Genomic DNA, 144,179 nt, shown 5'->3' with positions numbered 1-144,179 from the left:
GCTCCTCCATACAACAGGTGTCTCCAGCGGAGGCCCTCCTTACATCTGGTGTCCCCAGCAGAGCTCCTCCATACATCTGGTGTCCCCAGCGTAGCCCCTCCTTACATCTGGTGTCCCCAGTGGAGCCCCTCAATACATCAGGTGTCCTCAGCGGAGCCCTTCCATACATCAGGTGTCCCCAGCGGAGCTCTTCCATACATCTGGTGTCTCCAGCGGAGGCCCTCCTTATATCTGGTGTCCCCAGGAGAGCTCTTCCATATATCTGGTGTCCCCAGTGGAGCCCCTCCTTACATCTGGTGTCCCCAGCGGAGCCCCTCCTTACATCAGGTGTCCCTAGCAGAGCCCCTCCTTACATCTGGTGTCCCCAGCAGAGTCCCTCCTTACATCAGGTGTCCCCAGCGGAGCCCCTCCATACATCTGGTGTCCCCAGCGGAGCTCCTCCATACATCTGTGTCCCCAGCGGAGCCCCTCCTTACATCAGGTGTCCCCAGCAGAGCCCCTCCATACATCAGGTGTCCCCAGCGGAGCCCCTTCTTACATCTGGTGTCCCAACAGAGTCCTTCATTACATCTGCTGTCCCCAGCGGGGCCCCTCCTTTCATCAGGTGCAGTGGTGTCACTAGGGGGGGCAGAGGGGGCCATGGCTCCTCCAACACTATACTGTGCCCCCAACTAAAAAAAACGGACACTGGGAATGCAGGGGACAGGTATGGACTGAGCCGCTGTGTTGCTGGCTCCGGCTCCGCCTCCACCTCCTGAGTCTACTCCCGGCCACTGGTTGCTATAACCGTCTCGTGTCTAGCAACCAGCGATGTCAGAGCCGGCATTGATGTCTCTCTCTCCCCTCCTTCCTCTCTCACACTGAATAATACACAGACGATCTGCTCCTTCTCCCTCTCCCCTGTCCTGTGTGTGTACCGCGGGAAGTGTGAGCTCCTTAGCCTAACACTTGCCTTCCCTGGAGCACACAGGAGAGGGGAGGGGGAGAAGGAGCGGATCGTCTGTGTATCATTCAGTGTGGGAGAGGAAGGAGGGGAGAGAGAGACATCAATGTCGGCTCTCAGGCTCTTAGCTGTTCCATGCGGGAACAACCCCCCCCAGCATCAGTCAATTTCACAGCAGCCTGGCTAGTGTAGCCTATCAGCTGCAGGAGCCGAACTGCACATGCTGGATACCGGCTGAAAATACATTTGTCCCCGATCTGCCTGCATTGTAAAGCAGGTCGGTTCTTGAGAGGTTCCGTATGATGTCGGGAGGGAGGGAGGAAGGCACTTATCGTGAGCTTCAGCTACCTATTGGCTGGGAAGGCAGCAGGGGGCGGTGCTTCTGCCTCCTCAGCCAATGGATACACACAGTGCATTGTCCTTCAAAGTGCATTCTTCAAAGTTGTGGGCATGTTCTGTAAATTAAAAGGTGCAAATTCTCAAACAATTCATGTTAATTCCAGGTTGTGAGGCACCAAAACACAAGGTGTTTCAAACTGGCACGTATTGACACCAACCCGCAAATGAATGGATGCACCATGAAAGATAAAAAGCTCCAATAGTGTAAAACCATTAAACCTTTATCTAAAAACTAGATACAGTATTTCACTCACATGATGGTAGTAAATTAAGCACCTGAAATGTCTGGAGCACCGGCCGGTAAGCTCACAGACTAAACCCGTCCTGCTGGTAACCACAACAGCGGTGAGAGGTGATGCAAGCGCGTCGCTCCGCCCTACACGTTTCGTAATAGAGTTACGTCGTCCAGGGGCCCTTTATAATAATTTTATTATTTTCAATTATTCCAACATTAATTACTTATACTGTTTGGGGTTATGACACTTTATGCTTACACTTTGTATGATATGCATTCAGGGATTTATTGCTGAAATGGCGATTATTTATATGCATGTTAGTTTTTAGCGCGATTCCGCTTTTTTCCATTTGTTATTCACTGTGTTTGTGTTGCGCAGAGGAATTGCTGCTTCCTAAATTACACAACTATTTAGTTTTGTTGTTTTAGTTTTTTGTTTTCACCAGAGCGCAAGGCACTGTATATGTGGTATTCCAGCTATAGGTCGCTGCATCTGAAAACTAGAAATGTGCAATTTGTTTCTTTCTGAATTTGTTTTTTGTTGAAATTCGCTAATTCGTAAATATTCAAATTTATGAAAACCCGTTTGACAAATTTTTCCAAAAATTCGTAAATTCGTAAATCCGTAAATTCGAAAATCCAAAAATTCGAAAATCCAAACATAAGAATGAAAATTTTGAAAACCCGAAAATTGAAAAATAAGAAATAACAACTGACTAACTAATAATAATAACTATTAGTAACTATTAAATTATAGGTATTGGAATTTCCTTTCAAATTTGGCTGTTAACATCACAAATATACATTTATCCAAAGTTATGAATTAAGTAACAAATGGAACGTAACTAATTAATAATAAATATTAATAATAATAACTTTTTATTATCATTATTATTAATTTTTATTAATTTGTTACGTTCCATTCATTTAGATGCGACATTCGTTATTTCGGATAATTCGTAATTTCAGGTAAATTCGTATTTGTTACGTTCATAAACAGCCAAATTTGAATGGATTTTAAATACCTATAATCTAATAGTTAGTTATTATTAGTTAGTTATTATTTCGGATTTTCAAATTTCCGAATTTACAAATTTACAAATTTGAAAATTTGCAAATTTCTGAATTTTCGAATTTTCGAATTTCAGAATTGAATAGATTGCATGGTGAATCGGGGAAGTGGATGAACAAGTACTAATAAACATTTATTTTCGAGCAGTGATTTTATTTTTAAATACTTATGCCGCGTACACACGGTCGGACTTTTCGTCTACAAAAGTCCGATGGACGCCGACGGACTAAAGCTGGCTGACAATCCGATCGTGTGTGGGCTTCCCTGGACTTTCAGTGGACTTTCAGCAGGCTTTTCCGGCCGCAAATCTGACGGACTTTAGATTTGGAACATGCTTCAAATGTTTACGTCGTAACTACACCGGACCCAGAAATCCGCTCGTCTGTATGCTAGTCCGACGGGCAAAAACCCACGCTAGGGCAGCTATTGGCTACTGGCTATCTACTTCCTTATTTTAGTCCGGTGTACGTCATCACGTACGAATCCGTCGGACTTTTGTGTGATCGTATGTAGGCAAGTCCGTTCGTGAGAAAGTCTGCCGCAAGTCCGCCAAAAGTACGCCAAAAGTCCGACAAAAGTCAGTCGAAAGTCTATCGGACAGGCTGTCATACTTTTGTAGCCGAAAAGTCCGACCGTGTGTACGCGGCATTAGAGTTCACTTCCTTTAAATGGGGGGGGGGTCCTGATCCTGTGAAGAGGCATCTTTGTAATGTACAGAAATTGCTGCAGCAGCACTGACATGTACTAATAAAAAAAGTTGCCATTTAAATGCCAGCCTTTTTAACCAGTTGCCTCCCGGGCACTTTTACCCCCTTCCTGCCCAGGCCAATTATCAGCTTTCGGCGCTGTCACACTTTGAATGACAATTGCGCCGGCATGCAACACTGTACCCAAAAAAAAATGTGTATAATCTTTTTCACACAAATAGAGATTTCTTTTGGTGGTATTTAATCACTGCTGCGTTTTTAATTTTTTGCTAAACAAATGAAACAAGACTGAACATTTTGGAAAAAAAAAGGTTTTCTTAGTTTGTTATACATTTTTGCAAACAGGTAATTTTTTCTCCTTCATTGATGTGTGCTGTTGAGGCTGCACTGATGGGCACTGATGAGGAGGCACTGATGGGGCTGCATTGATAGGCGGCACTGATGGGCACTGATGGGCACTGAAAGGCTGCACTGATGGGCACTGATGGACACTGAAAGGCTGCACTAATGGGCATTGATGATGCGGCACTGGTGGGCATTGATGAGGAGGAGGCACTGATGAGGCTGCACTAATAGGCGGCACTGATGGGCACTGATAGGCTGCACTGATGGGCACTGATAAGGTGCCACTGATGGGCACTGATAGGATGCACTGATAGGACGCACTGATGGGCACTGATGAGGCAGCACTGGTGGGCATTGATGAGGAGGCACTGATGAGGCAGCGGTGATGGGCATTGATGAGGAGACACTGTTGAGGCTGCACTGATAGGCACTGATGAGGCAGCACTGATGGGCATTGATGAGGAGGCACTGATGAGGCTGCACTGATAGGTGGCACTGATGGGCATTGATAGGCTGCACTGATAGGCGGCAATGATGGGCACTGATAGGCTGCACTGATGAGGTGGCACTAGTGGGCATTGATGAAGAGGCACTGATGAGGCAGCACTGATGGGCATTGATGAGGAGGAGACAGTGATGAGGCTGCACTGATGAGTAGGAGGCACTGATGAGGCTGCACTGATGGGAACTGATGAGGCTGCACTGATGGGCACTGATAGGCTGCACTGATAGGCAGCACTAATGGGCACTGATGAGGCAGCACTGATGGGAACTGATGAGGCGGCACTGATGGGCACTGATAGGCTGCACTGATAGGCAGCACTAATGGGCACTGATGACGCAGCACTGGTGGACACTGATGGGCACTGATAGGCAGCACTGATGGGCACAGGGCCGGATTTGCCACAAGGCCACCAGGGCCGGGCCTCGGGGCGGCAGTGGCGCAGGGGCGGCGCCGCTCCTGCGGTGACTTCGCGGCCGCCCCCCATTTCAGGCTGCCCATTAAAGTCTATTAGGGGCACCGGTGCCTGTAGAAAAGATGGCCACGAGCCGACCACGCAACTGCGCATGCGCCATTCCGAAGCCGGCCAGGCTCGGGAAAGCTCATACGCACTCAGCCGGGCGGCGCATGCCATTTTTAAAAAAATCGAGAGTAGGTAGTAATGTCAGCGGTGCGGCGGTGGGGGAGAGAGATTACATCCATCTGGTGGCAGGCAGTGTGGCAAGTGATATCCCCATGTGGTGGCAGGCAGCGTGGCAAGTGACATCCCCATCTGGTGGCAGGCAGCGTGGCAAGTGACATCCCCATCTGGTGGCAGGCAGCGTGGCAAGTGACATCCCCATCTGGTGGCAGGCAGCGTGGTAAGTGACATCTCCATCTGGTGGCAGGCAGCGTGGCAAGTGACATCTCCATCTGGTGGCAGGCAGCGTGGCAAGTGACATCTCCATCTGGTGGCAGGCAGCGTGGTAAGTGACAAGCGATGGTGGCAAGTGACACACTCAGGGCTCCCAATGATTCTGCATTATGGTGAGTTGAACTATTTCATTTTATATTACAATGTAATGATAGAAATAATTTGTTTCAATCATCTTGACACCATACCAACCATGGTGCCGGGGATGATTGAAGCAGTAACACCAGACATTGCCCCGAAAAATTGTATGCGAAAAATCCTTACCCCACACACGCTTACCCTGAAGTATTTTTAGTCTGTACAATTAAAGCCAGTTATTTTCAGTGTTCTTGTGTGTGGAAATATGTTTTTAATTGATCTATTGTAGCAGTCATCGATAAAGGACGAGAATGGCGGTGTATGTGTGTGTGTGTGTGTGGGGGGGGGGGCGGCATTGAAGGACCTGGCCTTGGGGCGGCAAAGGGAGTAAATCCAGGCCTGGATGGGCACTGATGAGGCAGCAGTAATGAGCATTGATGAGGAGGCACTGTTGAGGAGGAGGCACTGATGAGGCTTAATATTCTGATCACGTCATATGACGGCCAGTCAGGATATTGAAGCCACTTTGCCACCGTCATTCTGCTATATGGTGGGCGACAAGTGGTTAAGGTGCCCCCAAGGAGTAGGGCACTGTACAAGAGTGACTGGCTGGAGCGGCATGATGTCACTCCTGCGCATGGGAGCCGCCAGTCGCGGCACAGGGCTCTGAAGAAACGTCACGGGTGGGCGTTCCTTCAGTGCGCATGCGCCAATGACATGCGATGACAGCGTGAGTAGAAAAAATAGCCAATTACCGGCTCTGTCCTGCAGGGGACGCGCAGGCTGCTCAGGCACAGGAGGACGTCTATTGACGTTCTCCCGGAAAAGTAGGTCCGCGCTGTAGCCGTCATTCGGCTATAGCACGGATCTGAAGAAGTTAAACTGTATCAGTTTTGCTTTAGCTCATCCTACATCAAGAATTAAATAAAAATTGGGTAGAGTCCCCCCAAGATAAAAGTCAGAATCTCCTGAGTCTGGTATGGAATTTAAGGAGGTCTTCATGGAAAAAAAAAAACTTGAGGTCCCGAAAAAAATCCATACTAGACCCTTAATCTGAGCCTGACTTGGAAGAAGAGTGGGGTGGGGGACAAGCATTCAACTTCCCCTTCTGAACCATACTAGGCCACATACCTTCAGCATAGGGGGAGGGGGAGTACCTTGCCAAAGGAGGATCCCCCTTGCAAAACACTTTGTCCTTATGATAAAGACAAGGGCCTCTTCCCTACAACCCTTGCCCTGTGGTTGTGGGTGTCTGCAAGCAGCAGGCTTATTGGAACCTGGAAGCCCCCTTTAACAATAAAGGGGCACCCAGATACCCCCTCCCCATGTGACTGAGTATTGGGTACTCCCCTACTTATTCTCTAAAAAAGTAACCATTAAAAAAAACACAGAAACAGTTTTTGACGAGTCCAAAAAGTCCTCCAGTGATGTAGATGTCAATCACGATTCTCGATGACCTGCCAAGAGGAGAAAAGTCAGCCGCCGAGACATGTCTGGTCCTTTCACTTGCCTCCCGCTGAATGCTAGGGCATTCGAATGATAGATGTTATAAACAAGGGGCTGGAGTCTCTCATATATGGTCAATGGCATTACTGGGAGCTGGACGGTCTCCCCACCACCCCCGAAGGTACCCTCTCCAAGTTGAGGGCATATTGTCTGGTATGTGTAGTGCACCCCCCCCAGGGAGCCACTGGTGAAAAGGGATCCCCCACCCTGCACACCAAATCTCCACAGTCTCCCAGAGTCAGAAAACAGTCCAGTACTTTGTTTTGTTATTTTATTAGGGATTAGAACTTGGATGGGGAGTAGGGGGTATTACGGGATGCCCACTTGACTTTAAACAACTTCAGAGACAACTGCTATGTACAGCCTTTATACACCCCTCTCTTCCTTCAGGACACTTGCTTGCAGAAAACTGAGCTGGGACACTTTAATGGATCTGACCAGACAATCAGCCAGATCAAAGCAAAAACCCTTTACAGGCAGAGACCCCGGGCCCCTCGGTTGTGTAACAACCTGTAACCTGCACCTCTTATTCACTGACACCCCAGCATCCCCCACACTGATCCCTCAGCACAGACACCTGATTCCCCCATTCACTGATTCCCCAACACCCCCCACACTGATCCCTCAGCACAGACACCTGATTCCCCCATTCACTGATTCCCCAACACCCCCCACACTGATCCCTCAGCACAGACACCTGATTCCCCCATTCACTGATTCCCCAACACCCCCCACACTGATCCATCAGCACAGACACCTGCACCCCCAACTGATAATGCAACACCCCCCACACTGATTCCTCAGCACAGACACCTGCACCCCCCATTCACTGACACCCCAACACCCCCAAGGTTGATCCATCAGCACAGACACCTACACCCCCAATTCACAGACACCCCAACATCCCCCACACTGATCCATCAGCACAGACACCTGCACCCCCGATAATATGACACCCTAACACCCCCACACTGATCCATCAATGCAGACACCTGCACCTCCAATTCACCAATTCACTGACACCCCAACACCCCCACACTGATCCATTAGCACAGACACCTTCATCCCCAATTTACCCCAACACCCCCAACACTGATCCATTAGCATAGACACATGCACCCCCATTCACTGACACCCCAACACCCCCCACACTGATCCATCAGCACAGACACCTGCATTCATTAATACATCTACATTTCAAGATTTCTGTGTTATATCACCAACACTTTACATGTATAGCTCCCAACTGTCCCTGATTTTGAGGGATTGTCCCTCATTGGGAACAAAGTCCCTCTGCCCCCCCCCCATTTGTCCCCCATTTTGGTCTGATCTGTATAGTTGTATATAAAATGCACTTTTTGTCTTTCAAACAGTGTTTCCCAGTGCTAAACATTTCATCCAAATTCTAAATTGCTACATTTGTAAATTTCAAAAGCCAATATAAAAAGAATAGTGGTGGGTTTAGCTTCTTTTTTTTTTTGTATAATTTGTCTTTAAAGGGGCATGACAGGGTGGGGGAGTGTGTCCTATGCCTACACACTTTTACTAATAGGTGTCCCTCGTTCTCATCACAAAAAGTTGGGAGGTGTGCACATGTACAATAGAGAAAAACTTTATTCACATTACCATTTCCTTTCCTAATTCTCCTCCCATCACCACATCTAGTGATTATAAGATACACCATCACATTGATACATTATAAAAGTGATCCCATAGAATTCTATTGGTGATCCATTCTATGGGGACACATTATATTGGGGTCCATTATAAAAGTGATCCCATAGAATTCTATTGGTGATCCATTCTATGGGGACACATTATATTGGGGACACATTCCAGTTCTAGTAATCATACATTATTATAGTAATATCATTATATTAGTGATAAATCTCATTTTGTCTTTCACTAGTTTCCTCTGAGATTTTTCCATTGATTTTCATCTCTTTCTATCGATTTGTAGATCTATTATTCATTTGTATTTCTTCACATAATAAAATAATCAATAGAATAAACTCATTGTACATGTATCAATAATAAGGAATGAGACTGTCTACAAATTCTAATCATAGATAGATAGATAGATAGATAGATAGATAGATAGATAGATAGATAGATAGATAGATAGATAGATAGATAGATAGGAACAGTACACCTCTAGCTGTACTTTACACAATGGATCTCTCGGCAGCCATTCCCCTACTATGAAATCACAGCTCGGACACAGACAATAAGTCATATTACACTCTGCGCTCTGTCTCAGGTCCGGTTCTTCACCATCCCATCTCACTATCCATAGTAGCATAGGTTGCAGGTATTGCCCTTTTGCACCTCCTTCCTATTAAAGGACCCAAGTCTCTTCTGCCAACCCATTGACTCTGCCCTGCCCCCAGACCTACAGGCTTTCTGGAAATGTGATACATTCAGCCCCCCAGGGACTTGGGCACTTTTGTGACCCCTAAGCAAGGTGACACACATGTGCCCCCCCAGACAATGTCACATATGTGGGGGTCCCCAAGCTATGTGACAAATACTATATGGGCCCCCAGCTTCCCTCAGAGGCTTTCATAAAGATAAACAGAATGGTTAACCCTACAGTTCTCCTCCCTTGCTTTACTATTAATACATCTAATTTTTTCAGCAACCGATCAGATGTTGTGACTGTTAGCAGCACTTTGATGTATGATGCTGTTCCGTGTGTTCCCCAATTTTTAAAAAAGTGTAGGGCCTTAATACCATAGGTCAAAGATTAGCAATCACACTTCCAGGGACTTTAGGACTATTCTAAATTACAAGTGGCTGGAGACCTCGACTTGTAACGACTTCTTCTAATAACATAGGGAGCTCCTTCTGCCAGGACAAGGTCACATAGTCCACAGGCTGGCTTCCTCTGGTTCCTTTTATAGACACATCACAGGTAGGGATGAGCTAAGGTTGGAGAAGAACACATGTCAGCCTGGAAACTATCACATGAATGCCCTAAAGGACCACATAATAAAGAGTCAGGGATACTGTTGACTTTATTGAGCTAATATGGCCACATAGCCATATTTGGACTATGTCATTGACAAATCTGGCCAAATTAAGTCAATTATGTCACCAGCCTCCGCACCCCTTTGCTATGTGTGGCTGCAAGGAAGGAAATTTCCTGGCTGTAGCTAATTGGGCCATTGGCCAGCTATTATGTGACAGTTTCCTATGGGTTTAGGACAAACTGACTTCAGCTTGAGCTCATCCCTGGTCACAAGGAACCTAAGCCCCAAGTTACCCAGGCATAACCTGTGAATGGAAAACCCAGTACTCATCTTTTCCTAGGTCAGGGCAGACACTGGGCACACCACTCCTCGTTGTACAGAGTGAGCCTGCTATTGTGCCAAGCACCATTCTCTCTTCACTCGCCAACCCCCACATAGAAACTTAGACTTTACTCAATCCAAGATTAAAGTGAAGATCCTCCAACATATCGGCTTAACAAAGCACATCCAACGCAACAATCAACTTCCTAATCCCTGGGTGGCTCAGGTTCTCACTTAGTCCTGCTGTATAGAGAGTATTACTAAGCTGTCTTGCAAAGGCAACTAGTCTCCTAATTCACCCAACTAGTTCCTATTACCAAAAGCAAGGCATCGTCTTCCCAAATATGACACACATAGGGATGTGGAATCCAATTCTAACCCATTGCAATGGGAGACATATCTCCGCTGTCAAAACTCTCCTTCCGAGGCTCCACCCATCTCCCTATTTACAGTATATACAACCAAAGGGGACACAGAATGACATGTCTAAACTAAAAGGCAGGGCTTAACACCCCTAAACTAACACTCTGTTAAGCATCCCCCCTCATATTATATAGTATGGTACGTCCTTGTGCAACTGCACTGGCTAACTGAACACCTGATGCCCAAAACATTACAAAATCATTTCAACTTGTAGCATGGTAAACTCGGCAGCCATACTTAAATACTTAAATCCACAATTCTTACAACTCTAATGCCCTGTACACACGGTCGGATTTTCCGATGGAAAATGTGTGATAGGACCTTGTTGTCGGAAATTCCGACCGTGTGTGGGCTCCATCACACATTTTCCATAGGAATTTCCAACACACAAAGTTTGAGAGCTTGCTATAAAATTTTCTGACAACAAAATCCGTTGTCGGAAATTCCGATCGTGTGTACACAAATCCGACGCACAAAGTGCGACGCATGCTCAGAATAAATTAAGAGACGAAAGTTATTGGCTACTGCCCCGTTTATAGTCCCGACGTACGTGTTTTACGTCACCGCGTTCAGAACGATCAGATTTTCTGACAACTTTGTGTGACCGTGTGTATGCAAGACAAGTTTGAGCCAACATCCGTTGGAAAGAAAACATGGATTTTGTTGTCGGAATGTCCGATCAATGTCCGACCGTGTGTACGGGGCATTACAGTAAAATGAGAATAAAACACCTTGTATAGATTATTTATACCCATCTGTCTATTTATATCCTTTTGAATCCTATCTAAGGGGACCACGCATGACATGCTTGTTACTTAGCAATTAAATATGGGGTCTTCCCCTAAAGGGAGCCTAACACCCTGTTACAAGGTCTCACCCTCTTCGGCCTACCATGTATTTTACATATTACCAGCCTAACAAATGTAATGTCTCTGTAAGGTATTATGCTGTCTGGTGGGAAAGTTGAAGAGGGTGAGACTGGGGAACATGCTACACAGCAATATACATATCATTGCTGCTAACAGTGACACTGACAACAAGAGTATGTGAGTTAATATTTGCAATAAGGAAAGCAAGAAAGATAATTGTGACAGAGGTTTTAGCTACCCTCTACTCTACTAAAGAAATGTATTTTTTTCTGTCTGTGCTGCTTTTAGAGAACTCACCCCACTTCCTGTCTGGAAAAACATTGTCATCAGGACAGGAAGTGCATGGTAGAATTTCTAACAGAGACCTGGAAGTAGAAAAACTGGCCAGGGTTCTATTATTTTTCCACTCCATTCAAATGTAACAAAAAAGAGGGAGAAAGCTCACTTACGTTTATTTATAGTGGAAAAAAAACAGACCAAAGACTTAAGCCCCACCCACTGCTATATCCTATTTATTGATTTTTCCACCAATCCCACCACCCATCCCTGTGATGTCATCAGACTTTCACATTTCCTGTTTCCCCCCACAAATCTTTATACAGCTATCCCATACACATAACACAGCATGGAGGGGCTCAGTGAAGGTGGTGGTGAAGGTGTGGAGGTGTTGGTTCAGAACACACATGGCATAAAAGGAGATCTGCCCGGCCTCATAATCCAGATATATCCTGACTATGTCAGTGGAAATATTGGCGGGTAAAGGGATCCTTTTTTTGTCATGTACCACTGAATACTGATCAACATTCCTAACCAAACCCCAGGACTTTTCATTATATCCATTCTTTGACTCCTTTCCTTTCCTTTCTATACTGGGGTAACACATCCCGACTTCCCAGAATACTGACCCTCCGACATCCACTTCCCAGTAATGTCGCCCTGAGGAGAAACTCTGACTGCTCATCACCTGAGGATCATACAGAAATCTCTCTGGTGTTACTGGACGATTCTGGGCTACATCTGACCAGTATACAGTTTTCCTGTCATCTGATATATGTATATTTTTATGAACTGTGTTTACATCCAGTAATATGTCTGCAGCTTCCTGCATATAGAAGTATACATTTACATTAGTTATTTGAGATAAACCTTTGTGTAAGGCCCCCGCCACATCCAGACCCCCTCCATCATGGAGGAGTTCCTCATGTCTCTCTCTGTCCTCATTATCTCCATCCTCAGTATCACACAAGTCACCTGTGTCTGATTCCTGTAAGACAGTCAGTGGATCCGTCATGTTACACAGCTCCTCAATGTGACGCAACTTCCTGGACAGCTCCTCCTTCTTTATTTCCAGATCCCGGATGGAGATGGAGATCCTCTCTGCCTGCCCATAGATTTCCTTCAGGGCTCTCTTCTCCAGGTCTTCCAGACGTCTCCTGAGACCTCTAAACAGGACAGTGACTCTCTCAGCTTTTCCTTCTACTTTCCTCCTGTGTTCCTGCAGACTCTGGACTCTTTCCTCTGTCTCCTCTCTCTTCGTCAGAAGTTTCTGCACAACATTCTGCAGTGTCTTCTTCTTCTTCACAGAAGCCTCATCCAGTGACTCCATCTTGTGCCCTTTATGTCCTCCAATCATACAACAAGACATACAGATACATGTATCATCCTCAGTGCAGTAATACTCCAGGATCTTCTTATGGACGGAGCATTTCCTGCTCTCCATGGACAAGGTGGGGTCACATAAGATGTGTTCTGGGGACGTTGTGTGGACTCTCAGGTGTTTATCACACAGACAAACCTCACAGAGAAGACAGGATCTAACAGCAGGTACAGGATAGTCCACACAGTAAGTACAGAAGACCCCGGACTCCTCATGACCTGACTGAGCAGACAGGAAATTCTCCATTATGTTACGTAGTGTTATGTTCCTCTGCAATGCAGGCCGATCCGTAAACTTCTCTCTGCATTCAGGACAGGAATATCCTCCAGACCCCTCCTGTGTATCCAGCACACGTTCAATACAGACCCGGCAGAAGTTGTGTCCACATCTCAGGTTTACAGGATCTGTATAAATGTCCAGACAGACGGAACATTCCAACTCGGCTATCAGATTAGCAGACGCCATCGCTGACAGCAGAAAGGAGAAGTGAAAATATTTGAGGATGAGGACGAATTCAGTTGGGAGGGTCACATTCTTCTACACAGGATGAGGCTGGGCTGGATGAGTAATAGAGGACACAGGGATCAGAGTACAGAAGAGGGAGGTTTTTCTTGCAGTAGTATAGATAATTATACCTCCCAACTTTAGAAGCGAGAGAAAGACAGAAAGATGGGTGAGATTCTTCAACAAGGCACATTAAGTGCACTTAGGTGAAAGGTAGGGATGGTCCCGATGTTTGAGTTGAACGCAAGTTCGACTCAAACATCAGGTGTTCATTTGTTCGTAGAACAAACGAACATGTGGGGCGCTTGTGGCAAGTTCGTCCTCCGCAGAGCGCCCCATAATGCACTGCGAGAACGCAGTGCATTGACAGCTGTCAGTTGGCCAAAGCATGCACCTGACCTGTATGCTTTGTGCTTTGGCCAATTACATTGCAATGTGCTGCAAGAGCAGTGATTGGCCAAAGGCAGGGTGCCTTTGGCCAATCATGGCTCAGGGGCCACACTATATAAGGCTGTTGCTTACATGGCGGCCATATATAGTGAATGAATGGAGATTAGGCAGGTAGTTAGTGTAGTGTGCTGTCAGTCAGTGTAATATATATAATACAGTTCATAGTATATAGTGCAGTCAGTGTAGTATATATAATACAATTCAGAGTATAAAGTGCAGTCAGTGTACTATATATAATACAATTCAGATTATAAAGTGCAGTCAGTGTACTATATATAATACAATTCAGATTATAAAGTGCAGTCAGTGTAGTATATATAATACAATTCAGAGTATAAAGTGCAGTCAGTTTAGTATATATAATACAATTCAGAGTATAAAGTGCAGTCAGTGTAGTATACAGTATATAATACAGTTCAGAGTATATAGTGCAGTTAGTGTAGTATTTATAATACAGTTCAGAGTATATAGTGCAGTTAGTGTAGTATATATAATACAGTTCAGAGCATATAGTGTCATCCGTGTAGTATATATAATACAGTTCAGATTATATAGTGCAGTCAGTGTAGTATATATATAATACAGTGGAGAGTATATAGTGTAGTCAGTGTAGTATATATAATACAGTGCAGGGTATATAGTGCCGTACAGAGTATAATACAGTGTATTGAAGTTGTTAAGGGGAACCCTATCACAGAATTAGGAAAAAAAATGGCATAGAGTCCCCCACTAAATCCATACCTGGCCCTTTGGGTCTGGCATAGATTTTAAGGGGAACTCCATGCCAAAATTAAAAAAAAACAGCTTGCCCTCAACATGGGGATGGTGCTTTGTGGTGCCCCCAAAGCACCTTGTCCCCATGTTGATTGGGAAAAGGGCCTCTTCCCGACAATCCTGGTGAGTTGTTGTCAGGGCCTGCGGGTGGGGGGCTTATCAGAAACCCGGACCCCTAAAGTAGAAATTTTTTAAAAAGCTCCGCCTCCCGGTGACTGCTGTCTTTTGGCTTTGACAGTTGTTATATGGACAAGGGCAGGGCCACCCGGTGACGTAACCGAGTGACCGCGTCCCCTTCTGACGTCATGTGATATTGGGGGGGTGGGGTCATCTGGTTACGTCATCAGGTGGCCCCACCCTTGCCTATATAAGAGTTGTCAAAGCCAAAAAACAGCAGTCGCCGGGAGGCCTCCTATGGAGGCAGAGTTTTTTCGTTTTGTCTACTTTTCGGGTCCGCTGGGCAGCATGATTGAAGATGGATGGACATCGCAGGAAACTTTTTTTCTTTTTTGATAAAGGAATTGTCAAAATCTGTCTCTTGTGGTTTTTATTTTTTGACACTTTTTTGGTGAATGGGTAGGGGTACAATGTACCCGATATCCATTCACATGGGGGGCGGGATCTGGGGGCCCCCTTTTTAAAGGGGGCTTCCAGATTCCGATAAGCCCCTCGCCCACAGACCCCGACAACCACAGCCCAGGTTTGTAGGTAGGAGACCCTTATCCACATCAACATGAGGACAATGTGCTTTGGGGTGGGGGGCGCAGAGCCCCCCTTGCCCCAAACCACCCACCCCCCCATGTTGAGGTTATGTGGCCTAGTATGGTTCAGGGGGGGCGGTCGCTCATCGACCCCCATGCTGATCTCCAGGCTGCATGCTCGGATAAGGGTCTGGCATGAATTTTGGGGGGACCCCACAACAATTTTTTTTTTAATTTTGGCATGGAGTGGGCCTGATACGGACTGGGGGGGGCATGCAGTTTTTTTCATTAATTCTTCATCTATATTGCCGGGAGCCGGCAATAAATTACAGCCGCGAGCAAGTTTAAATGAAATTTTTTCCTTTAGAAATGTAATTTTGCTGCGGCACTGTTCTACTCATCGCACAGATGCGCCACTATACAGGCAGTCTAAGGGGACCCCCAGACACAATATTTAAGGCTCAATGCACATCTATGCATTTTGCTTTTGAGAATTTCTGCAGTGCTTTTTGCGGTGCTTGCCGCGTTTTTGGACACGCGTTTTTATTGCGATTTTACCGCAATTTGCCTTTTGTGTTTTTTTTTTTCTTACACTGTATATAGCTGGTTGCTAAGGAGGGGGCCGGGAAGCCGGCCGCCGCGTCCTCAACAACTGATGAGTCATCAGTTGTCAGCGGGCTTCCCGCTCAATGTAAAAGAAAGAAACAATTGCTGGCTAAAAAAAAATCGAGACAAAAAACAGCATGGGGTCCCCCAGGTCCATACCAGGCCCTTGGGTCTAGTATGGATTCGGAGGGGACCCCCATACCAAAATGTAAAACAAAATGGCGTGGGGGTCCCCCCAAAATCCATACCAGACCCTTACCCAAGCATGAAGCCCGGCAAGCCAAGAAAGGGAGGGGATGAGCGAGCGCCCCCCTCCTGAACCATACTAGGCCGCATGACCTCAACATGGGGGGATGGGTGCTTTTGGACAGGGGGGCTCTGCGCCCTCCAACCCAAAGCACCTTGCCCCCATGTTGATGGGGACAAGGGCCTTTTCCCAACAACCCTTGCCTGGTGGTTGTCGGGGTTTGCGGGTGGGGGCTTATCAGAATCGGGGCCCCCAGATCCTGCCCCCCCATGTGAATGAGTATTGGGTACATTGTACCCCTACCCATTCACCTGGGAAAAAGTGTCAAAATTAAAACACACTACACAGGTTTTAAAAGTAATTTATTAGGCAGCTCCGGGGGCTCTCATCCGACTTCTCTACTCTCTTCTCCGCGCTCTCCGGTTTTTCTCCCGCTGTCCGGTGCCTTCTGGCAGGTTCTTCTGCTCTTTTGCCCACTCTTTTTCTAGCTCTTGCCCGGTCTTCTCCGTCGTCTTCTTCCCTCTTCTCTTCTTCCGATGTTGACCCGACGCTCTTTCACGCTGTAATGCCGTGTGCACGGTGGGCAACAACTTATATAGGCATAGGGCGAGGTCACCGGGTGATGTCATCTGGTGACCCCGCCCCCTTATGACATCACAGCCCGGGTCATGATGAGTCCGTGACGTCACAAGGGGGAATTGCCTCCGGATGACGTAATCTGATTGCCACGCCCCCATCGTTATTTAAGAAATGCAGGACATCAGTGCCGACAGATCAGCAGGGCGCAGCAGTGGAGAAGGGTCGGCGGCGGGAGCGGTGACAGAGGAAGAAGAACACCGGACAAAGAAGACAGAAGAAGAGTGGAAGAAGAAGCAGGGGACCGGAGGATGAAGATGCGGGAGAAGATGGAGGAAGATTGGAGGAAGAAGCGGAGAAGAAGATGAAGATTTTTAATAAAAGACTTGTCAAAAACTGTCTACTGTATGTTTTAACACTACACTACTTTTTTTTAGTGAATGGGTAGGGGTACAATGTACCCCATACTCATTCACATAGGGGGGCAGGATCTGGGGAACCCCTTGTTAAAGGGGGCTTCCAGATTCCGATAAGCCCCCCGCCCGCAGACCCCGACAACCACCGGGCAAGGGTTGTCGGGAAGAGGCCCTTGTCCCCATCAACATGGGGGCAAGGTGCTTTGGGGTGGGGGGCGCAGAGCCCCCCGCCCCACAGCACCCATCCCCCATGTTGAGGGCATGTGGCCTGGTACGGTTCAGGGGGGGGGGCGATTGCTTGTCCCCTCCCTTTCCTGACCTGCCGGGCTGCATGCTCAAATAAGGGATTTTGGGGGGACCCACTCCATTTTTTTTTAAAATTTTGGCATGGGGTCCCCTCCAAATCCATACTAGACCCAAGGACCTGGTATGCACCTGGGGGGGGACCCCACGCTGTTTTTTTTCACGATTTTTTTTTTTAGCCGGCATTTTTTTTTTTTACATTGAGCGGGAAGCCAGCTGACAGCTGATGACTCATCGGTTGTTAAGGATGCGGCGGCCCCCTCCTTAGCAGCCAGCTATATACAGTGTAGAAAAAAGAAATTAAAAAAACGCAAATCGTGGCAAAATCGCTGTAAAATCGCGGTAAAAACGCGGTACTTGCGTTTTGGATGCGGGTCCACTGAATTCTATTACAAGCAAAACGCTGCATTTTGCGGGAAAAAAAGTCCCCAACCCTTTCCAAAAACGCAGAGGCACAAAAATGCATTGATGTCAACATGTTCCATATCTGCAAAACGCAAACTGCATCAAAAAACAGATTAGTGTGAATTAAGCCTAAAGGTTTTTTTATTTTTATTGTTTCACTTTAAGCATTATTACTGGGGGTGTGTTCGGCCCATCCCTAGTGAAAGGTGGACATGGCTACATAACCTTGAATAGTGGTGTGGTTATATAGAGTCTGAGTGCACTCACACTATACAATGCAGACATATGCCATAACATTTGCAACCTCAATATATGCCTTAATTGTTGTGCTTACACCATGACATGCAGAGAGTTATGATAGTATTCTCAGTGGCGTATCATCCATGTGTGCAGGGTGTGCAGTTAACACAGGCCCACATGGTAGGGGGGGCCCACTGTGCCCTGACACACACAGCCCACATAGAGTAAGTAAAAATTGGTCCATAACATTTCCTTGGGCCCCATGATTTCAATCAGAGGGGCTCAAGAGGTAGGAGCATTGGTGGACTTTTTTTATTTTTCGGCTCTCAGGCAGAGGCAGCCAGAGCCGCATTTTCCGATGCTTGGATTATAGTTCCGGCAGCTCAGTGACTCCAGGGGGCGAAGCTGGGTGATGGTGCCTCCTGCACTGTGTGTGATGACTGGACACAGAAGAAGACATCTTCCTTCACAGGCTTTACCTGAGCTTTGGTTCTCTGTGATCTGCATCTGCATAGTTGCCAACATTGTAAAAAAATTTATAGGGACACTTATTTGGCTGTAGGCGGCGTCTTATTATAATTAGGGGGCGGATCATGCATTTGTGGGCGTGACATAGCAAAAAAGGAAAAATGCGGCATGCGCAACGTGCCACGCAAAAAAGGGCGTGGTTTACGTGGAATAGTGGGTGTGGCTTATATGGGCGTAGTTCAAATGGGGGTGTGGTTAGAGTCTGAGATGAATAAGAGATGGAGAAAGAAAGGGGAAAAGAGGGAGGGAGTGAGAGAGAGGAGAAGGAAAGAAGGAGGGAAGGAGAGAGAAGGAAGGAAAGAGGGATGGGGGGACAGCAGGCCCAGATCCTACACCACAATAGAAATGTGTATTCCAGAGTTTAACAAATCAGCAGATAAAGATACTCCAACCACCTGGTGTTAGCGCTTCAATCATCCCAGCACCATGGTTGTTGTGTTGTCAGGAAGATTGAAGCGCATTATTACTATTATTACATTGAAATATAGAATGGAATCATTCAACTCACCATAAAGCAGAATCAGTGGGACCCCTGAGCGTGTCACCTGCCACGTCGCCTGCCACTAGATGCCATCAGGTGCCCACAGCAGAGTACCTCCTTACATCAGGTGCCCCCAGCAGAGTCTGTCCTTACATCAGGTGCCCCCAGAAGGGTCCGTCCCTACATCAGGTTCCCCCAGCAGAGTCCCTCTTTGTATCTGGTGTCCGCAGCAGAGCCCCTCCTTACATCTGGTGTCCCCAGCAGAGCCCCTCCTTACATCTGGTGTCCCCAGCGGATCCCCTCCATACATCTGGTGTCCCCAGCGGAGCCCCTCCTTACTTCTGGTGTCCCCAGTGGAACCCCTCCTTACATCTGGTGTCCCCAGCGGAGCCCCTCCATACATCAGGTGTGCCCAGCAGAGCCCCTCCTTACATCTGGTGTCCCAAGCAGAGCTCCTCCTTACATCCAGTGTCCCCAGTGGAGCCCCTCCATACATCTGTGTCCCCAGCGGAGCCTCTCCTTACATTTGGTGTCTCCAGTGGAGTCCCTCCTTACATCTGGTGTCCCCAGCGGAGCCCCTCTATACATCAGGTGTGCCCAGCGGAGCCCCTCCTTACATCTGGTGTCCCCAGTGGAGCTCCTCCTTACATTTGGTGTCCCCAGCAGAGCCCCTCCTTACATCTGGTGTCTCCAGCAGAGCTCCTCCTTACATGTGGTGTCCCCAGCGGAGTCCCTCCTTACATCTGGTGTCCCCAGCGGAGCTCCTCCTTACATCTGGTGTCCCTAGCAGAGCTTCTCCTTACATCTGTTGTCCCCAACGGAACCCCTCCTTACATCTGTTGTTCCCAGCGGAGCCCCTCATTACATCTGGTGTCCCCAGCAGAGCTCCTCCATATATCCGGTGTCCCCAGCGGAGCCCCTTCATACATCTGTGACCCCAGCGGAGCCCCTCCTTACATTTGGTGTCCCCAGCGGAGCCCCTCCTTACATCAGGTGTCCCCAGCAGAGCCCCTCCATACATCAGGTGTCCCCAGTGGAGCCCCTCCTTACATTAGGTGTCCCCAGCGGAGCCCCTCCTTACATCTGGTGTCTCCAGTGAAGTCCCTCCTTACATCTGGTGTCCCCAGCGGAGCCCCTCTATACATCAGGTGTGCCCAGCGGAGCCCCTCCTTACATCAGGTGTCCCCAGAAGAGCCCCTCCATACAACAGGTGTCCCCAGCACAGCCCTTTCTTACATCTGGTGTCCCCGGCGGAGCCCCACCTTCAGGGGCGTAACATGAAATCACAGGGCCCCATAGCAAAATGTTGTATGGGCCCACCCCTGCAAACAGCGCCCCCCCCCCACAAAAAAATGAACTAATGCCACTGAACAACAGATTACCACACCCATGTGGCACAGTACCCAGGCAACAGCTTCTATTAATTTTGAACAACAAAGTGTGCAGTATACTGTATGCAGCCCCTGAAAGACACACATGCATACCTCCATCAGTACAGACACCCCCTACCTCAGGGCAGACCCCCCAGCAGTACAGACACCCCTCAGTACAGACCCCCCCTCAGTGCAGACACTCCCCACCAGCAGTACAGACACCCATGGGCGTCTGCAAATAGGGGCAAGGCAGGGCAATTGCCCCCCCCCCGAATCATCTTGCAGACTGTGTGTGAACTGTGAAATGTCCGCCGCAGCCGCAATCGCGACTGCCGCGGACCTTTTTTCCTTTGTCTGTTTCTCTGAGCTCTCCCCCTGATCAACCCCGCGCTGTGGCAGCAGAGGCATTGCTAGGGGGGTGCGGGGCTGGGGGGGGTGGTCCGAACCCAGGTGACACCCGCCAGGGGGTGACACCCGTGGGTAGCGGCATGCCGGCAGCGCTAACACTACCCGCTGCCGCTGCCCTACACTAATCTGCTCCTCTCAGTCAGATCTCTTGTGTGTTGTGTCCCTCAGCGGAGCGGACTGAAGCCACCGCCTCCTCCTCCTCCCACATCCACACAGGAGGAAGAGACCGAGAGACACCGCTGTGTGTATCCATCCGAACTGAGGTCTGTACACTTTACTATCTATGTGTAGTCTAGATGGACATGGGGGGGCGCTATGGGAGGGCAGAGAGAGGGGGTGTCTATACTGATGGGTGGGTCTGCACCGAGGGGGAGGGGGTGTCTATACTGAGGGGGGTCTGCACTGAGGGGGAGGGGGTGTCTTTACTGAGGGGGGGTCTGCATTGAGGGGGGTGTTTATACTGAGGGGGGGTCTGCATTGAGGAGGATGTTTATACTGAGGGGGGTCTGCATTGAGGGGGGATGTTTATACTGAGGGGGGTCTGCATTGAGGGGGGTGTTTATACTGAGGGGGGTCTGCATTGAGGGGGGATGTTTATACTGAGAGGGGTCTGCATTGAGGGGGGATGTTTATACTGAGGGGGGTCTGCATTGAGGGGGATGTTTATACTGAGGGGGGTCTGCATTGAGGGGGGTGTTTATACTGAGGGGGGTCTGCATTGAGGGGGGTGTTTATACTGAGGGGGAGTCTGAATTGAGGGGGGTGTTTATACTGAGGGGGGTCTGCATTGAGGGGGGTGTTTATACTGAGGGGGGTGTTTATACTGAGGGGGGTCTGCATTGAGGGGGGTGTTTATACTGAGGGGGGTCTGCATTGAGGGGGGATGTTTATACTGAGGGGGTCTGCATTGAGGAGGATGGACGCCTGAATTACAGTGGCAGGGGGTGTTTTTAAGCACCTGTTTAGAGCCATAGGCTCTAATAGGGGTCAAAAATGATGACCTACAAGTGCCATGCTGGGCGCTCACAGGTCACTCAGCTGTGTTAGAAAAGCGAATGACTATTCACTTTCCTAACACTAAACCGCCTCTCCGCCAATCATGATGGCAGCATATGATGCACACTGGCAACATATGATGGGCACACTGGCAACATATGATGGGCACACTGGCAACATATGATAGGCACACTGGCAGCGTTTGATGGCCCAGTGGCAGCGTTTGGCACAGTGGCTGCAATTGATGGGCACAGTGGCTGCAATTGACGATTTTTTTCAACATTTTTTGCGCCCCCCGGCACCAGCCGCCACTGCCATAACAGATGTATTGCAATATAAAAAGATGTACATTCTCTAGGCTTAAAAGATTTATGTGTTATATAAGAGATCATTCAGCTCCACATTGTATTGGAAGTTGCTCAGGCCAGGCATACCAGTCCGTATAAATATAGCCTAGAGAATGTACATATTTTTATGTTGAAAATTTGCAATGTATAGCAATACATGTTGATCTGTTATGACCATATTTTGATCATGATGAAAACAGCCTATACTTGAAATTTTTTTGTGGTTTTTAAAAAGTCTGAATTGTTATTACAGCCCATGACTATAGGATTCGTCAACTGCGGTCTTACATTTATCTTATAACTATAATAACCACACAACGCTGCGTGACATGGGTTTTAATGGCCACAACAGCCTTTTATTAACCAAAATAAATATAACCATAAACATAACAATTCTTAACACCAGGAGGGGGTCTTTGGGGTCCCATTTTGCTCAATAACCACTGTGCCCTCAGCTGTGCCCCAGCCGGCTCGAGGACATTGCGACTTTCCAAATTTCTCTTTCCCTTGGGACCTAAGTCCTGGGAGAACCACCAACAACAAACCAAGGTGGGATCCCATACCCTGTATGGGTCCCCCAAAATTTAACCGTTTCAATTCTTGACCCCCCAAAGACCCCCTGACCCGCCAGCTGCTGTGACAAATTGTTCAAGAAAACCATAAATATATATTCATTTTTTTTTTTTTTTTTTTTTTTTATCTATTTTTTTTTTTTTTTTTTTAAAGAAAAAACTCATAACCAAATGTAGGGCGGGAGGGAGGGAACTTCTACCAACAGGGAAAATTCTGGAATGATTTCCCAACAGCCTGTGCAACATCCCAACCTTTTCCTGCTCCACCCACACACCTGACCTGCTCCTCCAATAAGGTAAGCTGCCCTTTTTCCCCCAACTAACTCAGTAAAAAACTTAACCCTTGCCGACCTGTTCCTCCCATAGTCATGCCGATCCTCCGTCTAGATTTTCCTCCGGGTCGCACTTGACTATAGGATTCGTCAACTGCGGTCTTACATTTATCTTATAACTATAATAACCACACAACGCTGCGTGACATGGGTTTTAATGGCCACAACAGCCTTTTATTAACCAAAATAAATATAACCATAAACATAACAATTCTTAACACCAGGAGGGGGTCTTTGGGGTCCCATTTTGCTCAATAACCACTGTGCCCTCAGCTGTGCCCCAGCCGGCTCGAGGACATTGCGACTTTCCAAATTTCTCTTTCCCTTGGGACCTAAGTCCTGGGAGAACCACCAACAACAAACCAAGGTGGGATCCCATACCCTGTATGGGTCCCCCAAAATTTAACCAACTGTTTCAATTCTTGACCCCCCAAAGACCCCCTGACCCGCCATGCGAGCTTGAGTGACACCTCACTAAAGCGAGTCCCTCCACACCTGCAGAGCCCTCTGCACCCCTTCCTGCAATCCTAAAAACCAAAAATCGGTTCCAACCGCATTCAGATGTACACCGTCATCCCTCCAATACCTAATAGATAGGTCTTCTAGATCCCGATGGCGAACCACCACACCCCCAAGGCGAGACACAAAACGCCCAATCTCCCTGTTGGCCTTTATCCGTGCTTTATTCAAGCGTTCAACGGAACGCGCATGTCGCCAAGTGTGTCGTGCCACTATGTCGGACCACACTATGACGACCCCAGGGAAGTCCCGCATCAGTCGTAGAATGTCAAACTTTACATCCCGCACAATGTCCCTAGCTGCCCGGACCCCCATATCATTCCCTCCCACTGAGAGCACCAATACATCAGGGGGCCTGTCCACTCTAGAGTAATAGTGGAATTCCGGAAGAACCCGTCCCCACATCATGCCTCTAACCCCCAACCATTTGCATACTGCTTCACTCCGGGGAACTCCAAGCTGTCTCCCTTCGAGCCGCGCATCTGCTCTGATCGCCCCCCAGAAGACATAAGAGTCGCCCAGAATCCACACCAGGCCTTGAGGAAAACCTGTAACAGACAACCAAAGAAAACATATAGCCCAAAACATAACTCCAACAGATCAATAACATCATGAAAAAACATTATAGCATGTGCGGACGTACATAAATTTTAAAACGATCAGATTCCCATCTCCCTATGCGCATAACCATCTGTTGACTCAAACCCCAACGAGCTGCCTCCGTAGCTGCCCCTACCCTAAAAGAATGAGTGTTAAATTGAGCGGCTGGCATTCCAACCGTCAACAAGCAGCGCTTAAAAATTGCCACGAACTGGAAACGCGACAAGGATGAACCATCCTCGTGCTGTAAAAAAGGCCCTTGCACGCCCTTCCGAACCTGAGCGAAGCGCTGAACAGAACGTACCGGACACACTGCCTCCGGAAGCACCTTAAATAATGTCACATAAACCCCCTTGCCCAATTGATCAGTTTTAGATCTACTGATAAGGAGCTGAACGCTATCCGTATTGATCTGTACCTCCGAAAACAACAAACCCCCCACACCGCGTTTATTTTTGCTCACCAGCTCCCCAATCCTCAAGGCTCCAAAGAAAGCCAAAGAAAAAGCTGCCGTAAAAAGTTGAACCTCATAAGGCGAGGAACAAACCCTGGGCAAGATTCCCACCATATCCTGTAGCAGCCCAAAGGACACTGGGCGCCTGGTATCTCTTACCACGCGTCCGCGCCGGAAACCCTTCATGGCCTGACGCACCATAAACTCCTTGGTAATATCCCGCAGGCCTTGTAGCTTATAAAGAAAAGCCAACGCAGCCAATCTCCGGTTCATTTTCGACACCGACTCTCCCTTGGAAAACTGCATCCCAATCACGTACAATAACAGTGAGAGCCTGTCCTGCTCCGAAACACAACCCCCTACAGAACTTACCAGTTCGTCCCATTCCCGCCAAACCGACGAGTAAGCCGCCCATGTTCCCGCACTCACCGAACGCTGTACCAAGCCACCAGCTATTCCAATGCCAGTCTCCACAGATGCCTGGGACAAGGAACCGACCTCTGCTCCGCCGCCGGCGCCAGCTTCCGGAACCTGTCCCACTGAAAACGAGACAAGGCATCAGCAATGGAATTCTCCACACCCGGTACATGCACAGCTTTTATAAAACAATTCAAACTCAAACAACGAAGGACCAAAAAACGTAACAAACGCACTACGGGCGGAGACGAGGCAGACAGACTAGACACAACCGCCACCACCCCCATGTTATCACAGTGAAAACAAACTCGCCGATTTTGAAAGCAAGATCCCCAGATGTCCAATGCCACCACAATCGGGAAAAGCTCCAATAGCACCAGATTACTCAAGAAGCCCGCGACACGCCACTCCTCCGGCCATGCCTCCGCACACCATGCCCCTTGACAGTACGCCCCAAAACCCAAACTGCCCGCTGCATCCGTGTACAAATCGAAATCAAAGGCCGATACCACCGGGGCCATCCACAAGGACCTCCCGTTATAGGTGGCCAGAAACTCCTCCCATACCCGCAGATCTGCCTTGTGTTCGGCCGAAAGCCGAATAAAATGATGTGGCATTCGTACCCCCGAAGTAGCGGCACTCAGGCGACGGCAAAAAATGCGCCCCATCGGCATGATGCGGCAGGCGAAATTAAGCTTCCCCAGCAAAGACTGTAATTGTTTCAGCCTAACTTTCTTCGCCTGTAGGGCCGCCCTCACCAACAATCGCAAGTCCTCCAATTTTGCCGTCGGCAAGCGACACTCCATTGCCTGTGTATCAATAATGATACCCAAGAATTGCATCTCAGTCGACGGCCCTTCCGTCTTTTCCGGCGCGAGAGGAATCCCGAAACGCCGCGCCACGCTTTCCAATGTTCGTAACAAGACCGAACAAACCGTGGATTTCGGGGGGCCAATACAAAGAAAATCATCAAGGTAGTGCAGAACCGAGCGCACTTGTGACTCTTCCCGAACCACCCATTTGACAAAGGTACTAAATGTCTCAAAGTAAGAACAAGAAATAGAACAACCCATGGGAAGACAACGGTCAACAAAAAACTATCCACCCCAAAAACAACCCAGCAACGGCTGGCTATCCGGATGAACCGGTAATAAACGAAAAGCGGACTCAATGTCCGTCTTAGCCAATAATGCCCCCTGTCCATATCTCTGAACCCAACTAACGGCCGTATCAAACGACGTATAGGACACCGACGTCAAATCAGGCTCAATCGCATCATTTACCGAAGATCCCTTAGGATACGACAAGTGATGAATCAGCCGAAATTTATGTGGTTCCTTCTTAGGTACTACCCCCAAAGGAGACACATGCAACCCAGGTATGGGCGGGCGATCGAACGGGCCAGCCATTCTACCCATCTCCACTTCCTTAGCTAACTTATCCGTCACCACCTGAGGAAACTGAGAAGTAGATTTCAGATTCCTGGGCATAGAATCCCCAGACAAGGGTAGCGAACAGGGAATGCGAAAACCATATGCAAAGCCCTCGGCAAGAAAAATCGCCGCCTCCGTCCTGGGATACCTACTTAGGTACGGCAGCATCTCGGACAGATTTACCGGCGTCCTCCCTTTTTGAAACGGACTCACTAGATTGCAGCTTCCCCTTCTTAAAGCATTTGGCAAAACCGTGAGAGCCTCCGCATCCGGAGCACTCGTGACGGAACCGACAGGACGCGCCAAAGCGGCACGCTCCCTCGTTGAACTGCCAACAGTAGTTTTTACGTTGTGAGGCCGGCTGCCCAGTGCCTGAACCGCCGGCCCCCCCTGGAAAGGGCTGTCCTGAAGCCCGAGCCTGCACCATGAGCTTCATCCAAAGCCCAATATCCTTATGGTCCCATCTTAGCTGAGGCCTGACAGCTTTCCGCTGACGAAACTGTTCGTCATAGCGAAGCCATGCCAGTCCTCCATATACCCTATAAGCCTCCCCAATAGCGTCTAAATAGCAAAAAAGCGGAGAACAATTCTCCGGCTCCTTTTCACCTATGACGCTGGCCAATATCGCAAAGGCTTGCAGCCAGTTAGAAAATGTCCTAGGGATAAGCCGCCAACGCCGCCTCTCCTCCTCCTCCTTTTTACTCTCATCTGCTTTTCCTTTATCTATGTTAAACTTCTCTAGCGGCAAAAGAGAGAATATCTCCACGTATTCCCCCCGCCAAATCCTCTCCCTAACTTCGGGCTTGAGATGTACCCCTAACGGACCCTCGAAGCATACATAAACCTCACCGTGTGCTCTATCACCCAAACGAACCCCATCGTCCCCCGACTCCTTAGCCTTACGCGACTCCGCGCCACTGACCCTCGCCGTCTGAGACGCAGACTCAACTACCGCTGAGGATAATGGGATTCCCGTATCCGCTTGTCCTTCCCGCTGGGACGCCGTGCTCACCGCCGGCGGCAGCGTAGAACTACACGCAACAGGGGCATCACAGCCCAATCCATCCGACGTGGTCACGGCAGGGACCCACGCCCCCGTCGGCCCTGCTACTGGTCCTGAAGGCCCAGGCGGGGCGCAACGGTCCAACAGTTCCCGAAAACCCGCAAAAAATTCCGCCAAACCCGCCACACCAGGTTCCCTCCCCATCTGACCCGCTTGCTCCCTGCCCCGTGACCCCCCCTTTCCACCCTCCGTGAACCCAACACCTTGCCCTACAAAAGTAGCAGAATTAAAATTGGACTCACCAGGCTGCCTGCGCACCGAATCCCGAGCAGCCGCACTTCCGGATCCCAGCTGACTCTGCACGGTAGGGCGCATGGCCGGTGATCGCCCATCGCCGTCATCGCTGGACACCTCGCCGGATTCTGCTGATGACTCACGCACCGACTGTGCCGCAGGCGTTCTTCCCCTCGATTCCTCTGCTTCAGCACGCCCCGGCGTACCCTCATCTTCCTCCGCCTCCATCTGACAGCTGCGGGGTCCGCGTACACCCCCAACTGTGGAAGGGGGTCGCCGGCCCTTTAATTGAGCTTGGCCACTCCCCCGTGCAGCTGTCACTCTATCTCTGCTTGAAGATGGCTGCAATGTCTGTGTAGAAGCAGCAGAGGGCGCCAACTGCCTTCTGCTGCCTGTTTCTCCAGCCTTCCCACGCCGAGCCGACGCTTCAGCCACAGGAGAGGGAGCTGATCCTCCAGATGACGCTGCCGACGAGCGCAGGTACCGGACCTCCTGGTTCCCACAGTCCGCTCTGCCCACCGATCCAGAAGGGACAGGGCTCCCGCCCCTCCCTGCATCCGACTGTGTCCCTCGCCGAGCCGGCCTACTGCTAGGCACATCAGCAGGAGAGCCGGCCGTGACATCCTGAATCACTGTAGAGGGGGAGGAGGGGGGAAGAGAGCGCAGCGGCCCCCCCTCCCGCAGGTCCCGCCGATGCTGGGGATTCCTCCCAGGCCCTCTGCTGTGGCCAGAAGCTGATGGCCTAGCAGGGGACACTGAAGGGTTCCGTGTGGAGCTCCCATGCGGCCGCCGGACCCGGGGGGTATGGGAAGGGCTCAAGCGCTCAGGAGGGCGAACCCTCCTAGCGCGCTTAGATGAAGGGGGAGATCCAGGAGGAGAGGGATCAACCCCCGACCCCCCTAACATGCCTAATAATTGTTGTTGGAGCCACTGAGGACCCCGTGTAGAGGCTGCAGCCCTGACCTGGTTCCACAAGGCCTCCAAATCGCTCATGCTGCCTGTATTTCTCTCCGCAGGGGCTGACAGAACTTCTACCAACAGGGAAAATTCTGGAATGATTTCCCAACAGCCTGTGCAACATCCCAACCTTTTCCTGCTCCACCCACACACCTGACCTGCTCCTCCAATAAGGTAAGCTGCCCTTTTTCCCCCAACTAACTCAGTAAAAAACTTAACCCTTGCCGACCTGTTCCTCCCATAGTCATGCCGACCCTCCGTCTAGATTTTCCTCCGGGTCGCACTTTCTCCAGGTTTCCTCCACAAGACTGAAAATGTTTCAGTACTCACTATAATGGGGGTCCGCAACCTGACGATCTTAGTCCACCTGTCCACCGCGAACGGGTTTCTGTGCCGCCGACCTCCGCTTTCTATGTGCCAGTCCTTGTCTCCCATCCCACCCTCCTCCGTGGGTGGCTCCACCATGCCATCTATGTCACGGTCTCTCTCTTGCCCTCCCGCCTCTATCCTCCTCCACCACTGTCATCAGTGAACAGCGGAGACCGGGAGGAAGCACAGCTCAGGACGGAGGGCGGAAAGAGGAGCTGGTTAAACAAACTTTTTATGTTAAACCGCTGGTGATTGGTTGCTAGCACACAGGGTGGTTCTAAGCAACCAATCACCAGCTTACTAATATGAAAAGTCACTCTGCCAGCTCCCGCACTCTGTCCATAACTGTGCTGTCTCCTGGTCTCTGCTGTGGAAACAGGTAGGACACTGTGCTATGGGAGGGGAGGGAAGGGGGGGAGGTTACTGCTATAGGGTAAAGGAAGGACAGAAGACACCACTGTGTGTGTGTGTGGGGGGGGAGGTGATGTGAATGGGGCAAAGGACACTGTTATGGGCAGGGTCACCCCCATAGCAGTGTCCTGTAGCACCCTTCATATCACCCCCCACCTCCCCCCCCGATCCCTGCATTCTGAGCGCAACCCACTCCTAAACTCTGCATTCTGAGCACATCACACTCCTAAACCCTGCATTCTGAGCGCAACGCACTCCTCATCCCTGCATTCTAAATGCAATGCACTCCTGATCCCTGCATTCTGAGCACAATGCAGACTGATTCCTGCATTCTGAGCGCAATGCACTCCTGATCCCTGCATTCTGAGCACAATGCAGACTGATTCCTGCATTCTGAGCGCAAAGCACTCATCATTCCTGCATTCTAAACGCAATGCACTCCTGATCCCTGCATTCTGAGCTCAATGCACTCCTGATTCCTGCATTCTGAGCACAATGCAGACTGATTCCTGCACTCTGAGCTCAATGCACTCCTGATCCCTGCATTCTAAACACAATGCACTCCTGATTCCTGCATTCTGAGCACAATGCAGACTGATTCCTGCATTCTGAGCTCAATGCACTCCTGATCCCTGCATTCTGAGAGCAATGTACTCCTGATCCCTGCATTCTGAGCACAATGCAGACTGATTCCTGCACTCTGAGCTCAATGCACTCCTGATCCCTGCATTCTGAGCACAATGCAGTCCTGATTCCTGCATTCTGAGCACAATGCAGACTGATTCCTGCATTCTGAGCACAATGCACTCCTGATCCCTGCATTCTGAGCACAATGCAGACTGATTCCTGCATTCTGAGCGCAATTCACTCCTGATCCCTGCATTCTGAGCACAATGCAGACTGATTCCTGCATTCTGAGCGCAAAGCACTCCTCATTCCTGCATTCTAAACGCAATGCACTCCTGATCCCTGCATTCTAAATGCAATGCACTCCTGATCCCTGCATTCTGAGCACAATGCAGTCCTGATCCCTGCATTCTGAGCACAATGCAGTCCTGATTTCTGCATTCTGAGCACAATGCACTCCTGATCCCTGCATTCTGAGCACAATGCAGACTGATTCCTGCATTCTGAGCACAATGCACTCCTGATCCCTGCATTCTGAGCACAATGCACTCCTGATCCCTGCATTCTGAGCTCAATGCACTCCTGATCCCTGCATTCTGAGCACAATGCAGTCTTGATTCCTGCATTCTGAGCACAATGCAGACTGATTCCTGCATTCTGAGCACAATGCAGACTGATTCCTGCACTCTGAGCTCAATGAACTCCTGATCCCTGCATTCTGAGCACAATGCACTCCTGATCCCTGCATTCTGAGCACAATGCAGACTGATTCCTGCACTCTGAGCTCAATGCACTCCTGATCCCTGCATTCTGAGCACAATGCACTCCTGATTCCTGCATTCTGAGCACAATGCAGTCCTGATTCCTGCATTCTGAGCACAATGCACTCCTGATTCCTGCATTCTGAGCACAATGCAGACTGATTCCTGCACTCTGAGCTCAATGCACTCCTGCTCCCTGCATTCTGAGCACAATGCACTCCTGATCCTTGCATTCTGAGCACAATGCAGACTGATTCCTGCACTCTGAGCTCAATGCACTCCTGATCCCTGCATTCTGAGCACAATGCACTCCTGATCCCTGCATTCTGAGCACAATGCAGACTGATTCCTGCACTCTGAGCTCAATGCACTCCTGATCCCTGCATTCTGAGCACAATGCACTCCTGATTCCTGCATTCTGAGCACAATGCAGACTGATTCCTGCATTCTGAGCACAATGCACTCCTGATCCATGCATTCTGAGCACAATGCAGACTGATTCCTGCATTCTGAGCGTAATTCACTCCTGATCCCTGCATTCTGAGCACAATGCAGACTGATTCCTGCATTCTGAGCGCAAAGCACTCCTCATTCCTGCATTCTAAACGCAATGCACTCCTGATCCCTGCATTCTAAACGCAATGCACTCCTGATCCCTGCATTCTGAGCACAATGCAGACTGATTCCTGCATTCTGAGCACAATGCAGTCCTGATCCCTGCATTCTGAGCACAATGCAGTCCTGATTCCTGCATTCTGAGCACAATGCACTCCTGATTCCTGCATTCTGAGCACAATGCAGACTGATTCCTGCATTCTGAGCTCAATGCACTCCTGATCCCTGCATTCTGAGCACAATGCACTCCTGATCCCTGCATTCTGAGCACAATGCAGACTGATTCCTGCATTCTGAGCGCAATTCACTCCTGATCCCTGCATTCTGAGCACAATGCAGACTGATTCCTGCATTCTGAGCGCAAAGCACTCCTCATTCCTGCATTCTAAACACAATTCACTCCTGATCCCTGCATTCTAAACGCAATGCACTCCTGATCCCTGCATTCTGAGCACAATGCAGACTGATTCCTGCACTCTGAGCTCAATGCACTCCTGATCCCTGCATTCTGAGCACAATGCACTCCTGATTCCTGCATTCTGAGCACAATGCAGACTGATTCCTGCATTCTGAGCTCAATGCACTCCTGATCCCTGCATTCTGAGAGCAATGTACTCCTGATCCCTGCATTCTGAGCACAATGCAGACTGATTCCTGCACTCTGAGCTCAATGCACTCCTGATCCCTGCATTCTGAGCACAATGCACTTCTGATTCCTGCATTCTGAGCACAATGCAGACTGATTCCTGCATTCTGAGCTCAATGCACTCCTGATCCCTGCATTCTGAGAGCAATGTACTCCTGATCCCTGCATTCTGAGCACAATGCAGACTGATTCCTGCACTCTGAGCTCAATGCACTCCTGCTCCCTGCATTCTAAGCACAATGCAGTTCTGATTCCTGCATTCTGAGCACAATGCAGACTGATTCCTGCATTCTGAGCACAATGCACTCCTGATCCCTGCATTCTGAGCACAATGCAGACTGATTCCTGCATTCTGAGCGCAATTCACTCCTGATCCCTGCATTCTGAGCACAATGCAGACTGATTCCTGCATTCTGAGCAAAAAGCACTCCTAATTCCTGCATTCTAAACGCAATGCACTCCTGATCCCTGCATTCTAAACGCAATGCACTCCTGATCCCTGCATTCTGAGCACAATGCAGACTGATTCCTGCATTCTGAGCACAATGCAGTCCTGATCCCTGCATTCTGAGCACAATGCACTCCTGATCCCTGCATTCTGAGCACAATGCAGTCCTGATTCCTGCATTCTGAGCACAATGCAGACTGATTCCTGCATTCTGAGCGCAATGCACTCCTGATCCCTGCATTCTGAGCTCAATGCACTCCTGATCCCTGCATTCTGAGCACAATGCAGTCCTGATTCCTGCATTCTGAGCACAATGCAGACTGATTCCTGCATTCTGAGCACAATGCAGACTGATTCCTGCACTCTGAGCTCAATGCACTCCTGATCCCTGCATTCTGAGCACAATGCACTCCTGATCCCTGCATTCTGAGCACAATGCAGACTGATTCCTGCACTCTGAGCTCAATGCACTCCTGATCCCTGCATTCTGAGCACAATGCACTCCTGATTCCTGCATTCTGAGCACAATGCAGTCCTGATTCCTGCATTCTGAGCACAATGCAGACTGATTCCTGCATTCTGAGCACAATGCAGACTGATTCCTGCACTCTGAGCTCAATGCACTCCTGATCCCTGCATTCTGAGCACAATGCACTCCTGATTCCTGCATTCTGAGCACAATGCAGACTGATTCCTGCATTCTGAGCACAATGCACTCCTGATCCCTGCATTCTGAGCACAATGCAGACTGATTCCTGCATTCTGAGCGCAATTCACTCCTGATCCCTGCATTCTGAGCACAATGCAGACTGAAAGCTGCATTCTGAGCGCAAAGCACTCCTCATTCCTGCATTCTAAACGCAATGCACTCCTGATCCCTGCATTCTAAACGCAATGCACTCCTGATCCCTGCATTCTAAACGCAATGCACTCCTGATCCCTGCATTCTGAGCACAATGCAGACTGATTCCTGCATTCTGAGCACAATGCAGTCCTGATCCCTGCATTCTGAGCACAATGCAGTCCTGATTCCTGCATTCTGAGCACAATGCACTCCTGATTCCTGCATTCTGAGCACAATGCAGACTGATTCCTGCATTCTGAGCTTAATGCACTCCTGATCCCTGCATTCTGAGCACAATGCACTCCTGATCCCTGCATTCTGAGCACAATGCAGTCCTGATTCCTGCATTCTGAGCACAATGCAGACTGATTCCTGCATTCTGAGCGCAATGCACTCCTGATCCCTGCATTCTGAGCACAATGCAGACTGATTCCTGCATTCTGAGCGCAAAGCACTCCTCATTCCTGCATTCTAAAAGCAATGCACTCCTGATCCCTGCATTCTAAACGCAATGCACTCCTGATCCCTGCATTCTGAGCACAATGCAGACTGATTCCTGCATTCTGAGCACAATGCAGTCCTGATCCCTGCATTCTGAGTACAATGCAGACTGATTCCTGCATTCTGAGAGCAATGCACTCTTGATCCCTGCATTCTGAGCACAACGCACTCCTGAACCCTGCATTCTAAGTTTATATCTTATGCTGTGGGTTTATATCTTGTGCTGTGGGTTTATATCTTGTGCTGTGGTTTTATAGCTGGTGGTGCTGTTTTTCTAGTGCTCTGGATCTTTATCTGGTGCAGTTGATCTATATCTGGTGCAGTGAATCTATATCTGGTGCAGTGAATCTATATCTGGTGCTGTGGGGTTATTTCAAGTGCTGTGGATCTGGTGCCGTGGGGTTATATCTATAGTGCTGGTGCTGTGGCAAGTCTTTTGGGTGCAATCTAGTGATGTAGCCAGGTGATGAGTAGAGTACTTAATGATCCCCATTTCTTTTTAGAAATGGATATCCGCAAATATTTTTCAAGATGCAAATTGAATGATTTAGAATCTGATAAGGCAGCAACACAAGAATCTAGACATGGCGAACAAGAGGCAGAATCAAGTACAAGCAGTTCTGCAGGTCCAATTCCAGCTTCAACAGAATGTAGCCCTGTTGATGCTCCTGTTGGTGCTCCTGTAAATGAAATTGGATTGTATTTTAATTTATCAAAAAAACTAACAGATGATCTTAAATACAATCTGCTAATAAATACATATAATCCTCCAAAATTATGACTTCAAGAAAGATTCAACCGGACCACGCTTTTTCCGTCAGGTGTGGATTAATCAATATTCACCTTGGCTTAGCTACTATCCACAACTGAAAGGTGCGATTTGCAAGTATTGTCCGGTTTTTCCACAGCCAGTTCATGGTGGGATACAAGGAGCATTCATAACTAGGCCTTTCACGAAATATAAAGATTTCCATGAAGGTGCACGGAACCATGTTTCAACGTCTTGGCATAAAAATTCACAAGTGAATGCAACAAATTTTTTGGAGATCAGGAAGAAACCTGAAACAAGTATTGTTTGCCAAATAGACAGCGCTGTGAAAAGGCAAGTTGAAGAAAATCGGAAAAAGTTATTTCCAATTTTGTCTACTATCTTATTTTGTGGAACACATGACATTGCTTTACGTGGGAAACAAAGTACAACTGGAAAGGTGCAAAGTCTGTACCAATTTCGCATTGAAGCAGGAGATGTGATCCTAAAGAACCATCTTGAAAATGCATCAGTTAATGCACGTTATACATCAGTTCGTGTTGAAAATGAATTGATTAGATTATGTGAAGAAACATTACGAGAAGATCTGGTATCCTTAGTCAACATGTCGAATGGGTTTTCTATAATTGCTGTTGAAAGTGCCGACATTTCTGGAAAAGAACAGATGTCACTTGGAGTACGTTTTGTAGACACAAGCAGCACCGTAGCTGTCATCAGAGAATTCCTTGGATTTGCAACCTTAAAAGAAATGGATGCCATCTCAATTGCAAATATGATTATGGAAACATGTTGTAAATTTGAATTAAACTTAGAATAACCCTATGGCCAAGGATATGATGGATGCTCTACAATGGCAGGAAAAGAAGGTGGCGTTCAAGCCATAATAAAGAGAAAATATCCTAAAGCTGCTTTTGCTCACTGTGCTGCACATAAACTCAATTTGGTTGTTAATGACCTGAATGCTGTTCCTGATATACGGAATTCTATTGGCACAGTGAAAGTCATCATCAAGTTTTTCCGTGAGAGTCCAAAAAGAAGATCTCTTATTCCTAATGTGCCATTGCTGGGTGAAACAAGGTGGACAACCAAATACAAAAGCATTCAAATTTTTAACTCAAACATTTGAAGATATTTTTAATCAATTAGGCTTACTGGTCACTACAGCATTAGGGAAAACACGTCAGGATGCATATCAATTGCAATGTTCTTCAAGCACAGTGAGCTTCCTCTTTTGCTTGACCATCATTTCAAATTACTCATCAAGATTGGAATCAGTAAGCCAGGCTCTCCAAGCTGTTTAGCTTGATATTCTCAACGTGTGTAATCACGTGCAAGACCTTCTGACTGTGTTCCGCAATCCCAGAGAAAATGCAGAAGAACAATTTAAGGAAATTTTTTCAAATGTTCAAACAATTGCAGAAAAATTGAACATCGAACTTTGTGTTCCCAGACAGTGTGGCAGGCAAGTATTTCGTTCTAATTTTGGTTCCTCTTCTGTGGAAGAATACTATCGCCAGTCTATCTACAGTACATGACCGCGAGATTGTGTTTCCAGCGCGATACCATCGCGCTGGTTCTCGGTGACAGGGTACTGTGCATGTCGCGCTGGCTCACTCATCAGGAAAGGAAAACTTTTTTTTCCTTTCGCGATGAGGGACAGGCAGTGCTGACAGCTGTCTGGTATGAATCCTGAGGGGGGAACGCCACACCAAATTTTAACCAGTTGCCGACCGCCGCACGATGATATACGTCCTCAGAGCGGCACGGGCAGGCAAAAGGACTTACAGGTACGTCCTTGCCTGCCCGCGGGTGAGGGGTCCGATCGGACCCCCCCGGTGCCTGCGGCGGTCGGCAAATCCTCCCCGGCGATCAGTGGTGAGGGGGAGGCCATCCATTCGTGCCCCCCCCCCTCGCGATCACTCCCAGCCAATGGGATCATTTCCCTGCCTCTGTATTGTACACAGAGACAGAGGAAATTATGTTATCTCTCCTCGGCTCGGCATTTTCCATTCCGGCGCAGAGGAGAGAAGACTGTAATGTGAGTGCACAACACACACAGTAGAACCTGCCAGGCACACATTACACCCCCGATCCCCCCCCCAATCACCCCTCCCCCCTCCCTGTCACACTGACACCAAGCAGGCTTTTTTTTTTTTTATTGTTTTTTTTTCTGATTACTGCATGGTGTCAGTTTGTGACAGTTACTGTGTTAGGACAGTTAGGGTTAGCCCCCTTTAGGTCTAGGATACCCCCCTAACCCCCCCCTAATAAAGTTTTAACCCCTTGATCACCCCCCGTCGCCAGTGTCACTAAGCGATCATTTTTCTGATCGCTGTATTAGTGTCGCTGGTGACGCTAGTTAGGGACGTAAATATTTAGGTTCGCCGTCAGCGTTTTATAGCGACAGGGACCCGCATATACTATCTAATAAATGTTTTAACCCCTTGATTGCCCCTAGTTAACCCTTTCACCACTGATCACCGTATAACCATTACAGTTGACGCTGGTGAGTTTGTTTATTTTTTATAGTGTCAGGGCACCCTCCGTTTATTACCGAATAAAGGTTTAGCCCCCTGATCGCCCGGCGGTGATATGCGTCGCCCCAGGCAGCGTCAGATTAGCGCCAGTACCGCTAACACCCACGCACGCAGCATACGCCTCCCTTAGTGGTATAGTATCTGTACGGATCAATATCTGATCCGATCAGATCTATACTAGCGTCCCCAGCAGTTTAGGGTTCCCAAAAATGCAGTGTTAGTGGGATCAGCCCAGATACCTGCTAGCACCTGCGTTTTGCCCCTCCGCCCAGCCCAGCCCACCCAAGTGCAGTATCGATCGATCACTGTCACTTACAAAACACTAAACGCATAACTGCAGCGTCGCAGAGTCAGGCCTGATCCCTGCGATCGCTAACAGTTTTTTGGTAGCATTTTGGTGAACTGGCAAGCACCAGCCCCAGGCAGTGTCAGGTTAGCGCCAGTAGCGCTAACACCCACGCACGCACCGTACACCTCCCTTAGTGGTATAGTATCTGATCGGATCAATATCTGATCCGATCAGATCTATACTGGTGTCCCCAGCAGTTTAGGGTTCCCAAAAACGCAGTGTTAGCGGGATCAGCCCAGATACCTGCTAGCACCTGCGTTTTGCCCCTCCGCCCAGCCCAGCCCACCCAAGTGCAGTATCGATCGATCACTGTCACTTACAAAACACTAAACGCATAACTGCAGCGTTCGCAGAGTCAGGCCTGATCCCTGCGATTGCTAACAGTTTTTTTGGTAGCTTTTTATTGAACTGGCAAGCACCAGCGGCTTGGTACACCCCGGTCATAGTCAAACCAGCACTGCAGTAACACTTGGTGATGTGGCGAGTCCCATAAGTGCAGTTCAAGCTGGTGAGGTGGCAAGCACAAGTAGTGTCCCGCTGCCATCAAGAAGACAAACACAGGCCCGTCGTGCCCATAATGCCCTTCCTGCTGCATTCGCCAATCCTAATTGGGAACCCACCGCTTCTGCAGCACCCGTACTTCCCCCATTCACATCCCCAACCAAATCAGTCGGCTGCATGAGAGGCATTTTCCTTATGTCCTCGAGAGTACCCCTACCCAACTAACCCCCCCAAAAAAGATGTCGTGTCTGCAGCAAGCGTGGATATAGGCGTGACACCCGCTATTATTGTCCCTCCTGTCCTGACAATCCTGGTCTTTGCATTGGTGAATGTTTTGAACGCTACCATTCACTAGTTGAGTATTAGCGTAGGGTACAGCATTGCACAGACTAGGCACACTTTCACAGGGTCTCCCAAGATGCCATTGCATTTTGAGAGACCCAAACCTGGAACCGGTTACAGTTACAAAAGTTACAGTTACAAAAAAAGTGTAAAGAAAAAAAAAAAAAAAACACAAACAAAAATATAAAATAAGAAAAAATAGTTGTCGTTTTATTGTTCTCTCTCTCTCTATTCTCTCTCTATTGTTCTGCTCTTTTTTACTGTATTCTATTCTGCAATGTTTAATTGTTATTATGTTTTATCATGTTTGCTTTTCAGGTATGCAATTTTTTATACTTTACCATTTACTGTGCTTTATTGTTAACCATTTTTTTGTCTTCAGGTACGCCATTCACGACTTTGAGTGGTTATACCAGAATGATGCCTGCAGGTTTAGGTATCATCTTGGTATAATTCTTTTCAGCCAGCGGTCGGCTTTCATGTAAAAGCAATCCTAGTGGCTAATTAGCCTCTAGACTGCTTTTACAAGCAGTGGGAGGGAATGCCTCCCCCCCCCCACCGTCTTCCGTGTTTTTCTCTGGCTCTCCTGTCTGAACAGGGAACCTGAGAATGCAGCAAGCTGACCATAGAGCTGATCAGAGACCAGAGTGGCTCCAAACATCTCTATGGCCTAAGAAACCGGAAGCTACGAGCATTTCATGACTTAGATTTCGCCGGATGTAAACAGCGCCATTGGGAAATTGGGGAAGCATTTTATCACACCGATCTTGGTGTGGTCAGATGCTTTGAGGGCAGAGGAGAGATCTAGGGTCTAATAGACCCCAATTTTTTCAAAAAAGAGTACCTGTCACTACCTATTGCTATCATAGGGGATATTTACATTCCCTGAGATAACAATAAAAATGATTTAAAAAAAAATGAAAGGAACAGTTTAAAAATAAGATAAAAAAGCAAAAAAATAATAAAGAAAAAAAAAAAAAAAAAAGCACCCCTGTCCCCCCCTGCTCTCGCGCAAAGGCGAACGCAAGCGTCGGTCTGGCGTCAAATGTAAACAGCAATTGCACCATGCATGTGAGGTATCACCGCAAAGGTCAGATCGAGGGCAGTAATTTTATCAGTAGACCTCCTCTGTAAATCTAAAGTGGTAACCTGTAAAGGCTTTTAAAGGCTTTTAAAAATGTATTTAGTTTGTTGCCACTGCACGTTTGTGCACAATTTTAAAGCATGTCATGTTTGGTATCCATGTACTCAGCCTAAGATCATCTTTTTTATTTCATCAAACATTTGGGCAATATAGTGTGTTTTAGTGCATTAAAATTTAAAAAAGTGTGTTTTTTCCCCCAAAAATGCGTTTGAAAAATCGTTGCGCAAATACTGTGTGAAAAAAAAATGAAACACCCACCATTTTAATCTGTAGGGCATTTGCTTTAAAAAAAATATAATGTTTGGGGGTCCAAAGTAATTTTCTTGCAAAAAAAAATAATTTTTTCATGTAATCAAAAAGTGTCAGAAAGGGCTTTGTCTTCAAGTGGTTAGAAGAGTGGGTGATGTGTGACATAAGCTTCTAAATGTTGTGCATAAAATGCCAGGACAGTTCAAACCCCCCCAAAATGACCCAATTTTGGAAAGTAGACACCCCAAGCTATTTGCTGAGAGGCATGTCAAGTCCATGGAATATTTTATATTGTGACACAAGTTGCGGGAAAGAGACAATTTTTTTTTTTTTTTCGCACAAAGTTGTCACTAAATGATATATTGCTCAAACATGCCATGGGAATATGTGAAATTACACCCCAAAATACATTCTATTGCTTCTCCTGAGTATGGGGATACCACATGTGTGGGACTTTTTGGGAGCCTGGCCGCGCACGGGACCCCGAAAACCAAGCACCGCCTTCAGGCTTTCTAAGGGCGTAAATTTTTGATTTCACTCTTCACTGCCTATCACAGTTTCGGAGGCCATAGAATGCCCAAGTGGCACAAACCCCCCTCAAATGACCCCATTTTGGAAAGTAGACACCCCAAGCTATTTGCTGAGCGGTATAGTGAGTATTTTGCAGACCTCACTTTTTGTCACAAAGTTTTGAAAATTAAAAAAAGAAAAAAAAAATGTTTTTTCTTGTCTTTCTTCATTTTCAAAAACAAATGAGAGCTGCAAAATACTCACCATGCCTCTCAGCAAATAGCTTGGGGTGTCTACTTTCCAAAATGGGGTCATTTGGGGGGGGGGGGGGTTGTGCCACCTGGGCATTCCATGGCCTCCGAAACTGTGATAGGCAGTGAAGAGTGAAATCAAAAATTTACACCCTTAGAAATCCTGAAGGCGGTGCTTGGTTTTCGGGGCCCGTACGCGGCTAGGCTCCTAAAAAGTCCCACACATGTGGTATCCCCATACTCAGGAGAAGCAGCTAAGTGTATTTTGGGGTGCAATTTCACATATGCCCATGGCCTGTGTGAGCAATATATCATTTAGTGACAACTTTGTGCAAAAAAAAAAATTGTCAGTTTCCCGCAACTTGTGTCAAAATATAAAATATTCCATGGACTCAACATGCCTCTCAGCTAATAGCTTGGGGTCTACTTTCCAAAATGGGGTCATTTGGGGGGGTTTTATGCCATCTGGGCATTTTATGGTCTTCAAAACTGTGATAGGTAGTGAGGAGTAAAATCAAAAATTTACGCCCCTAGAAATCCTGAAGGCAGTGATTGGATTTCGGGGCCCCGTACGCGGCTAGGCTCCCAAAAAGTCCCACACATGTGGTATCCCCATACTCAGGAGAAGAAGCTAAATGTATTTTGGGGTGCAATTCCACATATGCCCATGGCCTGTGTGAGCAATATATCATTTAGTGACAACTTTTTGTAATTTTTTTTTTTTGTCATTATTCAATCACTTGGGACAAAAAAAATGAATATTCAATGAGCCCAACATGCCTCTCAGCAATTTCCTTGGGGTGTCTACTTTCCAAAATGGGGTCATTTGTGGGGGTTTTGTACTGCCCTGCCATTTTAGCACCTCAAGAAACGACATAGGCAGTCATAAATTAAAGGCTGTGTAAATTCCAGAAAATGTACCCTAGTTTGTAGGCGCTATAACTTTTGCGCAAACCAATAAATATATACTTATTGACATTTTTTTTACCAAAGACATGTGGCTGAATACATTTTGGCCTAAATGTATGACTAAAATTGAGTTTATTGGATTTTTTATAGAACAAAAAGTAGAAAATATCATTTTTTTTCAAAATTTTTGGTCTTTTTCCGTGTATAGCGCAAAAAATAAAAACGTCAGAGGTGATCAAATACCATCAAAAGAAAGCTCTATTTGTGGGAAGAAAAGGACGCAAATTTCGTTTGGGTACAGCATTGCATGACCACGCAATTAGCAGTTAAAGCGATGCAGTGCCAAATTGTAAAAAGTGCTCTGGTCAGGAAGGGGGTAAATCCTTCCGGGGCTGAAGTGGTTAAATGAAAAAAACGGCGTGGGTCCCCCCCAGGGGCATACCAGGCCCTTAGGTCTGGTATGGATTGTAAGGGGAACCCCCTACACTGAAAAATCGGCATGGGGGTCCCCCCAAAATCCATTCCAGACCCTTATCCGATCACGCAGCCTGGCCGGCCAGGAAAGGGGGTGGGGACGAGCGAGCGCCCCCCCTTCTGAGCCGTACCAGGCCGCATGCCCTCAACATGGGGGGGTGCCTTGGGGGAGGGGGGCGCCCTGCGGGCCCCCCCACCCCAAAGCACCTTGTCCCCATGTTGATGAGGACAAGGGCCTCTTCCCGACAACCCTGGCCGTTGGTTGTCGGGGACTGCGGGCGGAGGTCTTATCGGAATCCAGGAGCCCCCAGATCCCAGCCCCCCACCCTATGTGAATGAGTATGGGGTACATACCCCTACCCATTCACCTAGGGAAAAAAGTGTCAATAAAAAAAAACAGAGTACACAGGTTTTAAGAGTAATATATCAGGCAGCTCCGGGGTCTTCTTGGGACTTTGGGGGGGGGTCTTCTTCCGACTTCTCCCGGTGTTCTGCCTCTTCTCCTGTGCCCCTCCGCTATCTTCTTCCAGCTCTTTTGCCAGCGCGGGCCCGGTCTGCTGCTGCTGTCTTGTCGCCGCTGTCTTGTCGCCGCTGTCTTGTCGCTTCTTTTCTTCTTCTCTTCTTCCGATGTTGACACAATGCTCTCTCCGGCTGGAATGCTGTGTGCGAGCTGCGGAGCCATTTATATAGGTGGGATGACCCCGCCCCCTTGTGATGTCACGGTCCCAGCATGCGCAGGGACTCTGGGGTCACGCCCCCTTATGATGCCAGAGTCCCTGCGCATGCTGGGACCGTGACGTCACAAGGGGGCGGGGTCACCGCCTATATAAGCGGCTCCGCAGCTTGCACAAAGCATTCCAGCCGGAGAGAGCGTCGTGTCAACATCGGAAGAAGAGAAGAAGTGACAAGACAGCGGCGACAAGACAGCGGCAGCAGACCGGGCCCCCGGTCACACAATATCGCGGTCACCTAAGGTATGTGCCATACATGGACTCAATCATTGAATCATTAGAAAGCCGGTTTGGCAATGAAAACAAGAAAAATTTCAGTCTGTTCTCACTTTACCCAAAACAAATGTCAAAAATGACACTTGAGCAATACAAATGCCATATTGCAGACATCAAAGAAATTTACGGCATTGAAAACCTGGAAGCCGAAGCAGTCACATGGTTTGAGATCTGGTCAACGAAGGATGAGCAGTTTGACAATGGATTTCTGGATTTGCTAAACCACACAGATTTCTTTCCGTCAGTCCAGCAAGCAATTCTCATTTCTCTCACGTTACCAGTGAGCACTCGTACAGTGGAAAGGTCTTTCAGCACAATGAGAAGGGTGAAAACCTGGCTGAGATCGACAATGGCAGTTGATCGCTTATCTGGTTTGTGCATGATGAGCATACATAGAGCAAAAATTGCTGAAAACAAACAACAGTTGATTGACAAAGTAATTGATAAATTTGCACAGGACCACAGACGTTTACAATTTCTTTTTCGAGATCACTAACCAGTGAACAACAATTGTACAAAAAAAATACTCTTTGAAAAATGTGATTGTTAAAATTAAGCAAGAGTGCAGATGTTTGCAGTTAAAGTTTATATGTTTTACTTTCCAACTTGGATGATAACAGTATAGTATATATATATATATATATATATAACACCAAATGCAGATTCTTCATGTGTTTTCTTTTTATAACTCACTTGTAGTGCCTTGATCATGTGTGTATGAATAATTTGGTGCATTCAATAGTGTAAACATAAAAACAGATTAGAAATTGCTAATCAGACAATGGCAGCTTGATCCTTCTATTAAGCTTTTGTATCAGGTTTCTCAAACCTTTGCCTGCCTGCCTGAGCTTTATGTGATAATGACTAAGCCCCTCCCCTTGATGACATTGTCGAAAAGGGACCGAGCATGGGTGTCCATAAAATTATGCCCCCCCCTGAAAAAAGTTCTGCGGATGCCCATTGTAATGGAAATTTGTACGTTCTGTATATAATTGTATTGTATTTTGTATGTATTGCACACTGCCCTCACTGTGCACGGCACTAATAATGTTTTCAGTAAATGTTTACATTCTTTCGAGTCCTGATTAGAATTAGCCTGCCTATGTAACGCCCCTTGTTACCATAAATGTACAATTGTAATATTAATGTGATACCTACGTAATCATGTGCATAAAAACCTTCAATTGCGTCATAATAAAGCAGAACAGTAATTCGGAAAGATGCTGAGCGTATCTTTTGTGTCTGTTCCCTACTGCAGTAGTTATTATTAATTTGGAACCACTAATCAATATGAGGATAGGAGTTGCCTATCATCAATTTAACCGAGTCATGCATGGCGAGCCAGCCAGGAGGGGATTCCAGGTGACCCTGAGTATCCGAAACGAGGAGCTTGAGACGATCCGGGAATTTCTGATAATCAGCCGGCTGAGGTAAGCCTTTTGCTTACATTTGAGTTATCAGACTTCCTTGATCGGTAAGGCATTTTCGGGACAAAGGGTACCTATTTTACTCCCCTTAATTGAACTGTATTGATTGGTGGTTATATGTTATGTTGTCACTGTCTACTGTCCATCGGAGTGTTATAAATAAGAAAGGGAAGAATAGTACTGTTCACAGGTATATGTAGTACATCTGCTAGATAAAGTAGTTTAGAGGCAAGAGGGTATAGGCACAAGTAGAGAAGAGAGAAGACTGGCCAGTCATTATGGGCATTGAATTAAGTAAGGGAATGAAGGGTAAGAGACCCTCAAAAATGCCCAGCGCAAGAGAAGCGCTATATATGAACCGAAGGTGTGGTTCCGCCTATACTGAGCCCCTATATTAATGGTTAAAGTGGACAGAGATCCACAATAGGTAATTGGGTTACCAAGGTCCACAGGGACTAAGAATAATGCAGAGTAAACAGCTAGAGAAACAAGTTATCTATGTGAGCAGGATGGATCAAGGGTGACATTAACACTAGACAGAAAGGGACATTTTCATGTTAAGTTGTGGGATGAATTTGGGGTCAGGCACTACAACTAGTAAGAGTCAGAAACAGAGAAATGAGAGTTAAAACAGAATACTTTATATGTTGTCAGAGAGGGAAGATGGGATGAGCACTGTGGCTCCCCATCTGATCATAGAATCATAGAATCATAGAAGCTAGATATAAAAGTTATTTAAACAAAATAAGGAAAGCAGAATTTAGGCAGGGAAATATTAAAGAGTTAAAAGAAAGTGAGAGAATGATATGCACATGTTGTGTACAAATGGGAAAAATGTATGTGCGAATGCTGGGACCTTTAGTTCTATTGCTTGTGTGTGCCATGTACGCAGATGTGACCCCCTCCTTTGTGCTCTCCTGAAAGAAATGTGGCTGGGATGAGAGGTTAGTGATAAGCTGGAAAGACACCATGCCAATTTCTGTTTTTTAGACAAAACATTTATAACAAAATGTGCCGGGTTAACGAATCTAATGGTAAACAATGTGATCACAATTATTTTGAATCTGTTTTCCAAACACGGTAAAATGAAGGTTACATTTAACCGTGTATTACACAAATTGAATATCCTTTGATAGTGGAAACAGTGCATTTAAAAAAGGGAAATTAAGTAAAATTAAGTAATAATGAGTATTAATTTCTAATATGAGTTTAACAATTATATAGATATATTGAAACTGGTTTAGACAACCTTTGGTTGGAAATGAAATCCAGGTTATTGGGGAAATTTGTAAAAATGGGATTAGTTTAGATTAAGATAACAATTTTGTAATTTTACATTTATTCAATAAGCCCTTATTGAGAGAAAAAAAAGATTAAGATGAGGTTGTTATTTGGAATAAAGCTGCCATAATATTTAACAAAGCCAAGATGGATGGGATACATAAGAAGTTCTTCTACAAAAATGATATTGTAAGGTTTTTGATAATAACTTGATGTGCGGTCCATGATGTAAGAGTAATAATAAATAAAATTTAAATATAACAGTCCCATCACATCAAGTCCACACACCCTGTTAGGATAGATGTCACCTGCAGCCAGTTGTGTTATAGTTTTTGATGCTTTCTGGTCCATCATACAGATTATTGATCCTTTTGTTTTTATTTATTTTTATTTTTGAAATCCAAAGCAGAATGTGTGGATTGTGAAATGATGTGCCCATTTTTCTTGTAAAGTACAGTGGTATAAGCAGAAGAATATTTTGGATTTATGGGCATCTCTCCATGACCGCAGGGTATTGTTATCATTTATTATAATATTGCCAGGAAGAAGTTGTCTTTTGAAACATGAAACTGGAAGTTCTTACACAAATAGCATGATAGAAAACAAGCCATTGTAATATATTCATGCAAGCTGGACCCAGTAATGAAGGGTTCATCCTGATATATCAGAGCTGTAGCTTTTATGCAAAGGTGCTATTAGACAAAGTTAGATATTGTTTTGGTCAATGGTCCGACATTCTGCGCAGCAAATATACAGATAACTAAATGTTTGTCTAATGAAAGGTTTAAAATATGAGTTTATTTATGTACAAATCTAACAATGAAAAATGTGGACATTTATTCAAAAGAAAGGAAAAACCACATGTGTTAAATTGATGGTGTAGGAATCAGCTGCTGTGAGCCCAGTGCGGGACACACTCCCTGAAGACCCAGATATTACATTTTTTGTAGATTTGAGTATGCAGTTTATCACCCAGAAAGATACTCTGTATTCAAAGTCATTGGATCCTTTTTGCCCAGCTCAAGAAGCAGAGCTCCATGTTTTAGCAAAGCCTGTGAGCTATAAAAAGAGTGTATATTTATATAGATAGTCGAGATATAGAGAGCTTTTGGTTCCATTTGAAGGGCCAGAAGTTTGTTTTTACTTCGGCAGGTAAACCAACCAAGCATGCCAAGTTAATTTGATTGGCTGTTTTCAGCCTTCCAGCTTCTTGCTGAGGTAGCCATATTAACTTTCACACATGGAAGCAGACCAGGTGACTCTAAGGATGCTGCATTTACAGCCCCGGACACTTGATGGGTCTGTGCAACTCACAGATTCCACCCTAGTTCTGACCCAGTATAGCTGGGATTAATAATTCAACTTTAAGGACCCCAGAACGAGAAGAACAAGTGGTCCACAGGGGGCAACTTCTTATGAAACAGGACTTTGGAAAAAGTGATCATTTATGTCTGCCAGCCACTCTTTTCCCTTCAGCTTGACACATGGACCGTGTCATCAGTCACAAGCAGTTATGGCTGCCTTAGTAAATGAGCGTGGGATAGAGCCAGGGTTCTCCACAGTTGTTTTTATAACATACCACTTCTTGTTTTACCTGTTACCAAAGGTGTTACCAAAAGCTGAACATCCCTCCCAGAGATTACAAAAAAGATATATCCAGATGCCCAAGTCAGGATCTTACAAATATGCATTTTGTCTGTATGGACATGTTTTTTGGATGTCCAGTGGCAAATGCTACTGCAAAGGCCACAGTAAAAAGTGTTATCAGAAGTAGTTTGTAAGTACAGAGTGCCAGAAAGTACAGAGAGTAACAGAGGAAATCATTTTTTATAGGAGAGTCCTTACTAGAAGTTTTGCGGTTTTATTTTTACACCCCCTACTGTCTACAATGTAGCGGACAAAGTAGAGTAAGAAACTAGAAAACTTTTGCCTGAATGTTTTCTTATATTTTATGAAGCCCCTAGGGGGGGTGGTGGACTCTCTCCCTATGGGATTTGGTTTGGGAGTGTGTTACTCACTTGCTAATATTTTGTCTCAGCAGCTGAAGTCCTCCATTCGGATCTCACAGAGAATGTTGCTGATCTTTTAAGGTTTTTTGACAAACTCATTTATGTGTTTTCTCCCCAATTCCAGATCCTAAAAGTTTGGAAGGATCTAAAACTAAAGCCAGGTGACTTTTGGATTGTTAAGAGACATTTATATATATAAGGAAAAGTTTGGAGACTCAATACTGCATCTATTTCATGTACAGTTTTTGCAAAACTTGAAGGAAAAGTCACCTGGATCCACACCAGACACTGCAAAAATGACTAAATTAAAGAAATCTCTGCGTTTGATTTGTTTCCCTCTTGTGATCACAGTCTAGGGTACTTTTTGATTCAATTACTTTAATTGTAAGGGATATATATATTTGAAAAGTAGTTGAAGTCATATTTAGCCATGTTGAAGTCATATTTGTCTTTTGTATGTCTTCCATTATATGTAGAATTGTCTGTGTTTACATATGCTGATAAGTCAGCATGTCCACAATTCAGCTAGAAGGCCATTCTGGCCACAGGAGTGTACAGCCAGTACTCTGTAAATATGTCTTATCAATCATTTGTTTTTCACAATGAAAAGTCATTTTGTAATGAAAAAGTTGCTCAGCTATTATTTTCTCCACAATGGAGTTTTTTTTTTGCCTCTTTGGCCAGGACTACCTCCACCTAAGCGTGTGGAGGTTCCAGGTTAAAGGTGATAGCAGGTATGGTTAGTGATCAAAATATTGATCAAAAGAGGGGAGACTGTAATGGAAATTTGTACGTTCTGTATATAATTGTATTGTATTTTGTATGTATTGCACACTGCCCTCACTGTGCACGGCACTAATAATGTTTTCAGTAAATGTTTACATTCTTTCGAGTCCTGATTAGAATTAGCCTGCCTATGTAACGCCCCTTGTTACCATAAATGTACAATTGTAATATTAATGTGATACCTACGTAATCATGTGCATAAAAACCTTCAATTGCGTCATAATAAAGCAGAACAGTAATTCGGAAAGATGCTGAGCGTATCTTTTGTGTCTGTTCCCTACTGCAGTAGTTATTATTAATTTGGAACCACTAATCAATATGAGGATAGGAGTTGCCTATCATCAATTTAACCGAGTCACCATGCAGACACCCCCCAGTGCAGACCACCCCCCTCAGTACAGACCCCCCTCACTGCAGACACCCCCCTCAGTGCAGACACCCCCAGCAGTGCAGACCCCCCTCAATGCAGACCCCCCCAGCAGTGCAGACACCCCCCTTAGTATAGACAACCCCCCAGTGCAGACCCCCCCAGCATTACAGACCCCCCTCAGTGCAGAAACTCCATCAGTACAGAACCCAACCACCTCAGTGCAGACCCCCCTAAGTACAGACACCCCCTATAGGTACAGATCCCCCACCCAAGTGCAGACCCCCCATCAGTACAGACACCCCCCACCTCTGTGCAGACCCCCATCAGTACAGACACCCCCCAGCAGTACAGACACCCCCATTACAGACCCCCCTCTGTGCAGACACTCCCCCAGCAGTACAGACACCCCCCAGTGCAGACCACCCCCATCAGTACAGACAACCCCCACTGCAGATGCACTTAGCATTGCAGACACCCTCCTCAGTGCAGACCACCCCCCCTCAGTGCAGGACCCCCCAAGCAGTACAGACTCCCCCACAGTAGTGCAGACCCCCCAAGCAGTATAGACACGCTCCCCCTTACATACCTCAGAACAGCGCTGACAGCCTCCAGATACACACAGCGGTGTGTGTCCCTCGAAGCTCGAGCGCAGGCTCCTCCACCTCTGTGGATGTAAACAGAAAGGAGGGGAGACGGCTTCAGTCAGGCCACTGTGGGCAGCGAGCGTTGTTAGTGGTGTGGCTGCCGCTACCCAAGGGTGTCAACCCTCTGGCGGGTGTCACCCGGTGTGGCCCGCACCCACCTAGCATTGCTACTCATCGGGCCCCAACTCGGCTGTGGGCCCCATAGCCACCGTGTGAATCGCTATGGCGGTAGTTCCACCACTGCCCTCCTTACATCAGTTGTCCCCAGCGGAGCTCCTTTTTACATCTGGTGTCCCCAGTGGAGCTCCTCCATTCATCAGGTGTCCCAAGTGGAGCTCCTCCTTTAATCTGTGTCCCCAGTGGAGCCCCTCCTTACATCTGTGTCCCCAGTGGAGCCCATTCATACATCAGGTGTCCCCAACGGAGCTCCTCCTTACATCTGTGTCCCCAGCAGAGCCCCTCCTTACATCTGGTGTCCCCAGTAGAGCCCCTCCATACATCAGGTGTCCCTAGCAGAGCTCCTCCATACATCTGAGTCCCTAGCGGAGTCCCTCCATACATCAGGTGTCCCCAGCGGAGCCCCTCCTTACATCAAGTGTCCCCAGCGGAGCCCCTCCATACATCAGGTGTCCCCAGCGGAGCCCCTCCATACATCAGGTGTCCCCAGCGGAGCCCCTCCTTACATCTGGCGTCCCCAGCGGTGCCCCTCCATACATCAGGTGTCCCCAGCGGAGCCTCTCCTTACATCAGGTGTCCCCAGCAGAGCTCCTCCATACAACAGGTGTCTCCAGAGGAGGCCCTCCTTACATCTGGTGTCCCCAGCAGAGCTCCTCCATACAACTGGTGTCTCCAGTGGAGCCCCTCCTTACATCTGGTGTCCCCAGCAGAGCTCCTCCATACATCTGGTGTCCCCAGCGTAGCCCCTCCTTACAACTGGTGTCCCCAGCGGAGCCCCTCAATACATCAGGTGTCCTCAGCGGAGCCCCTCCATACATCAGGTGTCCCCAGCGGAGCCCCTCCTTACATCAGGTGTCCCCAGCAGAGCTCTTCCATACATCCGGTGTCTCCAGTGGAGGCCCTCCTTACATCTGGTGTCCCCAGCAGAGCTCTTCCATATATCTGGTGTCCCCAGCGGAGCCCCTCCTTACATCTGGTGTCCCCAGCGGAGCCCCTCCTTACATCAGGTGTCCCTAGCAGAGCCCCTCCTTACATCTGGTGTCCCCAGCAGAGTCCCTCCTTACATCAGGTGTCCCCAGCGGAGCCCCTTCATACATCTGGTGTCCCCAGCAAAGCCTCTCCATACATCTGGTGTCCCCAGCGGAGCTCCTCCATACATCTGTGTCCCTAGCGGAGCCCCTCCTTACATCAAATGTGCCCATCAGAGCCCCTCCATACATCAGGTGTCACCAGCGGAGCCCCTCCTTACATCTGGTGTCCCAACAGAGTCCTTCATTACATCTGCTGTCCCCAGTGGAGCCCCTCCTTTCATCAGGTGCAGTGGCGTCACTAGGGGGGGCAGAGGGGGCCATGGCTCCTCCAACATTATACTGTGCCCCCCAACTAAAAAAAACGGACACTGGGAATGCAGGGGACAGGTATGGACTGAGCCGCTGTGTTGCTGGCTCCAGCTCCGCCTCCACCTCCTGAGTCTACTCCCGGTCACTGGTTGCTATAACCGCCTCGCGTCTAGCAACCAGCGACATTCAGAGCCAGCATTGATGTCTCTCTCTCCCCTCCTTCCTCTCTCGCACTGAATAATACACAGACGATCTGCTCCTTCTCCCCCTCCCCTCTCCTGTGTGTGTAAAGTGGGAAGTGTGAGCTCCTCAGCTTAACACTTGAATTCCCTGGAGAACACAGGAGAGGGGAGGGGGAGAAGGAGCAGATCGTCTGTGTATCATTCAGTGCGAGAGCGGAAGGAGGGGAGTGAGAGACATCAATGTCGGCTCTCGGGCTCTTAGCTGTTCCATGCAGGGACAACCCCCCCCCCCCCGGCATCAGTCAATTTCACAGCAGCCTGGCTAGTGTAGCCTATCATCTGCAGGAGCCGAACTGCAGACGCTGGATACCGGCTGAATATACATTTGTCCCCGATCTGCTTGCATTGTAAAGCAGGTCTGTTCTTGAGAGGTCCCGTATGATGTCGGGAGGGAGGGAGGAAGGCAGTTATCGTGAGCTTCAGCTACCTATTGGCTGGGAAGGCAGCAGGGGGCGGTGCTTCTGCCTCCTCAGCCAATGGGTACGCACAGTGCATTGTCCTTCAAAGTGCATTCTTCAAAGTTGTGGGCATGTTCTGTAAATTAAATGATGCAAATTCTCAAACAATCCATGGTAATTCCAGGTTGTGAGGCAACAAAACACAAAAAACGTTGCCACCGAAGCATAGGTGTTTCAAACTGGCACTTATTGACACCAACCCGCAAATGAATGGATGCACCATGAAAGATAAAAAGCTCCAATAGAGTAAAACCATTAAACCTTTATTTAAAAATTAGATACAGTATTGCACTCACATGATGGTAGTAAATTAAGCGCCTGAAATGTCTGGCGCACCGGCCGGTAAGCTCACAGACTAAACCCATCCTGCTGGTAACCACAACAGCGGTGAGAGGTGATGCAAGCGCGTCGCTCCGCCCTACACGTTTTGTAATAGAGTTACGTTGTCCAGGAGCCCTTTAAGATAATTTTATTATTTTCAATTATTCCAACATTAATTACTTATACTGTTTGGGGTTATGACACTTTGAAATGCTTACACTTTGTATGATATGCATTCAGGGATTTATTGCTGAAATGGCGATTATTTATATGCATGTCAGTTTTTAGCGTGATTCCAATTTTTTCCATTTGTTATTCACTGTGTTTGTGTTGCGCAGAGGAATTGCTGCTTCCTAAATTACACAACTATTTAGTTTTGTTGTTTTAGTTTTTTGTTTTCACCAGAGCGCAGTTTCTTCCCCTTTTTTTTTTCCGGGTGAATGCTTTTGCAAGGCACTGTATATGTGGTATTCCAGCTATAGGTCGCTGCATCTGCAAACTAGAAATGTGCAATTTGTTTCTTTCTGAATTCGTTTTTTGTTGAAATTCGCTAATTCGTAAATATTCAAATTTATGAAAACCCGTTTAACAAATTTTTCCAAAAATTCGTAAATTCGTAAATCCGTAAATTCGAAAATCAAAAAATTCAAAAATCAAAAAAAAAAGAATGAAAATTTGAAAACCCAAAATCTGAAAAATACGAAATAACAACTGACTAACTAATAATAATAATTATTAGTAACTATTAAATTATAAGTATTGGAATTTCCTTTCAAATTTGGCTGTTAACGTCACAAATATACATTTATCCCAAGTTATGAATTAAGTAACAAATGGAACGTAACTAATTAATAATAAATATTAATAATAATAATTTTTTATTATCATTATTATTAATTTTTATTAATTCGTTACGTTCCATTCATTTAGATGCGACGTTCGTTATTTCGGATAATTCGTAAATTCGGATAAATTCGTATTTGTTACGTTCATAAACAGCCAAATTTGAATGGAATTTTCAATACCTATAATCTAATAGTTAGTTATTATTAGTTAGTTATTATTTCGGATTTTCGAATTTCCGAATTTCCAAATTTTCAAATTTCCGAATTGAATAAATTGCATGGTGAAGTGGGGAAGGGGATGAACAAGTACTAATAAACATTTATTTTCGAGCAGTGATTTTATTTTTAAATACTTAGAGTCCACTTCCTTTAAATAGGGGGGGGTGGGGTGTCCTGATCCTCCCTGTGAAGAGGCATCTCTGTAATGTACAGAAATTGCTGCAGCAGCACTTACATGTACTAATGAAAAAAGTTGCCACCAAATTATATTTAATTGCCAGCCTTTTAAACCAGTTGCCTACCGGGAACTTTTACCCCCTTCCTGCCCAGGCCAATTATCAGCTTTCAGCGCTCTCACACTTTGAATGACAATTGCGCCGACATGCAACACTGTACCCAAAAGAAATGTGTATAATCTTTTTCACACAAATAGAGCTTTCTTTTGGTGGTATTTAATCACCTCTGCGTTTTTAATTTTTTGCTAAACAAATGAAACAAGACTGAAAATTTTGGAAAAAAAAAAGGTTTTCTTAGTTTGTTATACATTTTTGCAATTTTTTTCTCCTTCATTGATGTGTGCTGTTGAGGCTGCACTGATGAGGAGGCACTGATGAGGCTGCATTGATAGGTGGCACTGATGGGCACTGAAAGGCTGCACTGATGGGCACTGATGAGGCTGCATTGATAGGCGGCACTGATGGGCACTGAAAGGCTGCACTGATGGGCACTGATGAGGCGACACTAGTGGGCATTGATGAAGAGGAGGCACTGATGAGGCTGCACTGATAGGCGGCACTGATAGGTTGCACTGATGGGCACTGATAAGGCGCCACTGATGGGCACTGATAGGTTGCACTGATAGGACAGACTGATGGGCACTGATGAGGCAGCACTGGTGGGCATTAATGAGGAGGCACTGATGAGGCAGCAGTGATGGGCATTGATGAGGAGACACTGTTGAGGCTGCACTGATAGGCACTGATGAGGCAGCACTGATGGACATTAATGAGGAGGCACTGATGAGGCAGCGGTCATGGGCATTGATGAGGAGACACTGTTGAGGCTGCACTGATAGGCACTGATGAGGCAGCACTGATGGGCATTGATGAGGAGGCACTGATGAGGCTGCACTGATAGGTGGCACTGATGGCCACTGATAGACTGCACTGATGGGCACTGATAGGCTGCACTGATAGGTGGCAATGATGGGCATTGATAGGCTGCACTGATGAGGTGGCACTAGTGGGCATTGATGAAGAGGCACTGATGAGGCAGCACTGATGGGCAGTGATGAGGAGGAGGCACTGATGAGGCTGCACTGATGAGGAGGAGGCACTGATGAGGCTGCACTGATGGGCACTGATAGGCTGCACTGATAGGCAGCACTGATGGGCACTGATGAGGCAGCACTGGTGGGCATTTATGAGGCTGCACTGATGGGCACTGATGAGGCGGCACTGATGGGCACTGATAGGCAGCACTGATGGGCACAGGGCCGGATTTGCCACAAGGCCACCGAGGCCCGGCCTCGGGGCGGCAGTGGTGCAGGGGCGGCGCCGCTCCTGCGGCGACTCCGCGGCTGCCCCCCCTTTCGGGCTGCCCATTAAAGTCTATTAGGGGCACCGGTGCCTGTAGAAAAGATGGCTGCGAGCCGACCACGCAACTGCGCATGCGCCATTCCGAAACCGGCCGGGCTCGGGAAAGCTCATACGCACTCGGCCGGGCGGCGCATGCCATTTTTGAAAAACTCGAGAGTAGGTAGTAATGTCAGCGCGGCGGGGGAGAGAAATGACATCCATCTGGTGGCGGGCAGCATGGCAAGTGACATCCCCATCTGGTGGCAGGCAGCGTGGCAAGTGACATCCCCATCTGGTGGCAGGCAGCGTGGCAAGTGACATCCCCATCTGGTGGCAGGCAGCGTGGCAAGTGACATCCCCATCTGGTGGCAGGCAGCGTGGCAAGTGACATCCCCATCTGGTGGCAGGCAGCGTGGCAAGTGACATCCCCATCTGGTGGCAGGCAGCGTGGCAAGTGACATCCCCATCTGGTGGCAGGCAGAGTGGCAAGTGACAAGCGATGGTGGCAAGTGACACACTCAGGGCTCCCAATGATTCTGTATTATGGTGAGTTGAACTATTTCATTTTATATTACAATGTAATGATAGAAATAATGTGTTTCAATCATCTTGACACCATACCAACCATGGTGTGGGATGATTGAAGCACCAACACCAGCCATTGCCCTGAAAAATTGCACGCGAAAAATCCTTACCCCTCACGGAAATATGTTTTTAATTGATCTATTGTAGCAGTCATCAATAAAGGACGAGAATGGCGGTGTGTGTGTGTGTGTGTGTGTGTGTGGGGGGGGGGGGCGGCATTGAAGGACCCAGCCTTGGGGCGGCAAAGGGAGTAAATCCAGGCCTGGATGGGCACTGGTGGGGCAGCAGTAATGAGCACTGATGAGGAGGCACTGATGAGGAGGAGGCACTGATGAGGCTTAATATCCTGATCACGTCATACCAGTCAGGATATTGAAACCACTTTGCCGCCGTCATTCTGCTATATGGTGGGCGACAAGTGGTTAAGGTGCCGCCAAGGAGTAGGGCACAGTACAACAGTGACTGGATGGAGCGGCATGACGTCACTCCTGCGCATGCGCATGGGAGCCACCGGTCGCGGCACAGGGCTCTGAAGAAACGTGGCCGTTCCTTCAGTGCGCATGCACCGATGACATGCGATGACAGCGTGAGTAGAAAAAATAGCCAATTACCAGCTCTGTTTACATCACATGATCAACTGTCATTGGCTGACAGCTGATCAAGTGGTAAGGGGCCGGGAACGACCCCTTACTCCAATCTGTGATCAGCTGAGTCTCGTAGACTCGCTGATCACAGAGCGCGCTGCGCATGCCCTGCAGGGGGCGCGCAGGCTGCTCGGGCACAGGAGGACGTCTATTGAGGCCCTCCCGGCAAAGTAGGTCCGCGCTGTAGCAGTCATTCGGCTATAGCACGGTTCTGAAGAAGTTAAACTGTATCAGTTTTTCTTTAGCTCATCCTACATCAAGAATTAAATAAAAATTGGGTAGAGTGCCCCCAAAATAAAAGTCAGAATCTCCTGAGTCTGGTATGGAATTTAAGGAGGTCTTCATGGAAAAAAAAAACTTGAGGTCCCCAAAAAAATCCATACTAGACCCTTAATCTGAGCCTGAATTGGAATAAGAGTGGGGTGGGGGGGGCAAGCATTCAACTTCCCCTTCTGAACCATACCAGGCCACATACCTTCAGCACGGGGGGGGGGGTACCTTGCCAAAGGAGGACCCCCTTGCAAAACACTTTGTCCTTATAATAAAGACAAGGGCCTCTTCCCTACAACCCTTTCCCTGTGGTTGTGGGTGTCTGCAAGCAGCAGGCTTATCGAAAACCTGGAAGCCCCCTTTAACAATAAAGGGGCACCCAGATACCCCCCCCCCCATGTGACTGAGTATTGGGTACTCCCCTACTTATTCTCTAAAAAAGTAACCATTAAAAAAACCACAGAAACAGTTTTTGACGAGTCCAAAAAGTCCTCCGATGTACATCCACCGTCAAGTCATGTCTTCCAGTGATGTAGATGTCAATCGCGATTCTTGATGACCTGCTGAAAGGAGAAAAGTCAACCGCCGAGACATGTCTGGTCCTTTCACTTGCCTCCCCACTAGGGCATTCGAATGATGGATGTTATAAACAAGGGGGAGGAGTCTCTCATATATGGTCAATGGCATTACTGGGAGCTGGACGGTCTCCCCACCACCCCCGAAGGTACCCTCTCCAAGTTGAGGGCATATTGTCTGGTATGTGTAGTGCACCCCCCCCCAGGGAGCCACTGATGAAAAGGGATCCCCCATCCTGCACACCGAATTTCCACAGCCTCCCAGAGTCAGGAAGCAGTCCAGTACTTTGTTTTGTTATTTTATTAGGGATTAGAACTTGGATGGGGAGTAGGGGGTATTACGGGATGCCCACTTGACTTTAAACAACTTCAGGGACAACTTCTGCTATGTACAGCTTTTATACACCCCTCTCTTCCTTCAGGATACTTGCTTGCAGAAAACTGAGCTGGGACACTTTAATGGATCTGACCAGACACTCAGCCAGATCAAAGCAAAAACCCTTTACAGGCAGGGACCCCGGGCCCCTTGGTTGTGTAACAACCTGTAACCTGCACCTCTTATTCACTGACACCTCAACATCCCCCACACTGATCCATTAGCACAGAGACACCTTCACCCCCAACTGACAATGCAACACCCCCCACACTGATTCCTCAGCACAGACACCTGCACTCCCCATTCACTGACACCCCAACACCCCCAAGGTTGATCCATCAGCACAGAAACCTACACCCCCAATTCACAGACACCCCAACATCCCCACACTGATCCATCAGCACAGACACCTGCATTCATTAATACATCTACATTTCAAGATTTCTGTGTTATATCACCAACACTTTACATGTATAGCTCCCAACTGTCCCTGATTTTGAGGGACTGTCCCTCATTGGGAACAAAGTCCCTCTGTCCCTCTTTCCCCCTCATTTGTCCCCCATTTTGGTCTGATCTGTATAGTTGTAAATAAAATGCACTTTTTGTCTTTCAAACAGTGTTTCCCAGTGCTAAACATTTCATCTAAATTGCTACATTTGTAACTTTCAAAAGCCAATATAAAAAGAATAGTAGTGGGTTTAGCTATTTTTTTTTTTTTTTTGTATAATTTGTCTTTAAAGGGGCATGACAGGGTGGGGGAGTGTGTTCTATGCCTACACACTTTTACTAAGAGGTGTCCCTCATTCTCATCACAAAAAGTTGGGAGGTGTGCACATGTTCAATAGAGAAAAACTTTATTCACATTACCATCTCCTTTCCTAATTCTCCTCCCATCACCACTTCTAGCCAGAAATCAGTAATTGGGTGGAGTTTTAGCAACTGCGGGAAAAAATTTGCAGTGGTCTCTAGACACAAGAAGCAGCACAAAAACTAAACACACAACAGTTGTCAGAGTTCCTGCCTACTTCACATCATTTTTAAGATTGACCCTGGGGGGGGGTTCTTTAGTTCTTCGATGATTTAACACTGCAGTCTGAGTTTGGACGCTCTGAGATCTTCCCAGTCTAGAGGAACTTCAAATCCCAGCATATCCTGCAGCATTATTTTTACAGTAGTAGATTCCACAGTATATGGCTTTAGCATGATGGAGAAGGAAAAATGGTGGAAAAAGAGATAATAGGTGTCCTCTGATGTTTATTAGTCCATATCATAATACCTTCTTCTCACAGATGTACTTGTATCTCTGAGAACAGTGATCATCGTTCCACTCATGCCCACCCCTTAGCTCAACGCAGTCTTCCCCTCCTCCGAGACCATGACCCGTCCAATCATCGGGCTGATTTGACTCCCAGAACCTAAAGGACAGAAGAGATAATTATGATTACAAGACAGACACTGAGCAGAGCTGGGACCTCTGAGGGTAGAGGGCATGGTCTTCAGGAATCATTCAACCAAAGCACCAATGGTATTTTGTGTAGACAGAAATTTGATTCACCATAAACCAACAACCCCCAAAATGATGAAGCAAATAGCGGCGCTGATAGGAAACAAATATTCCGCGCTTAGGATCAGTGCTAACAAGTAACTGCAGCCCCCCAAGCAAAATGGAGACACCGAAGTGAAATCCACATAAACAAAATATTCTAAAGGGGAATGGCGCTGTTCGCAAATATAAAGAACCAACAAATGTGATGCGCAACCCAAAAAAAATTTTTTGTTTGTAATAGAAAAAAGAAAAAATATATATATTTAAAACAGTAAATGTGCAGAGTGCCCCAAGATCACAGCAACATGTGTAAAAAACTCTAACTAAAATAATATAAATTAAACCAATACGTGATGGCATAAGGTGTGAATGGGTGGGTCACAACCATAAGTAAAGAATAATTGCAAAATCGTGCATGGTAAAAAATATATCAAAAAAATTATATCATAAAAAATGTCATAAAAGGAAATATTGTTGTTTAAGAAAGTAAAAAAGAGAAGACCCAAATTGGGTAAAAACTGCGCTTAGATTAATAAAAAGAAAAAAGAAAAAAGCTGCCAGCACCCTGAAAAAATCCTGTATCTGATTTCCAAAAGTATAATAAACAATAAAGTGCAGCGCTAGTATGATATGTGAAAAAACAATTAAATGCTACCAAGTGACATATAAAACAAATAATAACAAAAACATATTACAAATATAAATAAGAAACAAAACTGAAATCACAAGTGTATGTGAGAAAAATCAAAAAGTTCTTAATAAGTCCACAAATATATAAATAAAGAACACCCATCCAAGAGAGGTTGTGACGAAAGGTGCCTAGGTATGATCCACCAAAACGTGTATGAGTAGAGTCTGCTTACCAGACGGCGACGACTGCTATTATGGCAGTCTCGCCCAGCATAGGGATTATGGTCTCCCAAAACCCAAGGTACAATGCAGGATCAGTAGTTCTAATACTCCATCAAACCGGAAATACAAAAGAGAACACCTCCATAGTGCAACATTGTATGATATAAAATTTAATGGTATATAAAGAATCGCACTTACAATGTTGTAGAAAGTATGCAGCATATAAAAAATCAAACGGAGCGGCGGCGTCTCTGTGTGCCGCGATTCACTTCCTGTGTTCAAGCCCTTCCGAGAACGTGATGACGTCACCGTCGTAGGCTCCTCCCTACGCGTTTCGTCACGATAGGACGTCGTCTGGGGATTGGCCGAATCACATATCATACTAGCGCTGCACTTTATTGTTTATTATATTGTTGTTTAAGAAACCCACTCCAGTGTCCAATATCATATGTGATACATACAAAATGCGTATAAGTGTCCCAAATGAACTTAGTGTTCTTCCTGATGTGAATAGTGAATGAAAAAATGTGTTATGAAAGTAAAAAAAGTAAAAAAATAAAACATAAAAAATTGTTGAATAAAATATAAATAAATAAGCAATCAAAATCGTCCAATATCAATTGTCCAATGGAGGTATGTCTGACAGATGTATTATCCTCAACGAATAATGGTGTTTGGTGTATCCGTGATTGGCAGGCCCCCTCTTGTGCCCCCACTCACCAGAAGCGGTAGCCACGGTAGCCGAGCTGGTGGAACGCACGCCGTCACCTCGCTACCTATACACCATCCGCCTTTGTTTTATCAGGAGAGCACTGTCAGCTCCCGTTTTTAAACTTTTATCCAGTATTCTTTTGAAAATAAACTTTTATTTCCAAACGGATTTATACTATGAGGATTCCTTGTTTCTCCACACATATTTTGTTCCGGTGGATACTTATGTGAAGGACAACGCGGATCCAGAAGGAGGGGGCTCGCTGAACCTGAGAGGGGGATTTCGGGGCTCCAGGATTCCGGACACAGGATCTACTTCTGCCCTTCACCCCTGCAGGGGTTGGGCTTTCTGGTGAGTGGGGGCACAAGAGGGGGCCTGCCAATCACGGATACACCAAACACCATTATTCGTTGAGGATAATACACCTGTCAGACATACCTCCATTGGACAATTGATATTGGACGATTTTGATTGCTTATTTATTTATATTTTATTCAACAATTTTTTATGTTTTATTTTTTTACTTTTTTTACTTTCATAACACATTTTTTCATTCACTATTCACATCAGGAAGAACACTAAGTTCATTTGGGACACTTATACGCATTTTGTATGTATCACATATGATATTGGACACTGGAGTGGGTTTCTTAAACAACAATATTTCCTTTTATGACATTTTTTATGATATAATTTTTTTGATATATTTTTTACCATGCACGATTTTGCAATTATTCTTTACTTATGGTTGTGACCCACCCATTCACACCTTATGCCATCATGTATTGGTTTAATTTATATTATTTTAGTTAGAGTTTTTTACACATGTTGCTGTGATCTTGGGGCACTCTGCACATTTACTGTTTTAAATATATATATTTTTTCTTTTTTCTATTACAAACAAAAAATTTTTTTTGGGTTGCGCATCACATTTGTTGGTTCTTTAAATAGCGGCGCTGAACTAAATAAAAATATTGCATCAAGTGAATGATTACAACATGATAAGCATAAGTGATATAAAGCCTGTGATAAATAAGTGATATATAACCTGTGACACAGTGCACCTAATGATGAAAAATGTCCTAATGATTATAAATAAAGTGAAAAACTATGATGAATGATCATGAATGATGAATATGTGAATAATTGATCCAAAAATAAGAAAATATAATAAAATCCTTTAAAGTGAACAACCAAAAAGTGTAGATGAGTGGACCAAGTCCATAATAGAGACCCAAAATGGTTTATGAAAATATTGCTGTATATAGTCCGTGACGTGATATAGTGAAGACCTTCAGGGAATCCCATCATTAAGTCCTTGTGACGAAACATGTCGGGGTGTGGCTGTACGGCAATCGATTACGTGTGATGCAATATGCTGTGACATGGTACGCCGTACCAGGAAGTGGGGGGTCAGCTCCAAGGTCCACTCATCTACACTTTTTGGTTGTTCACTTTAAAGGATTTTATTATATTTTCTTATTTTTGGATCACTTATTCACATATTTGATCAGTTTTTAACTTTATTTATAATGATCAGGACATTTTTCATCATTAGGTGCACTGTGTCACAGGTAATATATCACTTATTTATCACAGGCTTTATATCACTTATGCTTATCATGTAATCATTCACTTGATGCAATATTTTTATTTAGTTCAGCGCCGCTATTTGCTTCGCCATTTTAGGGTTTGTCGGTTTATGGTGAATCAAATTTCTGTCTACACATTCACTCACACTAAGTGGCTGCTCCATTTATGTAGGTCTGAAATTTTCATGAGCGCAGTGTTGGGAATATAGGAGTGGGCGGATTTCCTGTATACACCAATGGTATTTTGCAAGCAAATAGGTCCTCAATCCTGCAAAAGGGCTTTCAGAATAATAGTATTAAGGGAGAAGTATAGGGCATTGGCCATCGGCCGGAGGACTGGGACATTGATTGAAATGGACTGCAGTTACATATGATATGCTGATACCTTGATGTTTTAATGTGATTGCACTACCTATTTTGAATAAATTATTTTATTTACCTCATTACACCAGGGGTAGGCAAACCCCGGCACAGGTGCCTCAAGCAGCACACAAAGCCTCTCTTGCAGGCACTCGACTCCCTCCCCATCAGCAGAGCAGCGCAGGGAAGTGTCAGTGAGATAATAATACATTCCAATTTCAAAATTCCCCATGCTGCACCTGCACTGAGGGGAAGCACTGAGCCCCCCACATATTGTAAATGATGGGAAACATTGTTTGGTTCTCTAACTTTGCTGTAGCTGCGGTCGTCAGCTTTTGTGATGGGGAAGAGAATGGGTGCAGTTCTGCTAGGGGGGATGGGGGTCCCTGTATTCCAGGAGGAGGAGGACTGTCAGTGACAGGACAGGTAGATTTGTCTCATCTCTGCTTCCTTTCACCACTCTGCATATCACGCATATCATAGATGAGAAGAGGGTACAGTGGTGGGGCAGATGAGCAGGGGGGTACAGTGATGGGGCAGATGAGCAGGGGGGCACAGTGGTGGGGCAGATGAGCAGGGGGGTACAGTGGTGGGGCAGATGAGCAGGGGGGTACAGTGGTGGGGCAGATGAGTAGGGGGGTACAGTGGTGGGGCAGATGAGTAGGGCAATGGGTTAGTGGTGGGGCTACTACTATTCAAGTAGTTTACAGCATTTACTATATAAAAAATCATTTTTGTGATTGAGAGTGTGAAGTTGACATTTTTTTGTTATAAAATTGGCACACTCAATTTCTTTGAAAACATTTTTCGGCACATTGCGTTCTTAAGGTTGCCTACCCCTGCACTACACTATGAGGTTTGGTTTCTGTTCATCTTTCTATGCCTTATGAGTGGAGTATAGTAGGAAGATGGGAACAACCTCTCTTTTGGATCATTGTGGATATTCCCACAAGCGTTTAAGGCCACTCATTAAGATAGAGAGCTATGGATCTCTGGTAAGCAATGTGTATTTTCCATTTCCTGTCCTCACTGGTGAAATTTTGGAATGTGGAATATACCTGAACAGCCACATTGTCCCTCATCTATAAGAGAATGCATGCTCTGTTGTTATCACATCTTTGATCACAAATTGTATTTTTCTATTATGGTCATGGACTTTGGTTATATGAAGTATAAGTAGCAGGGATATAGTTTTTGTTCACACAGATATCAGTTCATAATTAGGGATGGTCCTGATGTTCAAGTCGAACATAAGTTCGACTCGAACATCGGTGTTCGTTTGTTCGTAGAGCAAACAAACATATGGGACGCTCGCGGGAGGTTCGCCGCCGCGGAGTGCCCCATAATGCACTGCGAGATCGCAGTGCATTGACAGCTGCTGATTGGCCAAAGCAGGAGATTGTGACCTGCTCTTTATGGAGCCGGTTCACATATCTCCACAGCGGCATCCGGTGTGATTTGCACAGGAGCCCTGTGTGTCTTTTGGTCCGTTTCAGGTCCGAATTGAGCCAAAAATGTGGGTTGAATTTGGGCCTGAAACAGTGAACGGAGCCGCACCGGACTCCTTCTGTGACCCACTGCGTGCTGATATGTGAACCCAGCCTTTCATGGGATCTCATTGTCTTACTTTGGAGTTATGCCATAAGGTGTTCCATCCACCCATTTCCAGGTTCCATCTGCATCCGTTAGACCGATCCACAAGTCGCTGACTTTTGAAATCCCACGAAGAAAATTCTTTGGAAAGACAAATATAGAACATGTTACTAGATGAATGCTGTGAATTTTCAGCATACACCTTGCTGTAAAAACGTACTATGGACAAATTGGTGAGAAGTCAGTTAAGCTACAAGGTACGTTTGGATTGGAAAGGAAACTGACTCACTGGAAGAAAAACCTACTCAATAATGGTGAGAACACTTAACTCCTCAACTCAAATGTGACCTTCTCCCTGAGGCACAGACATGGAAAGACCCCTTCTCCAGACTCGTTATATCCCTGAGGTCAGCTTTAGAAAATGGACAGTAAGGTCAAGGTTGGAAGGAGGAGAGAGGAAATGTATTCTACGAAAAATAATCTTGTGTCAGCATGAGACAATCCAACGTAAAAGAGCAGAATACAATTGTTTTTCTTGAACATTCATTTAAAGTAAACTTTTCAAAAGAGACACTTATGGACTGCCACTGCTGACCTCCTTCTAAATTCATCACTGGCATCCCTTGTTGAATGCTAACCCACTAGATTGCCTTCAGCTGTGTTTAAAGAGAGTAATGTTCTGCTGCAGGCTTCACTTTCCTCTCCAGCCACCCGGCATCAGGAGTAGGTTCACCATAGTCAAGAACCACTCCACATCCATCACCTCAACATCTTAAGAAGAAAGGGGGAAAAAGCCTATCACCGTAAAAGCCAATGTTACGCTTCTTGAAGCAAATCAATGCATAGACAAGTCCACTAGGTGCAAGCAAACCTTAACATATAAAAGGATTGAGAACATCTCTCAAAAAAAAAAAAAGGCAGACTAGACACATCAAGAGGCAAAGCTTGTATAAAATTATACTATTTATTACAAAAATAGATTAAAAAACATACAACATTTAGATAACACCCTATTAATTGACAAGGTCAACAGATACCCAATAAAGCAAATGTAAAGGTTGGAACCTATGATATATGATAAATTTGTTGTATGAATAGACTGTATTATTGAAGGTATGATCCAATACCGCCTCTACGCTTGCTTGTCAACGCGTTTTGCAGTTTAGTAGCTTCCTCAGGACACACTGGGTAGGTGCCGATGGGCCTTGAATCAAGTATAGGGGGACACCACACATCACAGACTACAACTCTAAATCAACCCTGCCGGGACCAGGTTCAGACGTTAAGAATAATCAATGTGATTGTATATCTAGCACCCTCCGTGTAAGGAGGTGGACAAAGAGGCCTAAACAGCCTCCACAAAGAGACCCCACCGTCACAGATGGATCAAGTACATATAGATTGTTTAAACAGCATATAGCGTATGACCAAAGAGAGATAAGACCACCAAAATTCCAGCCAAAAAAACAGACATGTACCGAAGTATCATATATATCTCTCTAGAGTGATATTCATATGGTATTCAGCAATTGAAGTTATCACTTCATCAATAGATAGAAGGATCTCTCATCAGGACAAGAAATGTTCCTCATTTTAAGGTCTTGCCAGTAGAGCCTGACCCATATACCCTTAGTAGGGTAAAACTGCCTTCTCTCCCTGGTCTCACAGTACAGGTGTCCCCGCAGCTAGCAAACCTAACATGTTTCACACCTAACTGGAGCTTAATCCTAGAGTACTCTAGGATTAAGCTCCAGTTAGGCGTGAACCACATTATTGTTGGTTGCACCTTTTGGACTTATTCTGTGCATTGATTTCCTGACTTCTGTTGTGTTTGGGATTCTTTCAGATCCACAACTGCAAGCAATTGTATCATATACTCCAATGGGAGATCCATTCACTGATGACAACTTTTTCTCTGAGCTTACATCTCAATGGGTATTACTATCTTGTCTCTGAGACAGACACGTAAGACATATAAGAGCCATATAAGAAGTATCACTGCAGAACATCGTGGAAGCTGTTAAGTCAAGTGCCACCAAAAATGCACAAATATCCAACATGAAAAATCTGATGGTAGTTACATAGTTACATAATCAGTAAGGCTGAAAAAAAGGCAATAGTCCATCCAGTTCAACCTGTGTAGGTGCATGTGTATCAGTGTCTATAATGATTTCCCATATCCCTGTATGTTGTGTCCTTTAAGACAATGGTCATCAACCCTGTCCTAAGGGCCCACCAATAGGCCAGGTTTGCAAGATAACTGAAATACATCACAGGTGATATCATTTGCTGCTCAGTGATTGCAGTATTCTAGTCTGCATCTCCCCCAAGGTAATACATAAAACCTGGCCTGTTAGTGGGCCCCGAGGACAGGGTTGATGACCACTGCTTTAAGATGTACATCCAATGCCCCGAACACACAAGCTGCAACTTCGCCAGCAAAAGTTCGATGAGAGCTTTTGGTCAGAAATTGCGACCGTGTGTATGCTCCATCAGACTTTTGCTGGCAGAATTCCAGCCAGCAAAAGATTGGGAGCAGGTTCTCTATTTTTCGGTCGGAAAAAGTTCCTATCCGAAAATGCGTTCGTCTGTATGCAATTCGGACGCGCAAAAAATCACGCATGCTCGGAAATAATTTGAAGCATGCTTGGAAGCATTGAACTTCATTTTCTTGGCTCGTCGTAGTGTTGTACGTCACCGCGTTCCTGACGGTCGAAAGTTCAGAGAACGTTTGTGTGACCGTGTATATGCAAGCCAAGCTTCAGCGGAATTTCCCTCGGAAAAACCATTCAAGATTTTTCCGACGGAAATTCCGCTCGTGTGTATGGGGCATTAGAGTCTTTTAAAGATATCCATACTCTCTGCGGCCACCACTAATTGTGGAAGAGAGTTCTACGTCCTTATTGCCCTAACAGTGAAGAACCCCCTACGCAGTTTGAGGTTAAACCGCTTCTTCTCCAGTCTTATTTTGTGGCCCTGTGTCCTTTTACACTCCCTAGGACTGAAAAGTTAATTTCCTATGCTGGGACCCCCATTGAGGTATTTGTAAATCGCTATCATGTCCCCTCTCAAGCGTCTTTTCTCCAGCGAGAATAAATGTAGTGTTTGCAGACGTTCCTCATAATTGAGGTCCTCCAGTCCCCTTATTAGTTTAGTTGCCCTTCTTTAGACTCTCTCCAGCTCCAGCACATCCTTTCAGGGTACTGGTGACCAGACCTGAACGGAAAACTCCAGATGAGTTCTGACCAGAGCTTATAATGTAGTTCATTACTATATAAATGTTATAACTGTGTAAAGTGTTAAACTCCTAAAATAAAGTTCCTAGGGCCTGATTTTTAGTACATAACATATATAAGGGGTAGATGTAGGTGTGAAGATACTGAAATGTAACGAATCCCAAAGTGCAAAGAGAGAATGGGTTAGTAGTGTTGGACACCAGACTCATTTAGCCCAAGTCAGCAACAAAAAAAGTCAGATTCAATTCTCTTGTGCTAGGCAGCCAGAGAAAGTGAGATGTTTGACATTACACAGGCTGCTGAGATGGAATGCAGAGAAGTCATAAACCTTCACTAGAGGCTCTTCAAAATGCCTCTAATAAAGTCTGTCATAAACGGCCCTGTCATAAACCATCTCATGTGCGATACACTTCTATCAAGTTTTTTTTTCCCCATGCTGACCTATAGTTGAATTGTTAAGATGTATACAATCGTCATAATTAATCCTGTGATGGAATTACCTTCATAAAATGTGGTAACACTAATGTATAAAGAATATACCAATCAGTTAGACACCAAACACACTTAATTTACAAGGTCTGGACAGCTAATAAGACAATCTAGGCCTCCTAAGAGAAGTATTCCTAACGTGTTATATCATATTTACTGTTTACCAAATAACAGTTTCATTTTGCTAAATAATATGCTAGTTGTCAGATTGTAAACCCAGTAAGATAGAAATACAGATGGTGAGGGAGTGTGTTCTCTGGAGCATAATAAACCATTCCAGCCCACCGGCATCACACCTCTCAGATCTTTTGATTAGGAAGGACCATTCTGCAGTACCCATCGATTGAACAAAAAAAAAAAAAAAAACATGGCTTCCCCAGCACTCTAGGATCTCGTCTTATCATTGAGACTATAAATGAGTGCTAAAAATCGTTTATAAGGGCTACTCTGATATATCAGATTGGACTTGCTATGCAACCAAAAAGACTGGGCCAGCTCATTTTCACTTTGTATTCCTTTTATGGTACTATTGCTTATGTCTGTATTTTTCTGTAAATATTTCTTACACTTCTTTTCTTTTCTTTTCTTTTCATTAAAATGATATTTATAAATTGTTAAGCTGAATCTCCTAATGCTATAATTATAAATGAAAAAGTTTTGCCTCTGTGAAGAAGCTACCATAGTGTAAACTCTGTTACATTCCTATCTTGGTGTAGCAGCAAGTATTAGCTTTTTTTTTAAAAGGTCAGCATTTCAACATCGGATGCTGTGAATGATGGAAGTTTCTGTTAAAACATATGGTGGTGGCAGGGCCGTCTTTAATATCGATCGGACCCTGGGCAAAGATTTTCTTGGGCCCTCCCGAATCCACTTATCAACTATTTTCGGGGCGGTGTGGGCTCAATGGGCAGCTGCTTTGGGCCCCCACAATAACAATGACTGAGCTCGGGGCAGCTGCCCCTTTTACTCTGTGTGGTGGCTATTGTGTGTGAAAAGGGTGAACTGATCAGCTAGACAGCCTCGGTGATGATCACTCTCAATGTTTTAGAGTTTAGATTTTTTGTTTTTGGTGCTTAGAATGTTTTCCTGCAAGCTAGAAAATTTCAGCTCATGGTTAGGCTCAGCGCATAATTGTCACATTCTGGTGGCAGCTTTGGTGTCTGACAGTGTCATAGTAAGAAATGTCTATCTGTTCACCATCCATACCATCTCCTGCTGGTCATTAATGACTACCAGGTGGGCCTTCTTGTCCTCGCAGTCTTTCTTGGAGGCACTCCATGGTAGTGAGTTTGAAGATACATAGTAACAGCTTTGTCCATATTGTGCCCATCCCATGCTGCATGTTGGATCAGTCAACCCTGAGGGAGCAAGAAAAAGGATTATGAGGATCATGCTGGATTGTCTTGGTTATATACAATCACAAGAGATCCAAAATAAATAAAGGGTAGACATGTGCACTACCAAAAAATGTGTTCTTTTTCTGTTTTTTGTTTTTTTTCCGAAAATTAAAAAAATTCTGAAATTCTAAATTCGTAAATTCGAAAATTCAGAAATTTGTAAATTCGGAATTTGAAATTCAAAAATCCAAAAATTCAGAAATTCGGAATTCGAAAAATTCTGAAAATCAAAAGTAATAGAAGGAAAATCCGAAAATTCTAAGGAACGAAAATCCAAAAATTCAAAATAATAACTAAATAACTAACTATTAAATTATAGGTATTGGAATTTCCTTTCAAATTTGGCTGTTAGTGAACATAACAAATACAAAATTATCCGAAATAACGAACACTGCATCTAAACAAATGGAACAGAACAAAATAATAATATGTTTTTATTATTATTATTGTTTTTTATTACTATTAATTCGTTACGTTCCATTTGTTTAGATACGGCATTCGTTATTATGAATAATTCGTAACTTAAGATAAATTCTTATTCGTTAAGTTCACAGCCAAATTTTCAAAGGAAATTCCAATACCTATAATTTAATAGTTAGTAATAGTTAAGTTATTATTAGCTATTTATTATTGCAGATTTTCGAATTTTCGGGTTTTTGAATTATCATTCTTATTTTTGGATTTTTGTTCTTTTGAATTTTCGGATTTTCATTCTTATTTTTGGATTTTCCAATTTCCAAAATTTAGAATTTCTGAAATTTAGAATTTTAGAATTTCCGAATTTCTGAATTTTAAAATTTCCGAATATTCAGAAAAATTTGAAAGTTCGGAAATTCGAAAATTCGGAAATTCATATATTTTCGAATTAACAAATTCGTCTCAAATTCGTTAAAAAACAAATTCAAAACTAAACGAATTGCACATGTCTAATAAAGGGAAACTACTGATAAAAGGCATTAAAGCCATTAAATCCCAGAGCAAACGCCTGGCTTCTGTTATAGTATGTCCTGGAAGGTCCAAAAGTGATATCTCCTAACCATTCCCTCACTCCCTACCCAACTGTGTGTGTCACGGGTCTTCTTACATTCTCCAATATATAAAAATGTACAAAATTCTCTGGGGCTGCTGAGATACCGTCTTAATGGGTACATCAGGTGTTCAGGCCTGGGAACTAAGCATAGGGTTGGTGGGAGGCCCTCATAATCGTGAAAGCAGGGTTGCAGACCCAGGAGCTCACCACAGCATTGGTTCTAATGCCTCATAATTGACACATCAAGTATGTACACCCGGGAACTCAGCAAAGGGCTGGTGGAAGCCCCTCTTAATGGGCACAGCAGGTGTGCAGACCTGGGAACTAAAGCGCAGCATGGGTGTAGTACTGCAAACTCAGTGTAATCATGGTGTGCCATAATTGGCACAGCAGGTTTATAGGCTGAGAACTCAGTTCAGAGATGGTGGAAACTTCACATAGTTGGCACATCAGGTGTGCAGACCCAGTAACTCAGCTCGGCAATGATGGGAACTCCTCATAATGGTCAGAGCAGCTGTACAGAACTAAGCACAGAGATGTTGGGATCCCCTTATAATGGGCACAGAAGGTGTGCAGATCTGGAGACTCAGTGCAGGGATAGTAGGAACCCCTCATAATGGGCACAGAAGGTGTGCGGGTCAAGGATTTCAGCACAGAGATGAAGGGAACTCCTCTTAGAGGGCACAGCATGTGTTAAGAACTAAGAACACAGTGTGGGGATGGTGGGAACCCCTCATCATTGGCACAACAGGTGTACATACCCAGGTACTCCATGCAAGGATGGTGGGAGCCTCTTATATGGAGCTCCTCAGGTGTGCAGACCCAGGAATTCTGGACAGAGGTGGTGAGAAATTCTAAGAAGGGTTGGTGGGAACCACTCACAATAGGCACAGTAGGTGTTCGGAGCTGTAAACATAGTGCAATGTACGGACCAAGAATTTCAGTGCAGGAATTTATGGGAGCCCCAAAAAATGGGTGCATCAGGTATGCAGAGCAAAGAACTATGCAGTGCAAAAATATCACCAATAAACAGTAGTTCAAAAAAGAGTCTATTTGCAGGTTTGCTTCTCTAGCACATGTATGGTAAACTTGTGTTTTCAGAGCCACATTTAATCTTCTCCTTCCTTCTTTATGGCCTAGGCCAATTTATTATTTAAATGAGCATCTACAGCGTTAAACCGCACATCTAGCTGAATCAATAAACCTCATTAAAAACACTCCTGATGAAATCGATTGCATGACACTCGTTGAGCAGAGATGGAACCATACTTCATCATCACCGCATCATCACCCACATGTGGTCTCACATACACATACCAGGAGCCTTAGCAGACCTCAGAGACAAGCATAAGTAAAGAGGTTCAGGTGATGGACGATATCTTATGGATTTTTTTGTTCCTTTATTTAAATTTTATGGGTATTTTAACCACTTCCATACCACGCAAATTCCAGAACTCCTCTCCTACATGTAAAAATCATAATTTTATTGCTAGAAAATTACTATTTTTTTTTTAAGCAGAGACCTTAGGGAATAAAATAGCGGTCATTGCAACTTTTTACAAGGTATTTGCGCAGCAATCTTTCTAATATTTTTTTTGGGAACAAAATTACTTTCATGAATAAAAATACATAAATAAAAAAACTGTAAAGTTAGCCCAATTTTTTAGTATAATGTGAAAGATGATGTTACGCCGAGTAAATAGATACCTCACATGTCATGCTTTAAAATTGCGCACTTTTGTGGAATGGCGGCAAACTTTGATACTTAAAAATCTCCATGGGCGACGCTTTAAATTTTTTTACAGGTTACATGTTTAGAGTTACAGAGGAGGTCTAGTGCTAGAATTATTGCTCTCACTCTAACGTTCACGGTGATACCTCACATGTGTGGAATGATCGTCGTTTACACATGCAAACATGACCTGCATATGCGTTCGCTTCTGCGTGCGAGCATGTGGGGACGGGGGAACTTTCTTTTTTTTTTTATTGTTTATTTTATTTCCATTTTTTTATTTTTACCCTTTAAATTTTTTTTTTTGTTATCACTTTTATTCCTATTACAAGGAATGTAAACATCCCTTGTAATAGGAATAGGGCATGACAGGTACTCTTAGAGATGTGGGGTCTATAAGACCCCACATCTCTCCTCCAGGCTGGAAGGATCTCAGGCTTTCAAGCTGAGTCCCCAGCATTGTTTACTTGTGCCGGCCCGGACGTGACGTCATAACCTCCTAGAGTCATAGAGACTGCAGGGGAACATCTGGCCCTCAGTTTTCTCTATGACTAACTTCCGGCACAGGTGGATTCCTTCTCCGGCTCATCGATTGCACGGGCAAGCCGGTAGAGGCTCCGTAGGGCGGTGGGACCGCCTGTAAAAACCATTAAGCCGCCATGATTATTCCTATGGTGAAGGGCATCGCCTGCTGAAAAAAATGATATCTGAATGATGCCTGCAGCATTCAGTAATCACCACTGAAAGCCCAGGACGTCATATGACGTTCTGTGGTATGGAAGTGGTTAATAAAGATTTTTTCGCAATGAGCCTCTATGTCTTCTGCCGTTTCAGGATGCTAGGGATGGATTATTAAGTGTAAGGAGATTGGGGATCACTGATTGCTGCTCAAGGTACAGTAGTCTACATCAATGTTGTTTTTCACCATCTTAGTAACATTAGTTATCAATATATTAAGTTATGTCACGTACCTGACAGGAGGCTGAAGTGACGAGAGGGCTTCCCTTGCTGCTGAGTGCAGGGCACCCCTGAGGGTGATAACAGAGGGTGATAACAGATAACAGAGGATGCTGCACCCAAAGAAGCATAGGTAGCCAGTGATGTAGCTGCCTAGTGGTTCCAGATGAGAGGACACCTGAGAGCAGGGAAGTCAGACAAGGCAGATGACTCTCTGGAAGAGCTGGTGGATCTTGACAGCAGGGCTGAGCAGGAAGCAAAGCCAGAAGCCAAAGCCAGGGTCAAACACGGGAGTAGGGTTGCCACCTTTTCTTCAAGCCAAACCCGAACACTTTAGCAGCACAGGGCACATTTTTTTCCCCATAGTATACACTATAGAATTATAAAAGACCTGGTACACCTGAATTAGTGGGCGTGGCCAAACTGCTCATTCTGACATCATCACCCCCCAGAGATGCTGGACCTGCCCCCAGACAGCGGCCTGCAGATCCCAGATGGGAACAAAGTTTTGTGTAACTATCTTATTTACTTGGGGAGTTATAGCCCAGTCTGAATAATGTGTTCAGGTTTCAGACAGACTGAAACCCGGACACATGATTCATAACACGGACTGTCCAGGTAAACCCTGGATAGGTGGCAACCCTACACGGGAGGTCAATCAGGAACGAAGGCAGAAGTGTGTTCAAGATCAAGCCATGGTCATACACAGGAAAGCATGCAGAAGCAAGTCGGTGGAAGCAAGCCAGGGCCAGAACCATGATAATGATAATCCAGCAACTGATGAGCAAAACTGCAGTCTTTACAAAGGCCACTGGGCGCCAACAACTATCGTACTTTGCACGCGCCATCATGTGAGCAGATGTGCCAATTCGTGCCGCACACCAGTGTGCACAGATGCGCTCGTGCGCATATTTTTGTGCAAATTAGTGCGCTTATACTAAGAATTGGCTTTACCAGGTCTTACCAGGTCTTCTATGAATTCTTCCCTGACAAGGTGTTAAGGCAAGAGTGGTTCCAGCCCTCCCAGGAATATTACTGGAACATTACTGGATCTACTGATTACCAACAATACAGACCTGATCACGGATGTGGAAATACGGGGCAATTTAGGTAACAGCAATCACAGGTCAGTTAGTTTCAGCATAAATCACACAAATAGGAAACATAAAGGGAATACAAAGACACTGAATTTCAAAAGAGCCAACTTCCCTAAACTACAAACCTTGCTAAAAGGCATAAATTGGGATAAAATATTAGGAACAAAGAATACGGAGAAGAGATGGGTTTGCTTTAAGAGCATATTAAATAAGGGCATTAGCCAATGTATCCCATTGGGTAATAAATTTAAAAGAGCGAACAAAAGTCCTGGATGGCTTAACTCCGATGTAAAAATGCATATAAAAGCAAAGAAGAAGGCCTTCAAAAAATAAAAGGATGACAGACTTTATAAAGAATGCAACAAGAAATGTAAGGGTGCAATTAGGACAGCTAAGATAGAACATGAAAGACACATAGCGGAGGAGAGCAAAAAAAATCCCAAGAAATGCTTTAAGTATGTAAATAGTAAAAAAGGGAGGACAGACCATATTGGCCCCATAAAGAATGAGGAAGGACATCTGGTTACAAAGGATGGGGAGATGGCGAAGGTATTGAATTTATTCTTCTCCTCAGTCTTCACGAGTGAATCGGGGGGCTTCAGTAACCAGAACTGCAGTGTTTATCCTCATGACACAACACAGGAAGCACCTCCATGGTTAACAGAGGACAGAATTAAAATTAGACTTGAGAAACTTAACATTAATAAATCACCGGGACCAGATGGCTTGCATCCGAGGGTATTTAGGGAACTCAGTCAAGTGATTGCCAGACCGTTGTTCCTAATTTTTACAGATAGTCTACTGACTGGAATGGTACCAGCTGATTGGAGAAAAGCCAATGTAGCACCAATATTTAAAAGGGGCCAAAATACATCCCTGGGAATTACAGACCAGTTAGCCTAACATCAATAGTATGTAAACTCTTGGAGGGGATGATAAGTGACTATATACAAGATTTTAGTAATAAGAACGGTATCATTAGCAGTAATCAGAATCGTTCTTGCCAAACCAATCTAATAACCTTCTATCAGGAGGTGAGTTGCCATCTAGATAAAGGAAGGCCCGTAGACGTGGTGTATCTGGATTTTGCAAACGCATTTGACACAGTTCCCCATAAACGTTTACTGTACAAAATAAGGTCCGTTGGCATGGACCATAGGGTGAGTACATGGATTGAAAACTGGCTACAAGGGCGAGTTCAGAGGGTGGTGATAAATGGGGAGTACTCAGAATGGTCAGAGGTGGGTAGTGGGGTCCCCCAGGGTTCTGTGTTGGGACCAATCCTATTTAATTTGTTCATAAACGATCTGGAGGATGGGATAAACAGTTCAATCTCTGTATTTGCAGACGATACTAAGCTAAGCAGGGCAATAACTTCTCCGCAGGATGTGGAAACCTTGCAAAAAGACCTGAACAAATTAATGGGGTGGGCAACTACATGGCAAATGAGGTTCAATGTAGAAAAATGTAAAATAATGCATTTGGGTGGCAAAAATATGAATGCAATCCATACACTGGGGGGAGAACCTCTGGGGGGATCTAGGATGGAAAAGGACCTGGGGGTCCTAGTAGATGATAGGCTCAGCAATGGCATGCAATGCCAAGCTGCTGCTAACAAAGCAAACAGAATATTGGCATGCATTAAAAGGGGGATAAACTCCAGAGATAAAACGATAATTCTCCCACTCTACAAGACTCTGGTCCGGCCGCACCTGGAGTATGCTGTCCAGTTCTGGGCACCAGTCCTCAGGAAGGATGTACTGGAAATGGAGCGAGTACAAAGAAGGGCAACAAAGCTAATAAAGGGTCTGGAGGATCTTAGTTATGAGGAAAGGTTGGGAGCACTTAACTTATTCTCTCTGGAGAAGAGACGCTTGAGAGGGATATGATTTCAGTTTACAAATACCGTACTGGTGACCCCACAATAGGGATAAAACTTTTTCGCAGAAGAGAGTTTAACAAGACTCGTGGCCACTCATTAAAATTAGAAGAAAAGAGGTTTAACCTTAAACTACGTAGAGGGTTCTTTACTGTAAGAGCGGCAAGGATGTGGAATTCCCTTCCACAGGCGGTGGTCTCAGCGGGGAGCATTGATAGCTTCAAGAAACTATTAGAAAAGCACCTGAATGACCGCAACATACAGGGATATATAATGTAATACTGACACATAGTCACACACATAGGTTGGACTTGATGGACTTGTGTCTTTTTTCAACCTCACCTACTATGTAACTATATGGGATCAGTCTTGCTGGCATTTTGTTTCATGCCCAATATTTACACCATATTGTGGGATTTCAATACTTTGCCTCTATCCACATCCAGTTGCTTCAGCCCTATCTGATGTTTGAGAGACTCTTCACTATTGGAGGTCTTTGTGGGTCGCATTGTCCTTCCTTGGGCCGGGTGCGGCTTTCCTGGATTCCAAGATAAGGATCGTTTTCTTGGCTGACAACCTGTACTGTTTCCACATATTTATAAGAAAAATGTTCCTGCCCCTGAGGAAGAGTTTGAAACACGTCAACCTTCTCCCAAACATGTTGCTGCAATAGTACCGAACATTTTTAACCAATTAAGGACCGGAAGAATTTCCCCCCTTAATGTCCAGGCCATTTTTTGCGATACGGGACTGCGACGCTTTAACTGACAATTGCGTGGTCGTGCCATGCTGCACCCAAACAAAATTTTTGTCCTTTTTTCCCACAAATAGAGCTTTCTTTTGGTGGTATTTGATCACCTCTCCGGTTTTTATTTTTTGCGCTATAAACAAAAAAAGAGTGACAATTTTGAAAAAACAAAAAAAAAAAAACAAGATTTTTTACTTTTTGCTATAATAAATATACAAAAAAAGAAAAAAGTAAAAAAAAAAATAATTTCTTCATCAGTTTGGGCCAATATATATTCTGCTACAGATTTTTGGTAAAAAAAAAATCGCAATAAGCGTATAATGATTGGTTTGCGCAAAAGTTATAGCATCTACAAAATAGGGGATAGATTTATGGCATTTTTATTATTATTTTTAATTTTTTTACTAATAATGGCGGTGATCTGCGATTTTTAGCGGGATTGGGACGGACAGATCAAACACTTCTGACACTTTTTTGGGACCATTGACATTTACACAGGGATCAGAGCTAACCACTGATTACTGTATAAATGTCACTGGCAGGGAAGGGGTTAACACTAGGGAGCAATCAAGGGGTTAAATGTGTTCCTTAGGAGGTATTTCTAATGAGGGGATTGTCTGGAGGAGGGGAGAGCAGTTTTTTTTGGGAGCAGTGATTTTAATAATGCTTAAAGTGAAACAATAAAAATGAAATATTCCTTTAAATATTGTACCTGAGGGGTGTCTATAGTATGCCTGTAAAGTGGCGAATTTGTCCCGTGTTTAGAACAGTCCGAGAGCAAAATGACATTTCTAAAGGAAAAAAAGTCATTTAAAAGTACTTGCAGCTATAATGAATTGTCGGTCCCAGCAATAAATGGCGTTGGGGTCCCCCTCAAAATCCATACCAAACCCTTCAGGCCCCGTGCCAAAATAAAAAAAATTGCGTGGGGGTCCACCCGAAAATCCATACCAGACCCTTATCCGAACACACAACCTGGCAGGCCGCAGGAAAAGAGGGGGGATGAGAGAGTGCCCCCCTCCTGAACCGTAGCAGGCCACATGCCCTCAACATGGGGAGGGTGCTTTGGGGTAGCCCCCCAAAGCACCGGGTCCCCATGTTGATGGGGACAAGGGCCTCATCCCCACAACCCCCTTGCCCGGTGGTTGTGGGTGTCTGCGGGTGGGGGGCTTATCGGAATCTGGAAGCCCTCTTTAACAAGGGGACCCCCAGATCCCGGCCTCCCCCCGTGTGAAATGGTAATGGGTACAAATGTCCCCCTACCATTTTACAAAAAAAGTGTGAAAATGGTAAAAATGACATGACACAGATTGGGACAAGTCCTTTAAAAATAAAAAAATAAAAATGTCCCACAAAGTCGTCTTCTTCTTCTCTTGCTCTGCCGATGGACCGAAAAAGAAAAAGAAAAAAAAACGCAACCGACCCGCCTCCATGGGAGGCACCCGCCATATGACGCGTCTTCGCTTTTACAGTTCTTTTACACCGTGACATTCCCGGGTGGCCCCGCCCCCTCTGACACACGGGACTTCCCTATGGCTTTCCCGGGGCGTCAGAGGGGGGCGGGGCCACTTGTTTATGTAACCGGGTGGCCCCACCCCCTCTGACTACGGGAAGCCATAGGGAAGCCCCCATGCGCCAGAGGGGGGTGGGGTCACCCGGGAATGTCACGGTGTGGCCCCGCCCTCAGTTATAAAAGAACTGTCAAAGCGAAGACACGTCATACGGCAATAGCCTTCCATGGAGGCGGGTCGGTCAATTTTTTTTTTTCTTTTTCTTTTTCGGTCCTTCGGCGGAGCAAGAAAAGAAGAAGAAGACTTTGTGGGACATTTTTATTTTTTAATAAAGGACTTGTCCCGTGTCATGTCATTTTTACCATTTTCACACTTTTTTGGTGAAATGGTAGGGGTACATTTGTACCCCGTTACCATTTCACACGGGGGGAGGCCGGGATCTGGGGGTCCCCTTGTTAAAGGGGGCTTCCAGATTCCGATAAGCCCCCCACCCGCAGACCCCCACAACCACCAGGCAAGGGTTGTGGGGATGAGGCCCTTGTCCCCATCAACATAGGGACACGGTGCTTTGGGGGGCTACCCCAAAGCACCCTCCCCATGTTGAGGGCATGTGGCCTGGTACAGTTCAGGAGAGGGGGCCGCTCTCTCGTCCCCCCCTCTTTTCCTGCGGCCTGCCAGGTTGCGTGCTCAGATAAGGGTCTGGTATGGATTTTTGGGGGGATCCCCACGCCATTTAAAAAAAAAGGTGGGCGTGGGGTTGTCCTTAAAATCAATACCAGACCTGAAGGGTCTGGTATGGAATTTGAGGGTGACCCCCATGCCATTTTTTTAAAATTTTGGTGTGGGGTTCCCCTTAATATCCATACCAGACCTGAAGCACCCGGTATGATATTTGGGGGGACCCCCACGCAATTTTTTTTTTTTAATTTTGGTTCGGGGTTCCCCTTAATATTCATACCAGACCTGGTAATGGACTGTGGGGGAATCCCATGCCGTTTTTTTCAATGACTTTTATGTGTATTGCCGGGACCGACAATTCATTATAGCCGCTAGTACCTTTGAATTACCTTTTTTCCTTTAGAAATGTAATTTTGCTGTCAGACTGTTCTAAACATGGGAAAAATGCGCCCCTTTACAGGCATACTATAGACATTCCCCAGGTACGAAATTTAAAGGAATATTTCACTTTTATTGTTTCACTTTAAGCATTATTAAAATCACTGCTCCAGAAAAAATGGCCGTTTTTAAATCTTTTTTTTGCATTGATACATGTCCCCTGGGGCAGGTCCCGGGTCCCCAAACACTGTTTATGACAATACCATGCATATAAGCCTTTAAAATTAGCACTTTTGATTTCTCCTATAGACTTTTAAAGGGTGTTCCGTGGCTTTCGAATTTGCCGCAAACACCAAAATTGTGCGCTATTCGGCAAACAGGCGAACACCCGATGTTTGAGTCGAACTTACGTTCGATTTGAACATCGAGGTCATCCCTAATTGAAAGCAATAATTCTAGGCCCATTATTCATGGCCATCCCTAAACTGATGACCCATAGGGGCCTTCAAAGCATCACCTATGGAAGATGTAGGGTACCAAAGTGTGTCATCGTTTCACAGGTGCACACAACTTTATGTCTTGATGTGTTGGGGATCTATTTACTCAGTACAACCTCATCTTTTTTTTATTGTGCCACAATTGAGTAATATTGCATTTGTGTGCCCTAAAATTAATGTAAGCGTATTGTTTACGGAAATGTAGCGTTTTGTTAACCGTTGAGCTAATATAATGTGACATTAAAAAATAGAACTACTGCTATTTTATTGTCTAGGTTGTCTACTTTTAGAAAACATATCATTTTTGGGCCATTTGAGGTAACCTTCAAGCCTAAAATCATTGTGTGATTTTTTTTTTATTTTATTAAGGATCCCGGTACCAACATTTTCACCTGGCTATGGGCTTTCTTGTAGAAGTGATCTGAGCAGCTCTACAGCCTCTTCTACAGGGCGTGGAAGGGGCCCATTGACCTTTACTGGGCTCTCCTGTGCAATTGGGGAACCCAGTAGCTCCGCCGCTGCTGGATATAATGGTGCACCGAGAAGGGAGGAAGGTACATCCATTGCCGCCTTCCCTCTGTGTTGTAAGAAATCAGAAATGATGAGGACTTCGGCATTTCCGGTTTCGATTTGTTGTTTACAAACCATTACTTGTAAACCAGCTGATCAAACCAATTATGGCCCAAGAGGACCTATCACGGCCCATGCTATCACAAGGGATATTGTTCATCCTTGATAGCAATAAAGTTGATTTAAAAAAAAAAAAAACTTTTGTGTATTCTATCTTTTGTCTACAATAAACATTGATTTGGGAAAAAAAATACAAATAAAACAAATAATAAAATGTAAAAAAAAAAAAGTAAAGTGCCCTCCACCCCCCCTCCCCCCCACACACTCACGTGCAAATGTGATCGCATTCGTAAGTCCCACACGCATATGTGCAAGAGCAATAATTCTAGCACCAGAGTTCCTGCGTAACTGTAAACTGGTAATCTGTAAAGGCTTTTAAAGCATCACCTATGAAGTATTTTAGGTAGCGTAGTTCCATTCCATGGACCCGAACAGTTTCAAAGCGTGACATGTTTGGTATCTATTTACTCAGCATAACATCATATTTTGTATTTTACCAAAAAATTGGGCATTATATTGTGTTTCTGTGCACTAAAATTCATTAAAGTGCATTTTTTACTAAAAATGTGCGTTTTAAAAATGGCTGCACGACTTGCAACATCCACTATTTTAATCTCCAGGGTCTCTGTTTTAAAAAATATATATGTTTGGGGGCTATAAGTCATTTGCTAGAAAAAAAAATGCTGTATTTGAGAGGTGTCAGAATTATCCTGGGTGTCAAGTGGTTAAAGGTAAATCTCCTTTGTCTGTATAACATGTGGATTATATTGGAAGATCAGCTCTAACACTACAATTAATATGGTCTGGGTCCACAAGTACTTTGGTAATGTCTGTTTTACATTGTAAAACAAAATCCAAAATGCAAATTTGTTCCACAATTTTTTTTTATTTAAATCCAACACAACATAACAGTGGGGCCCGGGGAGTAAAATGGAGAGAAGAGTTATCTGTATTCTGGCCTCCTGATTTATAATAATAAAGGATGTGGAATATTCAAGAACGTGCACCTTTCTTTTTTATCTTGTTCAGGTCGTTCATTATGTTGGCAACTGGAAGGAGAAAACACAAAGATAAAGTTATTATTATTATACAGAAGGCCAGTGAAGGGATTCTAAGAGAGGGGTGGATGACACTGACTGGAGACCAGTGGAGAGATTGGCAGAAAGGGTTTGATGGAGGCCAGTAGAGGGATTGGCATAGAGGGGTGGAGGACAATGAATGCAGGCCAGTGGAGAGATTGGCAGAGAGGGGTGGATGGAGACCAGTGGAGGGATTGGCAGAAAAGGGTGGAGGACACTGAATGCAGGCCAGTGGAGGGATTGGCAAAGAGGGGCGGAGGACACTGAATGCAGGCCAGTGGAGGGATTGGCAGAGAGGGGTGGAGGACACTGAATGCAGGCCAGTGGAGGGATTGGCAGAGAGGGATGGAGGACACTGAATGGAGACCAGTGGATGGATTGCCAGAAAGGGGTGGATGGAGGCCAGTAGAGGGATTGGCATAGAGGGGTGGAGGACAATGAATGCAGGCCAGTGGAGAGATTGGCAGAGAGGGGTGGATGGAGACCAGTGGAGGGATTGGCAGAAAAGGGTGGAGGACACTGAATGCAGGCCAGTGAAGGGATTGGCAGAGAGTGGTGGAGGACAATGAATGCAGGCCAGTGGAGGGATTGGCAGAGAGGGGTAGATGACACTGAATGCAGTCCAGTGGAGGGATTGGCAGAGGGGGTGGAGGACAATGAATGCAGGCCAGTGGAGAGATTTGCAGAGAGGGGTGAATGGAGACCAGTGGAGCGATTGGCAGAAAAGGGTGGAGGACACTGAATGCAGGCCAGTGAAGGGATTGGCAGAGAGTGGTGGAGGACAATGAATTCAGGCCAGTGGAGGGATTGGCAGAGAGGGGTGAATGGAGACCAGTGGAGCGATTGGCAGAGAAGGGTGGAGGACACTGAATGCAGGCCAGTGAAGGGATTGGCAGAGAGTGGTGGAGGACAATGAATGCAGGCCAGTGGAGGGATTGGCAGAGAGGGGTGAATGGAGACCAGTGAAGCAATTGGCAGAGAAGGGTGGAGGACACTGAATGCAGGCAAGTGGAGGGATTGGCAGAGAGGGGTGGATGGAGACCAGAGGAGGGATTGGCAGAGAGGGGTAGATGACACTGAATGCAGTCCAGTGGAGGGATTGGCAGAGAGGGGTGGATGGATGCCAGTAGAGGGATTGGCAGAGAGGGATGGAGGAAACTGAATGGAGACCAGAGGAGGGATTGGCGGAAAGGGGTGGATGCAGGCCAGTGGAGGGATTGGCAGAGAGGGGTGGAGGACACTGAATACAGGCCAGTGGAGGGATTGGTAGAAAGGGTGGAAGGAGGCCAGTGGAGGGATTGGCAGAGAGGGTGGAGGACACTGAATGGAGGCCAGTGGAGGGATTGGCAGAGAGAGGTGGAGGACACTGAATGCAGGCCAGTGGAGAGATTGGCAGAGAGGGGTGGAGGACACTGAATGGAGGCCAGTGGAGGGATTGGCAGAAAGGGGTGGAGGACACTGAAGGGAAGCCAGTGGAGGGATTGGCACAGAGGGATGAAGGACACTGAATGGAGGCCAGTGGAGGGATTGGCAGAGAGGGGTGGAGGACACTGAATGGAGGCCAGTGGAGGGATTAGCAGAGAAGGGTGGAGGGCACTGAGCAGTTGGTAAGGTAGATGAGTCTGCCAGCAGCATTCAGGATCGACTGAAGAGGGGATAGCTTATGGAGAGGTAGGCCATTGAGAAGGGAATTGTAATAGTCTTTTGCGAGAGATAACAATGGAATGATGAGTAGCTTTGTGGTTTCATTAGTTAAAAAGAGGAGAATTTAAGAGATGTCATGGAGGTGAAGTTTTCAAGCTTTTGACAACGATTGGAATTTGGGGATAAAAGGGCAGGCCAGAGTCTAGGATTACACCTAGTACCCTGGTGTAAGGAGAGGGGCTAATAGTTGTATTATTGATCTTTATGGAAAAGACATGGAGGAGGGTATGGCTGGGGGAATATAACCAGCTCGGTTTTAGAAAGATTTAGTTTAAGGAATTGGTGTCACATACATGCTGATATGTCAGTTAGTAAGTTAGTAATGCGAGAGGAGACTGAAGGAGTGAAGTGAGGAGTAGATAGGTAGATTTGGGTGTCATCGATGTAGAAATGGTATTGGAAGCCATGGGAGGTTATCAAGTGACCAAGGGAGGAGGTGTAGTAGATAGAGAAGGGAAGCGGTCCAAGTAAAGAGCCTTGGGGGACCCCTACAGAAAGAGGAAATGGAAAGGAGGAGACAGAATTGTAGGTAACACTGATACGTAGGACAAGAACCAGGAGAGAGCAAAATCTTGGAGGCCAAGCAGTGGAGTTTATTTAGAAGCGGGTGGTCAACAGAATTAAAGTCTGCAGAGAGGTCTAGGAGTATGGAATTTAGGGGGCCCCATTTTAGCAGTTAGTAAATCGTTAGTGAGTTTTAGTAGGGCAGTTTCTGTGGAATTTGTTGAGGTAGGAGCTTAGCCCGATGTAGACTAAGCTTTCCAAAAATTTAGAGGTGAATGGGAGCAATGAGATAGGCCTTAAGTTTTTCAGGCAGGTGGGGTCCAGTGAGGGCTTTTTAACCACTTTCTGCCCGTATGACGTCATATAACATCCTGAGGTTGAGGTGGAGATATCTGGATGATGCCTGCAGCTACAGGTATCATCCGGATATCTTTATTTTCAGCAAGCAATTACCTTCAATGTAAAAGCCATCCTAGTGGCTTATTAGCCACTGTATGCTTTTTAAAGCAGCGGTAGGGGACTCCCCTCCCACTGCCCATCGACGCCTCTCTGTGTGATCGGAGAGGCCGGGGATCCAATCCGGCAACGGAGCCGGGTTACGACAGAGCTGGCCGGCCATCGCTATGATCTTGGGAGGCAGGGCGCAATGTCATGATGTCACTTCTGCCTTTGGAAGATGTAAAAAAAAATTTTCCTGAAAAGAGATCAATTTTTTTTTTGTCTTGTAGACCCCAGATGTCTTGATAAAGAGGGCCTGTCATCTCTTATTTCTATCGCAAGGGATATTCACATTACTTGTGATAGGAATAAAAGTGATAAAAATAAAGAAATAAACCGGGCCCACATTGGGGCACATAGTAGAGCACGGGGCACACAGTAGGACACATCATGGGGCACACCGCAGGGCACATTGGTGACCTTTTGTCCTGTGCAAATTTGTGGCATAAAACGTGGTAAAACACGCAACTTTCTGCCTGAAATCGAAACTCTCAGGTGTGAATTCAGCCTGACAGGTGGAAGCTTTCATGGGGCCCCCTACTGTCCACGGACCCTCGGGCAGTGCCTGAATGGTCAATCCACCCCTGTGTATTATGGTATGCTGTAACACACATTGCAGTGTCAAGATTGTCTCTTCCCTCCTGTTCCAACCAAAAAATGTTATATTTTTCGCCATTTTCTGTCCCATCGATCAGAGAAATAAATAAAATACATTTGTAAATAAATAAATAAGCGTGGGTTCTAATCTTTCCATTTTATGTCCAAAGGTATGGGCTCTGCATACATTTATAATAATTTTACAATTACCTGATTCCTGGAGACCAGACACATCCCTTTTCAACCCAGAATCTAGAAAAAATAAAATAGAATAAAAAAAAAGCAAATATAAAAATGCAATGCAGGAAACAATTGACTGTTCATAAACAACAAACGGTGGTTCCAACATGACCATTTTAAAGGGGTTGTAAAGGTTTGTTTTATTTTTTTTTAAACAGACATTTCATATATTCATACATAGAATGCATTAAGGTGAAAAACCTTGAGGGTTTGCAACCCCTTTAAAGCAGAAAACATGATTCAAATTCAAAAAGTGTCTTCAGGGTGTCTCATGAATGGTGGAAGAAGAGAGATGAGTCACTTATCCAACTCATTGAGTCATGCATGTACTGCATTTTTAAAGGAGGCAGAAGGCGCAATCGATAGGAGGGAGGGGCCAGTAGAGCAGAAGAGGGACCCGAGAAGAGGAGGAACCGGGCTGTTCTGTGCAAAACTAACTTCACAGAGGAGGTAATTATAACATGGTTGTTATTTTTTTAAAAAAACAAGACTTTACAATCACTTTAGGCCTGAGCTTTTGAGCTCTATACACAAAAAAAAATCAGCAAAACAGATAATAAGAGCCTGGAAAAACATGTAAAAGGGTCACTAGAGAAAAATGTATATCTATATCTAGATATAGATATAGATATACACATACACTATATTGCCAAAAGTATTGGGACACCTGCCTTTACACGCACGTTAACTTAAATGGCATCCCAGTTTTACTCCGTATGGTTCAATATTGAGTTGGCCCACCCTTTGCCGCTATAACAGCTTCAACTCTTCTGGGAAGGCTGTCCACAAGGTTTAGGAGTGTGTCTATGGGAAGGTTTGACCATTCTTCCAGAAGAACATTTGTGAGGTCAGGCACTGACATTGGATGAGAAGGCCTGACTTGCAGTCTCCACTCTAATTAATCCCAAAGGTCTTCTATAGGGTTGAGATTAGGACAGTCAAGTTCTTCCACTCCAAACTCGCTCATCCATGTCTTGCTTTGTGCACTGGTGCTCAAGCATTTTGGAACAGGAAGGACTAATTACCAAACTATTCCCATAAAGGCAGGAGCATGAAATTGTCCAAAATGTCTTGGTATGCTGACGCCTTAAGATGTCCACTTCATTGGAACTAAAGGGCCAAGCCCAACCCCTGAAAAACAACCCCACACCATAATCCCCCCTCCACCAAATTAGGAAGCCACCACACTCTATGTGTGGGGTAAATGCCCAGGTTCTCACCTACAGAGTTCTATACAAAAGAGGCACTCACGGGTCTTGCAGAGGAGATGAATCAAAACAATAGACATGTGCACGCTGAAATATTTTGTTTCGGAATTTGGTTTTTGTCCGAAAAATACATTTATTTAGTTACTCCCGAAATTCGTTTTTATTTATTTTGTTTTTCATTAAAAAATTGCATTCGTCCGAAAATCCAAATTAAGGTCGAATCTGTCATTGAAGGCTTATGGTGTCTGTCGAATGTTCAAAGAAGATTCGACGGAGCAGTTAAACTGTACGTGTACATTTCCGAATTTCCGAATTTTCCGCCTATAATCTAGCTGTAGTAGAATTCTAATGTTGTATGACTAGTAATAATTATATTTATTAGTTATTTTACTAGTCAACCCACATTAGAATTTTTCTATAGCCTATGGGTGGGTGCATTTGACCGGAAATGTACGATTGCAGCGTCGTACAGTTCAGCTGCTCCGTCAAATCTTCTTAGAACTTTCGACAGACACCATAAGCCAAAGTATGTTTTTCGTTGCTTTGTCAAATCTTCGTCGTTCATGTTGAATGGTCTACTCTACCCCAACAGTCAGCCAACTTTCGAATTCGTTTCTCAATCTCCAAGTGCAATGGCGGGCATGGCATCCGACGTTGTTTCAGATATTGATATGGCATTATAATATAGAATCTATAATAATAAATCCCCCCTCCCCCCACAACACGGGCAGCCTCTGAGGCTATCACAACACTAGCAACACTAGTATCACTATCAAGTTTACAACACAATAGCAGCAGATTATTATGAAAAAGTTAATTTGAACTGTAGCTTGCTTCACTATCGTTCTGCTGCTGTGCTTATGCCTAATTGCTAAATAATTCAGGTTCTCTGACAAACGGACCAGCTAAGATTGACTGTCTTCTGAAATGATTCAGTGTGTGTGTGTCTCTCTGCTAGCAAATCCTAAGTGAAAGTAAGTTGACTGTACGTGTGTACTTAGTTCTATCTATTTTACTGCTCCTCCTCTTTGGTTACAATCGGCCAATAACGTTCATCATCATTATTATTTTTATTTAACTTCCCCCACCCAATTCCAGCAGCGATCTTTTCTCTCTATGTCGAATCTTTTCTCTCTATGCAGAATAATCTTGGACTAATAGAGTTAAGGTTAGGCACATTCAACCACAGGTTCGATAGACACAGATTGTTATTGTCAGCGTCATGTCGGATCTCCTATCTATATCAAACTGTTGTCGCACTTTCGTTATCGTGTATTTTATTGTCAACGCTTCAGTGGAGCTCAGTCATTCTTTTCTCAAGACATCCCAAGGCTCTTGGGAAAGATGGACTTAACTCCATCGAAATGTTGACAATAAAATACTGTTAAAGCAAAAAAATAACGAAAAATAGTACCACTCATAATGCCTCAAAGTTGTATCTCAGCCAGATTGTTAGCATTGATCACTGGTACTGGACAGGATAGAAACTGGCTCATTAGGCACCATTCAAACTACAAGAAAATGGCGCCCACCCAGTACTGGCAAACTGCAAATCTCATGTAAACAAATATGTAAATGGAAGTGTGTTCAGCTCTTGTCCACCACCCGTGGGAGAGCCTCTTAATGTGTTTCTCTCCTGTGGGGCTTAACTGTATACCATTGCAATTGGCATTCTACTAACTAAATACGCATGGCTGTTACACTCGCCTATGTGGTCTACCAGTGGCTCAGATTCTTCCTGAACTCTGCTGCCTGACTCACCCATCTCTCTTCCTGCTCATTACATTATTTCTTCTCCCTTTATTGGGCAACAGTCATGCAGAGACTTTAGTGTAAACTTTCTGATATACACTTTAAACTACAAAGACCTGCCCAGCCTGAATTTTCCTTTCTCAGATCTCATCTGAAAACCAACCTCCATCCTGCACATGACCTTCTTCTCTTTTCTTCACACTATCACCATCTGGACTTCTGTTATACCTCCCCTCACCTCTGGAATCCTTTTCTCCATGCCGCGTAGCACTCACCAACCCACAAACCTTCTGTAGAACTCACCTTCTCAGAAAAGTATATAAAAGGTTGTCTTCATTTATTGATCCACCATGCTCCTCTACTGTTTAACACATCCTATAGATATCACCCCATGCCCTTACACTTACTTCCTGGCTATACAATATATATCTATATCTTTATATATCTATATATAACCCTCTACTTCAATCCCTACACTGGCTCCCAATCACCCAGAGAATTAAATTCAAAATTCTAACAACATACAAAGCCATTCACAACTCTGCCCCAAGCTACATCACTAATCTTGTCTCCAAATATCACCCAAATCGACCTCTCCGCTCTTCTCAAGACCTTCTGCTTTCAAGCTTTCTCATCTCCTCCTCCCATGCTCGTCTCCAGGATTTCTCCACAGACTGTCCCATCCTCTGGAACTCGCTACCTCCATCTATCCGGCTATCCCCTACTCTTGCTACCTTCAGGCAATCCCTGAAAACTCATCTCTTCAGAAAAGCCTATCACGTCTCCAACTAATCTCCTACCACTTCCACCAGCTCATTCCCCACAGTTACAACCTTTTGTACCACCTGCCCCACCCTTTTAGATTGTAAGCTCTTCTGAGCAGGGCCCTCTTAATCCTATTGTATTGTATTATAACTGTATTGTCTCCCTTTTATATTGTAAAGCGCTGCGTAAACTGTTGGCGCTATATAAATCCTGAATAATAATAATAATAAAAATAATAATATATATATCTCTCTCTCTCTATATATATATAGATATATATAGATAGCTGTGCTCAAAAGTTTACATACCCTGGCAGAATTTATGATTTATTGGCCATTTTTCAGAGAATATGAATGATAACACAAAAACATTTCTTTCACTCATGGTTAGTGTTTGGCTGAAGCCATTTATTATCAATCAACTGTGTTTACTCTTTTTAAATCATAATGACAACAAAAACTACCCACATAACCCTGATCAAAAGTTTACATACCCTGGTGATTTTGGCCTGATAACTTGCACACAAGTTGACACAAAGGGGTTTGAATGGCTATTAAAGGTAACCATCCTCACCTGTGATCTGTTTGCTTGTAATTAGTGTGTGTGTATAAAAGGTCAACGAGTTTCTGGATTCCTGACAGACCCTTGCATCTTTTATCCTGTGCTGCTCTGATGTTTCTGCATTCGGAGTCATGGGGAAAGCAAAATAATTGTCAAAGGATCTGCAGAAAATGGTAGTTGAACTGTATAAAACAGGAAAGGGATATAAAAAGATATCCAAGGAATTGAGAATGCCAATCAGCAGTGTTCAAACTCTAATCAAGAAGTGGAAAATTAGGGGTTCTGTTGAAACCAAACCACGGTCAGGTAGACCAACTAAAATTTCAGCCACAACTGCCAGGAAAATTGTTTGGGATGCAAAGAAAAACCCACAAATAACTTCAGGTGAAATACAGGACTCTCTGAAAATATGTGGTGTAGCTGTTTCAAGATGCACAATAAGGAGGCACTTGAAGAAAGATGGGCTGCATGGTCGAGTCACCAGAAAAAAGCCATTACTAAGCAAATGCCACAAAGTATCCAGCTTACAATTCGCCAAACAGCACAGAGACAAGCCTCAAACCTTCTGGCACAAAGTCATTTGGAGTGATGAGACCAAAATTGAGCTTTTTGGCCACAATCATAAACGCTACATTTGGAGAGGAGGCAACAAGGCCTATGATGAAAGGTGCACCATTCCTATTGTGAAACACTGAGGTGGATCGTTTAGGTTTTGGGGATGTGTGAGCTTCAAAGGCACAGGAAATGTGGTAAAAATTTATGGCAAGATGAATGCAGTATGTTATCAAAAAATCCTGGAGGAACATTTGCATTCATCAGCCAGGAAGCTGCGCATGGGACGTACCTTGAACATTCCAACATGACAATGATTCAAAACACAAAGCCAAGTCGACCTGTCATTCTCTACAGCAGAATAAAGTGAAGGTTCTGGAGTGGCCATCTCAGTCTCCTGACCTCAATATCATTGAGCTACTCTGGGGAGATGTCAGTTGTGCAGTTCATGCAAGACAACCCAAGAATTTACAGGAACTGGAAGCTTTTTGCCAAGAGGAATGGGCAGCTTTACCATCTGAGAAGATAAAGAGCCTCATCCACAAATACCACAAAAGACTTCAAGCTGTCATTGATGTTAAAAGGGGGCAATACACAGTATTAAGAACTGGGGTATGTAAACTTTTGACCAGGGTCATTTGGGTTGTTTCTGTTGTCATTATGATTTAAAAAGAGTAAAAACAGTTGATTGATAATAAATGGCTTCAGCCAAACACTAACCATGAGTGAAAGAAACAATTTTGTGTTATCAATCATATTCTCTGAAAAATGGCCAAGAAATCATAAATTCTGCCAGGGTATGTAAACTTATGAGCACAACTGTATATATATATATATATATATATATATATATACATACATACATACATACATACATACATGTAAACTTATGAGCACAACTGTATATATATATATATATATATATATATATATATATATATATATATATACATACATACATACATACATACAGTATCTCACAAAAGTGAATACACCCCTCACATTTTTATAAATATTTTATTATATCTTTTCATGTGACAACACTGAAGAAATTACACTTTGCTACAATGTAAAGTAGTGAGTGTACAGCTTGTATAACAGTGTCAATTTGCTGTCCCCTCAAAATAACTCAACACACAACCATTAATGTCTAAACTGCTGGCAAAAAAAGTCAGTACACCCCTAAGTGAAAATGTCCAAATCGGGCCCAAAGTGTTAATATTTTGTGTAGCCACCATTATTTTCCAGCACTCCCTAACCCTCTTGGGCATGAAGTTCACCAGAGCTTCACAGGTTGCCACTGGAGTCCTCTTCCACTCCTCCATGATGATATCACGGAGCTGGTGCATGTTAGAGACCTCGAGCTCCTCCACCTTCCGTTTGAGGATGCCCCACAGATGCTCAATAGGGTTTAGGTCTGGAGACATGCTTGGCCAGTCCATCACCTTTACCATCAGCTTCTTTAGCAAGGCAGTAGTCGTCTTGGAGGTGTGCTTGCGGTCGTTATCATGTTGGTTCGATTAAGCCCTCAAGGTCTTGAGAAAGATGGATTGAGCTTCATTCAAAAGTTGACAAAAAATGCTGCTGTTTTGGTGCCTCTATACTAGTTTTGAATTTGTAATGATTGCTTTGTGGGTGAGCACCTGGGCATTCACCTTAGACACAATTATATATATATATATATATATATATATATATATATATATGTAGTAGCAGGGCGGTCCAGGTCTAGGAAATAGCCAGCACACTAATGAATCAGCTGTGTTCTGGGCATTAGGTAATGACCAGTCCAAGGGTCTGGGGGTTCTAATTAATTTTCTAGCAAGAAAAACAGTTTTTAACTTGTAAGCAACAAATCTCAGAAAGAGGCTCGGTCCTTAAGTGATTAAGGCGCTCAGTAGCCCAAGATGAAATCTATACATGGCAAAGAAACGACTCCTCCCCTTCCAGAACAGTGACTCCTCCCTCCACTAGAACAGTGACTCATCTCTTGCCCTCTGTATGGCTGTTTGTAATGTTTCAATAGGAGAGAAAGAGTCCAAAATCAAACAGTGTCTGCTGTGCTCTCCCTTAAAAAAAAAAAAAAAGATGTCCTGTAACACATATGGGTCAGAGTCATGGGAGTACCCTGTGTTACATGTTTATAAAAAATATAAATATTTTTTAACACAGTAAAATACTCATGCCTACTTACACATCAATTGCTTTTATCTCTGTTATTAAAGTGTATTTATTGCTCTCTATTTGTCTTTTGTCACTGAAAGGGAAATCTTCTCTCCTCTCTTATGCTTCCTTATCTCCCCAGCAAAACACAGCAAAAAATAAATAAATAAATACACCTGATAGAAGATTTAATCTTTCCCTAGTTAATAAAAAGCAAAAATAAAATGGGTATTTATGCAGTTTAGGAAAACAAAGCAAACAAAAAAGAAAACAGAAGCCCCAAAAAACATTAAATCGTTTTTGGTCATAAAATGTATCCAGCAAAGGTTTCCAGCCTATCATATGTATCTGAATACAGTCTAAAATGTCTAAATCTGGCCAGTGAAAGAGTAGACCATCAGGATCCAACCTGTCAACACACGGAAAAGCTTGATGTTCGGGTCGAACATGAGTTTGACTCGAACATCAGGTGTTCGCCGAATATCGAACATTATGGGGCGTTCACAGGAAATTTGATCAGCGCATAACAGCCCATAATGCTCTGTGAGATCGCAGCGCATTGCTGTATGATGATTGGCCAAAGTATGCACCTGACCTGAATGCTTTGGCCAATCCCAGCGCTCTCTGCTAAGAGAGCCATAATTGGCCAATTCGCCAATCATGGCTCAGGGGGACTAAGTCCACTCCCCACACTATATAAGGCTGACTGCACGGTGGCCCTGTGTAGTGTTGTTGGCGTGGACTGAGAGATAGCTTGATTTAGATTAAGCAGGCAGGTTATTCAGTTAGTGGTGGTGTATTTAATATATATATACAGTCAGTCTAGTATGTGTGTATATATATATATATATATATATATATATATATATATATATATATGTATATGTATGTATATACTCTGCAGCATCCAGTCAGTGTAGCCTAGAGATCTACATTCTGCAGTGCATTCCGTGGGGTACTATTTCTAATCTACTTCAGGCGGTGTATTTGATATATATATATATATATATATATATATATATATATATATATATATATATACACACAGTCAGTTTAGTGTACTAAACATATACTCTGCGGCATCCAGTGTAGCCTATACCTACATTCTACAGTGCATTCCGTGGTGTGCTATTTCTAACCTACTTCAGGCAGTGTATTTGATATATGTATATACAGTCAGTCTAGTATATATATATATATATATATATATATATATATATACACACTGTGGAGCATCCAGTGTAGCATATATCTACAGTGCATTCCGTGGTGTACTGTTTCTACTACTTTTCTGGTGGTGTACACAGCACACGATACAATGCATCCATAGTGCAGTTGCTACTACTTTTCTGGTGGTGTACACAGCACAGAATACAGTGCAACCATAGTGCAGTTGCTACTACTTTTCTGGTGGTGTACACGGTACACAATACAGTGCAGTGTGGTGTTGCCAAACAAAATATACATCATGTCCGGAAGACCAACAAGGAGAGGCAGACGCTCACAGGCCACTAAAAGAGGGAAAGCAGGCTCTGTGTCTACAGTCAACAGTGCTGGTCATGGTGCATGTTCTGCAGGTGGCCGTGGGGCACGCTTGTCCTTTTTTTCTGCTGCTGGCCATGTTATTGAGCCAGAACATGCAGAAGAGTTGGTGGAGTGGATAACAAAGCCGTCCTCATCCTCCGCATCCTTTGTCACCCAGGCTCAGAGTAGTTTGCCTTCCAATGTAGCTGCCAAAGTAGCCTATTCCACCGGCTCCTTGTCCAGTCACTCCTTCCGTAGCCCCACCATCATGCATGGAGGAGTCCCCCAAACTATATGACCACAGTGTCGGGTACATGCTGATGGAGGATGTGCAGCGATTAGAAGGTTCCGATGTTGGTTCCCAGGTTGAGGAAGGGAGTAACGTCAGCCTAGAGAGAGGGGGTGCCCAAGAATGTCAAGAAACTGGCAGCCATGTTCCCCCAGCCACAGCATACTGCCAAGTTTGCTCCAGTGACGAGAAGGGAGGGGATGATGAGGTCACTGACGCTACTTGGGTGCCTGATAGAAGAGAGGAGGAGAAGGAGGCAGAACTCCAACGAGGCAGGATGCCCTCTAGGGGGCAGCTTAAGGGCAGCCACCCTACTGCATCACATTGCAGAGCTCCGCAGGTGCAGGGCACTGCTGACTCCCCTCTGATTTTGAAAAGTTCCTTGGTGTGGGCCTTTTTTGACACGTGTGCAGCAGATTGCACCGTTGCTGTTTGCAACCTATGTCTGAAGCGGATCAAGCGTGGCCAGAACAGCAGCCGCTTGGGCACCACATGCTTGACCAGACATATGATGACCTCCCATGCAGTCCGTTGGCAACAGCACTTGAAAGACCCACATCAAAGAAAAACCTGCACTGAGAGGAATGAAGGTATAGCAATAGGTGTCCCAAGTACTTGTATCCAATCTGCTATCAGTACACCTCCATCTGATTTTAGGAGGTAAATTTCCCTACCCCAGTTGCTAAACCAGAAAAAGAAATTCGGTCCCAGCCATCCACATGCTCAGCGTCTGAATACTAGCTTGGCCAAATTGCTAGCACTGCCACTGCTGCCTTTTCAGCTGGTAGACTCTGCCCCCTTCCTTGAATTTGTGGAATGTGGAATGTTCTGTACCTCAGTGACAGATTCCAAGACTCCATTTCTTTTCACGGAAGGCCATTTCGGCTTTCTACCGATGTGTGGAAAGAAATGTCTTGGCCTCGTTGGACAGGGCAGTCAGCAGCAAGGAGCATATTACTGCTGACTCATGGTCAAGCAGGCATGGGCAGGGATGTTACCTTTCCTTCACGGTGCACTGGGTAACTGCTGGCAGCTGGGAAGGATGCAGGACAGGGTTCAGTATCGTTGGAGCTTGTTCAGCCAACACGCCTTCAAAATGCTAGTGGTCATTCTGCCACCGCTCTCTCCTCCACCCCCTCCTCTTCTTTTTCCTCTATGGCCTCTTCTTCTGATTTCTCCTCTGAACCAGCAGTGCTCCGTAAGCGGTCAAGGGCCTACGCAAGCACTCAGGCAAAAAGATGCCATGTGGTGCTTGAATTGGTCTGCTTAGGGGACAGGAGCCACACTGGGGCAGGGATTCTGTCAGCTCTGCAGGGGCAGGCTCAGAGGTGGTTGATGCCATGCCAGCTTCAGGCAGGAATGGTTGTATGCGACAATGGCACCAACCTTCTCTCCACCCTCCAACAGGGACCCTTGACCCATGTCCCATGTTTGGCACACATGCTGAATTTGGTGGTGCAGCGGTTCTTGAGCAGGTACCCAGGCTTACAGAATCTCCTGAGGCAGGCCAGAAAAGTTTGTGGTCATTTCCGCCGGTCATACAATGCCAGTGCTCGGCTGGCTGACATTCAATGCAACCTGTTCACCAACCACCTCATTTGTGACATGCCCACCAGGTGGAACTCAACAATTGTCAATGCTGCAGCGGCTGCACTTGCAGCAGAGGGCCATCAGTGAGTATCTGTGTGAGTATGGCACCAGGACAGGGTCAGGGGAGCTTGGCTTTTTTTGCCACGCCAGTGGCTACTGATCAAGGATGCATGCACTGTCCTGTCATTATTTGAGGAGGCCACAAGGATGGTGAACAGTGACAGTGCATGCATCAGTGATACTGTCCCTCATGTCTTCCTGTTGGAGCACATGCTTCATGGAATAATGGACAGGGCACTTGAGGCAGAACAGCGGGAGGAAGAGGAGGACTTCCTTACCTCTCAAGGCCCCCTTTATCCAGATAGCATTCCTGGGCATACCCTAATCAAACACACAGGAAGAAGAGGAGGAGAAAGAGGATTGTTTCAGCATAGATGTAGAGGATAACACTCAGCAGCATTCTTCAAGGGATGATTTTCAGTCCCCAGAAACCCAAGGAGTTGTACGTTGTTGGGAGGAGGTAGTTGCTGACAATGTCATTCTCAGTGATCCAGAGGACTCACAATCGAATATGTCTGCAAACTTATGCTGCATGGCCTTCCTGATTCTGCAAAGCCTGCGAAAGGACCCTAGGATTTGTGGTATCAAGGAGAGGAATCATTACTTGCTGGCAACCCTTCTTGATCCACGTTACAAGGGTAAGGTTGCAGAATTCATCCTGCCTTCGCAGAGGGAGCAGAGGATGAAACATCTTCAGGAGGCCATGAAGAAAGGTTTGTGCAATGTGTTTCCAGACCCTGGGAGGTTACAATTTCCTGGTGCTGGACAATGTGTTGCTGAGGCTTCTGTCAGTCAGAGGAAAAGCGGTGGAGAAGGTGGCCGGCTGACCGATGCCTTTAGACAATTTTTTAGTCCTCAGCGCCAAGGTCTGATCGGTTCAAGCAACCATTGTCAGCGTCTGCATTACATGGTGCAGGAATTTCTTGGAGCAAGATCAGACTTGGAGACCTTTCCAACAGACCATCCACTGGGTTACTGGGACTTGAGGATGGACCACTGCCCAGAACTTGCTCAATATGCAATTGAGCTACTGAACGCACATTCAGTGCTGCTGGAGGGTTTGTAATGGATCATAGAGTGCGCCTGTCCACAGACTCCGTTGATAGGCTCACATTCATAAAAATGAATCAGTCTTGGATCAGCAGCAGCTATCAAGCACCTGATGCTGATGTAACTGATTGATTTTTCTATGGATGTGGGATCCCTTGAAGACTATGCTGAGTGACTATCCTATTCCTCCTCAATCTTGATGATGCTAGCTTCCAACAATATTTTTGGTTTAGGGCACCACTACCACTGCCTAAGGCCCAATTTTTATGCCCCTGTTTAACAGGGGAATGTAGTTACAATTTTTGATCAAATATTTCATAGCAGGGCCCGTTCCTGTGCCCAACAAGTGTAACTGTGAGGTGTTACAGTGTTCTGGCACCACCAACACCTAAGGCCCAATTTTCTGCAGAGTATTTAGGGTAGGCCATATATTATATGTGTTCAGAGTATATTGTGCCTGGGCCCCCCCCCAAGCCATTTGTTTTTAAATTTGGGTGTGGGGTACCCCTTAATATCCATACCAAACCCAAAGATCCTTGTAATGGGCTGGGGGGGCCCATGCCATTTTTCTCAATGATTTTCATGTATATTGCCGGGGCCCGACAATACATTACAGCCGAAAGCAGTTTTTAATTACTTTTTTTCCTTTAGAAATGTCATTTTGCTGTAGTACTGTTCTAAACATGGGAAAACTGTGCCACGTTACAGGCATACTATAGACACCCCCCAGTCACAATATTTAAAGGAATATTTCATTTTATTGTTTCACTTTAAGCATTCTTAAAATCACTGCTCCCGAAAAAACGGCCATTTTTAAAACTTTTTTTTGCATTGATCCATGTTCCCTGGGACAGGACCCGGGTCCCCAAACCCTTTTTAGGACAATACCATGCAAATTAGCCTTTAAAATGAGCACTTTTGATTTAGAACGTTCGTGTCCCATAGACTTTAATGGTGTTCGCGTGTTCGAACAAACTTTTTTCCATGTTTGGATGTTCTGGTGCGAACCGAACGGGGGGGGGGGGGGGGGGGTGTTCGGCTCATTCCTAGTGTGCACAGCCTATTGCATTAGGGTGTGCACCTCAAAACTCAAACACATATGTGTATGTGCATGTGTATATATATATACTGACAGTGTCAGTAGACCAGTGGACAGTGTCAGTAGAGCAGAAATTGGTGTCAGTTGGGCAGTGGCTGGTGTCAGTAAATTTTATTTATTGATTTTAAAAATGTATTTGTTGATTTTTTTTTACAATTTTTTGCAGGAGCCCCAGGCTCCTTTTTTGCAGGCTTTGGTGAAATACCAGGGGTTTAAACAGGGGGGAATCTCTGCCACGCAGGGTGATTAGGGTATGCCCAGGCACACCTGGCACACCCTGTGCGCATGCCTATGCCTCCATTACAGAACAAGGCTCAGAACAATTCTTTCAAATAAAGCTGAAAATTGCTGAGATCAGTTCATTAGGTGACCTCAGGTGATGGCTAAATTCTAATATTTACATATATCTGACTTACTTGTTTCTTCCTTATATCTTCTTAGTTGTAGAGTGAATTGTCTGACTGCAAATAATAAATAAATAAAATTAATAAATATATAATATATACAGAAATAATAAATACATGCATAATTGCATACATTAAGTAATATATTAAATAAACAAATAAACACATAATAAATATATACAGTATATACATAAAAAATAAATTAATTAATACTATATATATATATATATATATATATATATATATATATATATATATATATATATATATATATATATATATATATATATATACAGTACCACTTGATGCACTGGGCCCTTAACCCCAGGCTCTACGGCTTTATATATTAACAAAATACAAATATGTAGGCAGCAGGACGAGTTTATCAATCTCTTACTATTGTGCTTCAGATGTTGTACCTCTCCTGTGAAGTTCTTATCTAGGGAGAAAAGAGAATAAAATAAGAAATAAGTCTTTAAGTTGTGAAGGCTTTGCAAATTTTGACTTTTATCATGAGTTTCCGATTCTTTATTCCTCAATTCAGTGTTCATGCTTGTTTGCTTCATTAACTAGGACTACAAATCACTTTATCTCATCTGATGATTAGTAGGGATGAGCTTCGTGTTCGAGTCGAACCCATGTTCGACTCGAACATCGGCTGTTCGATCGTTCGCCGAATTGCGAACGTTATGGGCCGTTCGCGCTAAATTCGTGTGGCGCGTCACGGCCCATAATTCACTGCGGCATCGCAGTGCATTGCTGGCTGATGATTGGCCAAGCATGCACTATGACCCGCATGCTTGGCCAATCACAGCGCCGTCAGTAGAGAGAGCTGTAATTGGCCAAAGCCAGGGTGGCTTTGGCCAATTATGGCTCAGGGGATTTAGTACACACCCCACACTATATAAGGCCGCCTGCACGGCGGCCCTGTGTAGTGTGTGTTCCGGTGTGCTGAGAGATAGAGAGAGAGAGAGACAGTGTCATTTGATTTGAGTTAGATAGATTAGGCAGAACAGTCAGTCAGTTAGCTGCACTTACAGTGTATTGTGTATATATATGCATCCCAGGTGTTGCATATATATATATACACTGTATTCAGTTTAGCTAGATCCGTTCCTGTTATCTTCTATCTAGACTATTTACATTTAATGCAGTGCGTCCTGCTCACAGTGTTCAGCTAGATCCGTTCCTGCTATTTACATTTAGTGCAGTGCGTCCTGCTCACAGTGTTCAGCTAGATCCGTTCCTGTTATCTTCTAGACTATTTACATTTAGTGCAGTGCGTCCTACTCACAGTGTTCAGCTAGATCCGTTCCTGCAATTTACATTTAGTGCAGTGCGTCCTGCTCACAGTGTTCAGCTAGATCCGTTCCTGCTATTTACATTTAGTGCAGTGCGTCCTGCTCACAGTGTTCAGCTAGATCCGTTCCTGCTATTTACATTTAGTGCAGTGCGTCCTGCTCACAGTGTTCAGCTAGATCCGTTCCTGCTATTTACATTTAGTGCAGTGCGTCCTGCTCACAGTGTTCAGCTAGATCCGTTCCTGTTATCTTCTAGACTATTTACATTTAGTGCAGTGCGTCCTGCTCACAGTGTTCAGCTAGATCCGTTCCTGCAATTTACATTTAGTGCAGTGCGTCCTGCTCACAGTGTTCAGCTAGATCCGTTCCTGCTATTTACATTTAGTGCAGTGCGTCCTGCTCACAGTGTTCAGCTAGATCCGTTCCTGCTATTTACATTTAGTGCAGTGCGTCCTGCTCACAGTGTTCAGCTAGATCCGTTCCTGCTATTTACATTTAGTGCAGTGCGTCCTGCTCACAGTGTTCAGCTAGATCCGTTCCTGCTATTTACATTTAGTGCAGTGCGTCCTGCGCACAGTGTTCAGCTAGAGCCGTTCCTGCTATTTACATTTAGTGCAGTGCGTCCTGCTCACAGTGTTCAGCTAGATCCGTTCCTGTTATCTTCTAGACTATTTACATTTAGTGCAGTGCGTCCTGCTCACAGTGTTCAGCTAGATCCGTTCCTGTTATCTTCTAGACTATTTACATTTAGTGCAGTGCGTCCTGCTCACAGTGTTCAGCTAGATCCGTTCCTGCTATTTACATTTAGTGCAGTGCGTCCTGCTCACAGTGTTCAGCTAGATCCGTTCCTGTTAAATTCCTACTGACCGGCAGGCTTGTCTGGTTACAGTATATAAAGCTACCTGAAGAAAATTACAGGTGTTCTATTTGATCCTATTAGTACCACGGTCAGGCAGCTAGACTATTTACATTTAGTACAGTGCGTCCTGCTCACAGTGTTCAGCTAGATCCGTTCCTGTTATCTTCCTACTGACAGGCAGGCTTGTCTGGTTACAGTATATAAAGCTACTTGAAGAAAATTACAGGTGTTCTATCCCAGCTTAGTGCAGCTACAGGCCATTAGTATGTCTGGAAGGCCAAGAAGGAGAGGCAGACAGTCACAAGCCAATAAGAGAGGGCAAGCAGGCTCTGTGTCTAGTGCTGGTCGTGGAGACGGTGCATCCTCATCAGCACGTGGCCATGGGACACGCTTGGCCTTTTTTTCGGCAGCTGGCCATGTTGAGCCGCAACATGCGGAAGACTTGGTCGAGTGGATGACCAAGCCGTCCTCATCCTCCTCATCCTCTCTCACCCATGCCCAGGGTGCTTTGTCTGGCAAAGCAGCGGCCTCTTCCCTCAGCTCAATGTCATCAGTGACTCCTTCCCTAGCTCCACCATGTCCTCATGAGGATTCCCTCGAACTGTTTGACCACAGTGTTGGGTACATGCTCCAGGAGGATGCCCAGCGTTTGGAAGGCTCTGATGACGATACTGAGCTCGATGAAGGCAGTAACATGAGCGCGGACAGAGGGGGTGCCCAAGAAGGACAGCAATCTGGCAGTCATGCTCCCCCTGCTGCAGCATACTGCCAGGTTTGCTCCAGTGATGAGGAGGGAGGGGATGATGAGGTCACTGACTCAACGTGGGTGCCTGATAGGAGAGAGGAGGAGGAGGAGGAGGAGGAGGAGGAGGAGGAGGCGGCAGCACATCACCAACGAGGCAGGATGCCCTCCAGGGGCCAGCCTAAGGGCAGCACATTGACTGCATCACACCCCAAAGCTCCACATGTGCAGGGCGCTGCAGTCTCTGCGCGTTATTCAAAAAGTTCTTTGGTGTGGGCCTTTTTTGAGACGAGTGCATCAGATCGCACCGCTGCTATTTGCAACATATGTCTCAAGCGTATCTCGCGTGGCCAAAATATCTCCCGCTTGGGTACCACATGCTTGACCAGACATATGTTGACCTGCCATGCAGTTCGTTGGCAAGCGTATCTAAAAGACCCACACCAAAGAACAAAGAGGATCTCTCCTTGCTCCTCATCAGCTGAGATTTCCAACCCCACTAGACCTTCAGTCCTCTCTGAGACCTGCAGTGAGAGGAATGAAGGTGTAAAATTAGGTGTGTCACAGCCAAGTACTTGTGGGCAATCTGCTTTTGGTACACCGACGTCAGATTGTACCAGGCAAATTTCCCTGCCCCAGCTGCTGCACCGCCGAAAGAAGTTTGCTCCCAGCCATCCACATGCCCAGCGGTTGAATGCTAGCTTGGCAAAATTGCTAGCACTTCAACTGCTGCCTTTTCAGTTGGTAGACTCTGCCCCCTTCCGTGAGTTTGTGGAATGTGCGGTTCCTCAGTGGCAGGTACCCAAACGCCACTTTTTCTCACGGAAGGCGATTCCGGCTCTCTACCGGCATGTGGAAGGCAATGTCCATGCCTCGCTGGACAGGGCGGTCAGCGGTAAGGTGCATATTACTGCTGACTCATGGTCCAGCAGGCATGGACAGGGACGTTACCTAAGTTTCACGGCGCATTGGGTGACTCTGCTGGCAGCTGGGAAGGATGCAGGACAAGGTGCAGTAGTGTTGGAGGTTGTTCCGCCACCACGCCTCCAAAATGCTGATTGTGACACACCTCTCTCCTCCACCCCCTCCTCTTCTTCTTCCTCCATGGCCTCTTCCTCGGAACCAGCGGTGCTCCGTAGGCGTTCAAGGGGCTACGCAAGTACGCAGGCCAAAAGATGCCATGCGGTGCTTGAGCTGGTGTGCTTGGGGGACAGGAGCCACACTGGGGCAGAGGTTCTGTCAGCTCTGCAGGGGCAGGTTCAGAGGTGGTTGACGCCACGCCAACTTAAGGCAGGAATGGTGGTTTGCGACAATGGCACCAACCTCCTCTCTGCCCTCCGACAGGGACAAATGACCCATGTGCCCTGTTTGGCTCACGTCCTTAACTTGGTGGTGCAGCGGTTCTTGGGCAGGTACCCGGGCTTACAGGATGTCCTGAGGCAGGCCAGGAAAGTCTGTGTGCATTTCCGCCGGTCATATAATGCCAGTGCTCGGCTGACGGACCTCCAAAAGGAGTTTAACCTGCCCAAGAACCGCCTAATCTGTGACATGCCCACCAGGTGGAACTCAACGTTGGCCATGCTGCAGCGGCTGCACACGCAGCAGAGGGCCATCAATGAGTACCTGTGCGACTATGGCACCAGGACAGGGTCAGGGGAGCTTGGTTTTTTTTCCCCACGCCAGTGGGCCATGATCAGGGATGCATGCACTGTCCTGTCACCATTCGAGGAGGCCACGAGGATGGTGAGCAGTGACAGTGCATGCATCAGTGACACTGTCCCCCTTGTCCACCTGTTGGAGCACACGCTGCGTGGAATAATGGACAGGGCACTTGAGACAGAACAGAGGCAGGAAGAGGAGGACTTCCTTAGCTCTCAAGGCCCCCTTTATCCAGACAGTGTTCCTGCGTGCCCGCCGATCACACAGGAAGAGGACGAGGAGGAAGAGGAGGAGGAGGAAGATTGTGTCAGTATGGAGGTGGAGCCTGGCACTCAGCATCAGCAGCAGTCTTTAAGGGATCAGTCCCAAGAAACACATGGACTTGTACGTGGCTGGGAGGAGGTGGCTGCGGACCATGTCGTTCTTAGTGACCCAGAGGACTCCGGACCGAATGCCTCAGCAAACCTACGCTGCATGGCCTCCCTGATCCTGCAAAGCCTGCGTAAGGATCCTCGTATTCGTGGTATCAAGGAGAAGGACCAATACTGGCTGGCAACCCTCCTTGATCCACGTTACAAGGGTAAGGTTGCGGACCTTATCTTGCCATCGCAGAGGGAGCAGAGGATGAAACATCTTCGGGAGGCCTTGCAGAAAGGTCTGTGCAACGCGTTCCCAGAGACTGGGAGGTTACAAACTCCTGTTTCTGGACAACGTGTTGCTGAGGCTTCGGTCAGTCAAAGAAGGAGCGGTGGAGAAGGTGGCCGTCTGACCGATGCGTTCAGACAATTTTTTGGTCCGCAGCCCCAAGGTATGATCGGTTCCAGCAACCATCGCCAGCGTCTGTTTTACATGGTGCAGGAATACCTAGGGGCAAGATCAGACTTGGACACCTTTCCCACCGAAAATCCTCTGGGTTACTGGGTCTTGAGGATGGATCACTGGCCAGAGCTTGCACAGTATGCAATTGAGCTACTGGCCTGTCCTGCATCCAGCGTTCTTTCGGAACGCACATTCAGTGCTGCTGGAGGCGTGGTAACCGATCACAGGGTGCGTCTGTCCACCGACTCGGTCGATCGGCTGACCTTTATAAAAATGAATGAGTCTTGGATCACCACCAGCTACCAAGCACCTGATGCTGATGTAACCGAATAATTTTTTTTGAAATCTCAGATCCCTTCAAAGACTGCCTATGCTGATGCTGAGTGACTATCCCTGAGTAATTATCCTCTTCCTCCTCAATCATCACGCTGATAGCTTGTAAGAACATTTTTGGTTCTGGGCGCCACCACCAGTGCCTAAGGCACAATTTTTCAGCCCCTGTTTAACAGGGGCGTGTAATTACAATTTTTGATGTAATACTTTGCAGCAGGGCTCGTTCCTGCATTCCAACTAGAGTGTCTGTGAGGGGTTGCAGTGTTGTGGCACCAGCACCAGTGCCTAGGGCCCAATTTTTCTGCCCCTGTCTAACAGGGGCGTGTAATTACAATTTTTGATGCAATACTTTGCAGCAGGGCTCATTCCTGCGTTCCAACTAGAGTGTCTGTGAGGGGTTGCAGTGTTGTGGCACCAGCACCAGTGCCTAAGGCCCAATTTTTCTGCCCCTGTCTAACAGGGGCGTGTAATTACAATTTTTGATGCAATACTTTGCAGCAGGGCTCGTTCCTGCGTTCCAACTAGAGTGTCTGTGAGGGGTTGCAGTGTTGTGGCACCAGCACCAGTGCCTAAGGCCTAATTTTTCTGCCCCTGTCTAACAGGGGCGTGTAATTACAATTTTTGAAGCAATAATTTGCAGCAGGGCTCGTTCCTGCGTTCCAACTAGAGTGTCTGTGAGGGGTTGCAGTGTTGTGGCACCAGCACCAGTGCCTAAGGCCTAATTTTTCAGCTCCTGTTCAACAGGGGCATGTAATTACAATTCTTGATCTAATATTTCACAGCAGGGCCCTGTGAGGGCTTACAGTGTTGTGGCCACAGCAACACCTAAGGCCCAAATTTCTGCTGAGTATATAGGGCAGGACCCTACTTTCAAACATCTAACTTACAAACGACTCCTACTTGCAAACGGAAGGAGACAACAGGAAGTGAGATGAAATCTACCCCTAGGAAGGGAAATTCTCTCCTGTAAGAGTTAATATGGGAAAACAATTTCTCCTTTCCACTGATGCTTTCCAATCCTTGTTCCACAAAAAAACCCAAATTTTCAAAAAACATTTTACATTGGGACAAAAAAGTGAGGTGAAATCTTCTGAAGAGGAGGAAAGACAGCAAAACAAATGTCACAGGGGTGATAACCCTTCCCTATGTTTTCCAAAAAGCTTAGAAAAGATTTTTTGGCTGGAGCTAAACACGTTAAAAATGTTCAAAATTACAAACAGATTCTACTTAACAACAAACCTACAGTCCCTGTCTTGTTTGCACCGCCTGTATACTGCTGTTCAGAGTATATAGGGCCTGGTGGCCCCACACCTTTCCTTATTTTAATTTGGGTGCGGGGTTCCCCTTAATATCCATACAAGACCCAAAGGGCCTGGTAATGGACTGGGGGGTACCCATGCCGTTTGTCTCACTGATTTTCATCCATATTGCCATGACCCGACATGACATTAAACCCGCAAGCAGTTTTAAATGAGATTTTTTCCTTTAAAAATGACATTTGGTGCAGGGACTGTTCTAAACATGGGAAACACGCGTCACTTTACAGGCATACTATAGACACCCCCCAGGTACGATATTTAAAGGAATATTTCACTTTTTTTTTTTTACTTTAAGCATCATTAAAATCACTGCTCCCGAAAAAACGGCCGTTTTTAAAAGTTTTTTTTGCATTGATACATGTCCCCTGGGGTAGGACCCGGGTCCCCAAACCCTTTTTAGGACAATACCATGCAAATTAGCCTTTAAAATGAGCACTTTTGATTTCGAACGTTCGAGTCCCATAGACGTCAATGGGGTTCTAACGTTCGTGCGAACTTTCGGTCCGTTCGCGGGTTCTGGTGCGAACCGAACCGGGGGGTGTTCGGCTCATCCCTAATGATTAGGTTCCTCAATGAATGCTGAGTGATTCCTACTATTTACCCATCTATCTACATCTAGTCTACATGTATGGTCCTGCACTTTGAGACTTCTGCTGGTGACTTTGGTCATCTCTAGAACAGGTCCAGTTGCTCATCCTTTACCATGATTCCTGCACCCACCATTTCTCTGACCGTTTCTGAACCATACATTTCTCTTAGAGCTTTTACTGTACCTGTGAGTTAAGGCACAGAGATGGTCCCTTTTGGATGCTGGATTTCCCATAGCTAAGAGTTAGGGAAGACTCAGGAGTCAGTAGGGTTAAGATACTGCCCTACCTCTGCTAGGAGAGGGGCATCCGGGTTGAGAATATATTAGGAAGGCATAGAGCTTCCTGAGTTATTTATCACAAGGAGAGGGGCCCAAGCAGGAACAATATGTAGGTAGTTTGTCCCTATTTTTTAAGGGAACTAAGCCCGCCAGCACTATAATGTCACCAATGAGAGGGCTGACATGTCCCTCCTGTCTTTCTTATGGGTCTGCGTGCTCCGGCTATGTGATTGACGTCACTCCTGCGCATGTGCGCGGGAGCCCTCGGTTCCGGCACAAAGCTCTGAAGTTCCAGCAAGGTATGCCGGACCTTCAGAGTGCACGCGTCAGTGATGTCACTGGCTGCATGCAAGGTAAATATCTCCTAAACGGTGCAGGGTTAGGAGATATTCATTTTTCCTACAGGTAAGCCTTATTATAGGCTTACCTGTAAGTAAAAATTTCCAAGCGGCTTTTACTACCACTTTAAGAGAGGCAATGATATTTATATACTTCAGCCATCCCTTGAATGTGAAGGCACTCAGGTAAGTTACAAACAGTACAGTGTTGTTCAAAGGGATGTGGCATGAAAGGAAACTTTACAGGATGGGTGTCCCAGAGTCTGGCATCCCCGAGCAAGGGGGATGTGAGTAGTCCCATAAAATGCATACAGTCCTTCCACCAGTACATATTCCCCCCCATAAGGGTAAGCTAAATGCATACTTTGCCGGAACTTCAGAGCTTTGTGCCGGAACCAAGGACTCCCACGCACATGTGCGGGAGTGACGTCAATCACATAGCTGGAGCACGCAGACCCATAAGAAAGACAGGAGGGACATGTCAGCCCTCTCATTGGTGACATTATAGTGCTGGAGGGCTTAGTTCCAAGGTGAGAATTTCATAATGTGCTAGTATACGTTGTGTTGTTTACAACCGCTTTAGTTCAATAAAAGATTAAAAAGGCATTCCTGCCATGGACTTCTCCTTCTCCTAACCTTCATATGGGAACATCTCCTTAACCACTTGCCGACCAGCTCACACACATTTATGGCGGCAGGTTGGCTCGTTTCCGTGAATTAACGTTTGGGTATGTCGGCTCCTTTAAGAACCTTAGCAGGCTGCACGGCGGGGGACCCGATGCACGTGGCTGGCGGCCGTGATATCCGCCGGCCCCCCGCAATCCTGGGCTCGAGAGCCAGAACGGGGATTTGTGTGTGTAAACACACAAATCCCAGTTCTGACAGGGGTTCTGACGGGGAGGAGAGACAGATGTGCTGTTCCTAGTAATTAGGAACAGCGATATGCCTCCTCCTCCAGTCAGTCCTATCCACCATACAGTTAGAAACACACATGAGGGAACACACTTAACCTCTTGATCGCCCCCTAGTGTTAACCCCTTCCCTGCTAGTGACATTTATACAGTAATCAGTAGCTATTTTTAGTTCTGATCGCTGTATAAATGTCACCAATCCCAAAAAAGTGTCAAAAGTGTCTGATCTGTCCGTCACAATGTTGCAGGCCCACTAAATTTCACATTACTAATAAAAGAAAAAAAAGAAATGATAAAAATGAAATAAATCTATTCCCTATTTTGTAGACTCCATAACTTTTGCGCAAACTAATCAATATATGCTTATTGTACGCTTAAAGGGTTTGTAAACTCTCGTTTTTCTTAAATAACAAACATATCATACTTACCTTCACTGTGCAGTTTGTTTTGCACAGTGTGGCCCCGAACATCTTCTGTGGTCCCCCAGCAGCTCTCGCGGCTCCTTCTCGCATCTGTAGACCTCCTAGGAGAAGTGCTCTCCCGGGGGGGTTACCTTGCGGGCGCGCCCCCTAGTCTAGCATTTGCGTCCATAGACACAGAATGCCGGACTCAACCCCACCCTCGCCCCCCACATCATTGGATTTGATTGACAGCAGCAGAACCCCCAGACAGAGGGGAAGAGCGCATCTCCGACAAGGGAATGAAGGGCTCAGTTGAGTAAAACGGGGGGAGGCTGGGGGGGCCGGTCAGTGTCAGAAGGTGAAAAAACATGAGGATTTACAAACCCTTTAATATATAGAAGAATATATATCAGCCTAAACTGATGAAGAAATGTTTTTTAAAATTATTTTTGGGATATTTATTATAGCAAAAAGTAAAAAATGTTGAAAGAAAGCTCTAAATACCGCAAAAAATACCACCAAAAGAAAGCTCTATTTGTGGGGAAAAAAGGACGTCAATTTTGTTTGGGTACAATTGTCAATTAAAGCGACGCAGTGCCGTATCGCAAAAAAAGGGCTTGGTCAGGAAGGGGGTAAATCCTTCCGGGCTGAAGTGGTAAAAGTGGAAAACTTGCGCCCAAGGTGCAAAGCGGGGTCCGTTGATGTAAGGCCTTGAAGCAGGTGTGTAGAGGACTGTAAAAGAGCAAGTGTATGCGCAATAACGTTTCACTGTCTTCACCCATTTGCCCTCCTCCGTCCCCTCCTCTCCTCTCTCTCTTCCCCCTCCTCCCCCTTCCTCCTGCTGTTCCATTTTTTTCCCTTTTCTAGGGACTTTTCACTTCTTTTCCCCTTTCTTTTTTCTCTTTCACCCTTTTCTTCTTTCTTCCCCACATCGTTCCTTTATCTCCAGGTCACATAGTTCCCCTGGTGACACCTCCAGTCCCCCTTCGTTTCTTCCGTTCCCGCACCCCCCACTTAAGTCACGGTCATCCCCCACAGCATTGGGCTGTTCACACATCCCTGGTTCTCCCTCCCTTTGCTCTTGTCCCCGCCCAGTCTCCTCCCTCTCTCTCTCTCACACATCCCTGGTTCTCCGTCCCCCAGCTCTTGTCCCCGCCCAGTCTCAGCATGGCCAGTAAACTTGTCTGTTGAAAATGGGACGTGGCTTGCTAACCATCCAAGCCCAGGAATGATGACATCATCCCCCTGCAGCCAGAGGTCTCGTGTGCTCCAAGCCTCGTTCTGAGGCCGCTCCTCTGTGTATGAAGCCGGCTTATTATACCCGGAAGAGCTGTCTACACCACCACGGCAGAGACTGTCTACAGGCACAGGACCGGAAGCGCCATCCTTGACATATACTATCATGCTTGTTTTAACTACTTAAATGTGAGTTTACCTTTGTTTTATTAAAGTAATTTTATTCATAAAAACGACTGCACCCAGAGGCGCCTCTCAACTTGTTGTGTAGAGGACTGTCAACGTGTACCGGTTGTCATGGTCCGGAGTTCAGCTAGATACAGTAGAGAGGCTCTTGTTGACCAGTAGGATAAGTACACAAGCAGGTCACTCTGGTGGATGATGTGGCCTCACCTGGGGGCTCGAGGCCTAAGAACTAATTGATATTCACCAGAGCTCCTCATGGTGGAGATGGGTTTTTCTGTCTGTTAGTGCCAGGCCGCGATCCTCAGGATCGTCTCACCTGGAGGTGAGCAAGCCAGTCACAGATATAGCAGGTAAGGATCAAGTAGAAGCATAGTCAGTAAATGATAATAACTAATAGGGGTTCAAATCCCTCTCTACTTTATCCAACACTAAAAAAAAAAAAAATTTGATGTAAATCACATTAAAGTTTGAACCGTGGTTCATGAACTTTATGGGCATGACTCCAACGGGTTAGTAAAATATAATTTTATTGATATTTTACTTACCCGTTGGAGTCGTGCCCATAAAGTCCATGAACCACGCTTCAAACTTTATTGTGATTTACATCAATTGATTCTTGGACGTGGCACTTTTGTATTCGTAGAGTTAATGGACTCCCATTGCGCCTCCCAATGGTTTTCCATTTGATCTTCCCTTAATCCAAAACAAGGTTTGCCTTTAGTTATACTTTAAATCCTGACTTTATGTTTTGTTTAGGTCTCCATCATTACCGATCTACTCTGCTCATCCAGGTAAATTCCAATACAAACCTGTTGAGCCAAATACATCAGCAGGTGATATATGGATCAGAACTATTACATTACTAATATCATGGACTTACTTATTTTCAGCTCACTGTTTTTTAGTTGTGAGGTGAGTTCCTTGACTGTAAAGAAAAAAAAACGGGATTCATGTATAAAAAAAAGTAAAATTTACTGTATCTTAAAGCAATGTGTAAGAATTGCCATCTGTACAGTATCCCCCCCCCCCCCCAACCTCACACCACAACCAATCCCAGTTAAAGCTTCACATGAAGACACACTTCCTAAGACTCCCTGGCCAGTCAGGTCTCAGGATCTCCTTCCTGATTGGCTGGGAGGAGAATCAGGAAGACCATAGCAAATATTAATTTGCTATTGTCACACAACTGGGTGGGCTCAGGTTGCAGTGCTCTGCACCCCAAGCCCACCCTTTTTTGAAGCCAATGAGTGCCTCAGGCTCTAATCAAATGCTTAAAAAAAAAAAAGAATTGAAATCCATGTGCCCGGCACCCTGCATGTAGATTAGGGGCCGGGAGGATGGATTGGGGGGGGTGCATCCTGTCCTAATTGGACGGTCCACCACTGCTCGGAGTCACTGGACCCTGATCCAGATTCACAGCTCAGGCTTACACTAACAACAAACCGATCTACATCTAGCACACACTAGAGGGTGCTACATAAACAATAACCATCTCTGCTGAAGGAACTGAGGATTTAAGTAATTAACCTACACAATACCCATCATCGCTGAAGGAACTGAGGACACATGTGGTTAACCTACACAATAACCATCATTGCTGAAGGAACAGAGGACTTATGTGGTTAACCTACAAAATAACCATCATTGCTGAAGGAACTCAGGACTTATGTGGTTAACCTACACAATAAACACCATTGCTGAAGGAACTGAGGACACATGTGGTTAACATACACAATAACAATGATTGCTGAAGGAACTGCGGACACATGTGATTAACCTACACAATAACCACCATTGCTGAAGGAACTGAGGACTCACGTGGTTAACCTACACAATAACCACCATTGCTGAAGGAACTGGGGACACAAGAGGTTAACCTACACAATAACAATCATTGCTTAAATGAAGGGTGTACACATGTGGTTAACCTACACAATAACCACCATTGCTGAAGGAACTGAGGACACATGAGGTTAACCTACACAATAAACACCATTGCTGAAGGAACTGAGGACACGTGGTTAACCTACACAATAACCACCATTGCTGAAAGAACTGAGGACACATGTGGTTAACCTACACAATAACCACCATTGCTGAAGGACCTGAGGACACATGAGGTTAACCTACACAATAACCACCATTGCTGAAGGACCTGAGGACACATGAGGTTAACCTACACAATAAACACCATTGCTGAAGGAACTGAGAACTCAACTGGTTAACCTACGTAATAACCACCATGGCTTAGGTGGTTATTACTACGTAATAATAAACTGGTTATTACGTAATAACTTACTGGATATTACTTGAGAGGTTAACACGCAATTGGTTAACCTAAGTAATAACCACCATTGCTAAAAAAATGAAGGACTCGAGTGGTTAATCTGCTTAATAACCATCATTGGTGAAGGAACTGGGGAGGGTGTCTACCATCTCACCCTCTTCCTTTACAGCTTTGTGTGTACAACAACATTATCATATCTCTGCAAAACCGCAGATTTTCACACTGAAACTTCTACAGCTGTATATAGAGGAAGTATATACCATTGTTCTTCAGATGAGATTGCTCATCGGTGATACTGTTATCTGGGGAGGAAACAGAAAACAATACAAGAGAATGTTCCTCACAGACCGAGCAGTAAATATATTCATTGTAGGAATTACAAAATCTCTTTCAGATGGGTGACATGTGAATCTTGGATAAAAGTATTAATCCTTTGAGTGCTGTTGCACATAAATTCTGTCTAGGTAGATCTTTATTCATATCAAAAAACAACAAACAAAAATTCCCAGCTCACTTACCAGCCAGCCTGCAACAAACCGAACTGACCCTGTCTAACAGTTCAGGTTAAAAACAAGGGGTTTAGTTTTCACACATTTGCAAATTAAGCATAATCTGCAGAGGCCACAACAAGGTGCCTTAGCATACTCCAGTCCTAACTCTATAGTTTTGAGAGTCTCCTGAGTTTGAAGCACATATCTAATAATGGATAGATTAAGAGCAGATATCCCTAGAGGGATCCCACCCCTCCATAACCAGTTCCCATCTGCGCAATATCCGAAAGATGGCTACAGCACGGGCTTACTTTGCTGGGAGGGCATCCATGGAAGACCTCCCGTGATTGCGCTGCATGGGTGCCCCCTGCGGTGCACGGACGGAGTGCTTTGTGATCGCTGCATCCTTCGGACTGATCATAGACCGGGATAAAGGGCCAATCACTGCGACACTTTACCACGTTAGGAGAGGAGAAGAGAGCCGATAACCGGCTTATGTTGAAGGGACATCTACACTGATTATTAGTGCAGTCCCAACAGTGCCCACCAGTGCTGCCTATCAGTGCCCACCAGTGCTGCCAATCAGTGCCGATCAGGACCTCCTCATCAGTGTCACCTATCAGTGCTGCTTATCAGTGCCCATCAGTGCCACTTACCAGTGCCTATCAGTGCCACCTATCAGTGTCCATAAGTGCCACCTATCAGTGCCTATCAGTGCTGCCTATGAGTGTCCAATAGTGCCACCTATCAGTGCCTATCAGTGTCACCTATCAGTGTCCATAAGTGCCACCTATCAGTGTCCATAAGTGCCATCAATCAGTGCCCATCGGTGCCGCCTATCAGTGCCACCTATCAGTGCCCATCATTGCTTCCTATGAGTGCCCATCAGTGCCGCCTATCAGTGCTCATCAGTGTCCATCAATGATGCCTATCAGTGCCTATTAGTGTCACCTATCAGTGCAGCTTCATTGGTGCCTCTTCATCAGTGCCCACCAGTGTCGTCTCATCAGTGCCCATCAGTGAAGGAGAAAAATTACCTGTTTGCAGCATTGTATAGCAAACTATGAAAAAAAGTTTTTTTTCAAAATTTTCGGTCTTTTTTCGTATGTTTAGCAAAAATTAAAAACCCCACAGGTGATTAAATACCACCAAAAGAAAGCTCTGTTTGTGTTAAAAAAACAAAAATCCCATATGGGTACGGTGTTACATGACGGCGCAATTGTCATCGAAAGTGTGACAGTGCTTGGCCTGGGCAGGAAAGGGGTGAATGTACCCGGTAGGCAAGTGGTTAAAGGTATAGGGACCTACTGGACACCCATGTGTTCTTCCACGTGCTCTTTGCTGTAAAGGCCAGTCATAGGTTGGGGTTGTTGCCATTTGATTGTACTGTTGGTGAATTGGTGAGGGGGAGCACTGGATACTTTCGCTGCCATTGTGCTTTTGCTGGGCGTCCGGTGCAACCCTATACCTTTAAGGAGGGGGTAGGCTTCCTCCATGCATACCTGCCCTTAGTCTATCCATCCTTATATATTCTGTATGTGCTCCAAATCAGGAAACTCTCAAAATGTATAGCGTTAGGACTGCAGTACACCGAGGTGCTTATGATTTATGCAGACTAAACCCCTTGTTTATAATGTGAACTGTTAGACGTTAAACTGTTAGAGTTAATTTGGTTTGGCGCAGGCTGGCTGGTTGGTGAGCTGGGAATTTTTGTTTGCTTTTGGACATGCGTTACCCTTCCATGGGCTCTTTGCTAGTTAGAGGTTGGGGTGGTTGCCATTTGTTTGTTCTTTATTCATAGACGGTCACTCAGGCTATGCCGACATGATGCTGCAGCAGCCCTGAAAACTGCTTTCTAATCCTCTTGTGTCCCCTCTCCGGAATCTTTTTTTATTTTCTTTGCAGAGAAAATCTGCTTCTATGTTGGTGCTTCTTAAATAAGCAAAACGATTTCCTCTACACGCGGGCTTTAGCTCCATGGAGCTTCATGGATCTTCATGGAGCTTCAGGAACTCCATGACAGGTGTCACCAGTGGCGGCTCATCCATTAGGGGCGCACTGGCTCTGCCCCTCCTATCCATGCGTCTGGCCCCCTGATCTACATACATGACTATGGATTCCAATTCCGGGGGGGGGGTGTGTTTTTTTGAAGCACGTGATTGGAGCCAGAGGCTCTAATAGGCTTCAGGCGCAGAGCCCTGCACTCTGAGCCCACCCAGTTGTGTGCCGATAGCGAATGAATATTCACTATTTTCAGACAAAATCTCCTTCCCGCCAATCAGGAAGCGGGTCATGAGACGCATTTCCTGATTGGCCAAAATGTCAAGTGATTCTATTGGGCGCCTAGGACGAGGAAAGAGGAGACGGAGAGGACACCGGAGCCGCTTCCCTCCACCCTCGCTGAGCTGGAGGACACCAGAGCTGCAGGAGGAGAGAGGAGACGGAGAGGAGCCTCAGCCCCACCACCGTCCACCATGCAGGAGGACACCAGAGCCACAGGAGGAGAGGAGGAGAGAGGATACGGAGAGGAGCCTCAGCCCCACCACCGTCGACCATGCAGGAGGACACCAGAGCCACAGGAGGAGAGGAGGAGAGAGGAGACAGAGAGGATACGGAGAGGAGCTGCACCCCGCCACCCGCCACCGTCCACCATGCAGGAGGACACCAGAGCCGCAGGAGAAGAGGAGGAGAGAGGAGACAGAGAGGAGCCCCAGCTCACCACTCACCACCATCCACCATGCAGGAGGACACCAGAGCCGCAAGAGGAGAGGAGGAGAGAGGAGATGGAGAGGAGCCTCAGCCCGCCACTCACCACCGTCCACCATGCAGGAGGACACCAGAGCCACAGGAGAAGAGGAGGAGAGAGGAGATGGAGAGGAGCTGCAGCCCGCCACCCATCACCGTCCAGTGTGCTGGAGGACACCAGAGCTGCAGGAGGAGAGAGGAGATGGAGAGGACACTGGAAAAAATCCCACCACCCGCCACTGGGTGTTAGGATGGAGAGTGAAGGGAAATCAGCTGAGATGTATTTGGCTATCTGTTGTAGGTAGTATGACCTACGAGATGAGCTGTCAAACCCTGGCTGATCTGGCTGGGGAAGAAGCTGACTCGGCACAGTCTTTGCTCTATAAGGTTCAACACAATACAGAGATAACATTAGGGGTCTAATGCGGTGCAGGGACAAGGTCAACCAGCGCCCAGGGTGAACATGCAAAATTGTGCCCATAATGTATGAGCCAGCAAAATGCCCCTCCCCCCATAAAAAAATGTACCTCTAATCTGCATGATTAGCTCAAATCATCTTCCTCTCCACATATGCTCCCAGCACAATCCACCCCCCCCCCCCAAAAAAAAACAAAGGTAAATTTGCCCTCCGTAGCACAAATCCTCTATCTCTCAAATTTCCCCTCTGAGCACAAATCCTCTCCCCCTCTAAATCCCCCTCCCAGCAAAATTTCCCTAATCCCCGATCCTACCACAAATCCCCCCACTCTCGAAATGTCCCCTTCTAGCACAAATCCCCCCAATCATCCCTACTAGAACAAATCCCCCTTTCAAAAATAATCCCTTTCCCCCATATTACTTTTTCTGGCACAAAGGCCCAAATCCCCTGTCCTAGCACGAATCCTCTTTCTCCACCCCCCTGCAACCACAAATCCTCTCCTCTCAATCTCATTGTGGTGCCTCTGAACCTCACATGATACCACAGGGCCCAGGGCAGCCGTCCCTTCCCTGCTGAACTGTCCGAGATTCAAAAGTCTATGGCCGGTCCCTGCTTAACTGGAAGAAAATTTGAACCATGAGACTGGCTGGCTTTATTCAAGACAAAAGGTACACTTTCTCCTTTTGAATTCAGGTCTACTTTAAGTCCATGCTATGAAGATCTGATAAAATACTAATATGTGAATTTTGGGTGCAAACTACATGGGTAAAGCTAATGTTTCCTCTTTATTCAACGCAATTTGGGCCGTCCGGATCCTCAATGGAAATTTACCACCTTTGCTATCCATTTTTATTGGTTTGAAATGTCTATAACCTATATATCTAATTGTTTAATGGATGTTGGCAGCTCAAACTGGTACAGTTGGATGTTCTTCTTTTTTATATCTTTATTCAACACAATGACAAAAAGAACAAAGAATATAACCATAGCTGTGATACTTACAGAAAACAAACAGGAGACTTGTGAAGATGACCAAAATAATAAACATCAAGATTAGGAGGATAACCAGGGTGATGACAACCCAACTTTGGGGATTACCGGCAGCTGGAAGCTCTGAAATAATTATGGAAAGAAGGAGTTGTGAATGATCCTGTATGTACCAATTTGTAGAGAGCTTGTTGAAACAGAGGACTGAAGTTCAGAAGAGCTTCTGTGCTGTTACACAATCTAAAGAACTCCAACCAACCATCCCTCTTAGCTGGTCTACCAGGACAGGCCAGAAACTGTTCCGCTGAACCTTGGGGCTGTGTTTACACCGCAGCACAGAGGGGCTCACAGCAGTGGTCCGGTGCGTCCCTGTTCACCGTTTCAGGTCCAATTTCAGCCCAAATTGTTGGTTGAATTTGGACCTAAAATGCACTAGAAGACACACAAGGCTCCTGTGCAACTCGCACCGGAGCTGCTCCGGAGATGTGCGAACTGGCTCCATAGAGAGCAGGTCACAATCTCCTGACGTGAATTAGATGCAATTCGCAACAGTGTGAACCCAGCCTTAGACGGCACTGTCTGTAGTTCATTCTGCCAAGCTTGTACACTAATTTTTACCTATTTCCTTAACTCCGGGTTTCCTTATGGATAGAAGGATATGAATGATTTAACCCAGACCTAGATAGAAAAGGGTGTAGAGTAGCTGGTAGTGTCTTGTGGTCTCTTGGTTGTCCTGTGTTCACTTGATTATTAGTATTCTAGACCTCTGTTCAGGAGCTGACTGGCAACTTTTGGCCCAGGGGAAGTACAACCCAGAGGCCCATGGTGCAGCGACTCAAGCCCTCTCCCGCTCTCCCTCTTCCCTGCTTCCTCCCAACCCCCATCACAGGCTGAAGCTCCTCTTCAGGTACTCTCTGCTCACCGAGCAGGTCAGGCTGGATAGCGCCTGCTGCACTGACTCTGGGTTCCTGAACTGATCGGCGAGGGGTAGCCAGGGACTGCAGGAGGGATCCAGGGTGACTCAGTTGGGGCTGGCTGGGGGAGGAGAGAGTACACCATGGGTGCTCAACCTGTGGCCTTCCAGCTGTTCCAGAACTACAAGTCCTATCATGCCTCTGCCTTTGGGAGTCATGCTTGTAACTGTCAGTGGCTTGCAATGCATCATGGGACTTGTAGTTCCACAACAGCTGCAGGGCCACAAGTTGAGCACCCATGGCGTACACCATCTATGCGGGGGGCCCCACCTGAGTTGTGTCCTCCTCCTCATCCCACACCTGGTAGGACACAGATGGGGACTTTCACCAGGAAGCCTTTGGGCATCACTGTGGCAGAAGTGCTGCGTCCTTTTTACAGGGCATCAGAGTGGCCCAAGGGGGCAATTGCCAGTCTGCCCCCTGCCTTTGTTTCATTTCTCACAAAAGTTGATGAAAAGCTGCCTGCTCTAGGAACCTCTCAGAGAGACCTCTTCTGCATTCCCCAAGTCTCCTCTTAACCAGGGAGGTCAGGCATACACAATTATATCTTCACAATTATATCTTCATTTCTTCCCTCTCTCTTGGTTCCAGCAGCACTCAGAGAGAACCAGCCAAGGATGAAAACCTTAAGTAAAGACTAAAGCGGGCCATACACAGGTCAAATTTTGTTTAAAAAGTTTGATTTTGGAATCTGTGTTCAATATTCGAATAGTTAAAAGGGTCGATGCAAAGACCAATTTACCTGCGTTATGAAAAAATCCAGAAGGAGCGGGATAGAATTTTTTTTCTGAATGAACAAAATTATAACAGTGAATGTGGTTTTCGTTAAGTAAATTCTAATCATTTCAAACTCGTATGTTAAAAGAGAGATTATAATGCACCTTTGAATTACATTCGTCTGTTGACATTATCAAATGTAATAAGAAGCTTTTTTTGTACAAACGTGTGTGCGAAAATTTACCAGTGTATGGATAGCTTTACCACTTCTTAAAGGAGTAGACCTTTGCAATGCAAAGAGCTAACCTTTCCTTACTCATAAACCCACACAGGATAATTTCAGGAGAACCTGGGTTACCACTAGCAGCATGTTCCAAGTTGTAAGGTAAACCGGATTCCTAGTACTAGAATGCCAGTGCGCATTTGTGCTTGTGCTACTTTTTCTGAGGGAAGAGGCAATACTAGATGTACTGTGCCAGCGCGGCATGCACATATTCGTGTGTGAGAAGGTGTGCATGCCAATTATCACTTGGCACCCAGTGGCCTATTTACAGTGGTCTATCACTATGAGCAGTTGCTGAATGGTCTTCACCTTGTCCTTGTGTTCCAGAGACCTGATCCGCTGTACCTGCTTACCCGTGTATAACCCAGCTTACCTTTGGACTTTGCTTCTTCTCTTGCTCTAGCTTTGTTACCGAACTACTCTGACCTTGGCCTGTTTACTGAACTTTACTTGCCTGTTGACTCTTGCCTGGATGTTACTGACCTTGGCCTGCCTTCTGAACTTGCTTTGCCTGCTGATTCAGTTCCTCGCTGCCTGGTTGTTGCTGACTGCTGCTTGTCTTCTGGTCCTGCTTCTGTCTCCTGCTCTGGTGCCAAGCTGTGCCTGCATCCTGTTCAAAGGACTGCGACTACTAACTCTATCCACCTATGGAGTGGACATCACCAGCCAGCTCCAAGGACTGCAACTACCAACTCTATCCACCTACAGAGCGGACATCACCAGCCATCTCCAAGGACTGCAACTACCAACTCTATCCGCCTGCAGAGTGGACATCACCAGCCAGCTCCAAGGACTGCAACTACCAACTCTACCCACCTACGGAGTGGACATCACCAGCCAGCTCCAAGGACTGCAACTACCAACTCTACCCACCTACGGAGTGGACATCACCAGCCAGCTCCAAGGACTGCAACTACCAACTCTACCCACCTACGGAGTGGACATCACCAGCCAGCTCCAAGGACTGCGACTACCAACTCTATCCACCTCCGGAGTGGACATCACCAGCCAGCTACTCCAGCACTCGTGCCACTCCTTGCCCTTACACTCTCTGTCCTCACCTTCAGGAACTTTGCTTGGGAGGTGCAAGGGGAGCCTCCACAACATTCCAGGCTTCACCAGGTACATAATACATGTACTCTTCATTGGTACAATACCCCTTAATGGCCGCCTGAGCATATCAGCCAATAAGACGTTGACCTTTATTGCCTTGTCAGCCCAAAACAAGTACCATAGGTGACCATTTTGGCCTGTATGGCTAGTACTGTACAATAGACATGATGGTAGAAGAATGCAAATCTTGTATCAACACAGACAGGTGTCCTCAGCCATGTATAATGGATTGAGACAATATGTCCTACACCTTACCTTTAGTTTTTGTCCTCTTCTCGATCCTCTCTATCCTCTGTGCACTGAAATCACTTGAATTGACATAATCTTCATCCTGAAATCTCCCTAAAGGCAAACACAGAGCATGAATGTTTAACATGCTGCCATTTGTAGCATGTTTGATGTTCATCTGTACAACACCCCTTTATGACCATGTGAGCATGACCAATGGGATGTTCACTTTAATTTTTCTTGTAGGCCCTAAACATATATGGTAGGTGACCATTGTGGCCTGTACCACGAATTCTGTATAATAGACAAGATAGTATGAGAATGCAAATCTCATATGAACACAGACAGATGCCCTCAGTCAGGTATAACTTACCTTTGGTTTTTATCCTCTTCTCAATCTTCTCTATCCTCTGTGCACTGAAATCACTTGCATTGACATAATCTTCATCCTCAATTCCCTCTAAATACAAACACAGAACATGAATTTCTAACAAATGGAATCTCCAGAGAGGGACACATTTAAGTGCAGTGCTGTAACCACCAAGGATGGCCAATTTCAGGCCCATCCAATACAGGTGCCCATTTTAGACCTGATAGCAATGACACCACGTTACTGCTTCTCCACCTGCTCTTAAACAGAGATTTACAACCAGTACCATGTATGTCCTGGTGGGTCAGCTTTAGTAAATGGGCCCTTTTTTACAGTTACTTAGGCAGGGAGCAAGTCCAGAAGGATTATCATTCAGACTGACTTAATCAAACCAGAAGTCCACCTCGGCAATTGTGTTTAGATGGCATAAAGTATAAATGGGTGTTACTTCTGAAAAAATGCTATCTGCCTGTAATATTGACCCACTGGGTCTTGATGGGAAACAAATACAGTATACATGTAAGTGTGGAAGACTCTGAGGGGCTCGGTGCCTCCTGATTTGAGCAGTGCTGCCTTGTCTGGCCAAGGGTCAGAGCCTGTGGTGTTAAGCGCCCCCTGGGAGTGGCGTCCTCGGGGGTTCTCGTAGTATCCCTATTGGTTTGGGACCCCACTGTGATAAAGGGCACTAGGTTGACCATGGTTTGGTCATGAAGAACGGGGTCTACCGGGCCTTTTGGCTAGGTGGACCTGAGTATGCCTTGCCCTTGCACCCAGGGGTTCAGGAAAGTGTCCTTCATCTTTGAGGAGGGGAAAATATGACACAACATAACTGCACTTTTTGCATACAAAAAAAAATAAAATAAATATATATATATATATATATATATATATATATATTCACCAGCCATTTATTAGGTCCATCTTGCTAGTACCATGTTGGACCCCCTTTTACATTCAGGACTGCCTTAATTCTTCATGGCATAGATCAGGGATCCTCAAACTACGGCCCTCCAGCTGTTGCGGAACTACGCGTCCCATGAGGCATTGTAAAGCTCTGACCTTCACAGACATGAGTAGGCATGATGGGAATTGTACTTTCTGAACAACTGGAGGGCCATAGTTTGAAGACCCCTGGCATAGTGTCAACAAGGTGTTGGAAACATTCCTCAAAGATTTCGGTCTATAGTGACATGATAACATCACGCAGTTGCTGCAGATATGACGGCTGCACATCCATGATGCCAATCTCCCATTCCATCACATCCCAAAGTTGCTCTATTGGATGAGATGTGGTGAGTGTGGAGGCCATTGGAGTACAGTGACCTCATTGTCCAGTGGTGAGATGATTGGAGCTTTGTGACATGGTGCATTATCCTGCTGGAAGGAGCCATCAGAAGATGGGGACACTGTAGTCATGAAGGGATGGACATGGTCAGCAACAATTCTCAGGTAGGCCGTGGTGTTTAAACCATGCTCAATTGGTACTATGGGGCCCAAAGTGTGCCAAGAAAATATTCCCCACACCATTACACCACCAGCCTGAACCGGTGATACAAGGCAGGATGGAGCCATGTGCCAAATTCTGACCCCACCATCTGAATGTCGCAGCTGAAATTCAAACTCATCGGACCAGGCAACGTTTTTCCAATCTTCTATTGTCCAATTTTGATGATCCTGTGCAAATTGTAGCCTCAGTTTCCTGTTCTTAGCTGACAGAAGTGGCACCCGGTGTGGTCTTCTGCTGCTGTAGCCCATCTGCTTTAAGGTTGGATGTGTTGGTTGTTCAGAGATGGTATTCTGCATACCTTGGGTGTAACGAGTGGTTATTTGAGTTACTGTTGCCTTTCTATCATCTGGAACCAGTTTGTCCATTCTCCTCTGACCTCTGACATCAACAAGGCATTTTCCTCCACACAAGTGCCGCTCACTGGATATTTTCTCTTTTTCCCACCATTCTCTGCAAACCAGAGAGATGGTTATGTGTGAAAATCTAATAAATACTCAGACCAGCCCGTCTGGCACCAACAAGCATGCCACGTTCAAAGTCACTTAAATCCCCTTTCTTCCCCATCCCAACGCTTGGTTTGAACTTCAGCAAGTCGTCTTCACCACTTCTAGATGCCTAAATGCATTTAGTTTCTGTCGTGTGATTGGCTGATTGGCAATTTGTGTTACCAAGTAATTAAACAGGTGTACCTAATAAAGTGTCCGGTGAGTGTAGCTAACAGAATATTGTTAACAGGTTAAAAACTAATGGATAGAAAACAAAATACCACACAGTGTAATGACCACTTACCGACAGCAATACGTATATAAATATATACGTTTCGCCTTGCAAGCAGTTTCCTGGTGTTATGGCTAAAGCTATCAGCCATAACCCCGGTCATTTTTTTTTCAGCCGGCGATTGGCTTTCTCCTGAAAACAGTCAGAGCAGCTAATTAGCTGCTGAATCACTTTCAGAAGCAGCGGGAGGGGTGCCCCCCCCTCCTGGCCTCCCTCCGCTCGCCGGTGTTTCTCGGGCTTACAGTTTTTACCGGGATGTAGGGGAAACAATCCGAACAACTCATGCAACTAGCCATAGAGGTGACCAAAGACCAGATCATCTCTGATCGCCTCTATGATCTTGGAGGACTGAAGAGACATCATGACATCACTTCCGGGCCAGGGATGAAGTTAACTTTTTTTTTTAAAGCAAAAGATCTTTTTTTTTTTTTTCCTTTTGAAGGTAGAAAAGAGATTTGGGGTCTTATTGACCCCAGATCTCCCCATAAAGGGGACCTGTCATCCTTATTTCTGTTGCAAGGGATGTTTACATTCCTTGTAATAGGAATAAAAGTGATAAAAAAAATAATGGGACAGTGTAAAAATAAAATGAATAAATAAATAAGAAAAAAAAAAATTAAAGCGCCCCATTCCATCGTGCTTGCACGCAGAAACGAACTCACGCGTAAGTCACGCACGCATTTAAAAACGGTGTTCGCACCACACATGTGAGGTATCACCACGAACGTGAGAGCAATAATTCTAGCACTAGACCTCCTCTGTATCTCTAAACAGGTAAACTGTAAAATAATTTAAAGCGTCGCCTATGGAGATTTTTAAGTATTGTAGTTTGTCGCCATGCTACGAGCGTGCGCAATTTTAAAGAATGACATGTTTGGTATTTATTTACTCGGCATAACATCATCTCTTATATTTTACCAAAAAATATTCATTAAAGTGTATTTTTTAGAAAAATAATTGAAAAATGGCTGCGCAAATACCACGTGACATAAAACATTGCAATGATTGCCATTTTATTTTCTAGGGTCTCTGCTAAAAAAATATATACAGTATCTCACAAAAGTGAGTACACCCCTCACATTTTTGTAAATATTTTCTTCTATCTTTTCATGTGACAACACTGAAGAAATGACACTTTTCTACAATGTAAAGTAGTGAGTGTACAGCTTGTATAACAGTGTAAATTTGCTGTCCCCTCAAAACAACTCAACACACAGCCATTAATATCTAAACCTCTGGCAACAAAAGTCAGTACACCCCTAAGTGAAAATGGCCAAAAAAGCCCAAAGTGTCAATATTTTGTGTGGCCACCATTATTTTCCAGCACTACCTTAACCCTCTTGGGCATGGAGTTCACCAGAGCTTCACAGGTTGCCACTGGAGTCCTCTTCCACTCCTTCATGACGACATCACGGAGCTGGTGGATGTTAGAGACCTTGCGCTCCTCCAACTTCCATTTGAGGATGCCCCACAGATGCTCATAAGGGTTTAGGTCTGTAGACATGCTTGGCCAGTCCATCACCTTTACCCTCAGCTTCTTTAGCAAGGTAGTGGACGTGGTCGTCTTGGAGGTGTGTTTGTGGTCGTTATCATGTGGTCGTTTTCACGAAGGGAGGGGATCATGCTCTGCTTCAGTATGTCACAGGCATTCATGGTTCCCTCAATGAACTGTAGCTCCCCAGTGCCGGCAGCACTCATGTAGCCCCAGACCATGACAATCCCACCACCATGCTTGACTGTAGGCAAGACACACTTGTCTTTGTACTCCTCACCTGGTTGCCGCCACACACGCTTGACACCATCTGAACCAAATAGGTTTAACTTGGTCTCATCAGACCACAGGACATGGTTCCAGTAATCCATGTCCTTAGTCTGCTTGTCTTCAGCAAACTGTTTGCAGACTTTCTTGTACATCATCTTTAGAAGAGGCTTCCTTCTGGGATGACAGCCATGCAGAATAATTTGATGCAGTGTACCGCGTATGGTCTGAACCCTGACAGGCTGACCCCCCACCTCTTCAACCTCTGCAGCAATTCTGGCAGCACTCATATGTCTATTTCCCAAAGGCAACCTCTGGATATGACTCTGTGCACGTGCCCTCAACTTCTTTGGTCGACCATGGGGAGGTCTGTTCTGAGTGGAACATGTCCTGTTAAACCGCTGTATGGTCTTGACCACTGTGCTGCAGCTCAGTTTCAGGGTCTTGGCAATCTTCTTATAGCCTAGGCCGTCTTTATGTAGAGCAACAATTCTTTTTTTCAGATCCTCAGAGTTCTTTGCCATGAGGTGCCATGCTGAACTTCCAGTGACCAGTATGAGAGAGTGAGAGCGATAACACCAAATTTAACACACCTGCTCCCCATTCACACCTGAGATCTTGTAACACTAACGAGCCACCGTGGGGGGGGGGGGGGGATGGCTAATTGGGCCCAATTTGGACATTTTCACTTAGGGGTGTACTCACTTTTGTTGCCAGCGGTTTAGACATTAATGGCTGTGTGTTGAGTTATTTTGAGGGGACAGCAAATTTACACTGTTATACAAGCTGTACACTCACTACTTTACATTGTAGCAAAGTGTCATTTCTTCAGTGTTGTCACATGAAAAGATAGAATAAAATATTTACAAAAATGTGAGGGGTGTACTCACTTTTGTGAGATACTGTATATTTGGGGGTTCTACGTAATTTTCTAGCAAAAATTACTGATTTTTACTTGTAAACAAAAAGTGCCAGAAAAGGCCTGGTCTTCAAGTGGATAACGTATACAATGTATACACATGTTAAATTAGACACAAGTGTTCCAAAAAGGGGAGGGGCTCTTAAACCATTGACAATCTAGTATGCTTCCATTTTTTTGTTCCAGGTTTGTTACTACATTGTAGAAAGAGATCATAACCAAAGACTGAGTGGTCTTCCACCTATCAGTTCGTTTCACATGAAATATCTGCTTCCTCAGGGTGGAAAGGTATCATACTGGCACATGATCATATACTTGTCCATCCATGTGTGGAAACCAAAGAAAAAGGAGAGCAAAGCTACTCCCTGGGCAGACACAGAGGCAAGACAACAGCAACCATGGTTGAAGAAAGCAAGGATCCATCCCAACCGCCGTGCAGATCTCAGTGTCCCATGATGTGTCCAGAGTAATTAGCGAGTAACATCAACCACAAGAATCAGGTAAAGCCCCAAGAAGAATAGACAAGCACATTCCGTGACACAGGGTCACCTTATCAGCAAGTAATATGATAAAAAAAGGACATTTGTCAGAGTAATCATATGAAGGAAGGAGTACCCGGTGTCCAAAATATTGCAGCTCTTGGTGGAAGAAACAAAACATTGGTTGAAAGTGAGAGAACGTACAGATTGAGCCAACACATTTTGGGGGAACTGCCTCCCCCTTTCCTCAGGGCTGCTGGTATGTGTTAACAGAGATGGATAACCTCCATGGTATTACCAGAATTTTTCGTGATGGCAAATGGTTTCCTTTTGCCTCTGCATTACACAAGCTGGCATTTGCCATGTCCAAAAAATGTATGTATTACCGAGGAGTCCATCCTTCTGCCTCCCCCTTCTGGGCAAGGGGGGAGGCAGTTCCCCTCGAAACGTGTTGGCTCGATCTGTGCGTGTTCACACTTTCAATAAACGTTTGTATTCTTCCACCAAGGGTTGCATTATGTGGGACACTGGGCGCTCCTTCCATCCACTTCAAGCATTGGTCCTACTAAAGGGAGCGCTTCATCATACCAGTAAGGTAGCAGCCCAAACCTCCAAAGAGAGATCAACACCACCACTTACCTATGGAACCACCTAATACCTATCAGTGTTTGAACCAGTCCAGCACGGTCTCTAGCTCAGAGTCATCATACGGGATGTTGCCCAGAGGAAAGCCAGGAAAAAAGGCACCCTCATAGAAGATATTGTACTAACACAGCTCCATAGATCAAAGACAATACACCAACTACCATGGCAAATAAGGTTAAGGTGTTCCACAACTTGGAAATACAGGGTGTCATAGATTGACAAGTTGGGTATATATTTACTGATGTAGAAGATGACACATCCCCTTCCTCTCCATTCCTCTTGCTGTTGCTTGCCTCAGGAAAGTGCTTGTAGCCGAGATAAGCTGCTGCTTTGAATCAGACATCTCTTTGTGAATAGGGCCAGATGATGGGTCCCCAAGATACGGTAAAGGTACACAGAGATCAAGGAAGGTGGCACGATTACTATTCAGATAAGTAGAATTAGCTAATAACACAAGGCGGATAGTGGCAAGGGCTCACAGTTCCAAACAACATGGCAACAGAGCCTTAATATCTCAGGAAAACATGAGTGAAATAACTCTTAATAACATTGGTGGCACATTAACATAGTCTCTAAACTTGAGAGGACACTTTAATAGGCTTACGTTGCCTGAACAGCATCTGATGAAGGGGGTGGCTGATAGGCAAAACAGCTATGCAGGCATTTTTAGTAAACTGAAAGGAAAGTCCTTGTCCCAACCTTCTAGAGCTCCCATATGGCGGACCCAGGTATGGTATCTCTGCACTATCCCTCCTCTACCCATAATTTCACCCTAGCGCTAAATATGCTGTCCCTAGCCAACAGGGATTCTGTCCCTACACTGTCCACTTTGCAAATGTGCACCAATCACAGTGCTGAAGTGCTATTTATTAGCATTGCTCTCACTGAAGATGGCCACGGAGGTCAGCTAGGGCAGCGGTGTCCTGATGACACTTAAGAAGGCTTCAGAGGAACAAAGCTCCATTTGGACCACTGCTTCCCTGATGACACCTACTGAGGTTTAAGAGGAACAAACCTCCAAATGTACTGCTGCTCCCCTGATTACCCCTACTGAGACTTCAGAGGAACAAAGCTCCAATCAGACCGCTGCTCCCCTGAAGACCCCTACGGAGGCTTTAGAGGAACAAAGCTCCAATTGGACCACTGCTCCCCTGATGACCTCCTACGGAGGCTTCAGAGGAACAAAGCTTAAATTGGACGGCTGCTCCCCTGATGACACCTACATAGGTTTCAGAGGAACAAAGCTCCAGTCGGAGTTCTGCTTACCTGTTGACACCAAAGGAGGTTTCAGAGGAACAAACTTCCAATTGGACTGCTGCTCCCCTGATGACCCCTACAGAGGCTTCAGAGGAACAAAGCTCCAATCGGACTGCTGCTCCCCTGAAGACTTCTACGGAGGCTTTAGAGGAACAAAGCTCCAATTGGACCACTGCTTCCCTGATGACCTCCTATGGAGGCTTCAGAGGAACAAAGCTTCAATTGGACGGCTGCTCCCCTGATGACACCTACAGAGGTTTCAGAGGAACAAAGCTCCAGTCGGAGTTCTGCTTACCTGTTGACACCAAAGGAGGTTTCAGAGGAACAAACTTCCAATTGGACTGCTGCTCCCCTGATTACCCCTACTGAGACTTCAGAGGAACACAGCTCCAATCAGACCGCTGCTCCCCTGAAGACCCCTACGGAGGCTTCAGAGGAACAAAGTTTTGATTGGATGGCTGCTCCCCTGAAGACTCCTACAGGGGCTTCAGAGGAACAAAGCTTTGATTGGACAGCTGCTCCCCTGATGACACCGATGGAGGCTTCAAAGGTACAAAGCTCCTCTCAACCTTTTTTCTCTTCTGTACAGTGGCTAGCTAAACAGCACCACCTATAGCAGGGATGATAAACTGCACTTGCCTACATCTTTAATAGTTGTTAGATTGACTATGGAGGGGTCAGGTCAGACCTCCCAACTAGGGTTGAAAAGTACTTAAAAACTTGGGAAAAAAAGTACATGCATTTGCAAGATGAGTGCTCTACAGTACACATATCCTTTAACCACTTCACTCCCAGGCCAAATCTGAAACTTTTTACAGATTTTCTAGAAAATTACTTAGAACCCCCAAACATATTTTTTTTAAAGCAGAGGACCTAGACAATAAAATGGTGGGTGTTGCAATTGTCAGTACCCATCAATGCCACCTATCAGTGCCCATCAGTTCTTCATATCAGTGCCGCCTCATCAGTGCCCATCAGTGAAGGAGAAAACTCAATTTTAGAACAGAAACAAAGAAAATTTTTTATTTAAAAAAATGTGGTCTTTTTTAGTTTGTTTAGCAAAAAATAAAAAACTCCAGTGGTGATCAAATACCACCAAAAGAAAGCTCATTTTGTGGGAAGAAAATTATAAAAATGTCATATGGGTACAGCAGAGGCGTAACTAGGATCTTCAGGGCCCCGGTGCAAGAAACCATAATGGGCCCCCACCAGGGGCGTTGCTGAGTCTACAAAAGATCTCGGGCTAGAGCCCATAGCAGCGAAGTAAAGAAAGTCATACGCTTGGGCGGGCATACAAATGTATATAATATACAGTGGGGACGGAAAGTATTCAGACCCCCTTAGATTTTTCACTCTTTGTTATATTGCAGCCATTTGCTAAAATCATTTAAGTTCATTTTGTTCCTCATTAATGTACACACAGCACCCCATATTGACAGAAAAACACAGAATTGTTGACATTTTTGCAGATGTATTAAAAAAGAAAAACTGAAATATCACATGGTCCTAAGTATTCAGACCCTTTGCAGTGACACTCATATATTTAACTCAGGTGCTGTCCATTTCTTCTGATCATCCTTGAGATGGTTCTACACCTTCATTTGAGTCCATCTGTGTTTGATTATTCTGATTGGACTTGATTAGGAAAGCCACACACCTGTCTATATAAGACCTTACAGCTCACGGTGCATGTCAGAGCAAATGAGAATCATGAGGTCAAAGGAACTGCCTGAAGAGCTCAGAGACAGAATTGTGGCAAGGCACAGATCTGGCCAAGGTTATACAAAAACATTCTGCTGCACTTAAGATTCTTAAGAGCACAGTGGCCTCCATAATCCTTAAATGGAAGACGTTTGGGATGACCAGAACCCTTCCTAGAGCTGGCCGTCCGGCCAAACTGAGCTATCGGGGGAGAAGAGCCTTGGTGAGAGAGGTAAAGAAGAACCCAAAGATCACTGTGGCTGAGCTCCAGAGATGCAGTCGGGAGATGGGAGAAAGTTGTAGAAAGTCAACCATCACTGCAGCCCTCCATCAGTTGGGGCTTTATGGCAGAGTGGCCCGACGGAATCCTCTCCTCAGTGCAAGACACATGAAAGCCCGCATGGAGTTTGCTAAAAAACAACTGAAGGACTCCAAGATGGTGAGAAATAAGATTCTCTGGTCTGATGAGACCAAGATAGAACTTTATGGCCTTAATTCTAAGCGGTATGTGTGGAGAAAACCAGGCACTGCTCATTACCTGTCCAATACAGTCCCAACAGTGAAGCATGGTGGTGGCAGAATCATGCTGTGGGGGTGTTTTTCAGCTGCAGGGACAGGACGACTGGTTGCAATGAAGGGAAAGATGAATGCGGCCAAGTACAGGGATATCCTGGACGAAAACCTTCTCCAGAGTGCTCAGGACCTTAGACTGGGCCGAAGGTTTACCTTCCAACAAGACAATGACCCTAAGCACACAGCTAAAATAACGAAGGAGTGGCTTCACAACAACGCCGTGACTGTTCTTGAATGGCCCAGCCAGAGCCCTAAATTAAACCCAATTGAGCATCTCTGGAGAGACCTAAAAATGGCTGTCCACCAACGTTTACCATCCAACCTGACAGAACTGGAGAAGATCTGCAAGGAGGAATGCAGAGGATCCCCAAATCCAGGTGTGAAAAACTTGTTGCATCTTTCCCAAAAAGACTCATGGCTGTATTAGATCAAAAGGGGGCTTCTACTAAATACTGAGCAAAGGGTCTGAATACTTAGGACCATGTGATATTTCAGTTTTTCTTTTTTAATAAATCTGCAAAAATGTCAAAAATTCTGTGTTTTTCTGTCAATATGGGGTGCTGTGTGTACATTAATGAGGAAAAAATGAACTTAAATGATTTTAGCAAATGGCTAGAGTGAAAAGTCTGAATACATCCCGTCCCCACTGTACATGTGTGTGTGTGTGTGTATATATATATACATATATATATATATATATATATACATATATATATATATATATATATATATATATATATAAAATATTGTTACATAGTGCAGATCCCCCCTTACATCAGGGTCCCCAGAGAGCCTCTTCCTTACATCAGGGTCCTCAGAGAGCTCCCCCTTACATCAGGGTCCCCAGAGAGACTGCCTTTGTATCAGGGTCCCCAGAGGGCCCCCCCTTACATTAGGGTCCCCAGAGAACCTCCTCACATCAGGGTCCCCAGACAGTCACCCCCCTTCCAGAGGTTCCCATTTACCTGGCTGGTCTCCGCTGTGCACCTTGGACCTCCAGCACATCTCTGTACCCCCCACCTGGGGGGAGGTGGGAGGCGGCGATCGTCAGCTCTATGGTGTCCACTGGCCGCGGTATCTCCCTAGGGCTTGTAGTTTTCTCTCCGACTGTATCCACTGGAGAGGGGAGGGGCCTCTGATCCGGGCATTTATCATCAAGAGCGACTCACTGAAGAGTAAAGCCGATACATGCCCGGAGCAGAGGCCCCACCCCTCTCCACTGTTTATATTCGTAGACAGAACTAGAAGCCCCAAGGGAGATCCTGTGGCTTGCAGGCACCATAAACCTGCCTCCCACCTCCCCCCTCATGTTAAATGGACAGCCAGGGGTGCAGGGGGAGATGCCGTGTCTTGGGGCCCCCCCACAGCAGTAGAACGGCAGGGCCCAGTTCTTTGTTTATTCATTTTTTTATTTTATTTAAAACTTTCTTTTACATTGTCCTTTTACTTAATTCATTTTGATCAACTTTATTGCTATCACAAGAGATGAACAACATTCCTTGTGATATCTTGGGATGTGAAAGGTCTTCTTTATGGAGAGATCAATGGTCTTTTAGAAGATGCTTGAAGTCCAGTGTGAAGTTTCCACAGTCTGTGTTGATTTGGGGAGCCATGTCATCTGCTGGTGTTGGTCCACTGTGCTTCATTAAGTCCAGGGTCAACGCAGCCGTCTGCCAGGAGCTTTTGGAGCACTTTATGCTTCCTTCCTCAGACGAGCTCTATGGGGACGTTGACTTCATTTTCCAGCAGGACTTGGCACCTGGTCACACTGCCAAAAGCACCAAAACCTGGTTCAATGACCGTGGGATTACTGTGCTTGATTGTCCAGCAAACTCGCCTGACCTGAACCCCATAGAGAATCTATGGGGCATTGCCAAGAGAAAGATGAGCGACATGAGACCGAACAATGCAGAAAAGCCAAAGGCCCCTATTGAAGCATCCTGGTCTTCCATAACATCTCAGCAGTACCACAGGCTGATAGCTCCCATGAAACGCCGCATTGAGGCAGTAATTGCTGCAAAAGGGGCCCAAACCAAGTACTGAGTACATGTGCATGCTTATACTTTTCAGAGGTCCGATATTGTTCTATGTACAATCCTTGTTTTATTGATTGCATGTAATATTCTAATTTTCTGAGATTGTGGGTTTGGGGTTTTCATGAGCTGTAAACCATAATCATCACAATTATGACAAATCACGCCTTGAACTATCTTGCTTTGCATGTAATGAGTCTATCTCATATATTAGTTTCACCTTTTAAGTTGCATTAGTGAAATAAATGAACTTTTGCACAATATTCTAATTTTTCAAGTTTCACCTGTATCTGACCCACATCTACAATAAAGGGGGCCCCTAAGTCTCAGGGGGCCTGTGCAGGAATTGGTATGTCCAACCCTTGAACATCTATGACTTACCTGAGTGCATCGTAAGTTCCTCACTCCTCCTTTTTGCAATCTGTGTCCCATACAATCTCTGCGTCCCGTACAATCTCTGCGTCCCGTACAATCTCTGCGCCCCGTACAATCTCTGCGCCCCGTACAATCTCTGCGTCCCGTACAATCTCTGCGTCCTGTACAATCTCTGTGTCCCGTACAATCTCTGTGTCCCGTACAATCTCTGCACCCCATACAGTCTTTGCACCCCATACAATCTCTGCGTCCTGTACAACCTCTGCACCCCGTACAATCTCTGCGTCCTGTACAATCTCTGCACCCCGTACTACTCAAAGCTCTGATCACATGAATAGGAAGTCACCCAGCACCGCATTTAGATTTAAGGAAATGAAAGTAACGCAGGCAGCTTTGCATTTTTTCCAACTGCATGTTATTATAATACGTCTTTTTTTTTTCTTTACTTCTCTCACAAGCTGTGAATTTCCAAACAGGTACTTTTGTACCCAAAATAAATTATGAATACTCTGAGCAATCCTACCTATATTTAATCAACTACACACAGTATATAGCAGCTTTGCTTATTAGTACTTAAACGTGAACACAATAATAATACTACTAAATAATAATAATAACAATAGAAAAACTACTACAACTACAACCAAAACAACAACAACTCATACTACTAGAACTATTACTACTAATATTAATAATATTAAGAATAATATAAATACTACTACTACTATTACTATGAATAATCAGTCTTTAATATTGACTGGACCCTGGGCAAACATTTTCTTGGGCCCCCTATTCCATGCAATTTCGCTCTCCACATACTTTGAGACCTACAATAAATAGCAGCTAGACTCAAAATCTGTTTACTGAATCAGATCAGGCAGCGATTGAGATTGGCTGCTAGAGGTTACAGTGGATCATTACTGCTCACTGACTGGCTGCTAGAGGTTACAGCACACATTACAGCTCACTGATTATTTTCTAGAGGTTACAGCACACGACTTCTGCTTGTTGATTGGTTGCTAGAGATTACTGTACATCAATACTGTTCCCTGATTGATTGATAGAGGTTACTGGACATCTATACCACTCACTAATTGGTTGCTAAAGGTTACTGGGCATCTATACCACTCACTAATTGGTTGCTAAAGGTTACTGGGCATCTATACCACTCACTAATTGGTTGCTAGAGGATACTGCACATTATTACTGCTCACTGATTGGTTCCTAGAGGTTACTGCATATCCGTACCACTCAATGATTGGTTGCAAGAGGTTAGTGCACAGCATTACTGCTCACTGATTGGTTGCTAAAGGTTACAGCACATCATCTCCTCACTGCCTGCAGACCATGGACTGGGGAGGTGAGCGGACCCATCCATAGACAGAAAACTCCTAGGGGTCCTAGGACTCCTGGGATCAATGGCAATGCTGGGGGAGGGGGGGTGATCAGTGGCAATGCTGGGGGGTTAATGGCAGTAATGGGGGGATGGGATTAGTTAAGAGGCAGTACACTGTGATAAATTCTGAATCATGTAGAGCAAAGCTGCAAATCTTTGGCAAGTATATAGTGAGGGATTCTACCAATGTAATAGGGAATTTACAATGACCACCGATGTGAGGGGGGATTTACAATGACCATCAATGAGAGGAGTTATTTTCACTTACCACCATGTAACAGGGGATTTTACGCCACCCAACAATAGAAAAGAGGGACTTCTACACTGACACCAATGTAATAAGAGCATTTACACCAACCACCAGTGTAAGGGGGAATATACAATGACCTCCATGTAAGAGGGAATTTATATTGACATCCATTGTTGATTTGTAGTGACCACCAATGTAAGGTGACACTTTTACACCGACCACCAATGTTAGGGGGGATTTACACTGACCAATAATGTACAGTAGGTGACCGCAATATTGTGTCAATCTCGCTGCTGTTATCGGCGGGATTGGACACCTGCGAGCCCCGTTGCGGGAGCCAGCGCCGAGCTGGCTCGCTCATCGGGAAAGAAAAACTGTTTTTTCCTTTCGCGATGAGCAACAGGCATTGCTCACAGGTGTCTGGCATGAATCATGAGGGGGAACGCCGCACCAAATTTTAAATAAAATACTGGCATGGGTTCCCCTCCAGGGGCATACCAGCCCCTTAGGTCTGGTATGGATTTTAAGGGGAACCCCCTACGCCGAAAAAACAGCGTGGGGTTCCCCCCAAAATCCATACCAGACCCTTATCCGAGCACGCAGCCCGGCCGGTCAGGAAAAGGGGTCGGGACGAGCGAGTGCCCCCCCCTCCTGAACCGTACCAGGCCACATGCCCTCAACATGGGGGGTGGGCGCTTTGGGGCAGGGGGGCGCCCTGCAGGCCCCCTCACCCCAAAGCACCTTGTCCCCATGTTTGTGAGGACAAGGGCCTCTTCCCAACAACCCTGGCTATTGGTTGTTGGGGTCTGCGGGCGAAGGGCTTATCGGAATCCGGAAGCCCCCTTTAATAAGGGGGCCCCAAGATCCCGCCGCCCACCCTATGTGAATGAGTATGGGGTACATCGCAACCCTGCCCATTCACCTGGGGGAAAATGTGTCAATAAAAAAAACACACTAGACAGGTTTTTTAAGTAATTTATTAAGCAGCTCCGGGGGTCTTCTTCCGAATTCGGGGGTCTTCTTCCGACTTCGGGGGTTTTCTTCCGACTTCTCCGCTCTCTACGGCCTCTTCTCCCGGTGTCCGGTTCTTCTCCCGCTCTCCAGCCTCTTCTCCCGGTATCCGGTTCTTGTCCGCTTTCCAATTCTGCTGCCGGGCTCCTCCGCTATCTTCTGCTCTTTTGCTAGCGGTGGCCCGGTCTTCTCTGTCATCTTGTTCCCTCTTCTCTTCTTCCGATGTTGACACAACGCTCTCTCCCGATGTAATGCTGTGTGCGAGGTGCGCGACGACTTATATAGGCATGGGGCGTTGTTACCGGGTGATGTCACCCGGTGACCCCGCCCCCTTATGACGTCACAGTCCCGAGGAATGATGGGACTGTGATGTCATAAGGGGGCGGGTCACCGGGTGACATTACCCGAGGGCCACGCCCCATGCCTATATAAGTCATCGAGCACTTCGCACACAGCATTATAGCGGAAGAGAGCGTCTACTACTACTACTACTACTACTACTAATGATATACTACTGCTACAATAATACTACTAAATACTTATGTACCTACATTAAACTATTAATACTCTGAGCAATCCTTCCTATATAGTTACATAGTAGTTACATAGTTACATAGTAGATGAGGTTGAAAAAAGACACAAGTCCTTCAAGTCCAACCTATGTGTGTGATTATGTGTCAGTATTACATTGTATATAATTAACTATATTTAGCAGCTTTGCTTATTAGTACTTAAACCCAAAAAATAATAGTAATGATAGTAACAATATTAATAATAATAACAATAATAATAATAACAACAACACTACTACTACCAATAATAATAATAATGATAATAATAATAATAATAATAATAATAATACTAAAACTACAACAAAAACTCATATTACTACTACTAATAAAACTATTAAGAATAATAGAAATACTACTACTATGATTGCTACTACTACTACTACTACTACTAATACTACTACTAATACTACTACTACTACTACTACAAATAGAAATACTACTAAATACATATGTATCTAAATTAAACTATTGAAACTCTGAGCAATCCTTTCAACGTTGCTTATAATTTCCCTAAACCTGAAAGCCAAATTAATAAAAGTAGCAATTGATACAATATTATTAATAATAGTAATAATAATCATCATATTCATAATAGTAGTAACAATACTAAAAATACTACTAGTTTTACTAATCAATATACTACTACAACTAAAACTACTACTATTACTACTGCTAATAATAATAGAAATACCACTACTATGATTACTACTACTATTACTAAAAATAATAATAGTATCCTGCCAGTAACACAAGTCCCACCCTAAGGTGACAACCCTCTCTTACTCTACTCTATCTACGGAGGACCAGCATTGTCAACTTAGGACAGAGCTACAGATCATGTTTCCCTGCCCTAAATCCAATATCATGTGGGGAGGTGTTCTATAGTCCTAAGAGCTAGCTGGGAATGTTGTAACTGAAAAGAGTCAGCAAAGGCAGAGTGCACAGGCATTTCTGGCAGGATCAAAAGGTATTTTTTTGCATTTAATCACTTGGGCTCCGGAAAGCTTTACACCATCCCCGCCCCCTTCATGACCAGAGCATAATATCTATCAGGACTGTGTTATTTTAACTTACAATTGTGTGGTCATGCGACAATGTACACAAATGAAATTTGTATAATTTTTTTTCACACAAACAGATTTATTTTAGTGATATTTAATCACCACTGTTTTTTTTTTATTTTTTATTATATAAAATTATATTTTCTGTTATAAACCATATCCAATAAAATCTAATTTCTTCATAAATTTAGGCCAAAATGTATTCTGCTACAAGTCTTTGGTACAAAAAATTCGAATAAGTCTATATTGATTGGTCGATGTGGTAGTTGTAGCGTCTACAAACTATCTATTTGAAAATGGATCAGTCCTGATGTACTGACAGCCCGATGCCTTGAGGCCTTAAAACATCAGGAAAATACAAATATCCCCCCAAATGACCCCTTTTTTGGAAAATAGAGGCATGGCCAGTTTTTTGAAGTTGTAAATCTTCATCACTGTTTTTTGGAAAATGAAGAAATTCAATATTTTTTTTTCACATGTTACTTTGTATCTCTCTATCTGCGTCTGATCAATGCTAATAGGAAAACGCTGTGACGAAGTCGGAAGTGACGAAACGCGTTGGTCGGTGGCTACAAGGAGACTGTATGCTGAGGCTGGGAAGGCGATCTGATGCTCGGCATATGAAGGAGTGGTGAGATCGCAGCACAGTGCCTCCCGGCATATCATGTACCATGTAACACAAAGGCTTGTTTTACTTGTATTTGATGTACGTGCAATATATTTTTTAATAGATATAATATCTTAAGCGATTTTACACTATTGGAGGCAGTTGTCTCTACTTTTATTCCTACATGTGGAGTTTAAAGTCAGGCATTTGAACGGAGTGTGGCGTTTTCAGCAGCTCTTCAGTATTCAGTGCCTTGAAAAAGTATTCATACCCCTTGACGTTTTCCACATTTTGTCATGTTACAACCAAAAGCGTAAATGTATTTTATTGGGATTGTCTGTGATAGACCAACACAAAGTGGCACATAACTGTAAAGTGGAAGGAAAATGATAAATGGTTCCAAATTTTTTACAAATAAATATCTGAAAAGTGGGGGGGGGGGCATTTGTATTCTGCCCCCTTTACTCTGATACCCCTTACTAAAATCTGGTGGAACCAATTGCATTCAGAAGTCACCTAATTAGTAATTGGAGTCCACCTGTGTGTAATTTAAGCTCAGAATAAATACAGCGGTTCTGTGAAGCCCTCAGAGGTTTGTTAGAGAACCTTAGTGAACAAGCAGCATCATGAAGGCCAAGGAACACACCAGAAAGGTCAGGGATAAAGTTGTGGAGAAGGTTAAAGCAGGGTTAGGTTATAAAAAAATATCTCAAGCTTAGAACATCTTACGGAGCTCTGTTCAATCCATCATCTGAAAATAGAAAGAGTATGGCACAACTGCAAACCTTCCAAGACATGGCCGACCTCCTAAACTGGGCAAGAAGAACATTCATCAGAGAAGCAGCCAAGAGGTCCATGGTAACTCTGGAGGAGCTGCGGAGATCCACAGCTCAGGTGGGAGAATCTGTCCACAGGACAACTATCAGTCGTGCGCTCTACAACTCTGGCCTTCATGGCAGAGTGGCAAGAAGAAAGACATTTTAAGTCCAGTTTACAGTTTGGAAAACTAACACTGCACATCACCCTGAACACACCATCCCCACTATGAAACATGGTGGTGGCAGAATCATGTTTTGCGGATGCTTTCCTTCAGCAGGGACAGGGAAGCTGTTCAGAGTTGATGGGAAGATGGATGGAGCCAAATACAGGACAATCTTAGAAGAAAACCTGTTAGTCTGCAAAAGACTTGAGACTGGGGCGGAGGTTCACCTTCCAGCAGGGCAACGACCCTAAACATACAGCCAGAGCTACAATGGAATGGTTTAGATCAAAGCACATTCATGTGTTAGAATGGCCCAAAGTCCAGACCTAAATCCAATTGAGAATTAGGGATGAGCGTGATGTTCAGTTCGAACATAAGTTCGACTTGAACAGCGAACATTATGGGGCGTTCGCGGGAAATTTGAGCGCCGCGGAACGCCCCATAATGCACTGCGAGATTGCAGTGCCTTGCTGTATGATGATTGCCAAAGCATGCACTTGACCTGGATGCTTTGGCCGATCACAGTGCGCTCTGCTGAGAGAGCCATAATTGGCCAAAGGCAGGGGGACTAAGACCACGCCCCACACTATATAAGGCTGCCGTGTGTAGTGCAGTTAGTAGCAGTGTATTATATATATATACTGTATTCAGTGTTTACTCGATATTCAGTCAGTGCAGGCAGTGTATTAATATATATGTATACAGTATATACTACAGTATATACAGTATATATATCTACAGTGCATTCGGTGGTGTATTGTTTCTAATACAGTGCAGGCGGTGTACACAGTATCGAATACAGTGTGTACTGTTTCTAATACACTTCAAGCAGTGTACACAGTATCTAATACAGTGTGTACTGTTTCTAATACACTTCAAGCAGTGTACACAGTATCTAATACAGTGTGTACAGTTTCTACTACACTTCTGGTGGTGTACACAGTATCTGATTCTAATACAGAGTACTGTAGTGTGCTGTGAAAACAAAAAAATACATCATGTCCGGAAGGCCACCAAGGAGAGGAAGACGCTCACAGGCCACTAAAAGAGGGCAAGCAGCCTCTGTGTTTACAATCAATTGTGCTGGTCATGGACATGGTGCATCCTCTTCAGGTGGCCGTGGGGCACGCTTGTCCTTTTTTCTGCTGCTGGCCATGTTATTGAGCCAAAACATGCAGAATAGTTGGTGGAGTGGATAACAAAGCCATCCTCACCCTCCCCATCCTCTGTCACCCAGGCTCAGAGTAGTTTGCCTTCCAATGCAGCTGCCAAAGCAGCCTATTCCACCGGCTTCTTGTCCACAGTCACTCCTTCTGTAGCCCCACAATCATGCACGGAGGAGTCCCCAGAATTATTCGACCACAGTGTCTGGTACATGCTGCTGGAGGATGCGCAGCAATTTGAAGGCTCCGATGTTGGTTCCCATGTTGAGGAAATGACTAACGTGAGCCTAGAGAGAGGGGGTGCCTAAGAAGGACAAGTAACTGGCAGTCATGTTCCCCCAGCTGCAGCATACTGCCAAGTTTGCTCCAGTGACGAGGAGGGAGGGGATGATGAGGTCACTGACTCTACTTGGGTGCCTGATAGAAAAGAGGAGGAGGCACAACTCCAATGAGGCAGGATGTCCTCTAGGGGGCAGCTTCAAGCGGTTGTATACCCGCACATCTAAATAAAAAAAAAAAAAAGAAAAGTAAAAAAAAACCCTGCATGGCAAAAGGCATAATGAGCTAGTATGCACCGCATTTCATTATGAAATACTTACCTTAGATCGAAGCCCCCGTACTGCAGCCCGGTCCACGCCAAGGGAGCTGACATATTGCACTCTGCGTTTCTTCCAGGTTCGTGGCTCCGGCGCTGTAAGTGGCCAGAGCTGCGATGGTCTTTTCCCCGGCAAGGTCCAGCAGCGTCTGCTGGACCTCCAGAGCACATGCGCCGCTGATGTCAGCAGCTGCATGCAAAGGGAATATCTCCTAAGCAATACAGGTTTAGGAGATATTAATTTTACCTACAGGTAAGCCTTATTATAGGCTTACCTGTAGGTAAAAATGACAAATTAGGGTATACAACCAATTTAAGGGCAGCCAATCTATTGCATCACACTGCAGGGCTCCGCAGGTGCAGGGCACTGCTGACTCCCGCTGACTTTTAAAAGTTCCTTGGTGTGGGCCTTTTCGACACGTTTGGAGCAGATCACACCATTGCTGTTTGCAACCTATGTCCTGGAGCAGATCAAGCGTGGCCAGAACAGCAGCCGCTTGGGCACTACATGCTTGACCAGACATTTGATGACCTGCCATGCAGTCCGTTGGCAACAGCACTTGAAAGACCCACATCAAAGAAAAATGCGGACTTCTTTTTGCTCCTCATCTGGGATCTCCAACCCTACTATACCTCCAGTCCTCTGAAAAACCTGCACTGAGAGAAATGAAGGTATAGCAATATTTGTCCCAAGTACTTGCAGCCAATCTGCTAGAAGTACACCACCAATTGATTTTTGCAGGCAAATTTCCCTACCCCAGTTGCTGAACCATAAAAAGAAATTCGGTCCCAGCCATCCACATGCTCAGCGTCTAAATGCTAGCTTGGCCAAATTGCTAGCACTGCAACGGCTGCCTTTTCAGCTGGTAGACTCTGCCCCCTACCGTGTGGAATGCGCTTTACCTTAGTGGCAGGTTCCAAAATGCCATTTCTTTTCATGGAAGGCCATTCCGGCTCTCTACCGGCATGTGGAAGGCAATGTTTTGGCCTCCTTGGACAGGGCGGTCAGCAGTAAGGTTCATATTACCGCTGACTTATGGTCCAGCAGGAGGGGCAGGGATGTTACCTTTCCTTCCTGGCGCACTGGGTAACTTTACTTGCAGCTGGGAAGGATGCAAGACAGGGTCCAGTGTTGTTGGAGCTTGTTCCGGCACCACGCCTCCAAAATGCTAGTGGTGATTCTGCCACAGCTCTCTCCTCTACTCCCTCCTCTTCTCCTTCCTCTATGGCTTCTTCTGCAGATTTGTCCTCTGAACCAGCGGTGCTCCGTAAGCGTTCAAGGGGCTACGCAAGCAGTCAGGCTAAAAGATGCCATGCGGTGCTTGAGTTGGTCTGCCTAGGGGACAGGAGCCACACTGGGGCAGAGATTCTGTCAGCTCTGCAGGGGCAGGCTCAGAGGTGGTTGACACCACACCAGCTTCAGCCAGGAATGGTTGTATGCGACAATGGCACCAACCTTCTCTCCGCCCTCCGACAGGGACACTTGACCCATGTTTGACACACGTCCTAAATTTGGTGGTTCAGCAGTTCTTGAGCAGGTACCCAGACTTACAAGATCTCCTGAGGCAGGCCAGAAAAGTCTGTGGTCATTTCCGCCAGTCATACAATGCCAGTGCTCAGCTGGCTGACATTCAAAGGGGATGCAACCTGCCCACCAACCGCCTCATTTGTGACATGTCAACGAGGTGGAACTCAATGTCGGCAATGCTGCCGTGGCTGCACACACAGCACCAGGACAGGGTCAGGGGAGGTTGGCTTCTTTTCGCCACGCCAGTGACTTCAGATCAAGGATGCATTTACTGTCCTGTCACCATTTGAGGAGGCCACAAAGATGGTGAGCAGCAACACTGCATGCATCCGTGACACTGTCCCTCTAGTCTTCCTGCTGGAGCACACGCTTTGTGGAATAATGGACAGGGCACTTGAGGCAGAACAGCAGGAGGAGGAGGAGAACTTCCTTTCCTCTCAAGGCCCCCTTTATCCAGATAACATTCCTGCGGGCCTGCCAAAAACACAAGAAGAGGAGGAGGAGGATTGTGTCAGCATGGATGTAGAGGATAGCACTCAGAAGTAGTCTTCAAGGAATGGTTTTCAGTCCCCAGAAACCCAAGGAGTTGCACATGGCTGGGAGGAGGTAGTTAGGGTTAATGTGATCCTTAGTGACCCAGAGGATTCAGAATTAAATGCCTCTGCAAACTTATGCTGCATGGCCTCCCTGATTCTGCAAAGCCTGTGAAAGGACCCTAGGATTCGTGGTATTAAGGAGAGGGATTATTACTGGCTGGCAACCCTTCTTGATGCACGTTACAAGGGTAAAGTTGCAGAACTCATCCTCCCTTTGCAGAGGGAGCAGAGGGTGAAACATCTTCAGGAGGCCTCAAAGAAAGGTTTGTGTAAAGCATTTCCAGACCCTGGAAGGTTACATGGTGCTGGACAACGTGTTGCTGAGGCTTCATTCATTCAAGGGAAGAGTGGTGTAGAAGGTGGCCATCTGACCTCTGCCTTTAATCAATTTTACAGTCCTCAGCACCAAGGTCTGATCGGTTCAAGCAACCAGCGTCTGCATTATATGGTGCAGAAATATCTAGGGACAAGAGCAGACTTGGAGACCTTTCCAACAGAGCATCCACTGGGTTACTAGGTCTTGAGGATGGACCACTGGCCAGAACTTGCTCAATATGCAATTGAGCTACTGGCCTGTCCTGCATCCAGCATTCTAGCGTTCTTTCTAAATGCACATTCAGTGCTGCTGGAGGGTTTGTAATGAATCAAAGATTGCGCCTGTCCACAGACTCCTTTGATAGGCTCACATTCATAAAAATGTGAGCCTATCAACGCCTGCACGACATTTTTTGAAAATATTTGGTGCGGTGTTCCCCTTAATTTCCATATCAGACCTGAAGGGTCTGATATGTATTTTGGGGGGGACATCCACCCCATTTTTATCTATATCGTCGGGATCCGATAATACATTACAGCCGCAAACAGTTTTAAATGAATTTTTTTCCTTTAGAAATGTCATTTTGCTGTGGTACTGTTATAAACTTGAGAAAGATGCGCTAATTTACAGGCATATTAAGGACACCCCCCAGGCACAATATATAAAGGAATATTTCATTTTTATTGTTTCACTTTAAGCATTATTAAAATCACTGCTCCTGAAAAAAACTTTAGTTTTTAAAACTTTTTTTTGCATTGATACATGTCCCCTGGGGCAGGACCCGGGTACCTAAACACTTTTTATGGCAATAACTTGCATATAAGCCTTTCAAATGAGCACTTTTGGTTTTTCACATTCGAGTTCCATAGACTTTAACGGTAGGGATGAGCCGAACACCCCCCGGTTCGGTTCGCACCAGAACCTGCGAACGGACCGAAAATTTGCACGAACGTTAGAACCCCATTGACATCTATGGGACTCGAACGTTCGAAATCAAAAGTGCTCATTTTAAAGGCTAATTTGCATGGTATTGTCCTAAAAAGGCTTTGGGGACCCGGGTCCTGCCCCAGGGGACATGTATCAATGCAAAAAAAACTTTTAAAAACGGCCGTTTTTTCGGGAGCAGTGATTTTAATGATGCTTAAAGTAAAAAAAAAAAAAAGTGAAATATTCCTTTAAATATCGTACCTGGGGGGTGTCTATAGTATGCATGTAAAGTGGCGCGTGTTTCCTGTGTTTAGAACAGTCCCTGCACAAAATGTCATTTTTAAAGGAAAAAATCTCATTTAAAACTGCTTGCGGCTTTAATGTAATGACGGGTCCTGGCAATATGGATGAAAATCAGTGAGACAAACGGCATGGGTACCCCCCAGTCCATTACCAGGCCCTTTGGGTCTTGTATGCATATTAAGGGGAACCCCGCACCCAAATTAAAATAAAGAAAGGTGTGGGGCCACCAGGCCTTATATACTCTGAACAGCAGTATACAGGCGGTACAAACAAGACAGGGACTGTAGGTTTGTTGTTAAGTAGAATCTGTTTGTAATTTTGAACGGTACATTTTTAATGTGTTTAGCTCCAGCCAAAAAATCTTTTTAAGCTTTTTGGAAAACATAGGGAAGGGTTATCACCCCTGTGACATTTGTTTTGCTGTCTGTGCTCCTCTTCAGAAGATTTCACCTCACTTTTTGTCCCAATGACAAATGTTTTTTGAAAATTTGGGTTTTTTTGTGGAACAAGGATTGGAAAGCATCAGTAGAAAGGAGAAATGTTTTTCCCATATTAACTCTTACAGGAGAGAATTTCCCTTCCTAGGGGTAGATTTCATCTCACTTCCTGTTGTCTCCTTCCATTTGCAAGTATGAGTCATTTGTAAGTTAGATGTTTGAAAGTAGGGGCCTGCCCTATATACTCAGCAGAAATTTGGGCCTTAGGTGTTGTTGTGGCCACAACACTGTAAGCCCTCACAGGGCCCTGCTGTGAAATATTAGATCAAGAATTGTAATTACATGCCCCTGTTGAACAAGGGCAGAAAAATTGGGCCTTTGGTGGTGGTGGTGGTGCTGGTGCCACAACACTGTAAGTCCTCACTCGCTCTTGGTGGGTGCAGAAATGGGCCCTGCTGTGAAATATTAGATCAAGAATTGTAATTACATGCCCCTGTTGAACAAGGGCAGAAAAATTGGGCCTTTGGTGGTGGTGGTGGTGCTGGTGCCACAACACTGTAAGTCCTCACAGACACTCTAGTTGGAACGCAGGAACAAGCCCTGCTGCAAAGTATTGCATCAAAAATTGTAATTACACGCCCCTTTTAAACAGGGGCTGAAAAATTGGGCCTTAGGCACTGGTGCTGGTGCCACAACACTGCAACCCCTCACAGATACTCTAGTTGGAACGCAGAAACGAGCCCTGCTGCAAAGTATTGCATCAAAAATTGTAATTACACGCTCCTGTTAAACAGGGGCTGAAAAATTGGGCCTTAGGCACTGGTGGTGGCGCCCAGAACCAAAAATGTTCTTACAAGCTATCAGCGTGATCATTGAGGAGGAAGAGGATAATTACTCAGGGATAGTCACTCAGCATAGGATGTCTTTGAAGGGATCTGAGATTTCAAAAAAAAATATTCGGTTACATCAGCATCAGGTGCTTGG

General features: G+C 45.4%; 1 protein-coding gene and 1 long non-coding RNA gene across 4 annotated transcripts; one reads left to right on the top strand and one right to left on the bottom strand.

The window, feature by feature from the left end:
- The first annotated feature begins 44,112 nt into the window (after positions 1-44,112).
- Positions 44,113-48,892, top strand: LOC141133729 (uncharacterized). Its single transcript, XR_012243116.1, has 2 exons — positions 44,113-44,572; positions 47,984-48,892. It is a non-coding gene; the product is annotated as an uncharacterized lncRNA (long non-coding RNA).
- Positions 48,893-57,309: 8,417 nt separating this feature from the next.
- LOC141133728 (asialoglycoprotein receptor 1-like) lies at positions 57,310-131,940 on the bottom strand. 3 transcript variants are annotated; one of them, XM_073623251.1, is made up of 13 exons: positions 131,458-131,928; positions 119,430-119,516; positions 119,084-119,170; positions 115,757-115,867; positions 111,361-111,402; positions 109,694-109,738; positions 98,239-98,280; positions 97,854-97,898; positions 84,795-84,836; positions 81,210-81,251; positions 68,875-69,026; positions 63,978-64,084; positions 57,312-58,703 (listed from the first exon to the last, which is right to left on the bottom strand). In XM_073623251.1, the coding sequence occupies exons 1-13, from the start codon at positions 131,465-131,467 to the stop codon at positions 58,556-58,558; spliced, it is 960 nt and encodes a 319-aa protein (XP_073479352.1). In that variant the 5' UTR covers positions 131,468-131,928; the 3' UTR covers positions 57,312-58,555. The 3 variants fall into 3 exon arrangements, with proteins under 3 accessions (XP_073479354.1, XP_073479352.1, XP_073479353.1); XM_073623253.1 differs by lacking the exon at positions 111,361-111,402 and having other exon boundaries at positions 57,310-58,703; positions 131,458-131,940; XM_073623252.1 differs by lacking the exon at positions 81,210-81,251 and having other exon boundaries at positions 131,458-131,926.
- Positions 131,941-144,179: the final 12,239 nt, after the last annotated feature.

This window comes from Aquarana catesbeiana, linkage group LG03, assembly GCF_042186555.1.
Source record: "Aquarana catesbeiana isolate 2022-GZ linkage group LG03, ASM4218655v1, whole genome shotgun sequence".
Lineage (NCBI taxonomy): Eukaryota > Metazoa > Chordata > Amphibia > Anura > Ranidae > Aquarana > Aquarana catesbeiana.
The sequence above is the reverse complement of the archived record's forward strand: the minus strand, read 5'-3'. Positions and strand labels throughout refer to the sequence as shown.

What these genes read in the sequence shown, in the direction of transcription:
- LOC141133728 (XM_073623251.1), bottom strand. An exon ending in AAGTCTCCTGTTTGTTTTCT is followed by an intron (nt 111,403 to 115,756) that starts GTAAGTATCACA and finishes TTTCCTCCCCAG; the next exon opens with ATAACAGTATCACCGATGAG. An exon ending in TTAATGACCAGCAGGAGATG is followed by an intron (nt 64,085 to 68,874) that starts GTATGGATGGTG and finishes GTCTTTCCAAAG; the next exon opens with AATTTTCTTCGTGGGATTTC.